The 142,646-nt window shown below is 39.8% G+C and overlaps 10 protein-coding genes across 18 annotated transcripts in view; 2 read left to right on the forward strand and 8 right to left on the reverse strand.

Annotated features, from left to right (window-relative positions):
- The window catches only part of LOC145486500 (uncharacterized), a 96,170-nt gene extending 69,410 nt beyond the window's left edge, over positions 1–26,760 (reverse strand). Inside the window, exons 1-6 of one of the 4 annotated variants that reach the window (XM_081465175.1) lie at positions 25,977–26,759; positions 25,741–25,788; positions 22,046–22,108; positions 17,931–18,000; positions 11,222–17,019; positions 2,647–10,157 (exon numbers count right to left, since the gene is read on the reverse strand). In XM_081465175.1, coding sequence (XP_081321301.1) covers positions 10,139–10,157; positions 11,222–16,989 — 5,787 coding nt within the window. In that variant the 5' untranslated portion in view covers positions 16,990–17,019; positions 17,931–18,000; positions 22,046–22,108; positions 25,741–25,788; positions 25,977–26,759 and the 3' untranslated portion in view covers positions 2,647–10,138. The other 3 variants (XM_081465174.1, XM_081465171.1, XM_081465172.1) reach the window with 3 other exon arrangements.
- A 1,921-nt stretch (positions 26,761–28,681) lies between these two features.
- Positions 28,682–48,363, reverse strand: LOC145486514 (protein adenylyltransferase SelO, mitochondrial-like). Of its 6 annotated transcripts, XR_014049297.1 has the most exons (19): positions 47,438–48,363; positions 45,441–45,579; positions 45,323–45,356; positions 44,606–44,717; positions 43,725–43,848; positions 42,471–42,586; positions 42,206–42,309; positions 41,519–41,642; positions 40,909–40,957; positions 40,791–40,825; positions 39,963–40,073; positions 39,551–39,637; positions 38,951–39,077; positions 38,257–38,324; positions 37,662–37,704; positions 36,935–36,978; positions 35,799–35,865; positions 35,228–35,303; positions 34,956–35,132 (listed from the first exon to the last, which is right to left on the reverse strand). XR_014049297.1 is itself a non-coding variant. In XM_081465192.1 (18 exons), exons 1-18 carry the CDS (start codon positions 47,779–47,781, stop codon positions 31,424–31,426), a joined length of 1,836 nt encoding a protein of 611 aa, XP_081321318.1. In that variant the 5' UTR covers positions 47,782–48,363; the 3' UTR covers positions 28,682–31,423. The 6 variants fall into 6 exon arrangements, 5 of the variants coding, with proteins under 5 accessions (XP_081321318.1, XP_081321320.1, XP_081321317.1 ...); XM_081465192.1 differs by lacking the exons at positions 34,956–35,132; positions 35,228–35,303 and adding an exon at positions 28,682–31,531; XM_081465194.1 differs by lacking the exons at positions 34,956–35,132; positions 35,228–35,303 and adding an exon at positions 33,846–34,949 and having other exon boundaries at positions 47,434–47,534.
- A 235-nt stretch (positions 48,364–48,598) lies between these two features.
- On the reverse strand, positions 48,599–55,449 carry LOC145486517 (large ribosomal subunit protein uL2m-like). The gene is made up of 2 exons (XM_081465198.1): positions 55,409–55,449; positions 48,599–52,779 (listed from the first exon to the last, which is right to left on the reverse strand). The coding sequence occupies exon 2, from the start codon at positions 52,708–52,710 to the stop codon at positions 51,844–51,846; it is 867 nt and encodes a 288-aa protein (XP_081321324.1). The 5' UTR covers positions 52,711–52,779; positions 55,409–55,449; the 3' UTR covers positions 48,599–51,843.
- A 56-nt stretch (positions 55,450–55,505) lies between these two features.
- On the forward strand, positions 55,506–69,992 carry LOC145486513 (NADH-ubiquinone oxidoreductase 75 kDa subunit, mitochondrial-like). The gene is made up of 22 exons (XM_081465190.1): positions 55,506–55,601; positions 55,768–55,859; positions 57,349–57,443; positions 57,892–57,999; positions 58,857–58,933; positions 59,603–59,749; positions 60,215–60,292; positions 61,077–61,195; positions 61,957–62,023; positions 62,344–62,443; positions 62,626–62,660; positions 63,679–63,939; positions 64,448–64,499; positions 64,798–64,874; positions 65,696–65,762; positions 65,864–65,926; positions 66,556–66,717; positions 67,557–67,649; positions 68,225–68,282; positions 68,404–68,579; positions 68,662–68,796; positions 69,226–69,992. Exons 2-22 carry the CDS (start codon positions 55,784–55,786, stop codon positions 69,361–69,363), a joined length of 2,184 nt encoding a protein of 727 aa, XP_081321316.1. The 5' UTR covers positions 55,506–55,601; positions 55,768–55,783; the 3' UTR covers positions 69,364–69,992.
- Positions 69,993–71,252: 1,260 nt separating this feature from the next.
- LOC145486970 (potassium/sodium hyperpolarization-activated cyclic nucleotide-gated channel 2-like) lies at positions 71,253–80,036 on the forward strand. The gene is made up of 8 exons (XM_081465677.1): positions 71,253–71,442; positions 72,670–73,379; positions 73,806–73,955; positions 75,270–75,488; positions 76,278–76,424; positions 76,724–76,967; positions 77,239–77,458; positions 78,886–80,036. The coding sequence occupies exons 1-8, from the start codon at positions 71,253–71,255 to the stop codon at positions 79,262–79,264; spliced, it is 2,259 nt and encodes a 752-aa protein (XP_081321803.1). The 3' UTR covers positions 79,265–80,036.
- Positions 80,037–80,168: 132 nt separating this feature from the next.
- On the reverse strand, positions 80,169–95,468 carry LOC145486511 (methylmalonyl-CoA mutase, mitochondrial-like). Its single transcript, XM_081465189.1, has 21 exons — positions 95,317–95,468; positions 93,891–94,007; positions 92,828–92,959; positions 92,296–92,402; positions 91,450–91,528; positions 90,832–90,936; positions 90,096–90,230; positions 89,121–89,238; positions 87,914–88,125; positions 87,173–87,349; positions 86,929–87,012; positions 86,033–86,138; positions 85,428–85,519; positions 85,309–85,353; positions 84,547–84,621; positions 84,406–84,456; positions 83,974–84,075; positions 83,409–83,549; positions 82,968–83,095; positions 82,054–82,142; positions 80,169–81,387 (listed from the first exon to the last, which is right to left on the reverse strand). The coding sequence occupies exons 1-21, from the start codon at positions 95,377–95,379 to the stop codon at positions 81,308–81,310; spliced, it is 2,238 nt and encodes a 745-aa protein (XP_081321315.1). The 5' UTR covers positions 95,380–95,468; the 3' UTR covers positions 80,169–81,307.
- A 2,704-nt stretch (positions 95,469–98,172) lies between these two features.
- On the reverse strand, positions 98,173–102,402 carry LOC145486971 (uncharacterized). Its single transcript, XM_081465678.1, has 3 exons — positions 102,152–102,402; positions 99,556–99,866; positions 98,173–98,616 (listed from the first exon to the last, which is right to left on the reverse strand). Exons 1-3 carry the CDS (start codon positions 102,400–102,402, stop codon positions 98,426–98,428), a joined length of 753 nt encoding a protein of 250 aa, XP_081321804.1. The 3' UTR covers positions 98,173–98,425.
- An 8,921-nt stretch (positions 102,403–111,323) lies between these two features.
- On the reverse strand, positions 111,324–113,987 carry LOC145486516 (uncharacterized). The gene has a single exon (XM_081465197.1). The coding sequence runs from the start codon at positions 113,202–113,204 to the stop codon at positions 111,717–111,719; it is 1,488 nt and encodes a 495-aa protein (XP_081321323.1). The 5' UTR covers positions 113,205–113,987; the 3' UTR covers positions 111,324–111,716.
- Positions 113,988–114,173: 186 nt separating this feature from the next.
- Positions 114,174–119,104, reverse strand: LOC145486515 (uncharacterized). Its single transcript, XM_081465196.1, has 2 exons — positions 117,728–119,104; positions 114,174–117,056 (listed from the first exon to the last, which is right to left on the reverse strand). Exons 1-2 carry the CDS (start codon positions 119,096–119,098, stop codon positions 116,841–116,843), a joined length of 1,587 nt encoding a protein of 528 aa, XP_081321322.1. The 5' UTR covers positions 119,099–119,104; the 3' UTR covers positions 114,174–116,840.
- An 18-nt stretch (positions 119,105–119,122) lies between these two features.
- LOC145486972 (uncharacterized) lies at positions 119,123–136,832 on the reverse strand (the record flags this gene model as incomplete). The annotated part of the gene is made up of 4 exons (XM_081465680.1): positions 133,744–136,832; positions 132,001–132,480; positions 123,662–123,879; positions 119,123–121,832 (listed from the first exon to the last, which is right to left on the reverse strand). Coding segments are annotated over exons 1-4 (4,692 nt in total), but the record flags the coding sequence as incomplete, so codon positions are not given.
- Between the last annotated feature and the right edge of the window lie 5,814 nt (positions 136,833–142,646).

The following is a 142,646-nucleotide window of genomic DNA, read 5'->3' on the forward strand; positions in this document are numbered from 1 at the left end:
ATCACTAGGGATTTGAGTATCCCCTACAGTTTGGCATTTCTACAGTCGTTTTCTCCCTTGAAATTGCCTTTCCTCTGGGTAAGTTTGCTTTGTCTTTTTCTCTTCGGTGGATTTGGCTACCCTGAATTAAAGAAATGATTACAACCCAACACTTCGGAAGGGCATACCCATATCACTAGGGATTTGGGTAACCTACTTCTATTTGTTTCCCTATATCCAAAGATTAACCTTGTCTACTTTATTTAGATTTATTTTGGTTTTGTCTCTCCGAGACAAAAAAACTCCCTTAATAGCGAAGAGAATTGTTCGCCGGCAAAATCTACTAGGAAGGATGGTCAAGGAAAGAGCGACACTCGAGTCTAAAATAAAGTTTATTTCTGACTGGCAACATACACAGAGGTCAATCACAGCTTGAGACCTGCATATTGCGTGACGGCCGCATCTCAGTGTGTTCGTTCGCATGTTGACTAAATTCAATCACTGCACTATTCGAGGTTAAAAAAGCGCCTTTTTTGGTTTAAAATAATGTGCATTTCAAAGGTTATCCATAGGCACCAAGTACATGTTTGTACAAGGATCTTTAGCGCGTGAATCCGGTTTTGTATGTCGTTATAACTGCGGACTAGGATAAGACAGTCTGTTAGGAATTGCGACTATTTTAAGAGACGTATTGTGTTTATATCAAGCAAAAGAATGCTTTAATTTATTGAGACAAAGCTTCGTAAAAGATAAATGGATTTTGAGCAGAATTGTGGATGATTTCACTTGCCCCAGTTTTACGCTTTCAGTGTTTTGGGTATCCCCAGTGGGGATACCTAAAACACTAGGGATTTTGGTACGGGGGTACCCAAAACACGGGGATACCCAAATCACTGTGACACCGGCAAGGAGATGTGGGACAGACCCAGAATCCCCAACGCAACCTCGTCGCCAGGGCCTTCTCCACTTTTCAAAATGGCGGATCTGGGGACGAGGTTGTTCCCAACGCACAAAGTCTGCAATGGCGCTGAAATTTCAACTTATGAACTGTGGAATACTGCCATGAGAGAGTGTGGAACAGAAGACAGCTGAACTTCAGGCTACATGAGATGATGTTTCCTCATTTGTATTTGCTATTCAATTTAATTTCATACCCAAAGACTGAAGGTTGAATAGCCCACAGTTTCCCATACCAATTCTAAAAGTTCCCCATAGTTATGTAATACAAGTTATCTTTCAGTATCATACTGTACCATCATCAGTTTGATGAGAGTGTAATACCGAAATTTATACCATGCTATAGGAAATACAACCAATCAGAATACAGGAAAGCCGTTGTGTATTCGACGGTATTATATCCAACCATATCATCATGTCTGTCGCATTGATGGTGTTGGCCACTGTATTTTCTATGGCATGCTATAAAATAGTTATCCGACGCTCTCTCGTGGTATATCATGGAATATATCACTTGTCATTTGTATTTTCTTGACCTTCTTGGTCTACGCGTCGCCTGAAGGCTCGTGTATACCAAGAAAATGACTCGTGGGGTATTAGGCTCAGTAAGAACAGTTAATGTCCAAGGACAAACACCCGTGCAAAGTCAAATGGAGGCTATTGGGTTTATTTTCCTTCAAATATTTTTCGCAACACGCAGAATGTTTTAAAAATTGGTTATTCCCCAGTTTTAGCTGGGGTATATTCAATGCATGACGCGTTTAAACCAATCGCGTACGAGCGAAAATATTTAGTTGATAACAAAACTTGATAACTTATATGCTAGCTTATACTTGTGTCCCTCTGCGTACATTTTGTTGAGAAGCGAATTGATCGACTTGATCTTTTCCCTTATTCTGCGTAAATTATCATCATGTACTCCTGTGCGAACATAAGAAGAGTTACGGGACGAACTAGCTTGCAAGAGGAAATCTCATAACCTAGTATAATACATTGCAACACGATCTTGCGAAACTGACTAAAAGACTTTCACGAGTAACAAACTAATATTTAGCAACACGTAACAACTGTCAACTGACTAACTAACTAAAAAAAATTAAATGGTTCACAAGCATAAGTCGGTTATCTAGTTAAAAGTTGTCCAGTGCTATTTCAACAAGAAATTTTTTGCATTCCATTGCTGTTGCGAGCCATCAGTGTCACCTCAGGAGCGTTACTTCACACTTGAACTTCACATAGAAACACTCGTTTGGGAAAATATTAGGCTCGATTTCCTTCGGCCGCTCTCTAGAGTCCACGTTTCTTCCCGGAGGAACCCGGGCTCCTCTCCCGAGTACGGGTGATAATCGAGCCTTGGAAAATATTGTCCACAGATTGTCCACATTTGAAATCAACTCAACTGTGACCGCCAACTCATGTTTAGTGCTAAACATTCTGGATATCGTGTATGCTTGTGATCTCATGCAACCCTAACCCGAACCCTCGATAGTATTAAAATACATAATTGAAATATCAAGTTTATTCTTACTGTAAGTTGCAAATGAAAACCCAGGCACTGAAATCGAACAAGTTCGCCCTTAAGAAATATATCTCGAAGATAACTACGTCACGGTCTTGCTCGGCAAAAAAAGTTGCTTAATGCTTTAAAGCAGAGCTTGATATAGTATACGGAGAAATCAAAGAGATAACATAAGTTAGTTTTAACTCTGAGTTTCACGCCTTAAAGCGATCATCAGATAGGTTTTGATTGCGATAAAAAATACACTTTCTATTGAACTTCTTATATGTACAAGATGTTTATGGTAATTATAGTGGTGATCTGAAGGTTTATTATCTGAAAACATGTCAGGATGTACATATAAACATTTTGTACATGTATATAAAAACAGAAGGTATATTTCTTCATCGCAATTAAAACCTGTCTGATGATTGCCTCAACGCGTGCAACTCAGATCCCGTTGAATCCGCAACTTTTTCTTTCCGGATACGGCTTCCGTCCACACGCATCCGGCGAATTCGGCAGCGAATCCGGATATTTTTTAATCCGCTCTCCAGAGTGGAAAAAAATAAATCCGCAACGAATCCGATAACGTGTGGACGGTGAATCCGGATATTTTCGAATCCGATGACGCAGCAAAATCGTGTCCAGTCTCTTACCAAATAATAAACCAATATGGCGACACAACGAGTAGGCCTAGTTTCTTTAGAGTGAATCCGGATACCATCGGATGCGTGTGGACAGTCGAATTCGATTGTAATACGCTATGTGTGGACGGGGCAATTTTTCAGTCCGGAAAGAAAAAGTTGCGGATTCAAAAATATCCGGATACGTCACCAGTGGACGGGGCCTAGTGTGGTTCAAGGAATAAAACTTTTGCCCACAGGAGTAGCTATCAGACGAGCTAAAGGTTAGGGTCAAAAGGGAACGAACTTTCTTCCACTGCTCATCTCTTGCAGCAAACAGGTTTGATTCAAGTGGCGGATTACTTCTCATTAAGTCTGGTCTGTTTCGAAACTTCTCGAAATGTTTGACGAGAATGTGCTTCAGCAGTTCTGGGTCGGCCACAGTAATCATCGGACTTCTTCCCAAGTACATTGTGTAGACATTGCCGTATCTCTTGTCATATTCAACGAACGCTTTGCGCAAGTCGCCATATCGGGCGACCTCGATCAGATTTCCAACGTATAAGGTAAGGTAAAGTAACTTTATTTTAAGTCGTAAACGTAGGAGGAGTGGTTGCCTAATCTCCCGAGCCAGGGGATCATGACAAAAACGCACGACTATTTACAATAACATTACTACTTACATTTACTATATTCGCTAAGATAAATTCAGAATTAAAATATGAAATACTTCTAACAAAAATTAAAATAATATTAAAAACGTATGGCCAAGGTTTGGGTGCTGGGAGAGGAACATGGCTTATCAGAGCGAACTCCAAAACACCAAGCCAGTAAATAAGCGCCGTTATAAGAAATAACAAGCTTATCCAGCCACAGAAAGGACTCAATACTTCGGAAAAAAATTCGAGCATGACCGCAAACTGAAGTAAAGAATATGGACACTGACAACACGAACAGGTACGGATGGATATTTGAGTTAATGCTCGTCAAGCAATTCCCTCTATTTATAATGTAAGGCCCCGTCCTCTCCGTATCCGGATATTTTGGAAAACGGAGATTTTTTTCCCTCCGGTTTAGTCTTCCCGGCCGTCCACACATGAAAGGCATTTTCGGGCTCCCCAGTGTGGAGTTTTAGGAAAACGCCGCTTTGTGTTTACGTGTGGACGGACGAAAACAGAGACTTTCTAATACGATGATGTAATAGATCGAGTCCCGTCTATCCCGGTCTGCGTTCTCCCGTGTAAAAAAATCACTGAAAATCAAGAAGGCGAATAGCCTGCGAACGCAGACGTATTTCCGGCTATCACTTGGTTCCGCCGAAAAATAACGTCTGCGAACCCGAGCCAGAAAACGATTTCTGTGACGTAGGAATTTTAAGCCAATCACAGTTTAGCTCAAGTAACCCCAGAACTACTGTTCGAGGTATTTGCTGCGAGGAGCACTCGAGTTTCATTCTATCACGGAATCTGATTGGCCAATGAGAAACAAAAGTCATTACGTCACAGAAACCGTTTCCTGGCTCGGGTTCGCAGACGTTATTTTCGGCGGAGATAAGCGACAGCCGGCAATACGTCTGCGTTCGCAAGCTAGAGGGCGAACAGAGTCAACAGACAACTTGGGGAAGAGAGCCAGAATGTCGGAGAAATGACATGATCTGACGCGATCGATTTGCAGTTGATATTTTCAGCCCTTCTTTTAATTTTGGACTTAGGCGTGACTTCAAAAGAAGCCCTACTTCTTTATCTGTTTGTCGTGGATTTCCTGGATATCTTCGCTGATTTCGACACCATGTACGATTTTGAACGAGAGAACAAGAGTAAACAGTGACGTACTGGCGCTAAGTGGCGCCAATATATTACTACTACTAATTAACAATTAGATTATGAGCTTGACATTTCTATGAGGTGATAGTTAATGAGGCCGAAGGCGGAGTCAACTATCGCCTTAGAGAAATTGAGAGCGAATAATCTAATCGTTTAAGTAGAATTCTAACTGAAATTTCCTTCAAATAACGATTCAAATTATTTTCGGAAATATCATCTTTATTTAGATAGATATAGATAGAATGATTCCCGCTCGCTGTCATCGACTCAGATCGTTTAGAAATGGGACGCTTCAATTTCAGTCGTGAAATTTATTAACTCAGGTCACTGATTGGACTCGATTTTTAGCCAGTTTGGGAATCCAGTTTTTCCTGTATCACACTGTCATCTCTCCTCTTACTTTTTCCCCAGCTTCTGAGCCGTCTGGAATCCTAAATCCTTGAATCTGATTGGATAATCGCTGAATTAATAATTTCCCATTCGGATCCCGAGTACGGGCCGCTTCGAAGTTTCCAACTTTAGCAACTTTTCAAGCTTTTTATTACACCGTAAAACAACGTAAAATGTAAACATTCAACACAGTGTCAAACAATTTTGCAAACAGAATCACTTTTTGTTCCCGAAATGTCAAAAGGTATACGTACGCCAGAATTGAACTGAACGGCTCTAATTAAAATCCAACACAAAAGTTAGTTTCAAAGCAATACCGTAGAGAAAAAAAATGAACACCTTTTATGCCGGTCGGGAGGTCCATATTGGGAAACACTGCACCCGCGTTCTTGAGTACGGACCTCGGACCGTGCAGTTTATCCTAATAGGGACCTCTCGGCCGGCAAATAACATATAAATATGCACTGCCTTGACAGGGAATGCCCGGAAGGTGCAAATTACGGACGCTTCTGTCACCAGAAATTTCCCAATAGTGCAATACCAGTCATATTTCGGCATCTTACTATACCACAATCAGTTTGATGAGAGTATAATATACCGAAACATACAATGTATATGTTATTTGCCGGCTGGGAGGTCCGTATAGTAAAAAACTGTGACCGAGGTCTTGAAAATGCTGTCCAAGGCCGCAGGCCGAGGGCAGCATTTTCAAGTCCGAGGTTGTTTATTTTTTCGTAAGAGGGCACGGTAACGAATCCTACAATCTGACTGGTTCTTAGCGCTGTCCGGATTTTTTTATCTCTGACCACGGTCACGGTAACGGGGGAAACTGCGCGGGTGAAATTGTCGTTTTGGTCAATTTTCGTGAGTGAACTAGCGATAATGGTCAACATTTGCCCTTTTTACACTTCCACCGACAATTAATCAACGCAAGTTCATCTCTATCCACTCTTAAATGGCAAGGAAAGTTACCGTAAGTCTGTTTGGTTGTTTGTAGCTCGGCGCTGTAATGGCGCGTAATCCTGTTTCTCCTGTGTTTCTCTCGCCGCGCAATCTTAAGCAAACAAAAGCAAAACTTTAAGCAAAATTTTAAGCAAAACTTGATATCTTGCATTACTTCCGTCTCACTGCGCGTAGTTTGTAGACAATGCGACTGACCGACTTGGCCTTGATCCTCTATATGTTGAAATTATCAGCATGTACTCCTGTGTGAACTGGTTAATCGACAGAGAGAACATAAGAATAGTTAAGCCAAAAGCGGGCAACTAGCCATAAGGAAATCTCATACCCTAGGCTACGAGGGAGGGGTAGGGGAAGCTAACCCGAGTATATACGCGCTTAATTAGTTAATATGGCACGCTGGACAAAACTGTTCTGGATCGAGGTTTTACAACAAAAAATGAAAACAACTAAAGTGACACAAATAATTTTGTCATTGTCTTAAACTTTACTAAGTTCCAAACATGGAAAGTCATTGTTATATGGATCACGCAAGAAAGGCTTCCATTACACCTTGTCCAAATTTGGTAACTGAGTCACAAAAGTATGCAAAATCACGTCATTTCTGAGAAAGAAGAGTACATGTACATTCGGAGTGTTCTTTTGCGAAGAAACTCTTGACGTGCTAGTGGATATTTTTGTCAAGATTTTGACAAGAAAGAATGAGAAGGACTTACAACTTATTTGGTCCCTGAAATACGATACTACCTTCAGAAACTGATCTTTATCGAACTCTTGAAACTGTTCTTGCCACGGATCGGTTTTCCGCATGGTTTGAAGATGGCTGCCTTTAGCTCGCGCTTCGCACAGGCCACAAATGCACAAGATATTGCTGTGTTAAAGCGCAGTCGGCTGAGAACCTCAGACACTGGTATTTGTGCTTTTAGACCTTTTCTGGGCTCATCTACCAGGAGCTTGCCATTTTCTCGCATAGCAGCTTGAAATAACTTTGTTTGGTTTGCCTCGTGCATGTTGTGGCCCTTCGGTGGCAGCATCACAGCTTGAATCTTCGATTCTCTAAACCGCTGACATATCGCAGGACTATAGTGTTGTTTGGATGGATTATCGCTCCTTACTCATGCCATCTCGTCGAATTCATGGGAAAAAAAATCCATAAACACATATCGATGTCCTTCGCACAACAGCACTGGTCTGACACTACGATGTCGATGCAAACCACAACCGTTTTTTCCCAGAAATCGCGCAATTTTCCGCACTTTTGCGATTCTTCACGCAAATTTAGATACGCTGTAACGCAAGTCTTCCTTGCGTGACCTATATGAAAATAAGTTTCCATGAGTGGAATTTGATAAGGTTTAAGACAATCAAAAAATTATTTGCATCGTTTTGCGTTTTGATTTTTTGTCGTAAAACGTCGATCCAGAACAGTCCTGTCCAGCGTACTAGCAGTCTTCACATTTAATTTACCTCGGATAGCAAAGGTTTTTTTTCCTCTCCTTTCTTGAATTGGGAATGGCTGGAACCTGCAAAACAATCTTAGCGGAAAAGGAAACCGTACCAAAACAGCTTCTGTTACCAGAAATTTCCTATGGCGATGACGTATTCCAAAATTTGTGGGTTTTTTTGTGATTGGCTGATAAATGCGCGCAAAAAATTAACCATCGTTGCCAAATTAGGAAAACATCTTTATATCCCCTTGTTTGCTGCTACCGCGGTTTATCGTATCAAATAGGCCCTTTGCACGATCCGGTCATATGGTGCACAATCACACATGCTGAGACGCAAGTTGCACCGTGGGACTCGCAAAACAAGGCCAGGCCAAGATGGACTGGTACGAGTTGCTTTGTTTTGGAAGTCCCAATGTGCAACTTGCTCACCAGCATGTGTGATTTTGTACCATGTGACCGGATCGTGCAAAGGGCCCATTGACTTAAGCTTCGCTCGTAAACTGACGTAACACAACAGTCTTTTTATTTTAGAAACCTATACGCTTAATTCAATTTAAATTTAGTGGCGTTCGAATCGATTCATTTACTTTTAACAAAAAAACTAAACTGAAAACTTTAAATCTCTCGGCAATAACCGTTATGAAAATATAATACGATTTGGTAAAAGTGTATAGTTCAACGATCGGTAATAAAACATCTTTTCTACAAAGTCCAAATAAATTGCATTTCCTACAAAACCTAAATAAATTGAAAATATGTCCGTCTGCAAAGCCTATGATAAATTACTTTCTCTTTTTTACAAAACCAAATAAAATACAGTTTTGTAAACTGTATTTCCTAGTAACTTACACAGTGTCATTGACTTCTGATATTATACATGTTCGAGCTGTGGACAGAATTTGATTCTGATTAATCTCATATACACAGGTGTCATCCTTAATCTTTCTTATGACGTAATAGCGTCTGGATGGAGGAATCTTTGCTGACGTCATTGTTTATATTTTGCCTTATTGGCATACGACTTTGCGAGAAGAATTGAGGCAGGCATCATGATAGATACGAATAGACCTCTTTAGCCTGGGCGGTTTGTTTTCCCATTGCAGACCACGTGACGATACTCTTGAGAATTCTCGCTTTCAAATTTCTAAATAGTCGCATGTGTATGAATAAATAATTTTAAGATGGATAAAAGAACAATTCTCTAGAGAATATCACGTGGTCTACAATGGGAAAACAAACCGCCCAAGTTGAAGAGGTCTATCATAATCAATAGTAATAATCAATCTTTATTTGTACTCACTCTTGCTAAAGAAAAAATCACAATTTCAATGAAAATATTATTGATACACAGAGCGAGTATAACATACTTTAGTTCTTTCGGTGTAGTACTGAAGGAGACATTCGGTTTCAAAAACTGCTGCAAAATTTCTGGAAGGCAAAAGCTCTAAAGAGCCGATACATTCCTCATAAAATTTTCAGTTTTTAAACCGACGTTACTGAGCAGTACATGAGGTTCAAATTGCTAGGGACAGTCAATCATGCCATGCCCTTTCAATAACAAAAGCTGACATTATTTGAAGGTCCATCAAAAAAATGAGGCGTTTTAGCTAATGACGCAAACATTATAAACAAAGATTCCCCCATAAGTAGTAAACTTCATTGAATTCTGAGGTAATCATTCGATACCTTGCAAAATTTAAGGTCTTTTTCCGTATTTACACGGCCTCATCTACACACAAGCTAGCTGGGAGAATTTGAGACAGTTAAATAAACCAGCATTACAAGACTGACCCACGCACATCGAAAAACTAAATTCTCAATTCTATTACAACCACAAAATTGAAATAACATATTAAATGGAAAACACTCGAAGAGTGGTTCATTTAGTGCCTCCAAGAAGAATGTTTGGATTCAAAATTAGTCACGATTTTTCTCTTGTACTGACAGCATGTACACTCTTGCCTTGCAAGTTTCTCCAATTTCCGTCATTTCTCTAAAGTGGTAAATGTTATTACTTTTTAATTACCTCAGTTTAACTTCGTAGCTTGAAATGTGTTTTAATACACTGCCCACGAACATTGCGTAACTTGTTTACATTGAAATTTACCAATAAACTCTTTACAATTGTATTTTAGCAAATGATGAAATTGATTCCTTAACGCAATTTGAAACCTCTTAGTTTTCACAGAAGTTCGTGAAAAGAACTCGTGACCTCCGTTTTCTACCACTCCTTTCGCTCGCGATTCTTTGGTGTTGCGCACCTTACACGATCTCCTAGGAAATAAAGAGGCTCTCAGCAGCTTAAAATATCACATTTTTACCGAAATTCTATTTACAGATCTACTGAAAAGTCTGTCCTTTTCTTGGCTCAAATGGCTGGTACTCGATCAGTTTACTGCTACATCATCCAGTCAGCGGATTCGTCTGGAAATTCCAACTAGCTGCAGTGCACTCTTATCACTCTTTAGGCTTGATCCTGTCGCAAAAAACGAAAAAAAGAAAACGTAAAATTGAAATATGAGATCACATAAACAACATGATGTACAATAAGGTGGCCAGTCTAATCATACACACAGATCATTCTAATTGTGTAGAAAGACCACACATACATGTTATTTACCAGTGAAATATGTAACTGCATCAAAAAGAAACATCTCCATTCATTTATTTCAGCCATACAGGCCTGGGATGGGGGAGGAGGAGTTACAGGACACAAGAATCACCAAACGCAACATTGAGAGGAAGTTGTCTCAAGTCTGATGAAAACCATAGTCCATAGTCCATAGGTTCGAATCCTGTCGGGGACTTTAGATTTTTTCCCCATTCATGCTCGGGACAAACTGGTCGAAGTCATCTCATTGTTCACCCCTGACCGAGTTTCACGTTTATCATAATTTCATTTCTATCTCAAGTTTTGTGTTGATATCCAGGATTACCTGATTTATTTAAGTATCGATAAACGTTTTTAACAATTTGAACTCCGCATCTTGCTTTTACCGCGGGTTTCCAAAGAGTTTTCAGCCAATCACAGGAGGAGTTTAAACTATACCTATCTGAGTTTGTTCGCGATTGGTCCAATCGTGTTGGAACAATGCCAATGTTCGCTGTTGTCGTTGATTTGAGCAGCGCGACAAATGAGCCACAAAAAAAAATTGGAACACAGATTCAGGGTTTTCCGCTAGGTTCGAGATTGTTTTCGTCACAGGACAGGATTTTTCAGTCAATTTAAAATTTATTTCTTCAAAATTATCATTTTTTTGTCGCTGGACCGTGAAGCATTTTTTTAACCCACACTAGGTTTAACTGAAACTATTTTTATCGCTCGCTTGTGGTGCTGATCAAGTCGACGAAATTTGAACCTAATTACCAGCCAATCAAAATCGTCCGTTCCAGGGCTCAACAATCGCGCTACTCGAACATGATCGGTGAGATCAATTTTAATTCTTTTGTTGGAAAATCGTACTGATTGGTTAAAACCTCTCAGGTGGCTCGGTTGAAGTCACTGTATTGTAACTTTGTTCCTTATTAATAAAACCTGACCTTCTGCTCTTCCGGCTGTGTTCATCTCCCGGCAACTTCACACGAAGAACTTTGAAATTCAGGCTGGAATCCTTTAAGCCAGTGGCGATAAGACGTTCACGAGGACAAGCTGTTAAACTGTACACTTTGCTTTCCAAAGCAATCTCACTGAGCAGATCACCAGACTTGACATTAAACAGCTGAAAAAAATGACCTGTTAATGCACCACTGAGGCAGGTAACGTACTCCTCGTCACTGACGAACTTGCATTCAAGGGTTTTAGGAAACCAGTGCTCATGATTAGGTGGTTTCATTGTGCGGAGTCTTTCTCCCAAAACTACATCGAGGACGCAAAGGCCTCCGAAATCAGCCAGTACGCAATACTGTTCAGTAGGAGAAAATGTCTCGCATCGAGGAAGGGAAAAGGGTCCAAAAGGTCCAGATATCTTCCACAAAACAACATCACCACATTGCATCTGCAATTCCTGACGATCGATGCTTATCACGTGACATTTACTGTTGCATGCAATAAAGAACCCACGAATAGTAATTGTTGACACAATGCCTTCCCTGGTTGTATCTACAATGATGACTTTCCTCTCTACTTCACGTTCTACTAAACTCAGTACTTCACAGGCCACTCGTTCTTCTGATATGGGGATTACTTTATTGATGTACTCTAAATCAGTCCAACATCGGATGCACTCAGACAACTCAAAATTCCACAGCTCAAGGGTGTCACGACTGGTTTGCAACAAAACACCTTCTCTTACAGCTACAAGATTATATTCATTGAACCCACCAGTGTCTTCAAAAACTCTATGCCCAGGTTTAAACATACGACTTGAAATGTCCCAAGCCATGAGTGTTGCTAGACAGCCATCTGGTTTAGTAATAACCAGCAGCGTCTCACCATTCAACGATAATACGACTTTCAAAACAGTAGTCGTCAGTTTCTCAAGCTGCAACATCTCTATGATGCTACTATCATAAGCAACTCTCAATACAGATTGATTATTCAGCACAAAAGCAAGACTGGGTCTTTGCAAGTCATGGATGGTATCTCTTTCTGATGGGAAGCAAAAGGGATCTCCTAATAAAAATCCGGTCTCACTACACGATTCAAATTCCCACGGCCGATAAGACACTTCATCACGCAAAACATCTAAAGAAAAGTTGCCCTCATTTTCCATGTGGACGTCTAAACGAAAGAGATCGCACGTGGCACTGTTGAAAACCAAGCAGTAAAGGCATCGACAGTCAGGGGAGAACTTCATCATTCCGCATACGTCTGAAATAGTTACTTTGGTTCTATAATCATCCATTACGTCAAGCAAACCAATCGAACCAGAAAGGTCGGAAATTGCTAGCAGTCCTCCATCACGAGACCAAGCAAAGGAAACAATATCGGCATCCCATTCAAAACGATTTATCTCTGAACCATCTGTCAGACTCCACATGATAACTGATTTGGCATCGTTGGTGCAATCAGTTAGCATCTTGGTCTTGTCTGCAGAAATTGAACAAATGCAGAAACAGCACTTGCTTGAAGGAAAAAGTGGTTTCAGGTCCCCGTCAAACCTATAGGCATGGTTGAGGATTCCTGGTAAGACAAGGTTCTTTGTAGGATGAAACACAACCGAGCGGTATAATGACTTGGGAGTATAAACCAGATCCCCGTCACGATACATGCAGTCGTGGTAATTTTCCCATGCCCTATATGGCTCGTAGAGAGGACCATCGTCATCACACTTGAAGTAGTTATCTTTCGTTACCTCGACATCTCTTTTCCATAGCTGCTTGCTAGTATGGAGCGACCATAGCTGGATCATGTTATCATAACATTCGCATACCATGTAGTCTAACTGCGGTGAGACATCAAAACAAGCAACGGCAGCTGAACATTGAAATTTAGTTTGAATACGCCCTAGCAGTCCAGTAGTCTTTGAAACTCCGGCACTGTCTTTCATCAGTTTATCAAGCTGCAACATCTCTATGATGCTACTATCATAAGCAACTCTCAATACAGATTGATTATTCAGCACAAAAGCAAGACTGAGTCTCTGCAAGTCATGGATGGTATCTCTTTCTGATGGGAAGCAAAAGGGATCTCCTAATAAAAATCCGGTCTCACTACACGATTCAAATTCCCACGGCCGATAAGACACTTCATCACGCAAAACATCTAAAGAAAAGTTGCCCTCATTTTCCATGTGGACGTCTAAACGAAAGAGATCGCACGTGGCACTGTTGAAAACCAAGCAGTAAAGGCATCGACAGTCAGGGGAGAACTTCATCATTCCGCATACGTCTGAAATAGTTACTTTGGTTCTACAACCATCCATTACGTCAAGCAAACCAATAGAACCAGAAAGGTCGGAAATTGCTAGCAGTCCTCCATCACGAGACCAAGCAAAGGAAACAATATCGGCATCCCATTCAAAACGATTTATCTCTGAACCATCTGTCAGACTCCACATGATAACTGATTTGGCATCGTTGGTGTAATCAGTTAGCATCTTGGTCTTGTCTGCAGAAATTGAACAAATGCAGAAACAGCACTTGCTTGAAGGAAAAAGTGCTTCCAGGTCCCCGGCAAACGTATAGGCATGGCTGAGGATTCCTGGTAAGACAAGGTTCTTTGTAGGATGAAACACAACCGAGCGGTATAATGACTTGGGAGGATAAACCAGATCCTCGTCATAACACACGTAGTAGTGGTAATTTTCCCGTGCCCTATATGGTTCGTAGAGAGGAACATCGTCATCACACTTGAAGTAGTTATCTTTCGTTACCTTGACATCTCGTTTCCATAGCTGCTTGCTAGTATGGAGCGACCATAGCTGGATCGTGTTATCAAAACATTCGCATACCATGTAGTCTAACTGCGGTGAAACATCAAAACAAGCAACGGCAGCTGAACATTGAAATGTGGTTTGAACACGCCCTTGCAGATCCTCCTTGTGCAAGTATTCTATATACGCCATTTCAGAATATTTCGTCTTTAAAAGGTTTAAAGCTCGAGATGTCAGTTCAGGTCCGCCCTCGTTCAACAAGGTTTGAAAGACGGTGTGGGGAAGTTTTTCTAATGTTGCCATATGCTTTCTTAACAAAACCAACAAAGTGTTAAGGGCCCCATGACATTTTTCGATGCCCACTTGCTTCTGAACACAAACCACGTCTTCAGACGCTAGTGTAACATTCACACACAACTTTGCGTACACAAGCTCTATGTCCAAAACAAATTTCGTAACAACGTCCTCAAGGCTGCATACTCTCGCATCCTCTGGTTGTAGCATGTGTTGAACTCCATGTCGCAGAGCGTACTTTGCGGTGTCAGGGAACTGTGCGCCGTCAACGCCTTTTCGTTTCACCTCATCAAGCTCCTCAATGCAGAGTTTAGAAAGGACTTCATGGCCTTCTTTTTCGTCCACACTGAACTGGTGCTGTTCGTACTTATATTTTTCAATCAACCAGTCTTTGACCGACTTGTGAAAGAAGTGAATGCACTCGTCTTGAACGGGTAAAAGTGCCGAGACACAAGCAATAGCCACATTTACCTTTCGTTGAACCAATGATGTCGATTTACCTGGTAGCAACAATTTAGACACGAAACCAAGTGGCAATGGCTCTCTTGCAGCTGCGACGCCACTCAGGAAATTCCAAAAGTGGTCCTCCGTGACGTTAAGTTCCTTACAAAGTTCAGTCTCCAGACGCTTGAAATACGACTGGTATACAGACGAAATACCTGATGGTAAGATGCTGTCCAGCAGTTCAGGGGTTAAAACTGGCACTTCCTTCTTTATGAAATCTGCCAGGTAATGTGCGTATAGCATGACTCCCTCTGACTTTTGAACCAGCGCTTGCAAGATGATTTCTCGATGCTCAGATTGCAATAAATGGCCGAGTCGCTTTTCAAAGCAGAATTGAATGTCCTTCACGTTCTCTTCAACGTTTGGATCCAGCTGCAAGGGGCGCAAATTCTTTAGAGTTTCTGCTACGTTTCTTTCCGGTCGCGTTGTCACCAGAAATCGAATCCACAGTGGAAGACTTTGGAAGTAATTAGCAATTACGTCTACAAGGTCATTTCGTCCCTGGAATTCGCTTTCGTCCAGTCCGTCTATTACCATCAGATAGGTCAAATCAGGGTCGTTCAAGCTGGCTAGAGGTTCTTCAAACAGCACTTCGAACAGATCCATCACCTCCATGTTGTTTATCTCCACACCCAGATTTCTTGACAGCTTTTCTACGAGAGCTTTCTTGTAGTCTGGCAGAGAATCACACAGCTGACTGGCTAAAGACTGTAGCATCACCTTGGGATTCCTGTGGCGCGCCCTGCCATGCTGACAAAAATGGCTTCCGGCTAGCCGCCCAGCTTCTTGCATCTTTTCACACATAACGGCTGAGATTACAGACTTCCCCATCCCAGCATTTCCACTGATCACCATCACACGATTTGGGCAACTTCTGTCTTCTAACCAACTCTCGACTTCGGCTAGGATTGACAAACGCGTTCCCTCTACGTATCTGTCGGCGTGATCTCTTACATTCTTCAAGGTATCAATCTTAGCGAGTTTCTTGAGAATTTCGTTTTCTCTGTGCTTTTCTCTTCGCCCTTCAGAGTCTTCACCTCTTTCCTTCAAATCTTGTCGCATAGCTTCAAAGTGTTCATCTTGGGCTGTCAATAGCTTCTCGTGGCTTTCTTCTACTCTTGACTTTGTCTCCTGAAGTATCTGATGGAATTCTTCCTGTCTGTCGAGCAGCTTCGCAACTCCCCTCTCTGTGTTCGTTTGCCTCTCACTTATTTTCTGAATTACTTTGCTGTCATCAGTTTGAGTTTCACGAACATTTGTGACAACTTGATGTGTTTTTCTCTCGATCTGAAATACCTCTTGTAGCTTCATGTTGCTATCTTGAATTGTCCCACGATCTTCTAGTTGTTTTTGACGTACTTCATCAACAATTTGCTGTGTTTGGATCTGGGACTGGCGTACTTCATCAACGGTTTTCTGTGTTTCAGTCTGGGACTGACGTACTTCATCAACAGTTTGCTGTGTTTCGGTCTGTACCTGATGTACTTCTTCCAGTTTCTTCTTGCTATCCTGAAGTATTCTACGATCCTCTAGTTGAGTCAAATGCACTTCATCAACAGCTTGTTGTATTTCGGTTTGAGATAGAAGTATGTCCTCCAGCTGTGACTTAATATCCTGTTCGCTGACAGACCATTCGCATAACACACCTATGTAGTCTTCCTCTCCACCATGCTCTGCCTTTAATCTATCAATTTCTGCCTTATCCAAGCCGAGACCATGAAGAGCACCACTAATTTGGCGCCAAAAGGCATTGAAAGTAGGTGTATCAATACCGGTAGTGGTAATATGACCGTACAACTCATTCCGGAAAAACTTGATGCGAGCAAGGTTTGCCTCACGAGAGTGGTCCCTGGGGTGTGGTTTCCTGTGCCACCCTCCATGGGGAGGAGAAAGTCCACAAATGTTGGTCAGGAGGAGGAACAGAAGAGAAATGTCAAAATTCTTGGAATTTGGGAGGCCTCCTCCAGTTGGGAACAATTTGTTCCACTGAGGTGTATGCAAATGTCCATCCCTAAAGAGGTCATTGAGAGTACTATAGTGGCTGTTGAGGCTAGTCGCCAGACGTGATGGAGGATAATACTGGTCAAAATGTTTCTTTAGAACTGTTGTTCCACCATCAACGAGAAGTCTGCTCAGCTTGGCTCCATTTGTCTTCTCCACAGAGCTTGCCAGGGGTGAAGGTACAGCAGTTGCCATCTTCAACCAAAGTCAAGCCTTCAATCGTATCTGTATGAATAAGAAATAGCTTTACCTTCTTTCGCTCTTTCACGCGGGCAAATATTACATGCAGTGAAATTGGTTGAACTCTCTGGGTGCAGGGCAGTTGGAGGGGGGGGGGCGGCGGGGGGGGGGGAGGGGAAGAAAGCAGTTCAATTGTATAATACTTTGGCTACCTGTTTCCAGTCCATTCATTCCAGGAAACATGTATAGTAAAATCCCACATCGCAGACAGTACCTTAATACAGAAACCTGCTCATTATGAGCAGTTATGTTTGTCTCATTAAAAATTCATACGCTTAATACCGACAACGGACACTTTTCTGCGACTCGAATGACACGCTTTCGTACAGTGTACAAATTTAACCTCGGTTTACGGACATTAGTTGTCTTGTGCACTGTATATGTGCTAATCGTACCGCCAGAAATGGAAGTTGCTGGAAGTCAACATTTTTTTTTGATCTCTATCACCTGTCTTTTCTTCTGACTACCTGAATGTGCGTCCGGCCCTCTTCATTTTGAACTTAAATTACAGCTGTCAGACGCTACACATCATTCCGGTTCCTTTGAATTTTCTGCTTTAGTCTAAAAACACGTGTCCTTTACGTTTTTTTCTAACTTTTGCTGTCTCCGGTGGCTGTGTTAGTCAGTTGCACTGTTTAGTTAAAGTATCATTGTTGATAAATCAAGAATTAAGCGTTCCCCGTTTAGATTCTAATTAATGATGGATATCACTTGGGCGTTCTGCAAATCTTTCCCTGATTTTAGCATTCAAAGTAAAGCACTGTAACCGAGTTTAATTTTGCATCACATTTTTCAAACTTTACAAGCTTGCTGATTGAGAACCACTGCGATATATAATGAGCATTCCACACAAATAAGGTCCATGTACATGCACTTGATTCTACCAGAGACCCTACCAGTAGCCAGTGTTCTTCTAGATAGCTATTTTGCAGCCCTTTAATGAGACAATGTCCCTCTCTGCCTTCACTGAAATCAAAATGAAAGTAACATTATTTACACAGTACAAGACTAGTATATGTACATTTTGGATAGAGTCTGCAGAAAGTACCAAGGCAATACTGTGACTAAGACAGCTGGGCAGAACAATAATTAAAATCAGGCAATCAGAATGCTTTGTTGCTGGCCCATTATTTTATGAGTATTGGACCTAATAAAATTAATATTCAGCTGTTTGTCAATCAGAGTCGAGCAATAAATCACTTTAATGATAAAGATGAAATGTTCATTATGTCAAGAGTGTGGGGATAAGGAAAAAATCTCGTCTCTGCATTTATGAATACATGACTTCCCAGATACCTGGTCGGCCACTCTATCCATGGAGCCACGGGAAGACTCATGGTGGACTAGGCCATTTACTTATTTCACATGGGACAATAGTTCTGCGAATTGCTAGGTTCAGCAATGTCAAAAGCATCACGTGTGACAAATAATCAGCGAGATAAAAAGTTTTGAGACACCCAGAGGGTGGAAGTTTTCAGGGTCCCCATGAAAACCTTTTGACTTTCTTATTTTTCTTGAAATAAAAGGTCCCATCTCACTGAAACAAACTACTGAGTAAGTATTCTTAACTACTTAGCCATACACGTAAGCACTTCTGCCTAAATGCTTTCATTTTACTTTTTAATCATTTCTGACTGATGTTCTCAAAATCACTAGTTCATGTCTGACAAAACCAGACAAAAATGAAAAATGTCAGAAGATGAGCATCAGGCAATTCAATCTCTTTTCTGTTTTAATTGGTTGCAAAAATTCCCACCCAAATAGCAACCATGGCAAAATTTATAGACTGAAATACCGAAAATCCTTGAATTACATGTAGTGTCTCTCATCAAATAAGTGCCCCCTTTGAATAAGCGCCCCTCTCGTCAGCCAAATCCCTCCGTTTTATGAATGAGTACTGAGACAACAGAGGATGTCTTAGTATTGGCTATGTTTAATCACAAGCAACAGTAAGTGAATATCAACTCATTCAAGCACTACGCATTGGCTGTCGCAACTGATGGTAGCAAAGATCCACTGATTCATTGCCTAAAGCCCAACCAACATTGTTCAGCAGCCCTATACCAGCTAACTTAGGGGTTATATTACGTAGTTCTTCAAGAGAAAAAGGATCCTTCTGAGACTTTGGGGGTCTGACACAGTCTGATGGAGAGGACATGGCACATGACTTTTGGAGGGCCTGTAGTTTAATTGTGTCCCTCATAGCATCATTTGCGCCCTTGCTTCACTTGGGCACAAATGATGCTACTTGGGCGTCAAATAGACTATATGCCTGTCAAAAGTCATTTGGTTATCATTAATATCAATACACAAGGCCAAATTGTACAAATTCATTTAAATTAATAGAAAAAAAAATGCTTAACAGAGATGTAGCATGAAAACACAATACTGAACTTTAGTTGTTGCTACAATACAATCAGCTAAACAAGAGCCAATTCCTTTTTGTTTACAATGAAAGCCAAAGATAATCTAGTTTAAAAAGATTAGTAAAAATGATTAGCAAAAATCAAATGACTGCCTTGTAAGCTCCTGCCATCTCTCTCTGCTGCGGTGAGCAAAATGAAAACAGGACAAAAACCAAATAAACTCAACTAAAATTCCCACATCTTTCCAAACCATGCCTGTGTTCAGCCCTTCCATGGCACATTGATTCAATTTCTACCTTTCTCCTGACTGAATAGGTGATTTGTGCTTTGGTTTTGCATTGTTTTCTTTTTTAGATAGCTTGGCCTTCCCTTCAAACATTTTGTCGGCAGACATGAATTCTTTCTCTTGCAAAATGTTTATGTTTTGAGATCCACTGTAATAATTATTTTTTCTTTTCCTACACCGTTTCTCAAACTTTTTATTCCCTGTTCAGTTGTTCTCTTAGTGTTTTTTGCATGAGCTTTTTGCTCAATTTCCTCCAGTTGCTTGTTGTCTAATTCCAAGTTTTGACTGAAGAAAAACTGAAAATTTGGGACTTCAAAATCTCCAAACCTCACACGTTCACTACAGAACTACAAAGTGAGCAAGTGCAAACTCATCCACAAAATTTGTGCCAATTCTAGAATTGAAATGGTATCCTCAGGATCTCACTGGCCGAACAAAGTTGTTTGACACCTCTGCAGCCAATCAGAATCACGGCTGCAAATGCATTTTCAGCCCGTGCATTTCCTGTTTAGCCCGCAAAATGGCAAGTGTTACAGAAGGCACTTTGTCATTTGGCTGTGTGTATTGATAATAAGCAATTATTGGATGAGGTTTTGGTGATATCCAGAAAAGCCAAGGTCGAGGTAGGGGTTATCAGCCTCAGCCTTCAGCTTCGGCTAATAACCCTTACTGAGACCTTGATTATTCTGGATATCACAAAAGCCAAACCTCATACTTGTTTTATTATACACTGAACAAAAAAAAATGGAAGTCAAGGTTTTGCTTCTTCACTGACAGTTAGCAACACAAATCACGCGATCTTGACATGATTACCCTTAGAAATCATGCACCTCAGTCATGCATGACATGATTACCCATGACCTTGAGTGTCCTTGACATGATTACTGTATAATCTGCAGCTAAATGATGTCACAGGTCATGCTTGTCAAACTATGTTAACTGTGTATGCAGTATTAGATCTATTACATCTTTTAGCAGAGCATTGGCAACCGGAAGGCCGCCAAATGGAGCACCATAACTATAGGAACAGAACCACATGCATACATAGAAATAGAAACCCATGCAACTCTTTTTTCATGGTCAATATGGCTAGTGGCATGGATTGCGGGCGCATGTGCCCTTTGAGGACAAAAATGATGTCACACAACATAGCGGCCATACTCCAGCTAATACAATGTACCAAGTCATACAGCCCTGGTTTACAGCATACATCTTTGATATTGGACATCTATGTTATGGTCAATTGACACTTGTCAAAACAAGGTATCTGCTGACCAGTATCATGTGACCATATTGCAGACTCATGTTTTTAGTTCATTGAGATCACATTTTTTTTTAAGTTGACTGCTGACCAAGTGTTGTTTTTCAATTGGATCGCAGGCTCAAGCCAGGTTAACTTGTTGCACTAAGGGCCGGGTTGTTTGGAAGACGGTTAATGCTAACCCAAGATTAAAAGTTAACTGAACTGTAAATTTATTTTAAATGTTTTTACTGCTTTGTGTAGTTTGAGATTATTCAAACTCAAAACAGAAGGCCAAACAATATAAACAGAAAACCTCACCACAAAGTTACAAAACTCAAATGAAAATTCTTCCTTATGACCTGGGTTAGCTTAATTGGGCTTTGAATAACCTGGCCAAAAAGCTCTGCTTGTGGGCTTTCTGGAAAAATAATTACAGTGTATAAGAAACAACTGTACTGCTATTAATATTAAACCTTTAAAATCAGCTTCGTATTTTGATACACGGCTTATGTTGTTTACGCACAGTTGTGTAACAAAAGCAATCATATCTGGCCGCGATTTTGGAAAAATTGACTAAGCACCCTCCCTCGATTAAGCACCTAGCTCCCTCAAACAAGCACTGACCACCCTCCCCAGGCACTAACATTTCGAGGATTTATGGTAATTTCTGTTTATCAGTCATTGATATAACAAATATTTTTGTGATAATTAATCTTCTTATTATAAATGACTAGGATTCTTGCTGGGATCCAGGAGGAGATTTTTTTCTGGGCAGGATCGCAACAAGCACAGATTTCTAGGCAGGATTCTTGCTGAGATGCCTGGCGGGAAATTTTCCCCAGAGGATTGAGCAGGGACAACTGGCCACTTCAGTGGGATCACCGCTATCCCGCCAGGATCCCTGTACCTATTTTACAACTGAAGGGTTCTCCCATCATTTCAGTAGTGATCACTTTAATATATGTTTGCATCACATTTCTTCATGACATATTCTAGATGTTGTCTAATTGAGTAAAGTAACCCTAATTGAAATTTACCATGTACACTATAAGTAACTGTTATATTTTATGTAGTTTTTAAAGTAAAGTAATAAGTTCTGGATGTAAACAATCATACCATTTGACCAGTGTTCCTCCAGTTAGTCAATTCTCTGTCCTTTAAGCTTCATCTCTGCTTTCACTGCAATCAAGATTCAAATTATTTAGTAATTTACACATAATATGATTTGCTCTAAATAACATAAAACTTGACAGTACTTTCCAAAAAATTAAACTTTAACTGCGTATTCTTTTGAAAAAGACTTTGTGCTTCTCGTTGTTACATTTCATGCATTAAATCCCTGAAACATTTTTTAAATTCAGAAGTTTGGTTTCAAAAGATCAATAAAATTAATATTGCCTCCTTGTAAAATGAGCATCTTGCTAGCTATTCAATTGTCCTGAAAAACATTAAAGTACTTACCTTATTAGTAATTTTATTTAAAAGCAATTCACTATATATGTATTCCCCTCTGAATTATGTAAACCCATTGTTTATGTTTCTTTTAAAGATGGGTAAATAAAGCTTATTATCATTAAGGAAAATATTCTTTCTCTCTGTCCAGGTGCATGTTGCTTTTTTAACTACTGGTCAGAATTATTAACTCACTTGATTTGTTCAACAACAATTATTGGAGATCCCAACCTTCCAACCCTCCCTTCTCTTATCAGCCTTTCATTTACTGACCACTCAGTCAGGCCTCTCTCTCAAATTCCACCCTCAGCCTCCCCTCCCCTTTCTCATATCCCACTTCCATGGGTAAGACAGTTGACCACTAATATACATGTAATGATGGTGGATTTATCAGCTCCCTTCAAGGCCCTTCCTCCAAACAGCCTTTCCTCAAGTGAATTCAGAGCTGGCTAAGCCTAAGCCACCCCGTTAATATTACACTATAAATTATGTCTATAGGGCATGTAGTTGGACTCAATAGAACTGCTATCAAGGAAATGGTGATATAAATATGAAGCATAGACCTGTGGCTAACTGAGTACATGTAGCTGTTGTCATCAGGATCTAGTAAGGTTGCAAACCTGGGGTGGGTGGGATGAAGAGATTTTGGCCTTGTGTTACATGTAAATCTGGGTGGAATAGACTTAACAATACAATTGGATGTTTGTTATTCTTGTGTCTGGCCCTCAGATAGACTGTAGACAGGTAGAATATCTTTAAATGCTTAAGCTAAAGTAGTAGCATGTCATGCCCAAAGTTGGTATAAGCTGACTGCTATGCTTGGATGAATTCCTGAAGCCAATGGGGTAGGGTATCACCCTTCCAGGTTCCAACTCAGACCATCAGGCCACCATGCAAGTACCCCAATACTCCAACTTAACCATAATATAGACCTCAGTCAACCTAACCACACAAATGAGATCCTGAACCAACTGGACCTGCAGATCGATGTATACTCCACAGCATAAGGCCACCATGCAAGTCTTCCATTAAGAATACCCCTTTACCCCCACCAACCATAATAGAGACCTCCGTCAACCTATCCACACAAACAAGATCCTTAACCAATTGGACCTGTCGATATATACTCCACAATCTAAGGCCACCATGCAAGTCTTCCATTAAGAATACCCCTATACCCCCAGCAACCATAAAAGAGACCTCAGTCAACCTAGCCACACAAACAAGATCCTTAACCAATTGGACCTGCAGATATATGCTCCTCAATCTAAGGCCACCATGCCAGTCTTCCATTCAGTATACCCCCATATCCCCACCAACCATAATAGAGACCTAAGTCTACCTAACCACACAAAAGAGATGCTTTACCAATTGGCCCTGCAGATAGACTCCACAAAACAGTGACCAAAATATAATATCAGGTGCTACCATGCCAGAAAACAAAAATTATTATTAAGCAAGCATGGCTCTTAACTGCTACACCCTCCTCATTAAGCATAGATATTTACGACACATTGTTTATTATGCCAACTGAATGCCTAAATGCATGTCTACATGTAGCTGCCTTACATCACATTTTGGACCTTTTTTCTTTTTCCTGGCTCTGATTTGCCTCATTCTCGTAAATTGACTAGAAATTGTATTTTAAACATTGACCTGGACCAACACTCATTTGCAAATTTTTGGAAGAAAATCTGCCCGGGTTAAGAAAGCTTTCTCTCAAGCAAAGATGGTGGCATCTAGCTTCTGTTTATAGCATAAGAAGTCAAAATTAAATCCCTCAGAATCTGACATAAGGTGGATATGCCCTTCAATTGTTTAATTACATCATGGATGTATAATCAGGTAAGACCATAGAATTATTTTTCCAGTGCATGACCTCTGCCATCTGTATAATGAGTCCTTAATGGTGCATGTTCATAGGAAAACTGAAAGAATGTGGTTTTCAGCCAAGCAGATTTCAAAATAGCAATCAATCAACCAGAACTTGAACAAGCATTTTTTTCCAATAATTGTTGCAATTTAACAGCGAGCACAGACCACAAGGTATTTTAATTAATCTTTGTTGGGCACGTCTTCACATATAGGGCTGTCTAAGTACAAATGTATTTTCAATTTCTAAAGAACATACTGAGTGTAAATTTAAATATCAAAGTATATGGAGTTTGTATAGATTACTGGTATTAATACTGACATATAAGAGCAACCTCTTCCCGTATCTATGTAAACGTTAACTCTGGGAAATATCAAATATCGTTAATTTCAAAATGTCAGCTTGTTGTGACACTCCACTGATCTACAATCCAAAAGTTTGGGCTCTTGTTCATTGAAGCGCAAACTAATTTTGTCAGCATGTTGGATTCTAACTGTACTCACTAAATACATGAGTAAGAATTTGAGACTACGAAAAATTGTTTGTATTTAAAACCCATTTATTTATTACGTCTTCCGTGCACAAACTGGTCTAGAGTACGAAATGTGACACCCAACTGATCTACAATTCCAAATTTTGTGCTCTAAAATTATGTTCATTGAAGTGCAAACTAATTTTGTTGGCATGTTGGATCCTACCGGTACTCACTAAATGCCTGAGTAAGAATTTGAGACTATGAAAAATCTTTTGCATTTAAAACCCATTTATTTATAATTATTACGTCTTCTGTGCACAAACTGGTCTTGAGTAGGAAATGTAAACAAAATACATGTAGTAAATATATTCAAAGTTAAACAATTTGTCCATTGAGGACAAATGAATCTCAGGTTTCACATGATAAAATACACAACTGAACCGTAATATTTACCACTTCAAAATGTACTGATAAAGATTTTTGTTTGTGGGGCCAGTAACAACTAAAAGACAAATAAAAATCTAGCAACGCAAATATATAGGTGGGATGTTTCCAAATGCAAATTCGCAATGATACAGCTGTAATTAAAATGCTGACCAGATAACGTGGTTCAACATAAAGGTTGCAAGCCAGTCATAACTTAACTGTTATGGTCATAATTCAGGGAGTCTAAAGCCTAATCTGTGATTACTTCTGATATAAAGACAGTTTAGACTTCACAGATAAGCAAGAGAGTGTTATATGACCAATCAGCCAACAAGGAACCCGCTATGAGAGAGTTGACGGTACACAGAATGTTCCTTTCGACCTTCATCTTCTTCCATCAAAGCAACCTACAGTCGATATTAATGATTGTTTGACCCCACGAGCCCAAAGGAACCAAACATAAAGGTTTTGATTTTTGGAATTATTTTAAGTTAAGCTCTTTACAGCATGCCAGAGTGGATGATTTTTCAGCTGTCGGGAAAAACCCAAGCTCGATTCTCACTCCCAGTTTCCTAAAATTCCTACCTCTATGCCGTCAATCACATTTTCACTTCGAATTCCACAGAGCAACACCTGCAACAGACGACAATAATTCACTGAAGACGAAGAAAGCTTGGCACAAATTACTGAACATCGATTGGAGAAATCAAAAGCGGAAGTGAATCCTTCGATCGCAGAAATATAATTCTGTTCCAGCAAGAAAATGGAAACGTTGTGTTGCTGTTAATAGGCCACAGAGAGGAAAATCATTCTACACTAACCTTGCTGTCGAAAATGGATCCGTAGTTCCCCAAAAGTAGATAATTTCAAATCTCAGCAAAACAGCAAAACAACACCCTTCCTTGGGAGCTTCTTAGGGTGCAAACCAAAATACCAGTGATACCCGCACTGAGATCTGGGACAGACCCAGAAGCCCCTTGTACCGTTGCAGTTATGTCGTATGTAGCAGACAAGTCCTCTGACGTAATGTGATATACGGAGCCAATCATATCATGCGTTCTATCTAATAACACGCAGCATAAGACTGGTAACTAAACTCCGTTGCAGTTCGGTCTTCGAGCAAAATTGATTTTTGGAGGGGTAGCGTACGGAAGCAGTATTTGACTTTGTATGTCTTTACCCTGAACCAGAGTGACTCTGAACGTAAATATGCAGCGACTATTTGCAAGAATGGCATTTACCTCACAAGATTTCTATCGGAAATCGACCGCTTAGTGTATTTTCAGTTTCAAATTCAACATGAAAGTTCGATCGAAGATTTAAACAGTGGTTGCTCTCCGGTTTGCGAACTGCGTGTTCCCGGCCAGCCAATATTAAACTCCGCGCTTTGGTTATCCTCAAATTATTCAGATCGTTTAATGATATTACAGAGGCAAAACAAAATTTCTGAGAAGCAGTGCAACCAATTTTAGTTTCGGTGCTGTAAAACTACCACTCAATCTGCGCAATATTTCTCTATTCCCAATCTTGTCACTCACACGAAATCCGGTTCGCGAAAGCCCTCTTCTCAGTATAGGTTTGTTGAGGCTGACTGACTGAACCTTTTTGGGCAAGCCGTCTCCTGTAGCATCGAACATTTGTTACAGAAAGCTTCTTGTCGAGTAGATTTTATGGCCGGAGTGCTTTCTAACTGTTCCTAGTTCGCTTTGCTTTACAAAACAGCAGTAGTAGTCGAAAAACCACAGAGCACTTTGTGGCCTATTGAAAACACCACAGAGCGCTTTGTGGCCTACTCAAAACACCACAGAGCGCTTTGTGGCCTATTCAAAACACCACAGAGCGCTATGTGGTGTTTTATTTTGGGATTTAACATTGAAAACTGGATGGCTCGTTGACTCCCAAATATCTCACAGCTATTTTCTGAAATAATTTGGTTTTTCCAATTTTTCACACCACAAAGCGCTTTGTGGCCTATTCAATACACCACAAAGCGCTTTGTGGTCGTCATCGTAATCATAGCGATTCTGTCAGTGGAAGTTATACTATGTGGACAAAACTGGCAGAGGGGCTCTCTTATTTTGACAGGGAGGTTGGCAAGATTTTCGCACCACCCCTACATTAATTAGGCATGCAATTTTTTGACTGACTCGTTCTTTTCACGATTGCTGTTTGAGTATAATGTGATAGTCTGAGATAGTTGCATACATAATTAATGTGTGGCGCTGTACGGAAATCGTATCTGGAGGTTAGCCGAGTGCTCTTAAAGAAACCTCTGAAAGGAACCAATAGATTTTCGCAAACGTGCTGAGCAAGGTTATGTTGAACACTATTTCAGTTTTTGTTTTTAGAAAGAAATATCACCGAATCTCGGATATAAGACTTGATACCCTTAAAAGTACTCGTTATGGTTATCAGACAGAGCACTGACTGCTAATGAGATTTGCATTCGTGGGATCGGCTGGAACTAGCTACAACGGGTGCGTGTTATTAACCGGGAGAGACGATGAAATGAAAGCAGGTTGAAAATTAGGAATTCAGTGATACCTCAACCTATCACTTGTTTCGGTAAGAGAATCTTAGAGGGATTTATTATGTTCATTCATTTATAGCTCTATTGTTAGTCCTCGTTTGTAGGCACACCCCTCAGGAATTAAGCATTGAACATGGAATGAAACTTACGTCGGATGCTGATATGGGTATTTCTTTTTTTAACAAGTCTATGGATCTCGCCATAACATTGCAAGGCGAAGAACTCGACCAATGTTTTACCAACACGGACCTCATACTAGTTCAATAACATAATTCAGTTATGACAAAGAAGATTACAAATCTTTTTTTATTTATTTATGGCTAGACTGGAATTTATACAACTGGTGTTTTCATGAGCAGGTATAATTACCATTATCACTATCAACTGGAATCTTACAGATCTTTCTACACACGGGCGAACCAAAACAATCTGACTTGTGACCTTGAATTAATTGGCTTGAATTATCTGCAGTGCTCGCGTATGATACAAACCGTTGCTTTATCCAAACATTTTCGAAAATTATATTTTAGGGCATGTTTTTAGCCTGTGTTGTAAAACCACTATAATCTTGAGATTTGTATTGTTACAAAGGCAAAATAACCAAAGTTAGAACTAGTTCGAGAAGTTCTATTTTTGACAGATAAATGCCTTTTGGACATACTAATATAATACTTATCATTGCATTTAGAGTGGTGCACTTCTAACACAGGCCACCAAACTAATTTTTTTTCATCATTTTTTCACGTTTTCAACAACTTTCCTATGGCTTCCATTCAAATTTGGCAAATCCAAATTATGAAAAGAAATGTGAGAGGTGGAGTTGTCGACTGATCAACAGGTTACATGATGCTTGATATTTTCACCATTCATGCATTTTGAATAGCTTATTTAAACCAAGGAAGGTGGACACATACAAACTAGTGCTATACAAACTAGTGCCAGCTTAGTTCGTGCCGCTTGAAAGCAACACGATCAGCAAAACCTAGATTGCTGATGAACATGTCGAAATGGCTTCGTAGACTTGAGCCATATAAATTGCTCACTCCATTTCTACAAACAACATAATACAATACACTACACTTCACAAAGCTTCTTACCAACAATATTAAGCTTCAAAGGCAGCTGTAAATGTATTTCGGAACATGCAGAAAGATCCGGCAAAACACCCTCACGATATAAGCCACAATCGATAGGTTTTGAGCTTTCAACTGGCAAACACCGTCCCGTCCCCTAGTAAAATAATCTCAGAGGACACGATCACAACGCATTTTCATTGGAAGAAACAACAACACATACAATTGGTCAAAAGGTGTTAGACATGTCTGCCACGCAGGACGAAAGTGCAACGCTACCCCCAACGCAACCTCGTCGCCAGGGCCTTCTCCACTTTTCAAAATGGCGGGTCTGGGGCCGAGGTTGCTTCCAACGCACAAAGTCTGCAATGGCGCTGAAATTTCAACTTATGAACTGTGGAATACTGCCATGAGAGAGTGTGGAACAGAAGACAGCTGAACTTCAGGCTACACGAGATGATGTTTCCTCATTTGTATTTGCTATTCAATTTAATTTTATACTCAAAGACTGAAGGTTAAATAGTCCACAGTTTCCCATACCAATTTTAAAAGTTCCCCATAGTAATGTAATACAAGTTATCTTTCAGTATCATACTTTACCATCACCATGTCAGTTTGATGAGAGTCATTTTCTCTTGTGAGAGTGTAATACCGAAATTTATACCATACCATAGGAAATGGAGCCAATCAGAATACAGGAAAGCCGTTGTATATTCGACGGTATTATGTCCAACCATCCCATCATGTCATGTCATTGTGTTGGCCACTGTATTTTCTATGGCATGCTATAAAATAGTTACCCAACGCTCTCTCGTGGTATATCATGGAACATCTCACTTGTCATTTGTGTTTTCTTGACTTTCTTGGTCTACGCGCCGCCTGAAGGCTCGTGCATACCAAGAAAATGACTCGTAGGGTATTAGGCTCAGTAAGAACAGTTTATGTCCAAGGAAAAACATCCGTGTAAAGTCAAATGGAGGCTGTTGTGTTTATTTTCTTTCAATTATTTTTCGCAACACGCGGAATGTTTTAAAAATTGGTTATTCCTCAGTTTTAGCTGCGGTATATTCAACACGTGACGCGCGTTTAGACCAATCGCGTGCGAGGGAAAATATTTAATTGATTATAAAACTTGATAACTTGTATACTATCCTATACCTGTGTCCCTCTGCGTAGAATTTGTGGACAATGGAATTGATCGACTTGATCTTTTTCCTTATTCTGCTGAAATTATCAGCATGTTCTCCTGTGTGAACATAAGAAGTGTTACGGGACGAACTAGCTTGCATGCGGAAATCTCATAACCTAGTAAGCTGTAGCCTGAGTATTGGCGCTGTGGTCATTACTCTGTGCATTCAGTAGACAATTGACCTTCGTGACCGTTGCCTTATTTTTTGCTGCTACACCGTGTTGACGAGACCCAACCAGGTCCGGTCGAAACAGCTGTCCACGGTGTCAATTCTTGTCTTTCAGTTTGGACTCTATCATGTCGTTGTCGCGTTAAGTTTCTTACGTAGTAATCAGCTTTTCTTCATTGTTATTATTTTTTTTATTCTGTTCTCAAGCATCAAGCACTTGAAAAGAGACCCCTGAAACAAATTCAGAATCTGACAGGGTTATCTTCGAACAAATAGTGCTATATTTCAATTTTTTTCTTTTTCGCAAACCGGTAGTCAATCTCATTTTTTTTCTTCATTAAAAGTCATGTGGCTGGTCTGAACAAAGGGTGACCTGGAAGGTGTGTCCTTGGTTTTACTAGGGGAAAATATGTGGAGCATATGCCAACTGATTAACATATCCGCAAATAGTTTTCCTCACCGAACAAAGCATTACTAAAACATCCCCAGACCTGTCTATGGCCTCAGCAGCTTCGTATCAGGCGCCCTTCCATCTAGGCTCGATTTCCAGCCGTTTTGTAAGTCCGCGTTCCTTATCTCAACAGCCGGACTCCCAAAACGGCTGGAAATCGAGCCTACCTTCCATGCGATTTCAAAATATATAAACTTATTAAAATTAATAGTGTTGAAAATACTGTTCTTATTAAGGACGTTTTTAAATAACTGAAGAAAGACTCCGTAATAGCTGGGTCAGTGGCGGGGTTCCACTGTAATGGTAAATATTTCATTGAAAAATTTGATTTTTCTTTTTTTTTTTACAGAATGTTATACAGTTTCACACAATCTAAAATTACAGCTCATGAAGTTATTCTATTCCAAACCCTTCAAATCGGGTACAAAGTGCCAAGTATATGATTTCTGTTTGCACCGTCATTAGCTCAAGCAACAGATGGCCTTTCAAAAGTAAAATAATCAGTATTTGTCCGTCTAGCCCAGCTTCGCTCATTTGTTTGTTGTGAGTTAGATTTTTGACCAGTTTTTAGATGACAGCGGACCTCTACGTCTAATCCGCGAAGCTAGCAAGACCCCAAAGTTTCGTAACTCGGACGCCGCTGAGTCTCGCTGAGTTGAATGCAAGACCTCTGGTTTCTGGATTGAGCGAGAGAAGCACACTAAACACACAGCAGTTTCCAAGCTTGCTAAGGACAAAACAGACAATTTACGAGGATCATGAAAGTCGCATATTGAGCACGTCCTCCGGCCGGTGGTTTGTCAAGAAAATTTTCGTGCTGGTCGTAGACATTAAAAAGAGTTCTTTCCCTGATCTGCTAAGGATGGTGAGGGTTCGGCAGTTGTTGTTTGAGAGAAACTGGCTTCTTCATCTTCCATATCGTCACTGTATGGTGTTTCCTGAAACGTTTTAGAATACTTTGGCCCTGAAAATCAACAATGATAGACTGTGTTGAGAAAAGCCAACAGCTTTTGAAACCTTAAAGTGTACATTTATTTTTACAAACAATTAAACATTGACGAAAGATATGTAGACCTGCATTCTTGTTTTGACGTTACAGCGTGACTAGTCCCAGGTCCTAACCCAACAAGAAGTGAAATTTCACGTTTTCAGATAGCTAAATAGCGGTGAAAAAACAACCATAACCAATTTTTATTTCGATTTCCATATCACGATCTCATGTAGATTCCATCAAGCAAATAAAAAAATATATCTGCCACGTACACTTAAAACAAATTTCAAGCTTTTGCAAAGCTCTTTCACCAACGTTTCTTCGAGTAGTGATAGTGCGTGACGACAAAATTACCCCTGCAATGGAGCACTTCAGCCGACACAGAACGGAAACTCGTGAAATTACCAAGAAAAACCACTTCAGTCCCGAGATAAAAATATGAAATCTCCCTATTGTCTGTCATACCTTTCTTCTAATGTTAGCTCTGAGAATTCGCTGAGAAATAAGAACATATTCCCTAACTGATGAATATCGATATTCTTATCACCTATGTGTCACGCCTGCGGCTAACAGTGCAAGCACACTCAATTTTTACTCTCACTTTAACAAATTGACGTCAGCTTTTTATGCGTCTGTCCTCTTAGTGATGATTAATTTCGTCATAACATTGTCAAAGTGTCTGTGGAATCACGAGCCGCAGGCGAGCGGTTCCCTAGTAAACTTTGACAATGTTATGTCGAAATTTATCATCAATAAGAGCACAGACGCATAAAAAAACAAAGATAAGTGGTTTATTCAAAGTGACGCGAACATTGTCAATAGCTTTTCTCTCTTTTTGATTGGCGACTTAAAAAAGTCCATAAAATCTCATTGGTTAAAAAGTTGACAGTTTGACAGCTGAAAGTTCAACTTTAAAATTATGTCCATCTGTGCTTCTATTGATGATAAATATGAGCCAATCAGCGCACGAGAAATCAGACAGTTATTGTAAAAATAGGACTCGAAACAAGCGGAAAAGGCAAAACTCCAAGGGTCCTTCAAGAGACCGCAGAACAGCGGAACAGGCGGTTTAATGGGACAGAGCGTGGAGCACGATCCCGGAGGTCCTCTCTTACATGAGCAATGTAATGTGCGGCCCCAAAGGACTGAAAGGGTATGGTTTTTAGCTGTTTTGGGCATAAATAGGGTATCGATTTTGGCCATTTTAGTCTTAACTGGGTATGGTTTTTGCACCCTAGTCTTGAATTCGTTTTTTTTTTTTTTTTGTATTTGTATTTACTATTCAATTTAATTTCATACCCAAAGACTGAAGGTTAAATAGCCCACAGTTTCCCATACCAATTCTAAAAGTTCCCCGTAGTAATGTAATACAAGTTATCTTTCAGTATCATACTGTACCATCATCAGTTTGATGAAAGTGTTAACAATGGGGTGACAGGCCTACACAACTCTTATCCACGTGTAATAGCCGCTTTGAGAGTTTTGCTCCAACTAGTATATTTTTGAGGATCTGCCCCTTTTGTATGGTACGATAGGGGGATCTTCGAATATTTCGCTAAGCAATAATCCTGTTTTTAGGAAGACACTTCACCAGAGTAGAGCCGTTTGAAGTCATAGGTCTGCGTGGTTTCCGCTGTTATCCGCGTGTAATTTGTAGGGTTTGACACCTCTATTTTTTGCCACGTGCTAGTTTTTATTTTTTTGTTTTGGCTCATTTGTGTTGCAAGATATGTTTTAAGCGCTCTAAATATTAGCTCTGGAGGGACAAAGTTTGAAATATTCCGTGAACATGTTGGTTACCTGCATTTTGTATTATTACGCCGGGCCCGGCTGTTTGATTAACTGTTGCAAGTTATGCTGCTTCTTGTCACGGGTGTCATATTTATCTTTGTAAATAGTCATGTGGCTGGTCTGAACAAAGCGTGAGCTGGTAAGCGTGTCCTTGCTTTTACTAAGGGAAAAAACTTATCCGCAAATAGTTTTCCTCACTGAACAAAGCATTAGTAAAACATCCCCAGACCTGTCTATGGCTTCAGCAGCTTCGTATCAGGCACCCTTCCATCTAGGCTCGATTTCCAGCCATTTTGTGAGCCCGCGTTCCTTGTCTCAACAGCCGGACTCCCAAACCTACCTTCCATGTGATTTCGAAATATGTTAACTTATTAAAATTAATAGTGTTCAAAAACATGTTCTTGTTAAGGACGTTTTTAAATAACTGAAGAAAGACACCGTAATAGTTGGGTCAGTGGCGGGGTTCCACTGCAATGGTAAATATTTAATTGAAAAATTTGATTTTAATTTTTCTAACGGAATGTTATACAATATAACACTTTATTATATGGCTGTGTCTCACAAGGACTGGGAACTACCGAATTCACGAATTTGATTGGCTGAAATCGATATTGACCGCGGTCTAGATTTTTCCATCTAGACCGGCATCTAGACCGGTTTCATTTTGCGTTGAAAAAGTAGCGAACTAAAATACAAAAATGTTCACCATTTTCTTTTATTTTCTGCTCAATCATTTATGGAAGCGCCAAAAAGCCTGATGACAAAAAAAAAAGTAAAGAGGACGAGAAATTTCGGCAGGTTTAAGTTAAGCTCATCTCCGTTTGCAAGCAAAATGTCAGCAAACCAGTTACATTAAACGAATTAAAGTTTTCTTCTTTGCCATATAATAAACATCTTATTAACCGAGCTAAGTCGGTCTGTACGGGAGAATCTTGACCTCGGTCGTGTGTACAGACCTCCGTCACTGCGTTTGGTCTGTACTCACGACCTCGGTCAAGATTCTCCCATACAGACCTCCTGCTCGGTTAATAAGAGTTAAACATAAAACTGCAGCTCATGAAGTTATTATATTCCAAACCCTTCGCATCGGGTACAAACTGCCAATTATATGGTTTCTGTTAGCACCGTCATTAGCTCAAGCAACAGATGGCCTTTCAAAGGCAAATTAACCAGTATTAGTCCGTCTTGCCCAGCTTCGCTCATTTGTTTGTTGTGAGCTAGATTTTTTTATCAGTTTTTAGATGACAGCGGACCTCTACGTCCCATCCGCGATTTCGCGACGCCATCATGTTCAGCTAAATGCAACACTGCTGGTTTCTGGATTGAGTGAGAGAAGCACACTGAGCACACAGCAGTTTCCAGGCTTGTTAAGGACAAAACCGACAATTTACGAGGATCATGAAAGCCGCATATTGAGCACGTCCTCCGGTGGTCTGTCAAGAAAATTTTCGTGTTTGTCGTAGACTTTAAAAAGAGTTCTTTCCCTGTGATCTGCTAAGGATGGTGAGGGTTCCGCAATTGCTGTTTGAGAGGAACTGGCTTCTTCATCTTCCATATCGTCACTGTATGGTGTTTCCAAACGTTTTAAAACACTTTGCACCTGCAAATCAACAATGAAAGACTCTGTTGAGAAAGGCCAACAGCTTTCGAAGCCTTAAAGTGCACATTTATTTTTACAAAATTATAAACATAGTTACAACCTGACAAGTCCCAGGTCCTAACTACGCGCGGTTTCGGGCCCAACCGGGAGTGAAGTTTCACGTTTTCAGATAGCTAAAACGAGCTGAAAGAACAAAGATAACTAATTTGTTTTCGATTTCCGTATCATGATCTCATGTAGATTCCATCAAGCGAATAAAAAAAATATCTGTCATTTACCCTTTAAACAAATTTCAAGATCTTGCAAAGCTCTACGACGAGCGCTTCTTTCCCCTGCAATGGAGCACTACAGCTGCTGGAGAACGGAAACTCGTGAAATTACCAAGAAAAACCACTTCAGACCCGAGTTGAAATATGAATTCTCCTTACTGTCTGACATACCTTTCTTCTAATGTTAGCTTTGAGAATTTGGTCATCCATCATGAAAATATCCTCTAGTTGATTAATATCGTTATTCGTATTACCTATCTGTCACGCCTGCGGCTAACAGTGAAAGCACACTCAATTATCATTCGCACTCAATTGCTCGAGCTTTCATATAACTCGTTTATTATACGACTAAAAAAACGATTAAATTGCGCTGCGGTGCAAATTCAAAATAAACGATAAATTGGCCTGCTCTCAGCCAATTATGACGAGATAATTTTGCCACCTACGTTTAATTATAAAGAGAAAATGCCTGTTAATATAGTGGAAGGTCGTGTCCTACATTTTCCACGTGCTCATTAACTCATTTCCCATCGAATCAACCCGTGTCGCAAAAATACATCGCTGTTGACAAATATCTTACCACAGAGAAGTCTCCCATTTCTGCTGCCTGTATAGCTCTCTGAGCGATGTAGTTCCTTAAAACGAATCTAAACGCGAGAAAGCAGTTGGTTTGTTAGTACTCCAAACCAGATTGTATACCAATACAGGGTCTGTGATGGGGTTGCTGGAAACTCAGTTGTCAACTAAAATTTCGGCGACTTCTCAGCTATTAGTTAAAATTTCAGCCCACTTCTCAGCTATCACGAAATTTTTGACAGTTAAAATTTTAAGATGACAGTTAAAATTTTGACCAGTTCTCAGCTTACAAATACGCCCCATCAAGAACCTCTGCTAATAATTCTTCAGCTGCTGCAGTTTTTCGTGTTATATTATTACCGTTAGAGGTCATCCTCATTCAGTAGATCTGTTACAAACACTCGCCTGAACAGTCAAAGACCGTTTTTACAACAGAACATTGAAGGAAACAGATATAGCACGTGACTCCAAATTCTGTTGCATGAGGCTACTGACGTATGGATACTCCTTCTCCCCCCCCCCCCCCCCCGCCACCCCACCCTCCGGGCAAGGTGTGGACAAGGTTGTAGTCTACCGCAGGTTATTATAAGGTATTTTATTATTTTGTTGGAATAACAGTTCCCCGATGCAAATCATACACCTCGGTGGAGATAGGCACTGGGAAAGTAAAGCATTCTGCCCCAAAACAAAACACAATTTAACCCCGGCCAGGACTTGAACCCAGACCGCTCGATACGAAGTCGAGCACACTACACATGAGGCCACTAGGCCTCACAACTTTCTATACAATGAAATATTCAGAACACAAATTATCACAGTCAGTCAGTCTTCCTGAGAAAACAATTCAATAAGTACGGATAGCGCGTGACTCCAGTGCCACAGAGTTCAAGAAGTGAAAGTTATCTATAGTATTAGACTGCGACCAGTCTCTCTTTTCCTCGAAAATCCATGGGAAGAACGTAAAACAAGTGAGCGTGACGTGCAAGCGGCGAACGCGATGCCGCGAATAGCGCGGTTCTCGGAAGACATATTACGCTCGCACGCTAACGACTGATCACTTGAGTTACGTTCTCCTTTGCGTTCTTCGCCACGGATTTCAGAGCAAAAGAGAGACTGCTCGCAGTCTACTCTAGTCTCTACCTTGGGTTGTTTGATTTCATTGTCCTAACACGTTCTTGGTGTACCTGTAGACGTAAGGATGGAAAAGAGGGTGACATTAATACAAGACAAAATGGAACAATACTCGGAGTCAACAATTACGCTGACTTTACAATAAATGCACACACGAAGAGTTTCCAATCCTAACGAGCGCTCACGTGCATGTAAAGGTTGTTACGAGCGCTCACGAGCATGTCAAGGTTGTTACGAGCGTTCACGAGCATGTCAAGGTTGTTACGAGCGCTCACGAGCATGTCAAGGTTGTTACGAGCGTTCACGAGCATGTCAAGGTTGTTACGAGCGTTCACGAGCATATAAAGTTTGTTTCGAGCGCTCACGAGCATGTCAAGGTTGTTACGAGCGCTCACGAGCATGTCAAGGTTGTTATGAGCGCTCACGACCATGTAGAGGTTGTTACGAGCGCTTACGAGCACGTCAAGGTTGTTGCGAGCGCTCACGAGCATGTCAAGGTTGTTACGAGCCCTCACGAGCATGTCAAGGTTGTTACGAGCGCTCACGAGCATCTCAAGGTTGTTACGAGCGCTCACGAGCATCTCAAGGTTGTTAGCTTACTGTTGTAAGTAACAACATTTGGAGCCAAACTATGTTGTAGACTCTTTCGCAAAGTCGGTAGACACCACTAGAGACAAAAAAGTATTTTCTCGCCGGAGTGATTGGAAATGCTTAGATGGCAGCTTACAATATTCACCTCCTCTGCATTAAGTTGGTCGCATTCCTGATCGAGACGAAGTCTATGTAAATGCAAAGAAATTGATTAACTATATGAATAAACAATTAATAAATGCACTACTCATTAACACTGTATCATTATCAACTCATTGACATTTGATAGTCACCTTCGCAGCAATTATGCATCGTCACGCAACGTTTCTCCTCGGAGAGGCGTTGCGTGACGATACAAATAACGGCAGTAAAGGGCGACTCGATAGTGGGGAATATCAAGAAAGGTTATTTAATTTGCAAAAACCTTTAATTTGCTTGTCTATAGGAGCTATTAATCAGCGATAAGCCAGACCGCTTTTAGACAATCCTCGGTTGACCTCGCAAACAGAAAAAGTAAACATCCACATTTACTTACATGTAGTATGGGGTACCGCTGTACATAACCTGATAACGAAGGGACATTCGTTTTGTCGCATGCACATACGCAGTCCTCCGCTGGCAGACAAGATCGCCTTTCTGTTACTGTATCACTGAGCGTTTAGTTAACACGCCTGTAGCTTAACGCATAGTTATTTTTGCACGAAACTCACTATGGACAACAGCACTCTGATGACACTTACTTGTATGTTCTGATCCACTCTGTCCATAACACCCTGTCGTTATCTTCCTTTTCTTTTTGAGTTGACATCTGAGTTATAATACCATGGTGACAAACAAAACCAAAACATTAGCACAAGTAAAACAAAGGATTACGAAAATCTTTATTTATCTTATCTCATCTTCTTAACAATATCAGGGCGTAGATCAGTCCAGAACTGGTCTGATTAACTTGCCAGTAGTTACAGGATTTCCCGCGTTCGCCTTGGTTTCAAGTTTAACAGTGCATGGCACCAGATATATATTTTTTCCGGGCTTTCCACTTGCAAGTGACAATGGCGCTTTCCATTTGTATGGAAAAACGGTTTTTGCGGTTGGAAAAGTAAATCGAAGAGGCTTTTCCACAGAAAATTTTTCGGATGATAAAAACCTTCAGAAGTATTCTTCTTTTCACATTTTTAACGGAATGGTCGGAAAATCACTGTTATTACCATTTGCTCTGTCACACTATCCCCATGCTTCTTGATGGGAAATCAAATGGAATAGCCCTTTCCACTGGAAGATTTTCAAATGCTGTGACATGCTAAACACTCACCCCATCTCCTTAAAACAATTGTACTGTTCCATTTGGTGGAAAATTCACGCCGAAAAGGAATCCTTATAGAAACCAATTTCGAGACTGAAAAGATTAATAAAAGTTATTAGAAACAAACTGACCTTCAGTTGTTCGACTTTCTTCCTGCGTAGCTCATCATCCAGTTGGTGTTTTTCAGCTTCCATCTCTATATGGGCGATCACATTTGGACTTGATTTCCACACATCTCGACTCATTTCCATCATATGACTACAAAACAACAACAAAAAAATACTTAGCATGTCTCATAAAACAGTGTGGCTATATTTTAAACAGTAGGGATTGAACAATGTCCAAAACTGTAACAGCGCACCCCAAGGAGAACACATATTCTGCACGGTTTTATATGTCATCGTACTCAAAGAAAAGTTGATGATGATGATGATACCTCTTGCACTTAAAAAATAGAGCCCCGTCTTCCAACATCTTAGAGCTGTAGCCTGCTTTGAAACTCGTCAGAAATTCGCCGTTTCAATTAACGATCTTGCAGAAATTGCACATTCGGGGGATTAACTCTAAAGTTATATAACCCGACAAGTTTTCGATCTAATGTTGTTACGATTTTAATGGATGACCAACAAACTCACAAGTAATTTACTCGAAATGAAAAAAGGTGTAGACATGGAGAATGAACTTTGTGAATAAGTATATACGCTAGCTTTTGATACTGTGTCCAAACTAACCTCCACCCTACAACCGCTGAACAAGCTGTTATCATTCCTTGAAGTGAAATGCATTGGGACACCAGGTATTCAATAACGTCTTCATCACTGAGAAAGACAGTAGTATCGTATGAGATTGTGAACAAAAAAGATTGAGTCAGATTTGAAGGGTAGAACAACCACTTCAGCTTGTACTGACGAGGTACATTTTCGCCTCGAGTTGCGATTGTTGTATCACAATATTGAGGTGACACCTTTCCACACCACAATCTGGTGGTCACGTGTTCTTTGCCTCTGAGTGGTACTTTTTGATATTGAGACAAATTTTCCCGCGCTTGCAGATGGTCACGTGTTCTCCGCATTAATTCCTAATTGGTTTGTCATGACAATGCCAAGTTATAAACAGGAATAGGAAGCAGGTAAACCATAAAACCTTTCAACTGATGAACACTCTGTAGGTGTTACCCTGCTAAGACATCTGAAGGTGTTGGTAAAATCAGCTCCAGTTTTCTCCATGGTGTCCAGAAGATTCGAGATAAGATTCCTGCCAAGGTAATGGACACAAGAGAGTTTAAAATACTCAGAACTATCTATTTAATTTTTACTCTATAATTTTCAAGGGGGCACAGTTTTGCTTTGTCCATATTTTTGCGACTAAAGTATTGTTGAGTCAACAACCAGCTAGGACTAAATTTTGTTGATAAAAACTCTCTACTTCTCTTTACATTCAAGTTTTTGATAGAGTGATGATGTGACCGACCGAACGACCAACCGAGCGACTGACTGGGGACAAGACGACCCTTTTTCGTCCATATCGCCCTGTTCGTGCTCGCGAAGATGAATGTTCGTCGGATCCCGGGAGAAAAGTCCTACTGTAAGCAGTCTTTGATGCAGATATGGCCCAATTTTTTCAACCTAAATCATTACTCAGTAGATAGCACTATCCATCCTTTGAATTACTAGGCTATGCTCTCTCGCCGAAAACAAACAACATCTTGTGAAGTCCAGCTCACTGTCATGGGTTTGGGTGAATCCTCACACTGGGGGAAGGGGGAACTACTTTCGACCCACTAGAATATAGTCAAGGCGGAGAAGCAATACTCCTCAATGCCACTGACCAATGCAGTGATGCTGGTGTTTAAACTAAACGAATGGTGAGACTTAATCATACAATCCCAGCATTCAGAAGAGACTTTAAGCTTCAACCTTAATGAATATCATCTTAGTAAAAAGGTTTTAAACAAGATAACACTTTACTCACTTATCTGAGGGAAGATCCTTCTTCAACAAGCCGAGCTGAAACATTCACGAAACACAGGGTTTTAAAACAATCTTTGTGCAGCGGGAAAGTAATTTTATCATGAACTACGAATACTCACTTTCAACTTCATCTTGGCCATGAAACACGTTTGGAACTCAGAATCAAATCTGAAATGAATGGTCTACTTAAATTAAAACAAGAGCTAAAATTCAAAGTTCTTTCCAATATAATAAGAATCAGTGCTTCTTCAACACCAAAACCAGAATGAAGAGTCTACACCACAAAGGAAACATATAACAACAGTACATTTTTAGTTCAGTTTGTAACAGTACAGATCGCGTAGTCTGAGGCCTTTATTCTGACATTGCCTCTCTCCACCCAGGTGTATAAATGGGTACTGGGGAATTCAATTCTGGGGGTAACCATCCAGGGGGAGTAGAAATACTCCTAATCGCTTCATGCTACAGAAACCAAAAATAAGAACTGGCTTGATGGACCACCATTTGTACTAGGCTCAAACACGGGCTACACTCAAAGCCTAATCAAAAGTAACTTAACATCCCTTTGAACAAAAGCATGCATGATTTTGAAGTCTGGAAGCAAATTGCAACCCGAAAACAATGAGACAAGCACTGATAAGGTTTGCCATAGGCTGAGCACTACATGAATAGGATTCTCTTGTCAAGAGTGCCTAACTACATAGACAGGACACTGAACGGTGCACTCACAAGTCTTCTAGAGCAGCTTGAGATTTGTGAAGAGGCAATGCATCTTGTATGGCCTCTGCAAGTTTGAGCAAATTCCATTTACAGAGTTCAGGTTGGTTTTTGAAGGAGTTCCTTCTTCGGGCATCTGCATAAAAACCCAACAATTTGACATTCATGTAAGTCACCCAGCTAATTACATGTATTTAGGTTGTAGTGTACCTTTTCATATGAAGTATGTGATATAAAATCATGTTGAAATCAAATACAGTGAATAAAATTTAAGTTACAAGGATTTTAATAGGAAGGATAAGTTCTTTTTTGGCAAGTTCTGGTATCTGTTTACTGTTAATAAAAAGACTGAATGATTGAAGGAGACTTGAATTCTCATGCAGTTCAGTTTATCAAGAATTCTCTTAGCCAATTTAGGTTCAAGTCAAGCCCTCAACTTGCTGACAATTGTCACTTACAACCAGGAGAATGACGCAGTTAGAAACGTGCTTTAAACTCCATCACAACTGTGGTGTCAGACAACACTGCACGTACATGAATATGACAAAATATACAAATAGTAAATTCTTGCATTCTATTCTTACATGTGTCCCCTATTAGTGGAAGGATTCTTTCCTTCAGCTAGCCTACAGAACACAAAGTTACTTATTTATTTAATTGCATGAAGGCTGCAATTTTATTTTATAGAATCCCACTTACCAGATGATTGACTTAAATAATTTGGATCATAATAATCCAAAAATCCATAAGGTCCATAGTCAATAGTGACACCAATGATACTCATGTTGTCTGAATTGAGAACCCTGCAAAATGGAGAGTATAAAGAGCAATTCACGGTTCTTAAGTTATCAGACTCAGAAAAAGTTTTAGTCGGTAATATGTCAGTATTAATATCCATATGCACGAAAGGCAAAATGCTAATTGAAAAATAGTATAAAAATGTAACTGTAAGTTTCTGTCTTACCCATGGCAGAAACCTACACACTGCCAGTCAGCCACGAGGCGAGCAGTCATTAACGTCAACTCCTTATAAAAGGCAAGATAGCATTCTTCAAGACTCTGATAGTCTCCGCTGAAGATCTAACACAAAGGATATAAAAACATAAGTTAGGCAGGATAACCTCCAGTAGCTTATTAGTGTATCTTACATGCAGTTACCCAATGATTACAAGCAGTTACATTCTAGTAGTTACATGTAGTTACCCAAGGGCCATCTGATACACATGTATGTGTCTAGGTAATTTATAACTTACAATCCAGCTTCCAAGTTTCATGAACAGGTTTGGTTTACAAATGTCAGCATTTGAAAATTGTCTCAACTGTTAAAATTTTCCAAACATTTTATTTAGCCTCTCATGTAATTTTTACAAAATAATAAACACAGTCCACTTCTGTTGATACAACTATCAATAGCTACATCAAATGCTGACCAGTGCTGTCAACAACCACATGGGAGGGCCTCCCAGGGAGGGGGGGGGGGGAGCACATTCCCTTGTTCCCTTGAAAATTTCACTCTTTCTTCCTTGCTCCCTGTTAATAAATTCCATTGTTCCCCAAAATGCTTTGTCAAAGTTCCCTTTAATAAAAAAAAAATATCCCTTGTTCCCTTGAAATAGATGATCATGTTCCCTTGTTACCAAAAACCCTGGGAGGCCCTCACTTGACAAGTGATGAGGATAAAAAAATTTCATTTGATTGTTAGTTTATAGTAGTGCAGGCACATGTATAATAAAATGATGAACATTAATTTCCACTGTCTTGATAAATTTACCACCAATTACCAATCATCAACAGTTCCAATTTGTCTTGCAGGCCCACTAAATACTTAATCATATTATTTTGCAAGACTCATAGAATAAACAGATTTGTTAAAAACTGGACCATTGGATAAGTGCAATTCAAGAGTATACAATGTACATCAATTTGGCCTACAAAGCCATCTTGGTAAAATGAGCAACTAAAACATGCTCTACAAATATGGTAAGTGCATGCAAAATTTTTTTGGGAATTTTCACTTTTATTTTAGTTTTCTATATTTTGCGGGCATTTAAAAAAAAAATTATTCCACTCGCACGTATTGGATATGAGATAATTATAGCCAGCTCATATCCAACATGCAATCATGGAATAATAATTATTTTAAAAACAATTATTGTTCAATATACCACATGTCAAAATATCTAAAAAGATGACTGTATTTATTCAATGGTACACATACTTGAGGATAGAAGTTTTTGATGGTGTAGCCAAGCAGCTTATGAAGAATGTCAACTCGACCAGAACTTGGGCCGTTATAACCAGTCAAGGGGTCAGCAGGTTTAAAAATCTCAAAAGAACCAAACCTAGCAGGGTTTGTATCAGAATTATAACAATGTTATGACTTAGCAATTACAGATTGAGTGGAATGCTTTTAATCTTACCACTGGCCAGCACTGGTCATTTAAAATCTGGTCACAATTAGAGCAAACCAAAACCAATTGAAAGTAACCATGACTAGCCAATCACAGAGAACATGGGCAATACTTTGGGCCAATCAAAACTACAAGCAAATACATGAACAGTGTACATGAAGTCAAGATGACGTGCAGAGTAACTTACACTAGTGGGTCACAATTAGTTTTAATTTACTTGTGATTGGAGGACAAAATGGCACACGTTTTTTAAGCCAATCACGTAGCATAACAATATTCCAAAGCTAAAGTGAATATCTTTTGACACTTGAATGAAAACTGCTCTAAAGACTGTTAGCTATGTATTACTGGAGCAAAGGCGAGTTGTATTGGCCTAATGCAATGTACTGTAAATAGGGTATTTCGTTGTAAATATTGCATTGTGGTGTTTTTTGTTGTTGCTTTTTGGTGTGTGAGTGTGGAAAAAATGTTTTGACCTAGTCATGTACACTAAAAGCCTTGTTTTGAAATCAGTTAAATAAATGTAATCCCACAAAACACATTTTTAGATGTCCTTAGTTTTATTCCCAGATATTTCTTAAGACAGGTCTGCCTGTTAACGACACATTATCTTGTTTGATTTTGAGATGATTAACTATTGCCACAAGTTTATTTCACAGTGCATTTAAAACAATTTTTACTGTTATACCTTAGGAATGTTGGAGCAATTCGTAACACTAGAGAGGCCCTTTCCTTTGCAGCAGACCCATTGTAATCTTTATCTCTTTCAACAAATGTATCTGAAGTCACACAACAGCCAGCTGATAACAAAAAGTACACAAGGTGAAACAATGAATAAATCTAGTTTTGAATGATTACACTAAATATTTATATCTCTTCATACACGTATGTTCAATTTTACTCTCATACTTCTAGGTACACATACCCTTTGAGACAAAAAGATAGACTTACTCTAGAAAAGAACTATGCTCAAACAAACAGTTTTAAGTATAGTTTTTTTAATCGTATTCAGTGTAGACACATGGAATTTGCTTCCATTTATAATTAGATCAGCACCTCGTATTTGAAGTTTTAAGCGTGGTGCAAGGAGCTTCTTAATGCATGAACACCAACTGAATTGGTTGGCTTATAGAATACATTTATTTTTTTCGTAAATTTATAATGTAGGTTGTCTGTCTGAGTATGGGGTCTGTGACTGTTTCATAAAACATCCTTATGGTATTTCTTTTTTAAATTTTGTTGTCATTAAGTTGTAATAAATAATAAATAAATAAATAAATAAATTGTTAAAAGAATACATGACAGGTGAATTTTTGAACAGTTGAAACAGGACCCCTTTGGCTTTGCTCTCCTCATTGATGACAACTGATCTAAGTCTTTTCCATGATCAAATGTTAGTTTATACCTCTAGTGGTTGGTACTCCCAGATGATACATGGCCTGTTAATTAAACCAAATCAAAACACAAAATTAGCACATGAAGTGTATTTATTGTGCAGTATAGCATGACCTTAGAATACGTACCTCACTACACAAGAATTCTCGAATGGAGGACCTCAAGACTTTCCGTCCATCCCTGTGGTTGGAGAAGGGAGTCAGACCTGTTCCTTTTAACTGAATTTCCCACCGATCGCCTTTGGAATTTAACACTTCCCCAAGATACCTGTAAAAATAATACAGGTAATTCAATTTAAATTCAAATAACTATTAAACTCATTACAAATAGATGAGCTTGGGAACTGGTGCCTTAAAGGTTAGCGGGGTGCCGAAGCCATAAGCTGCTAGGAGGTATCCATGGCAACCCTGGAAAGCAGGAACCACCTAATGAGCGTCCGCTAACCGGCACCGTCAGTGGAAACTACTTACCTGAAGAATACTTACCCTGACCAAGAACAAAATGGGAGGGAGGAGAGGGTGCAAGAATCCACAATGATTCGCAAGCAAAGCAATGCAACTGATCCGCAACAATCAGCAGAATACACTACAACAATTATGCAATGAACCACAAACCCCTGCAAAACCGCTGAAGGCCGCCCCACAGGTCACGTACTCCCAAACGGGGAAACCGCTGGCTGCATAAACTCATATTTAACTTGCCTAAATGATATTAGCTGGATGGGCACGCTAGCTGGCTGCATTAGCTCAGGTTTAACCTTGCCTAAATGATATTTAGCCACATAAAAAACAAAACAAAACAAAACAAAACAAATTTGCCTGAAGTTCAGGTTGAATGACACCAACATGGAAGCCCAAGACTATTCAACTTTATAAACAAATGCAGAGAACTAATAAAAATACCTACAATGCACAATGACCAAGGCTTCAACTTCAGCCACAATGAATTGTCTGTGTTAACGGAAGGTTTAGGCTGCATCAGGCCAAGTGGTCCAAACTGCCAAAGCTTGGTTTTCCATTGTTCAGTGTAAAACGTAGACTGTGGACTGCAGACTGCGGACCAGGAGAAAAATGCACACTGTAGACCAGGAGTAAAGCGCAGACTGCAAACTGGAGACTTTTAGCTGAACTGTGTTACTATTTTCATCATTGGAAGCTAACCATAAACAGGCCAACTGGAGCATTACTTAGGCTAACCTGAGTGATATTCAGGCTTACCAGAGTGATATTAAGTTTAACAAGAGTGATATTCACGCTAACTGGAGTAGAGACTTTCACTGCAATTAGTCTCAAAAATCCTGTTTACTGTCAGCACTTGACAATGGAAACATGTCGATATATTCTTAAAAAGTCTGTAGTCCATAGTCTGCATTTTACCCTCAGTCAGCATTTCACCCCTGGTGTGCAGTCACGCAGTCTGTATTTTACACTGACTGGTTTTATGTAGCATTATGTAGGATGAGATGCAGATGAGGTCACGATGAGTCTATCGCAGGGTTACTCTCCAGGAACTGTGACCTAACTAATCCCCAGTTAAAGGGGGAGAGCCAAGGCAAACTGAGTGAAACACCTTAGGGACATGGAGGGGATTTGCCCTTGTACTACCCTTGTTAATATTCAGCATCACCGCAGTAGGGCACAGAGTTCCCATTGTTGTGGCCTGTCCTGTTCTCATGGGTTGGTGCTTCACATAGGGTTAATCTCATAATTTGTGCCTTTCTCACTTAGACAGAATTGTCCAAGAAAAATTTCTTTTATTGTCTACCTATGTCTAACATGCTTCTCAAGAAATGATTGGAAGTGGAACATGTGAGCCTGATTCTCATATGGTTTGAGGTCAATAGTTTCACTCCCACGAGGGAGTGACAGCGAGCAACCTCGGACCATCTGAGAATCAGGCTTGAGAGGAGACGGCGCTGTCAGAGAATTACATGTAAGTGTTGTCCCCAAGAACACAACACAATGCCACCGGCCAGGGCATGCTGCCCAGTAAAAGCAGAATGCTCCCCAGCAATCATTTCATCGTGTTAGCTCATGTTTCTGAAACCGATTAGCACCGACCTGTTGTGACACAAGGTTCCAATGAAGAACTCAGCTGAAACTAAGCTACGTGTAAACTTACTTACATCGCAGCGCCATCACCAAGCTGACCGGAAAAATACCCCTGTTGATGACCGCAGTAACAATGAGCTGCTGTCTGGCTTCCTCCAAGCAGTTTGTTTCCACTCATGTACTGGACAAACTCCGGTCTAGTCACTTCCGATTGCGGCAAATCCAGGAGGGACAAGGCGTTAGCTGAGTAACTTACCAAGGTAGGATTTCTAACCGGTGTCGGATCAACAAGAGTGAAGCACGCACCTTCCACCTGCCTAATTACATTTTGAGTTTCCTTGTCAATTGGAAGAGAGCGAAGAGCTAAGTTGTCAAATTTCAACGTTTCTAAAGTTGCCATCACTCCTCGACGTAGCATAGTAACAATGAAGTCGCCACAGTTAAACCGATTTCCAACAGATTAAGGCATTTCTTTGCCGTGGTCAATGCCAGAATTGTTCTTCGCCATCTTGTCTTCGCCCGCAGGAGATCTGGGAACGAAAATCGGCTTGTCTGCGGGATATCCCACGGGATTCATGCAATGCTGCATATGCCCGGGTCTAAAACTCTGACCAGTCAAAAACGAAAAAGGCAATCTGGCCAGTAAACCAATCACAACTCGAAGCAAATACATGTAGCGGTATCGTAGCGCGGGAAAACGTCTGCGAACGAGTCACAATTGATGTTTGCGCTCTGCGACTATCGGCGAGGAGTTGCAGGGGCGAGGCACCAGAGGCCTGGTCCCCGAAGCGAGTTGGGGGACCGAACGAGCGGGTAGGTGCTTTGACGGTTGCTATGGAAACCACGACCACAGCGAGGCCCTTTGCATCGAGTCACACCGGTGGAATGTAGTAAAAGGTAAGAGGAAAAGGACGGGAGAAAAAAGGGGACGGGAAGGGAGGAGCGAAAATACGCAGGAAAAACGCGGCGAAACAACAGATACGCGTTCGGCACGAACGCAGAGACGTAGAACTTGCGCGTGAATAAGAAAACTGATTTGAGAGGCAAGCTTCGAGCAGGCCAGTCAAACGTACAGAGGATTCCTATTCAGGACAACGAAGTTACGTACGAGAACAATTCTTCAAAAAGCTAGTGCCTTCCTCTTTAATTTCGAGTTCAACGATGTCCCGTTTACTTGCTCAGTTACAAAAATAAATAACAGAGGTTGTTGCGAATCAATTAATGAGGGACTGGAGGCATGTAGTAAAATTCGAAACGAGAGAAACGAAACGCAATCAGCAGATCTCAGTTTAAACTTCATCATTCAGCTGATGTGCCTAGTTACCTGGCCGATGAATGCAAGCGAGGCGGAAGGTGACCTTACTTTGATACAGACCTCTCTGCTTTTCTCATTTAAATGTCAGTTAGTTAGCATAAGAACAACTTGATTTACACAACAAAAGCAGTAAGGTCTTTATATCAAAACAAGGTCACCTCCAGCCTCGCTACCATTCAAAGGCCACGTCACAGGACAAACAACTGTAAAATGGTTTATTCTCAGCTATCCGTTAAACGCCATCCAGTTCCTCAGCAACGGTCCTAAGGAGCCTAAGTACCAATACTTTAATTACGAGAAACCAAGAATTTAACTCCTGAATTTAACCCAGTCTTTTTCGATAACTAATTCAAAGGAAGGATGAAGCGTAAGTGAGTTTATTTCCCATGCAGGACAGTACCAAGATAATCCCTCTCATGCTATTTTTAGCTCACTCCTTACTACGGAAATCCCAGCTGGTTCTAAAAATAGCCAATCCTATGAGGCGAATTTTGCTCACGTGGACAGCCCAAGCAACGCGCGGATACCAAGTAACTGGAGAGGGATTACTTTGGTTCTAAGGATGCAACTTGCACGGTGCATGCGTATGTTGCTAGTCTGAACATCATTGTGCTTGTGCTTGTTTTTACGTTTGTGCTTATCGCAAAATTGTGAACCAGGCTTTGTTCTCCACGTTACGCCCCATACATGTCGCTAACTACTTACCCTACATAAAAGCTCGTTGATACTTAAATTCCCAGTCGACATTTCTAGCGGTTCTTCCAATTTTATATTCAAGTTTGAGTTCAGTAGAAGCTCTTCTTCTTCATCTGTTCAAACGAAAGAGTCAGCCTTGCTTTCGGTCAACGTGGATTTCCTGCAGTTTTCCGCTGATTTCGACACCATGTAAGATTTTAAACAAGAATAAACGGTACCAGGGGCCCATTCTCGTTCCCAGAGGCCGCGCCCCTTTTAATCGCGACCTCTGGGAGGGTGTTTCTACCTCACGGGCGTAGATTGAGGGTGACTTCTTCTCGGGTTCCTAAAGGAAGAAACACTATATCAACTAAATATGACTTAAAATTCTAAGTCTTGTGACTATTTTATGACCAAAAAGAACTATATAATTGTGCACTCACTGGGAGTCGAACCCGGGCCACTGTGCCCTTACTTACCACTGTACCACCGAACTGCTAGCTGCCGGAAGGCCGAAAATTTAAACTACATATAATGAACAGTAATATAAATTAATATAGAGTTACCCTAACATACAAATGAAAGCTAACCGCAAGCAAAATGGAGTGACGCTAACCGAGAGCAAAATGGAGTGACACAAACCGCAAGCAAACCTAACCGTGCTAACTGCAAGCAAGCAAGGTAAACATGTACAGCGGTTTATTAACACGTCTACCTTGTATAAGCAACATCCAGACGTCCAAACCCCATGCTCCGCCCGGGCGTTATATTTTTCCCCTCTGGGAAGAACTAAGTCCGCAATTCACCGTCACTCTGCGAATGCTCAGAGTCAAGTCTGGCTCAGAGTCAAGTCTGACAAATCTGATTGGCTGATAATACAAAACGAATTCTCTGCACATGCCTAGAAAGTTGGGTCGCGACTCTTGATGCTGAACAAAAGGAGCCCAGCCTCTGGGGACAAAAGTAGTGCCAAGTGGCACGAATCGCTGCCGGCATGCGAGCTCACATATTACTAGCATTGCGCGTGCTCCGTAAGGTACCCGGATTTTAGCGTTTTCGAGTGGGCGGGCGAAAACGAGTCCAATACTACACGGTACATGCGGACGCCTACTTTTATGAAAACAGGGATAAAACCTCCGTTTTCAAGTGTGGACAGAGTCTTGCAACCACTAATATAATGTGTTTTTTTCAGTAAAACGCCAGAAAATGCCAATGGAAGCGACCAAGGTTTATGACGCTTTTTTCGTCGCCGTTTTCAAAAGCCTCCGTTTTTACCTGTCGACCGGCTAGAAACGAGGCGTCTTCAAAAGCCGTTTTCGAATGTCTCCGTTTTCATCAGTGTTTTCGGGCGTTTCAGTGTGGACGATAGGCGAAAACACATCAAAAAGTACATGTGTTTTCAGACTAGGACGCATTTATAGTGTGGTCGGGGCCCAAAATACCATCGGGCAGTGGCAGTTGCCACTGACTCGCGAGCTACCTTTCTAAAAAACGTACAGTACTATAGGAAAATTGACTACCTGACGAGGGAATTCCCCGTACGTTAAAGTTCACGCGAAAAAAAGATATCGCACGAATCGCAAAGCGATGAGTGCGATATAAGTTTTTCAAGTGAAATTTAACGTAAGTGGAATTCACGAGTCGCGATATGAATTTTCTTTTTGAATCGCATAGCCTTCTTTTTAAATGGTAGAAAGCCCCCGTTTCATAAAGTCTGTGTGAATGTTGCAATATTCAACGCGCACTCGAGAAAAGCCACTCCAGTTGAATCAACTGTCAAGACTGTCAGGAGCCGGCCAATAGAAATCCACTTTCAAAAAGACTTGACTTCGTGGACCGCGACAATGGGTTTGAAAACATGATTAAAAGGTCATGGTTTCTAATTGTTTTTGAGTTGTTGTTTTGTTGTCGCTCCAGTGCCGTATCACGCAAAGCCTGCCTCGCTTTCAGATCAAGAGTCGCAATTCCACGCTCAATACCTCGCCTAGGTAACCAATCAGGATGCGAAAATTCTCTGAGCTGTGCGATTCTCTGAAAAGTTGATTTATACCCCAGGCAAAAAAGATAAGCCACGAAAGACGGCCAAAACACACAAGAGCCGGTCGTTCATTGAATATAATGAAACGAGGATCGCAATTGTTTTGTTTCCTTACAAGTCCGAGACAAAGTTGATAAAGTGTAGGCTCTTTGAAGCTCTAGCTATGAAGGAGGATTCAGCTCAGTTTGCAAATTACAGCATTGGACATGAACACAAAGTAATGGTCTTATAAATGAAGTCATGGCATGCGATCCTTCAAATTTACTAGACACCGATTGCCAAGCACTTTCCCATAGTTTTGTTAACAACGTTGTGCAGGGAATAAAAAGTCTTAAGGTCTTCATGCAAAAATCATTCTAGTAACTAAATGAGGGCTATTGAGTAGCACCTTGCGCAGTTTGTGAAGTCAATGGGCACTGACTTATGAATTGAACGGTTAGCCATGGAGAATTTCACACTCGTTTCTTCTTCCACAAAGTACGATTTGTACCAGTTTGACCCTTTGGTCTCCTATTGAGCCAACGATTTCTGCCTGCTTTACCAATAACTCTATTTTTATGATCAATATTAGAAACCCTTCCTAATGAAGCCAAACAATCTAGTGGTATGTCTTTCTCTTCCTTGGAAGGCAGTCGCAACCTGGCTGTAGTTTCAGTCTTATTTAGAATCTGTGCACATGTACCGGCTGCTCGCACCAGCTGTGCACCTTTTCCTGGCTCTAGTTCAACATTGTACACCAAAGTGCCAATGGGAAGATGCGTCAAGGGGTAGGCATCGCCAGGTTTCAACCTCGCAATTGACTCTGGCTTTCCTCTGAAGGCTGTGACTACATCTCCGACCTTCATTTCGTGTGGTGCTGTGATGATTTTCATTTTGTTGCTTCCGTCTCCTGCAACCAGAGCAATTCGTCCTGAGCGACAAGGGTCATAACCTATGTGGAGGACTTTATCCCTGATCTTTCTAGGCTCTTCATTCTCTTGAAGCGCAGGGACTCTCACAAAGTCTATTATACGGTAGGTCTGTGAATGACCCCCACCCTTATGTCGTATGGCAATCCTTCCAGTCACAGGGTCTCTGCCTGCTTTCATTTGGTTGCGTTTTACGGAACCATCCTTGAGATAACCGGGTATTGGAATGTTCGGCATGCTGCGTCGCACCCTTATAAAAGAGTAGTGCGTCCTTCCTTCAGACACCAAACTTGTTGAAAATGCTTTGAGGAACAGATTGGAGAAGGGCAAAACACCATGCCTTGAACTAGTTAGGGTGTGCTGGAAAACACATTTGCTCAGGTTTGCAGTTAAACCAAGATGATTCCACATGTTTGTAGCATTAAGAGTCAAGTTGGATAATAATGAAGCTTGCTAGTCAAAGTAGCTAAATCAGCATGTCTGAAAATAAAAATGGAAAATGGTTAATAAGTCACTTCAATAAATTACATTTATGAACTAGGAGCAGACGAGTAATAACTTTGAGATAAAAACACACAGTTTTAAGTTTGCAAAACATGTTTCAGATGACCAACATCCATCTTGTTACAAATACAAATAAACCACCAGTCGCTGTGATATAAAAGTGAACTTACATAGAATATAGGATGTAGGATTAACAATAATAAGAATTAGTATCACCCAACTAGTGGACTAATGCAAATCCTGCATTTTGATTGACTACGCTACTAGAGGACTATTAGTAACAGTCATCGAGTAGCGAAATTGGTGCCATCGAGCGTGACGCTTTCTTTCGTTTTATTCCCAAATAAATATTTCTTCAACTTGCATTTGCTAACTTTATTATTACCTTTTCTGTCCGACTAGTTGGGTGATACTAAAACAATTAGACCCTTCGCCCTCAAGGGCCACGGGTCAATAGCCCATTTGGCTTCGCCTCATGGGCTATTGACCAGTAGCCCTTGCGGGCTACAGGTCTAATTAACAAATGGTAAACGCCATAGCGTGCACTATTGAGTTATGGATGCATGCGAGAGGTTGCTAAGTACGAAAGAAGCGTAAGAGTCGCACGAGACTATCACCTCGTGCGACTCTAGCTTCTTAAGCGCTTAGCAAACCTCCCAAGTGCATCCATAACTCAATAGTGCACACTATGGCGTTTACCATTTGTTTTATAACAAGACATTGAGACATTGGAACAACAGAAGTCCTTTTATTGAGCTAAATCACAAAAAAATGTTCATGTAGTCTTACATGACAAGAGAAAACAAGCATGCGAAAATTCATTCATGACAACCGACTGCACACCAGTAACTCGATAAAGTTTCATCTTCAGACAACTGTGAAGACAGTTTCGCATTTCTGGCAGAAGAACATCGTCCATTACTTTGGAAACAATGTCTGTCAAAAGATTTGCTTTGTAAACATTAGCACACATGTCAGCAGTGTACACCCATGGGCAAATAGTAGACGCTAAATTAACCAATCAGAGCACACGCTTTACTTTAGTTATGTTATAATTGTTAATTATTGTGGGTTCTGGGTTTTCATAGTGCATCTAGTATCCTAAATCACTCAGTGATTCTACCTCCGCTAAACCAATAATCTTTAATGAACTGTTTTTGGAAAGGTTAAGGAAAGGTGATCAAAAAATAAAACTAATTCCAGAGAAAAGTTGTTATGTGTAAGCTATTAAGTTAATCAACTGTCCCAATAGACTAAAAGTGAGGCAAGCAATACTTCTTGTGTCATCAATATAACTTAACAAAAATCCACAGCTTGTTTGCTGTTGACAAATAATAAATTGCCTGGAATATTAATTTTCAAGTACTGTCACAAAAGAAGTATCTTTCTTGCATGTCAGCAACAACTACTTTTCAAGCCATGGATTGAGTATGTTACATACCGTCTAGATATCAACATCCCCCACCATCTCCCCTTGGTATATGTCGCACATGTACCCAGGGAAATGGGGATTTGACATCTGTGGTCATCAGTGGAGTAGGGAATTTGACAGTCCACGTGAGGGATGGGAGACCTGAACATATTCACATGCTTTTCATGTTGACTGAAATCATGGGAGAGATCGCAGAAAAGGGGTTTTACTGTGAAGTTTGTGACATCCTGGCCAAATAAAATATGCTTGCAAAAGCTGTGTGTTTCATTTGAAGGTAAAATATAGCATTTTGCTTATATCTTCTGTGTCAAACTATGGTAAAGTCTAGATACGAACCAAGTGGCCCATCAGGCCAGCCCCTATCTCCGGTTTCAGTGGGATGAAGCAGCTAGGAGTATTCTCTTCCCCCCTGCATAGGATGCTTCTCCATCACAGGGTTACCCACAGCATTAAAATTCCCCATACCTATTTAAACACCTGGGTGGAGAGAGACACTGTGAGGGTATAGTGTCTTGCCCAAGTACACAAAACAACGTTTCTGACCAGGACCTGAACCGAGATCACTCAACCTAGAAGTGAGCGCACCAGCCATGAGGCCACCATGCCTTGGTTGTTGTCAAACTATGTTAAAATTGTATTTCCAAATCACGTTTATAGTTAATTTCTATAACATTGTTACAGGTTTATTCAAGCTTGTCCTTGGGGCTAGGAGGATTTAATTATATTGCCTAGTAAGACCCTCAGGTTGGGCACTTTTATCATTATTTTTGGCTCTGGGGATAAGAATTTGACCCACCGAATATGACTCCCAAATGCACAGGGTTTGTCCGTGGAGGAGAGGGGATGTTAAAGTTTCGTACTGACCAGTACACTTCGTAGCACTGCTTCAGTCACGCACCGATTATTTATACGCCAGAGGCCACAATTGTACGCCAGTATGCCGCAGGATTTAAAACCTCCCAAAAACCCTTGTTAATTTTAGAAGCTTTACCCGGCTATTTAAACAAGAGGCACAACCCGCGCGCTGAACTTGCGGGCCAACCTTTGTAGGATTTTGCTCGTTAGCCATGCATGGCTATGCATTGTGGATGCAGCAAGGTATTTTCTGCTACTTTTTGTGTTGTTAAGCATAAAATTTCAGGTAGATATTCACATTCTAAGAAGAAAACTCACCTAAAACGAGGATGTTTGACTTTCAAAATGGCGGCCTGCATGTGAAAGCCGCTGACATTGTGAGCTGTGTGCGAACAAGCAAACTTGATGAAAATCCCCGTATGTTACGGAGAGGTCGCCATCTTGAAAAACCGAGTGTTGTCTGTAGTTGATGTTCAACGGTTGTTTGTGCATATTGCAAATCAATTTCTAGGTAAAAAACCCAATTTGTGGTGAAATTAACCTTAATTGTGCATGGCATGTTAATTTTATTCAGCTTTTCGTGATTTCTTTGCACTTGCATAACGTTTGTATGGACTACAAGATCAAGACCTCGAAAAATACCGTATTATGATTGAGGTTGTGTTCACTTTCAATAGATTTTGCAGTCGTACCATGTGGAGGTTGACTTTGTCAAAGGCGGCCAGGGTTAAACCTTTGCAAGGTTTAACACCCTCCTTGCAAGTTGCAGGTGAGGTTCTTTTCTTATAACAAACAGCCTCTACTGATGTACCGTAGACGATATTTGAATTCACTCCATTTAACCTTATATACTTATATGCATTACCCAGATATTTCAAATTTCTTAAATCAGCTAGACTGATAAGCAGTAAAACTAAGAAATATTCTAGTTGTTTAATCTGGATTTGTTGAGTATGAAAAATTAGATGTTCCATTTATTATCTACACCCCCCCCCCCCCCCGCCCCCTCTGCAACAAAGCCAACAAACCTTGGAATCTCGGGATGTAAACTTCATAGGTGCCAGCTGCCAAAAACTAGGTTGTCAGAATCTGCCCTCCTTAGGGGTTGGGAGTGGTGGATAAAAAATAAAATGATGGAGTGTCCCATTTGTCCCATTTGTCCCATTTGTGTCCCATGAGTGTCCCATACTCAATAATTTCGCTTTAGTGTATCTGTAGTCTCTCTTCGTAACTGTTGTTAATTATTATTTGTAATATCGTTAGCTTATTAGTTGTCTTTAGTCATTGTTGTCAATTCTAGTCTCTTTAGTTCTCTTGTTACCTTCAGTTGTATTTAGTTGTACCTAGTTGTATATTAATAACTCGTCCAAACATGACCTGCCTAGATTAGCTCAGCTATCCACGGGCATGTTATAATTGTAATTTTAATTTGATAACAAATAAAATGTATGTATTTTATGGGCAATCGCAGTCGGTACATGCTTGTTATGGAGGCTGCCAACTGCAAATAGGGAGAGCAGTATATGCTGTGGTTGTATACGAAGCGCAGCCTGCAGACTGGGTTCAAAATGCAGACTGAAAACAAGATGTGTGTTCCATAAAGTGAATTATGCTATCACTTACTACGATTATCAGTTGAGTAAGGCGGACGAAAGTTTGGTCACCAAGTTTTAACGTAAAAATCGTGTTGTTGTCACGAGCAACTGGCTCCGTATCCATTGGCAACTTGTCGGCCTTTGACGTCAATTGACAGCAAAGCGCGCGAAATTGTAGGCGACGCGACAGGCGACCAACGGCTGTTGATATTATTACCAGCGGAAACGAGGTAAGTTGCCCGTGACAACAACACGATTTTACGTTAAAACTTGGTGACCAAACTTTCGTCCCGCCTTACTCAACTGATAATCGTAGTATTTAGGCATAGGATGAAAACAGTTTTGTATTCTCAGTCTGCATTTTGTACCTTGTCTGCAGTCTTCATTTAATTTGCAAAACCCAAACTAGACAGCCTGCTTCTAGGCTAGCGCTTTCTATACAATTATGTACAAGCAACTTACCAAGGCTGTGGCCTAAGAAAAATTACGATGAGCCCAAAGGTTCCTAACCATGAAATCCTGGGTGCCCACCCCTTAAGCTTATATGAAAAAAGCAAGTTTTTCTAGCCGCCCAAAGTCAAAAGTTAGTTGCCTGTGGCACCCAGGTGCTTCTAGAGTACAACCTTGCTTACTGTGTTATTATTCATCACATATTTATTTCAGCTCAACATTATGCAACTGCTCCAGCTCCTGAAAAAATTGAAGTCTTTGTAAATGACAAAAGTCTGTTAGTTGATCCCGGAATAACGGTATTACAGGTAAGTAAGAAAACATTCCATACGCATTCAGCAGGTAATGAATGGCTGACACGTTCAGTTTCTTTACATTCAAGCTATTTATATGTTACCACAATTATTAATTAATTTGGTAATCAATACTCTGCTAGATCTTTGGTGTCAGCCACCTACTTCATGAAACTAGCCCTCTACTTCCTAAATTAATAAGAACCCGCTAAAGAGTTAAATGTCATGGTGTCTCAGCCACTTTTGTGGTCCATCAGTCCATTGCGGGTGTACAATGCATGAGCACTCAAATCTGGCTCTTGAGCTGTGTTAATGCATTATTTATTGTACTGTGGATCAAAGAAATGCATCATTTTTGTAATGCTGTACAGCATATGAAAAGTAAAATTGTATCATTATTTTATTTTGGCTTGTACAAGTGATGTATTTGATATCTTTGGTTGTTGTCCCTGTGTTTGTTTAGGCCTGTGCGATGGCTGGTGTAGAAATTCCAAGGTTTTGCTATCATGACAGACTTTCTGTGGCTGGGAATTGTCGCATGTGCCTTGTTGAGGTGGAGAGATCCATTAAGGTTAGTTATACTCAATCTTTTGTCTTTGCCATTCCATATTTCTTGTGAGTACTTCTCGTGAACCATTTAATTTTAACCCTGTTATTTCCTGATTATGATTAATTTTATACAATAATTGTATAAACATTGACATTGTCAAGCAGACCAGACACAGGACTACCTTTATAAGAAATAATCAGCTTTTCAGTAGCAAGAAGGCTCTCTTATTATGGTTTATGCAAGCAGTGATTTGTGAGCCAGTGGTGAGGGCAGAAGGTGGACTTTCTTTCTCTGCATCCATTTCTATCACTGGCTTCACTGCTTGCACAAACCTAAACCCAAACAGGGGTCCCTGTCCACAGGCAAAATGTTGCAGTTCATGTACATGTGTGTATGTTTTGGTTCAATTTTACCCTTGGTATAATTTGGTATTTTCCTTTGTTCTGGTGTATGGTGATGTACCATTAACTTAGTATAAATCTACTAGTGTTCTATAACAAATGTCATTCTTTTATTTGCTATGCTACTCACTAGCTTTTAGCTGTAGGTAGTGAGTACATGTAGCCTAGTGGTGTGTGGCTGTTAACAAAACTGCAGCCATTTCTTTGCATTTTTGAGCTGTCTGTGAAGAAGATTTAGATAAAGTTTTGAATGACTAGTAGATTTATACTAAAACAATTAGACTATTCACTCACCATTTCTATGAGTGATGAAACTGTTGAGCTCACACTACTTTGTTTTTGGAAAATACCAAATTGTACCGAGGCTATTGAACAGCAACAGAGATGTCAGCAAATTCTCAGAACTTGTGTTAGACAAATGCATGACTATAGTTAAGAAGAAATGATATTTCAATTTAAACATGTCTTTTGTTTTAGCCTGTTGCATCTTGTGCAATGCCAGTAATGAAAGGGATGAAGGTCAAGACAGACTCACCAATGACAAGAAAAGCAAGGTAACAGATCAGTACTTACATGTAGTTTTTATTAACCGAGCAGGAGGTCTGTGTGTAAGAATCGTGAATGAGGTCATGAGTACAGACCAAATGCAGTGAGGTCTAACTTGTGTTTGGTCTGTACTCACGACCGTTCTTTGGCCTGTGATGATACTCTTGTGTGGCAGAGTTGGACTTCTGTTCCTTCCATCATTATCCTTCTTATCTGATGTTGTTAATTACAGGGTATGATTACAGCCTGAAAATGAATACATTGTAGATACAACATAGATACTTGTAATGTACACTGGTACATTTTATCCTCCTTTGAAACACACATGCTGATTTTATGCACATGCACATTTGCTGGTGGACCTTACATGTGTATACCTGGGATGCGTGGTGGCCTCATGGTTAGTGCACTCAACTCTGGATCGAGCGGGCTGGGTTCGAGCCCTGGCTGCAGACATTGTGTTGTGTTGTTGGGCAAGACACCATACTTTCACAGTGCCTCTCTCCACCTAGGTGTATAAATGGGTACTTATGAACTAGCATCCTATCCAGGGGGGAGTAGAAATACTCCTATGTAATCACTTCATGCAACAGAAACCAGCCAAGTGCAAGTTGGGTCATATGCAAACCTTACCTTACCTTCACATGTGTACATGTATATTATTTATTTGTCACTAGGGAGGGTGTGATGGAGTTTTTGTTGGTGAATCATCCACTGGACTGTCCCATCTGTGATCAAGGTGGAGAGTGTGACCTTCAGGATCAGTCAATGGCTTTTGGTAGTGACAGAAGCAGATTTGTAGACAACAGATTTTCAGGAAAAAGGTACAGTAGGGGTTGGATGTAAGGCAATTGTCAAACCTCGATTACCAGCCGCTGTTCAAGAAAGTGGCTTAAATTGAGCCTACGAGAACTACTAAAATGAATTCACAGATCCAGAGTACCTTTGATCCTCCATTTCAAAGTCAAATCTTCAACTGAATATTGAGTCATTTAACTGACATCCACCCTATAATCATATCTCTATTGGATTGTGAAAGTAAATCCTTTAAATACAGTGGAAATCATAGAGGTCCATGCTGTTCTGTGCAGTTGCCCCCTTCCCCATGAAGGCCAACACCCATTTATACAACTACAGTGTTGGATGAGAAAAATAATTAATTTCTGCAAGAGTCAAGTACTTTGCCCAAAAATATTCATTGTACATGTACATGTTCATGTAACATACATATCTTTTCCAGCTGAAGTTCACACTCGCAAGCTGTAATTAATTTTGTTTTATCTCCAAAGGGCTGTTGAAGACAAAAATGTAGGGCCACTGATAAAAACTATCATGACACGGTGCATTCACTGCACCAGATGCATTAGGTAAGGGAAATTTCAAATAGATCAACCTGTAATTTCTCTTCACTTTGGTAATTACATGTTCATTTCCACACAGACAGGTGACAGGAGTATAAAATATTCTCACTCTGATAATCCCCATGAAATCTCACCCATGCACTTGTAATGCAATTATGCTTCAAATTATTACCCCAATGGATTTACCTTATTTATGGATGTACCTTAAGTCTCTGGAGGCCTCCCTTGCCTATAAATGTAGGGGCATTAATTCAGATTTTTTGCTTCTTTTGTCTACAGTAGTTTTGTAGTCGTAAGTTGTATCCAGTTTTTTTACCCAGCCACTGCCACTTCAGTGAAGTGTTTTTATTTTGCCCACCTCTGTTGTTGGATCTTCTGCCCATGCCACATCAAGATTGCTATCCATTTCTTAGCTTTGCCTGGGTAGTGAGTGTCTATATTCTTGGCAAGAATGATTTACTATTATCAATGAGGTGTTCAGTGACATGTACCGGTAATTTATAACCAAATTCTTGGATTGTTTGGCAATCAGAAAGGAGAATTTTTACTTTGAGCATCACTTGGAGGGTTGAAAAATTAACTGATTTCATTGCCCTGGCTTGTACATGTAATCAATACATTCAAAAATTTCCCTGAGCTTAGTGGATTCTAGAAGGAAAAAAAAGACTACTATAAAAATACAGTAAGGAAATATAAACTAAATCGAGAGGCAGGACACATGCAATTTTGTTTGTATCTTACAAGAAATAAGACAGAACAAACCAACACTGAGAGGCTGTTTCAATTTCAGGTTTGCCAGTGAGATTGCTGGTGTAGATGATCTGGGTACAACTGGAAGAGGGAATGACATGCAAGTTGGAACATATGTGGAGAAAATGTTTAAGTCAGAGCTGTCAGGAAACATTGTTGGTGTGTGAAGTGGCCATTTAAGATATTAATAAATGATTGATTGACTGACTGACTGACTGACTGATTGATTGACTGATTGATTGATTGATTGATTGATTGATCGATCGATCGATCAGGGTTTGTACGGGTCCTGGAAAACCTGGACAGTCCTGGAATTTTATTGTGGCATTTTCCAGGACTGGAAAGTCCTGGAAAAGGGCTACTGGTCCCGGAAAGGTCTGGAAATCTGTTAAAGTCAAGTAAAAAAAAAACATGAAATGTATGGCAGACAGTAAGGAGAATTAACATTAAGATAATGGGAGTGAAAGGGTTAATGTGAATTTTAGAGTCCTGGAAAAATCAATCTGAGTCCTGGAAAAGTCCTGGAAATTTTTTTCTGAAAAAAGTTACGAACCCTGTTGATTGATTGATTGATTGATTGGTTGATTGATTGATTGGTTGATTGATTGATTGGTTGATTGGTTGATTGATGGGTTGGTTGATTGATTGATTGATTGACTGACTGATTGGTTGGTTGATTGATTGATTGACTTGTTGATTGATTGATTGATCAATTGATTGATTGATCAATTGATTTGCTTGCTTGCTTGCATGATTAACTGACTGATTGATTTAGATTTTGTAATTTAAAAAGTTTGAAAACAGAAATAGAACATTTGGATGACTTGGTTTTGGGGTTCTTGCACAAAACTACATGAAATGTACAGTTGTATACTTATTCAACTAAGGCACTATAATATAAAATTTACATTATCTTATAGATCTATGCCCAGTTGGAGCCCTCACATCAAAACCATATGCATTTACAGCCAGACCCTGGGAACTCAGGTACATAATTTTGTACAGTTTTGTTTTGTATGTATCATTGTGTGGACATTGTACATGTTTCTGCAGTGTAGATGGATACCGGTTATGTTGGAGTACCACTAATGACTCTCTATGCTTGTGTATTAACTGGCAGTAGCCAGACTAAAGTTCTTATCAAGGTAATATCAGAAAAAAAAAACATTTTTTTTGCATTTTTTTTTATATAAAATATAATTATATTATATAAATTCAATTTTTACCAAGGCAAGGCCCTTGAATTGCTTGTTACTACATGTAGCTACAGCCCTATATTATTAATCATCTAGTTGTGATTCTTGTAGGAAAACTGATTCTGTGGATGTGATGGATGCTGTAGGAAGTAATATTGTAGTAAACACAAGATGTGGTGAAGTCATGAGGATTCTACCGAGGCTGAATGAGGTAGGACACCCTTCAGTGCATTTGCTGTTGAGCCAAGTTGGTCATTCAGCTTGGGAAATGCTCGTTAAATTTAAAGTTAAGTTAAATTTACAAGCCAAATATAAATACTTTGATTACAAGAACAAGTAAGACAAATGTATCTTATGAAAGGCATTTTGAAGTCATGGTTTCTGTCCTTCTAGGATATAAATGAAGAGTGGATTTCAGACAAGACAAGGTAAGGCTAACTGGAGTAGGCATGAGTGAATGATCAATTTCTGATTATATGCAAGGAGCAACGACTCAAAGTGCTGCTCGGCCGTCCGGGACAATTAGATTATCTTTCCAGGCAAGGAACGTTTCATTCTCACTTACCTGATGGGCATTAGCAAGGCATGGGGAAGGGCCCAAACAAGTTGTCTGCCAGCTAAATAAAAAAAAGGTAGACTTGGACTTGCTCAGGGCAAGCAAAATTTGAGAGCTGCTTCTTCGAAGAGCAAGCTGGAATTTAAGTTTTTTTTAGCCCTGCTTTATGACGTACTTTTGTCACTGAGTTTGCATGGAGGACTCAAGAAAGAAAACCTCTAAGATCAGGTTATGAAAATAATGGGCTAATTTAAGAGGGCTTGATGAGTGCCAACATGCTTACAGAGTAAATACAGTTAAATGGAGGCCAGAAAAACCTGCAAAAAAGAAAAATCCTTTGGGAAATAAAATATGAAGAGAATCTTGGTTTTGAACCTCAGCTCAAGCTCCAATGATTAGGATTTTCTTATGGGACCTTTACAATGTACACAGCTAAAAGCAACTGCCAAATGAAATCTGTAAAACTAAGGAGGAAAAAAATTACTGGACTAACAGAATGAGGTTGGTTCTGAGGCCTAGATGACTGCCACATGATAGACATGTACCCTGCCTTTTATACCCCAGTATCACTACCCACAACAGGGCTGTCATTAAGTTTTAATTCACCTGTAGCCTCGTTCTCCACATCCATAACAAACTTGTTACTTTGTGGGTGAATTCTATCAACAACAGGCAGTTTCATCCATAGCATCAAGGGAAAATCAACCATACTCGACCATAACAGGTGTTGCGGGTTACAGCCCTTAATGACAGCCCTTCACAATGCAGCTGGTCTAGTACCCATGCCCTGTTGTGTCACATTCCGACAAGACTTTTATAATTGCATGTGTTACCAGTAAACTAGAGATTCTACTTTACTTTAATACCAATAAAAGCCTGTCTTGACACAGGTATTCCTATGATGGGCTGAAACGACAGCGTCTCACTAAACCGATGGTCAAAGATGACAAAGGGAACCTGATGCCCTGCACATGGGAGGAAGCTCTGGTGGAAGTTGCTCAGAAACTATCCGAGGTCAAGGGTAATGAAGTAGCAGCTGTCGCTGGGGGATTTGCCGATGCTGAGGCCTTGGTGGCTTTGAAAGACTTGCTTAACAAGTTTGACAGTGAGGGGTTGTACACTGAGGAAGGATTTCCATCAGATGGAGCAGGGTGAGTTATTACTGACAGTGCTGTGTTAACTCGTGAGTACCCTGGTGTTCAAAGCTCTCCTTAAAGGAATCTTGAATGACAAAACCTTGTAAAGGCCATGAAGTAACTTTGTAGCCTACTTGCAAAGGTTTGCTACTTGTAATATGATTTTATTCTACTAGTAAACTGGAAGGACCACTAGCAAATTCTTGATGCAATTGTCTTCCGTTGGACTGACTATATCTAATACACAAAGTGCTCTCTCTGTTTTGATCCAGACTTCAAAGTCTTTCTTTGATGGCCAGGCTATTAGCCAGATGGGTGCCCAGGCATCCTGTGGATGGCCACTTTCTAAAGAAAATTGTTTTAATTATGTTTCATATTGGATGGCCTTTTTTCAAATTCTGGCTAAAAGCCTGTTGGTGGCACATTGTCATCATTCTCAATCTTGAGGATTTCATGTCTCTGCAAGGAGTGTGTATTGCTTGTGTAGTGTAGTTAAGGTGAAGCATTTAATTGTGCCTTTTAGGACTGACTTCAGATCCAGTTACATCATGAATAGCACCATCGCAGGAATTGAGGCAAGTGGTCAACACAAAATCTAACCTTATCCAACAGCTATAGACTTCAGGAATCAATTCTACTATGGCTAGGTTCTCTTGACCTCATGAGAGTACTGTAGATAATAATCAACCGCAGTAGGGAGACCTTCTATACATGTATTGGACAGGTCTTAATTTGAAAATAGCGATGAGAGCTTCATTTATATAAAATGATGTTTTGCAAGTTTATATCACATCTACTGAGTTGGTTCATTACTGTTTAAAACCATCTAACGTAAAATAGCTGGGAAATTAAAGGTTGAACTATTTCTTTCAGGATGCAGATGTATTGCTGATTGTCGGGGCTAACCCCAGATATGAAGCCCCTCTGGTGAATGCCCGTATCCGCAAGGGGTATGGAAGTAATGTTAATTGTATAATATGAGTTACTGTCGTGACGTACAGACATGTGAGCGAAGACAGAGTTATTCCATTGAAAAGTCCCTGAAAAATCGCCACATCCTTGGAAAGTCCTTGAAAATGAAAAGAAATAGGTTTTCTCTGTGAAAACTCCTTGAATTTTCGAGTCAGTGGGATAAAAAAGAACTTTTGACAATACGGGAGTTGAGTTCAGTAATCCCACCTTCAATGGGGTCTCGAGTATTCTGTATTTTGTCTCCTCCCCTCCCCCCTCACTTAAAGGAGCTCAGTCATGGCATTTTCAGTTATTTGGCCGTGTAATAAAGTTACTTAAGACTGAAGGAAACCTGAAAATGGCAGTTTTACGAAAACACCAAAAATTAAACAAATAAAGGAACGTGGTTGGTTAAGGATGGAGGATTACGATCAACGAACTTGAAAAATTTAGGCTGAACTTTTCCAAATGCGAAACAGTGACGTAGCTCCTTTAAAGAAACTTTACGTGTGATTCTGAATGAAATGAGTCCTCGAATATCAGGGAAGTTGACCTTGAAAAGTCCTTGTAAAAACTGTCTGAAGGTACAATGTAGGAAGCGTTTGGTTGACACTTGAGTAACGGATTGATGTTACTTGTTCTTGTAGTCCACTGGAGCATCCTCAGGAATCTTTTCTACTCCTATGTGGGGAGGACACAGAGTATCTTGCTCATGCCAAACTACTGCTATCTGTCTCTTCACTGCACATTCAACGCCAGCGCTTCTAGACGCATGCGTAATAATTTATGGTAATTATTGTATGATAATTTTTTATCCTAGGTGGATGCACAATGACCTCCAAGTTGCTCTTGTTGGTACAAAAGTGGACCTCACATACACTTATGAGGTGTGAAATCTTTGTATTGTTCTGTGTCTTGTCGCATTTGACTCTTTCAGCAGTATGTATATTTTTGTGGTTTATAATTTAATGATCTTTATATCTTTCAGTATCTTGGTGATACGGCTAGCAGCCTGAAAGAGATTGTATCTGGGGGACATGCGTTTTCAAAGGTGTTGTAAACACAAAGTATTCCTGATCCATTTATATAAGTCGGTAAAGGTTTTTGGTTGGTTGTCGTTAACTGTATTCAGGTGGGTTTACTTTCAGAAGAAATTTTGCGCTTCGGAAATGGTTGGGCTTCGTTTTAAAGGCGTTTCAAGTGCGAAGAATTGTTGGGCCGGGGGGGGGGGGGGGGAGGGTATGTAATAAGACGACACGTTTTAGAAGGGAAAAGACTTGCTTACCAAGTTTGACAGTGAGGGGTTGTACACTGAGGAAGGATTTCCATCAGATGGAGCAGGGTGAGTTATTACTGACAGTGCTGTGTTAACTTTTACTAAACAGAACGATGTGAAACAAAAAATATGTCATACAGTTGTTAACTGAACATTAAAATCCCTAAACAACTGGACAGCCTGTTGTAATGGATTTTTTTTTAACACAATTGTATGAAATCTTATTTTTCTTAACAAGCGACTGCGTATGTTGTACACCGTTAGGCTTATTCCTAAGGGCCTCATTATGGGAAGAATTTTTTTTGTCTCAGATTTGGGTTATTTTGAGGAATTTTGTGATATTGTCCACATTTCCAACGCTTGTTTTCTCGCAGTTTTAACACCCTTTCAAACTCTAACTGTAGGTTTTGGCCAATGCTGAGCGCCCCATGATATTGGTGGGGAATACCATTCTTCAGGGACACGAAGGTGCTGCAGTACATCAAGTAGTAGCTGATATGTCGCACAAGTTGAAGAGTTCTAAGAAAGTCGAGAAAGACTGGAAGGTCCTTAATGTGCTACACAGGGTATGTAAAAATCCACGAATTATGCCCCTCACCACATCCGATGAATTGGATTTCACGACTGTTGCACACGTTTCATTCTCGTCCCTTGAGCTGCCTGCCCCTCTTCATGGTTAGTTAACCACTTAGGGCTGCCATAGGTTAGAAAAAAAGTCTTTGAGGTCAGGGAAAACCTAGAGAATTTTATCTGAGTTAAGGAAAATTGAAATTTTGAGGAAAAGACAAGAAAAATTGAAATTGTAACACCTTTGATTCAAGATCATTGAACGCTGGAAGAAACGTTTTAGGTAACTGTGACTGTAATTATTGTAAAGCGCTATTGAGCTAAAAGGAAATAGCGTTATTTAACAATTAGACCCGTGGCCCTTGAGGGCGAAGGGTCTAATTGTTTTAGTATCACCCAACTAGTCTGACAGAAAAGGTAATAATAAAGTTAGCAAATGCAAGTTGAAGAAATATTTATTTGAGAATAAAACGAAAGAAAGCGTCACGCTCGATTGCGCCAATTTCGCTACTCGAGGACTATTACTAATAGTCCTCTAGTAGCGTAGCCAATTAAAATGCAGGATTTGCATTAGTCCTCTAGTTGGGTGATACCAAATTAATATTATAAACAGGGTTCGTACGGGTCCTGGAAAACCTGGAAAGTCCTGGATTTTTATTATGGCATTTTCTAGGAGTGGAAAGTCCTGGAAAAAGGCTTATGGTCCCGGAAAGTTCTGGATATCTGTTTAACTCGAGTAAAAAGAAAATATGTGTGTGACTTGAAGGTAACTCTGAAAATTACCAAAAAAAAATTGCTGAATATACCGTCTTCAAGCCAGATTGTTTCTTTTCGACAGGTGGCCAGCCAAGTCGCGGCTCTGGATATTGGATACAAGCCTGGAGTCAACAAAATGACAGAGAAACCCAAACTGCTGTTCTTGCTGGGCGCTGTAAGTTAACTTTTGACGCGTCTGACAAAATGTAACTTGAAAACGAAAACCAAAGTTAGCAATCAAATGCCAATCACGGCGTAGAATATTGTAATAAACCAATCAGAAAGTTCTCAAATCAAGAACAAGTTAAAACATATAGCCAGGAAAACACGTAACTTGTGGCGAGCGCGGGAAGACGCGTAAACAATCGCGAGGTGATTGGCCGAGAAGACGCGCTATACCCTGATTGGCTAGAGCTCGGTACAAGAGAATTTTTAAACCACATATAAATCTTGAAAAATACGAGTTTGCTTTGAATTAAAAACGTGGTGGAACTCGGCCATATCTTCACCATCTATTGGTGTGTCATGAACTCACAATGTGACCAGCTCCCAGTTGGCTTGATAGCTCAGTTGGTAGAGCACTGCACCGGTATCGCAGAGGTCGTACATTTGACTCACGTTCAAGCCTTAGTGTTTTTCAGGCGTTATTTTGCAACTGCCTACATAACTGGAATGATCTCTAGTATGTTTAAATTCTCAGTTCGTTACCTGTTTTTAAATTCATGATAATCTTGTTCTCCACCCGAACAGGATGCTGGTCTTGTGAAGCGGGAAGATCTTCTAAAAGACTGTTTTATTGTGTATCAAGGTGCGTGACTATTTGCGACCTTTTTTTAATGTAAATTGAACGTGTGCTACTTGGCCTTGATCTTGTCAAGTCCCCACCCCTCTCCCGCAGTTCTAACTGACCTTGCCGCTGCTCGTTTCAGGTCACCATGGCGACCATGGCGCACACATCGCTGACGTCGTCCTGCCCGGTGCAGCGTACACAGAGAAGACCGCCACTTACGTAAACACAGAGGGGAGGGCCCAGCAGACCAGAAGGGCTGTCACGCCACCCGTGTACGCGCGTGACGATTGGAAGATCATCAGAGCGCTGTCAGAGGTGAGATTCTAATATTTAGCCCAGTACATCTCTTCTTTACTCGGTGGTCTAATTAAATCGAACTTTGTTCCCCTGGAAACAGATCGCGGGTAATACCCTTCCATACGACAACTTAGAAGAAGTCAGACGAAGACTCTCCGAGCTGTCTCCGAACCTGACTCGGTATGGTGACGTAGAGGAGGCGAACTTCTTCAACTTAGCTCTGGGTTTGATGCAGGTAAGAGTAATAGGTAACTACGAGTGATCAGCACCTCTAGACTATAATCAAGAATCACTGAAATGACTCAGCTTTGGCGCCGTTACTTCTATATTTATGTTCTCGAGATCGATATCGTGTTGATGCAAAGGTCAGTGGCTAACACAATTTTTCCTACTGTTGACGAACGTGTTCACCCAGACCTTTTCGCCGTTAGAAACGCGTGGAAAGAGAATTTCCCGCCACGGGAAAACGGCGGTAAAAAGGTTTTGCCGCCAGAGAAAGACGCGCACAAGTGAACAGTCAATTCTGATTGGTTAGTTTAAATATTGCTAGATGCTGATTGGTTAGTCTTCTCCATGTGAATGTCGTGTTCCTTCTCTCTGTTCATGTGTACAATTTATTTGCTGTTATTGAGCCGTCTTTTTCTTTTTTTTTTGGCAACTTCAGGGCTCTAAAGCACAATCGTTGAAGCAACCCCTGCAGCCAAGTATTCTGGAACTGAAGGATTTCTACATGACGGACGCCATAAGCCGTGCTTCGCAGACCATGGCTAAATGTGTAAACGCCGTACAAACAATGAAGTGAAAGCTGTGGAGAGAAAAAAAAGAAGAAACTACCAATTTGTAAATAGGCCGTTTGAGGAAGCCATTTACACGCCGCCAAGACAAGCACTGTTACAGTAATTGATGGGCTTTATAATTTTCTGTATCAAAATGGTTTCCGTCGTAGGCTTGTGAGAAACAAAATATATGCGTCAATCATTAGGCAACAAGAGAGCCTACCACAGACAACCAGAGATGTAGCCTTTAGATATGACTATCACGGAAAATACATTTTATAAAGTTGTCCATTTTTTAAGTGCTTGGAATACCTATTCCAAATATATGTTTCGTGTTCAGACAAGATGAAAGTTGAGTATTTCCAACCAATTGTGAGACTACGTTGAATAAATATTTCAATTGTTATCAAAGCAGCCAAGAACCAACTCAAAGTTCTTAAAGATTAGGAGCGCTACAATTCTACGAAAAGTCGTTCAGAGCTGAAAATGTTTCACATTCAAATCCCGATTTAAACGAAGCATTTGGTAACTTAGTAAACTGGCGGGCTGTGTGTAAAATTGAAGAGTTGTTATAGTCTGTCAGATTATTTTTGTATAGTTTCATTCGTTTACACGAGTGATGGTGGCAGCATGTAATAAAATGAGTTAAGTCGTATGTGATAACGTCTTTTTTGTAGGAATCTTATCTCAAACTTATCGTGGGAGGCGCAGCTGGCCTTATGGTTAGTGCGTTCGTCTCTGGATCGTACGGTCCGATTTTGAGCCCTGGCCGAGGACATTGTGTTGTGTTCTTTGTCTGGTCTGAAGAGCCACTTGGCTCGCATGCAGACTTAACCTACCTTATCAAACATTCTGCGTATTGAAATGGGAAATAAACACAGCCTGAGAAATATTGATGTACGCAAAACGTCGTTAGGAATTCGGTTACGTTTGCGGGATTTTTCAAGCCTTTCTTCCGCGATTATATAAATGTAGACTTCGGCCATCCCTGGCATTTTCTCAGATTTCATTGACTAATAATAACCCACCAAGGATTAAGGATGGAGAAGATGGAGTACTATGCACAAGGTCAAGAAATTGAGACCGACCGACCGACCGACCGACCCAGGGCCGCGGTCATAGGCGCTGACCAAAAACATCGCGGCCTCTGGTGACGAGAATGATTTATCTCGTAGGACAATCTCGTACCTCGTACCTCACTTTTTGGTCGTGGGAGATCTTGATTCGAGTCTAGAAAACGATTGCATAGATAACAGAACCCACGTTTCTTTTGAACACGTGGCCTGGACACGATAAGTGTGGCTACACCCGTAATTCATCATATCCCAACACATCTCGCGAATGTGATTCGAAGAGGAATAAACGCCCTTTTGCGTTCTTCCAAGCTGATTTTGCAGAAGTGTGAAGAGACCATATTCTGTACTAATTTGGTTTGGTTCTGCACACGCGTTAATACATATAGTAACGTTCTATTCTCGCGCTCACGTGTGCGCGGTTGAGCTAGTTGGATTTCTATTCCCGTTCGTGGAACGTCTTCTTCGGAAGCTACGTATGTAGAAACACACTTGAAAAGTTCAGCGAGTTTCGTTTTGTCGAGCACGAATCGGCTGACCTTCGCTTCACGAATCGAGCGATGCAATGTAAAATTATCTTGAATATCGCGCGCGCAGAACTGAATCACAGGAGTTGATTACTTTACGTCACAGTCAATCAGTCGGGTTGTTGGCGAAGCCCTTAGACGTTTAAGAACTATTCAGTATTCCTACCGTCGATCGCGATGTAGTTTAATTTTTTCGTTAAAATTAAGCCTGGCAACTGGGCAAGTTGCCGACTATGATGTGACTTAAAAATGATGTCGCTCTATTCCAAGACGAGGTAGTTTTAGCTTCTTTGACGCGAAGAGCTTTCGACAAACATGGCGTCCAACCGAAAAGACATTAATGACACTCGTTGCAAAACGTGTGGCCTGATACAACCGTGCCCGTGTGATGCGGAAAAATCCATTCATGATGCGGATAAAAGAGAGAAGCGAGTGGAACAACCGATTATCATTATCAACAAAAGAAGACTATCCAAAGGCAGGAGGCATTCTTTTCCTGAGCCAGGTGAGATGATAAAATGCGTATTTATTAGAAATAGGTAAAGGTAGGTTACGTCTGCATACGAGCCGCAGGTGGCCCATCAGGCCGGAGCTTATCTCAGTTCCTGTAGCATAAGGCGACTAGTAGTATTTCTTCTCCTCCATGTATGGGATGCTAGTTTATCGCAGGGTTAAATTAGTCCCCAGCATTAACATCTGGGTGGAAAGAGGCACTGCGAGAGTAAAGTGTTTTGCCCAAGAACACAACATAATGTCCCCGGCAAGGACTCGAACCCGAAACGCTCGATCCGGAGACGAGCGCGAACCACGAGGCCATCACGCCTCCCTGTCTATCTATTAAAAGTGCTGCACCTTACATGCGTGTCACTTATATTCGCGTACAAAATATATGAGTGCAAAACAAAACAGAAAAGGTATTGTTTTTGTGTTCTACAGCACAACATCAATTAATTAATGCGCAGATTTAGACTTCAGGCATGGCATCCCTGAAAGCAAAAAACGCTGGACTTTTTCCTTTGAAATGAGTTTTCGCCACGAAATAATTCAAGTACAATGAAAAGACGAAAATAGTTGCCTCAAGGAATAGCATCATTGTTACCGGCTTGCTACTAGCCCAGAAATAACAGACCAACACTGAGGTCAGAACTTCTCCGAGTTTTTTCCCCTTCAAGAGAGCTAAGAACTGCTCGTCTAGTCGCCAAACGCAGAGCAAGAACGTGAGGGATTTTTAGAAGTTTTTGAGTTTGTTATTGTGAATGAACAATTATAGAATTGTTAGTGCCACTGTACATATTTCTGCCGTTTCTTAAACTTTTAGCTTGATACACGACCCCACAAGCAAATCTACTTCTTTAAACCAAATCGTGTTTTAATCAAGGATTGTTGTTCAGTGTTGTTGCCAAATGGCGACAGTTGGCGTCCACGGCGGACTGTACAACCAGAAGCAAACTATTTTAATCTTCATCTGACTTGCCGTTATATTTTCCTCAAAAGAAAACTTCCTTATTTAAAGGAAAAACTTACAAATATTGTCTCATCGCTTTTAGATAGTCTTAGCAGAACTGTTTTCCTTATTAGGCGTTGCCGCGTATCTTGCTTTTTGTACTTTTAGACTCAGTTTCCAACAATTTGCTCTAATGCTTGGTTGTTAAAAAAAATGGCAGCTTTCTTCAGCACCAGTGATAATCTAACCAGTTATTTTTGTGATATTTGAAGACGTTTATATTTGCAGGTCTCCACGGAGGTAATGAACCTGGCGAGGCGCGAGGCCGCCCGTCCCAGGACCAACAATCAACAGTAGAAACCCTAACAAGACATGCTAACCTGCAGTCTTCGCTGTCTACAGCCTCGAGAGGAGGCAGAGCTCTAACATACCTCAGAGACATCTTCGCAGCTAATCCAGACAACAAGATGGCGCTGAAACTGTTCGGGAATAAAGCTGCCGTTCTTATTGAACAGCGCCGGCAAGAGCAGAAGGGCAAGGGAGTGATTCATCCTTTCAGCACATTTCGATGGTACTGGGATATCCTCCTAATCTGTTTTATTTCCATGCATGTGATTCTTCTCCCAGTCAGCATTTCGTTCTTGAGTGACGATCTTTCACTGCACTGGCTCATCCTAAATGGAATCTCCGATAGCATTTTCCTCATAGACATTTGCTTGAATTTTAAAACCGGAATTGTCGATCCTAACAATCAAGAGGAGGTGATACTGGACAAGAAAGTTATCCGCCGGAAGTACTTACGAGGCTGGTTTTTGATCGATTTGCTCTCGTCACTTCCGTTTGATTACGCGTACTTTATCGTGTCATCTTCGTCGGCGGAGCAAACGCTGATCAAGGCATCGCGGGCTCTTCGCATCCTCAAACTTGCCAAGTTGTTGAGCCTTTTGCGACTTCTGCGTGTTTCGAGACTGGTGCGATATATCAAAAGATTTGAAGAGGTAGGGCACATAGCAGATGGCTACATAGAAGATTGGTTGATTTTGTCCTGTCAGTTTTCAACCTTTTAAAACGTCAAACTGTAACTTAAAATCAGCTAGGAGTAAAAATCGCTAAATAAAACAACAGCTATCATTAACTATGTATCCCAGCTTGTTAGTGTGAATTGATGACCTTTGAAAAATTGGGCCAACGAAAATTAAAGGAACCTACAGTTAAGAAAATAACAGAACAGCATGACAAATATTTGGAAGCTAAAATTTTACCATGTTCAAAAACTAGTTTTCATTATGATCACTTTTAGGAAAATGAAGCACAGCGCGACACATTTTTCAGTGGATCACACAAATTTAGCAACTTCGGAAACATCCAGAACATAAGCTGAAGAGAGTTGGATAATAATGCGTATGCTTTTTGTTGTGTGTCAGCTGCTTAACATTGCCAGTGGCCAGCTTCGTATCCTCAAGCTGATTGGTTGTATGCTGTTGTTATCACACTGGAATGGCTGTGTTCAGTTTCTTATCCCGTATCTGCTGGAATTCCCAGACAACAGTTGGGTCGTGATCAATGGATTGAAGGTAGCCGCCATCACAGTTTTTCATAACCCAAGCAGAACTATAACTAAATAAATAATAGACACTGTTCCCAAATCGAATTGCAATTAGGAAGAGTTAGAGTTTGCGGAGAAAGGAAAACCGGCGAGCCGGGATAGCCGTATAATGTTTTCTATTTGGTGGTTCGGGGGAATCTTATTCACACCATACATCCTTAAATCATAAGCTATCATAAGAAAGTCAACAGTTCTGGTTTAAAATTTGTGTTTTTTTAAAGCAGTTCTCGAGAACTGCGAGAATTGCATGACTGGAAATCACTTGAAAAACAAACTGGTTAATGTTAATGACATACGTAGCGTGGATGAATTAAAATAGATTACGAGTGGACAAGTCCCTATATGCGATTCCTTTTAAAAGAATTATACGTAGGGATTTCTCCATATTGTAATTGTGCCGAACCATTTAGCATTGTAGGTTCTCTTCGGCTCCGTAACTCGACGAAAATATGAAGTGAATAGAAATTACGCACACTTCGGATTTATATTATTTAGTTTCTTTTTCTAATCAGGCCAGCGTTTTTGAGACTCCGCGTAATCGTAAGAACTAGGTAGCATAATAAGGACAAAACGTTTATTCTGCTTGTTTCAGTGGGGTATCATTTGCTCATGTTTACTACCGTTTGGTTATGCTTGTGCTTGTGTCGTAGTGAAAATCAAGCTTAAGTGAAAACCAGCCAGCACCAATAGGCCATTTTGCAGTTGTGCACGTGTGCTTAGTTACCTGGCTTATGACTGCAAGCGAGGCAGGAGGTGACCTTGCTTTGGTACAGACCTCTCTGCTTTTCTCATTTAAATGCCAACAAGTCAGCATAAGAACAACTTGATTTACACAACAAAAACGGTGAGGTCTTTATCAAAACAAGGTCATCTCCAGCCTCGCTGCCATTCAAAGGCCAGGTCACTAAACAGGCAACCGTAAACTGGTCTATTCTTATATAAGAATAACAAACACCGGGAATATGCGGTTAGCAACCTTTATTCTGTCTATTTGGGATTGAAATCGCAATTCTATTTCAGTAGTCGTCTTTGTTGTTTCTTAATGCTTTGCGTGAATAACAAATATTTTATTTTTTGTTTCAAGTTCGTCATTTGTAATCGGTGTCAATCTTCTCCATCCTTAACCATCCTTGTTCCTTTACGGTTTAAAATTATCTCTTTGGTGTTTTTCTATCTAAGTAAACTACTATTTTCAGGTTTTCTTTAATTTAAAGGTAACTTTGTACGTGGTCAAAATGACTCAAAATGCCGTGACTGAGCTCATTTAAATTCAATTCTCTAGGACAAGTCTCCAGCCAGTCAGTACAGCTGGGCGCTGTTTAATGCCATGTCGCACATGTTGTGTATTGGTTACGGACGGTACCCCCCACAGACCATTCCAGAGGTCTGGCTGACGCTGTGCAGTATGACCATAGGCGCCACTTTCTATGCAGTGTTCATTGGTATTATGTCGAGTTTGATCATGTCTATTGATTCATCCGGGCGACTTTACAATGAGAAGGTAACCAAGTTACTAGATAGTAAATGGATAACTACATTTTTCACATAGCATTCAAATTGAACGTTAAGACTGGGAATAAACTTGAGGCGTTTTTTGTTCAAATAGTTTTTTTGAAATTAATTCAAGTCATTTGTTATTTGACCAATGGCAACCGCTGTATCTTCACGTCACAGAATAAAAACCTCTGTGAAAACCGCAGTTATCTTCCACCAAAGTCAGTCTGATAATGAGTCCTTCATCTTGTTAGTGCCACTCGAGTCTGTTTGAGTTAAGCTTTCTTTAATATCCTCCGTCAAAATTATTTGTCATAATTAACTATGAGTGAATTTTAAGAGTGAGAGTTTGGAAAGAAAGTTTACGCTCGTGACATTCATAAGCAATAGTCTTTGTGGAGATCGTGCAAGCTCTGAGAAATGGTTTGATTATTGCGAGACGGGTGAGAAGATATCGGATATGTTTTTGTATTGATTGATCGATCGATTGATTGGTTGGTTGATTGATCGACTGATTGATTAAGTGATTGACTGACTGATTGATTGATTGATTAATTAATTGACCGACCGACGACCGACTGACTGACTGACTGGCTGACTGACTGATTTATTGACTGATTGATTGATTGACGGGTTAATTGATCGATTGACTGATTGATTGATTGACTGACTTACTGACTGACTTACTGATTGATTGATTGACTGACTAACTGACTGCATAATTGATTGACTGATTGACTGATGGATTGATTGACTAATTGATTGATTGATTGATTGATTGATTTATCTTCTTCAGTTGAGTCAAGTGAAGGAGTATATGCGTTACCGGAAGTTGCCACTACGTATACGCCTCAAGGTGGAGGATTATTACGAACATCGTTTCCACCACAAACTATTCGACGAGGACATTATACTGAACGAGCTCTCCCAGGCACTCAGGGAGGTAAATAGCCAGCCAGCGTTAATATAGTCCAAGTCGTACTACTGTCACGCAGCGTTAAGAGAGGGCGTGAACTTGCGTGACAGTAACCAATAGCTCATTTTATCTCAAAACATTGATGTTAAAACAGAGATTTGGGTCGTGAGAAGAGTGACAACCGTCTCGATCTGTGATGAATTTCTGCAACTGATACCATACGAAGCCTGAGGAGAATTTGTGCATTAATAGTAATAATTTATTTTAAAATAACATTGGAAATAGCAGAAGGTTAGACAAGCCTACTAACTCCGTTTCGTTTCCAGGACATCTTGGTCCACAACGTGAGCCCATTACTTCACACGGTGCCCTTTTTCAGAAACGCCACTCGCCAGTTCCTCGCAGACATCGTCAGCAAGCTCAAATTTGAGGTGTATTTAACTGGTGAATACATATGTAGGACAGGCCGCAAAGGAGATAAGATGTATTTCATTCAAAGAGGAATTGTTGATGTACTCACAAAAGACGGGATTTTGGCCACTAGTCTTGGAGACGGATCTCATTTTGGTGGTAAGCCAGACTGAGCTAAAAACCTACTTATACCTCCTATTGGCAGGGGTGGACCTGGGTCGAGGTTGCCCGTCCCAACCCAACCCACCCACCCCTCGTGTGAGGAGCAAAATACAAATTAAAATCTGTATTTTTTTTTATCTTTTCTTGGGGTGTATCCTTTGTTAAGTCCGATTTTTCTTTCATAGAATCGTTTTCCCTAACACCTACCCGACACATACGCCCACTTAAATCAAAATTTTCAGTTTATTTGCGATTTTGTTTTCACTAGAAATATGTCTCTTAACGAAGGAAGCCCGCAGGGTGGCCTCGATCCGAGCCGCGACAACTTGTAATCTGTACTCGTTGAGATCGCCTCATTTTCATGAGGTACTTATGGAGTATCCTGACATGAAAGTAATGCTTGAAGCAGTCGCCAAAGAGAGGCTTTCTCGGATAGGACTGCAACCGAACCTGGCAGAGCCGCTGACAGAGGAGGGTATGGCCGAAAGGTGAGTTAGAGGGGAAGGTAGGGTTATTTACCCTTGCAGTGGATTTGTACTTTCAAGAACTTGTGACAGGGCGCTTTTCACTTGAATGTCGAAGAGTAGTTCGTATTTACTTTGGTTTTACATTACTATGCTTTGCGATTGGTTTGAAAATATCGCGCCACTTTCACATCCAATTAGAATTAAACTGAGCAAAACAAATTGTGACTGGCTTATAAACACACGTTTTCCCGCGCTTTTTACCGGCTACGTGTATTCGATTTGAGTTTTGATTGGTTCATTGGATTGTCGGTGTAATTTGTGATTGGCCAGAGTGATAACTTTGGTTTTGGTTTTGCAAAACTCCATTGAAAACCGCTCTACCGATTAGAACAAGAAGCTTACTTATACAATTAAAGAATACAGTATCCTAATGGAATTGTATGTATAGCGGAATCCCGATTTTTCGAACCTCCAAGGAAAACGAAAATTGGTTCGAAAAATCGGATAGAAAAATCGGAAAAAAAATCGGGTAAAATTACAGTGTTCGACTGAGGACAGGGAAGCGACTTTTGGTTCGAGTTTTGGAGTGGTTCGAAAAAATGAGGGTACGAGAATTCGGATTCCACTGTACAGTCGAACCTCCACTAAAGGCCACCTCTCTGCAACGGCCACCTCCCTACAACGGCCATTTTATTTTGACCCGGCAGACAGTCCATACATTCACTCTTGTCTTAACCTCCCTGGAACAGCTACCTCTCCATAACGATAACGGCCACTAAAACGCGCCCCAGCTGCCAAAAACCCTCTCGACAACAGCTAGTTCATAACCTACTGATGAACGGTGTTTACAAAACCCCATTTAGTTTTCTGTTAAAAGTCGTACCGCGCCTCGTTGGTCTCTGTTCCTGTTTGGTTTGTGTTTCATTGATACATTTTGACTGTGTTAAGTATTCATATACTACAATAAGCATTTTTTTTTTTTACAAATAAAAAGATTGCAAGCCCCCCCCTCCCCGCCCCTCCCTAAAAGAGGTGTCATATTACACCCCTTCCTCCCCATAACGACTACCTCTCTCCAACAGCCACTTTCTTCAGTCCCCAAGGTGGCCGTTGTGGAGAGGTTCGACTGTAATGTCTAAAAACCGTTCTATGGTTAACAAATCGGAAAAAGGTAGAACTTGACTATTAACAGTTATTACCGATGACAGAATGACAAAGAATGTTATATCGTGATAGAAGACATAGAAGGAACTTTCCCCTCGGGTCAAATCACGGCTTAACTTTGTTGGAAGAAAAAAGCGCGGGAAATTGCGTGTGAGCTACGTATACACTACTGTTGGTCTTGCGCTTGCTCCTGGTTAGCCGAAAAGAAAAATACTCCCTTTTGATTGGATGAAACACGTTACGTCACTAACACTCGAGGGACATAAATTTGGAAACCATTGAATTAATGGGCTCTTTTGCAGGACAGCATTCGAACTAGAAGAAGATAACAGAGCGAAGCTGCCGCCTCGTACCCTGTCTCCAATCAAACAAGAGCCATCGACCTCCACCGCACCAGAGACTACCAAGTCTTCAGCTGCGCCACAGGTTACCAAGTCCCCGCCTTCATCGAAAAAAAAGACTGTAAGCACAAGCATTCCAGTACCAAAGTCCAAGAAGCAAAAGAAGAAGGCGCCATTCTTGACAACAGCATTCTTCAACACCGTGGCACCGGGGCTTGCTTCGTTTGCACAAACGCAGAAATCGGAACTCGACATCATTGTTGAAGAGGAAGATGAGATAGAAGAAGACCCAGATGTAATTGCAATGATGGCTGACTTTTGAGGTCCCGGATGTTAAGAAGTTTCTTTACTCTATAGGAGACCACCTGAGGACTCGTAGCCATTCTCAATATTTTAAAGCAATACGTCTGACATTGTTTTTAAACTCTAAAACATACTTATATTTTTGTATCTTTACTTTCCGCAAGCGTATAGTATGCGGGTATTTAATAATTATTGCATGTTAGAGTAACATTTTCTTCGAGCCCACACCACTACCCAACAGCAACGACGCCAGAGGTTCAAAAACGCAGGAAACCGATTTTATTGTGCATTTAAACTAAGTGTAGTATTTGAGTGCTGAATATTTCTATAAATCTTTTACAGGCCATTTCCCTCGAGCAACTACGACTGTTTACTGTTGATGGACACAGGAAAACGGTGTAATTATTTCTTGAGAAATAAGTGAGAATCTCATTAACTTTTCACATGCAAACAAGACGGTACTCATCATATTTTATAGATCCCTAATTAACTGCATTTAAACAATTCAAAGCTCAAAGTTGATTATTTATTTATGAATTAATATATCTCTAAAAAATAACTCAAATCAAACATTGTAAACTTTATTTTTAAAGGATCAAAATCATTTGTTATTCTTCAATAAAAGACGAACGCCAAAAAAGTGAAAACGCGTTCGGCCGATGAACAAACTGACGTATTCTCATAATCTTCTACGGAGTTCCTTGCAGTGAGGCCGTCTTAGGCAACAAGTTGGCCCTGCTTGCAGTTTTCCTCTCGCTCTTATTGCGCATTGGAAAAGAGGGACAATTTGCAGTCTTGTTCGTTTCGCTGAGTGAGATCTTCTCCCTAGTAAGCATAGCAATGTTCAAACCTATTTTTTTATACCATGGCAAGATTAATTCTGTAACGAAACGTCGGTTTCGCTCGAACAAACAAAACAACAACAAACTAACGAACCAACTCACAGTTCAACTTTTATTTTTATTGACATCTAAGTAAACAGTGGATCTAGGATAATCTCGCTTACCAAACAGAAAACAAACCCGCAATGTACTGGATGTGTTCTTTTTACATGAATTTCATCCATTCAGCCAGTTTTTCAGCAAGTTATTGTCATCGTCAGTTAATCTTTCTATCCCTGTAAGCAGGTTTCTAAAACTAGACTGTGAATAATTTATACCTTACTTTGTCTCTAAAACGTTCTTATTTACAGTTTAGACGTGAAACACGAGCTAACATCCTTCATTTGTCAACCGCATTATCAAATGACAACGGGCTCGGGGTAACTGAGAATTGAGTAAACCTCGCGCAAGATCAACAACAACATTCCTGAAAGATTATCGATTTTGATTGCCGGATTCGAAAATATCATGAGCGATCCGAAAACACAGCGATCACACGAACATCACACACACAGTTCACATTAAAACTACCCCGACTAAATACATAAATTTGTCTCAAATTCACGAAATATTTTACTTTTAAAGATCACTAAAAATTACGTTTAGTATGCGGTGTATGCGAAGTGTTTGCGTTTTAACCCTTTGAGCCCCAATTACGCATATATGCGTAATTAATAGTCGTGCTCTTTGTACCACTTGTGACGTCATCAATTTAAATGTCATCAAGTATTCTTGAGAAGCAGATAGCAGTACTAGGCTAGGCTTTCCCGTACAATGGTTTATCGACGACCTTCCGACGTTGCAAATCCCCGGTCCATATGTAAGTCCAAATGTTGGCTTATGTGCATGCCCGGAATTGAAATATTGCTCAATTTTGTACCTAATTCTCGAAAAATCTCTCCTTTTGGTAAAAAAAGCTTTCTTAGCAAAACTTAGGCTTATTTAGCGTCATAGCAGCCAAAAAACCTGACTAAACAGTTAAAAACGGTATTTTTTGGCGAAAGTTTGGTATTCAAAGGGTTAATACTGTGTGAAGCTGTATAAAGAGTCGGATGTCATGGTTACTTGGCAACGCCTGTGCAGAAAATCGCAGGCTCACTCCAGTACTGATTTTTTTGACTGTTTTTTACAGGACGACTGGAAAAGAGTTTTAGAATTACGCTAGCTATTGTAGGCCCAGTCTAAGCGGTGGTCTTTTGTCCAGCGTTACCGTTCATTACAGCATCCAAGACATCCATAGCTGCCGCCGGAATGCGTGTTCCTGAGTGACGAACGAAGGAAAAGTTACGTCCCAGTGGCAATTTGAATTCTCAGTTGATTTGGTTCCGGCTCAAAAAGAAGGCAGCTTGGAGGGAAGGGGGGAGGTGAAGGGGGAAGGGGGGCAGGGGGGGGGGAGCAGGGGATAAAGAAAGAACTCTACGCAGAGTGAATTACAGATCTAAGGAACTAAACTGAGAAGGGCTCCGATCAAGGGTTAACACTGTAACAGCCAGCCTTTTGAATTAATTCAAGTCATAAATTACGGGTGAAGTCAAGAAACTCGCCCAGCACACGCGGATCAGTTGTGATTGTTCATATCAGTCATTTGTACATATGAACTTGCATAATGGATATGGCTTGATCAGAGAACCGGGAGGCAGAGCAAGAACAAAATAGCGTCCTAAGCAGAACCTCTGGCTTCGTAAAAGAATGGGTCGGTTAGCAGTTCTCGTAAGGTTTCACATGAATTACAAACAACAGAAACAATGCCCTTCGGCCCAAAACAGGCAAAGGAACGACAAACTTACGAGAGCTGCTACCCTTTTGCAAAGAATCATTTCGCTAAACAGTGCACAAAAATCCTCCTACGCCACATTACTTTAAAGCGAATACCCACGCACGTACGCAAGCACACCCGGTACACGCGTGTTTGCTCTAACTCACTCACCTGGGCCAAAGATACAGTTGACTCCGGAGTCATAAAGGAACTGGTAGTCTTGAGGGGGAATAACACCACCACACACGACGACGATATCACTGTGAATAAAACCGACACAAAAGCAGTCAATACTGAACTCGCGGGCATGACTTTATTTCTGGATCCTGATAGGCCCTTTTTATTCCACGTGACGTACAGAGATTACAAGGTGACCAGAACCATGTGTTGTAATCTACAATACGACGAGATCTTAACAACCGTAGATTTTTACGAATTTTTTCTCCATTTTCTCCTGTTTTTCGAAATTTCGAAAACACCACGAAGTTCGCCAAAATTACTCCGTGACACGTCGTAATTTCAACTCTCTTCGCAGGGTTTGGAAATGTGGCCAAACACGGTCTCTCGTATTTGATTTACTACTTGTATTATGAGCTGCAGGCAGCCAGTCTTCTTTGCTGCCTACTATTTATAATAATACCGTAGAAAGCACTGCGACCTGACTTTCGTAAGCCTCGACGGGTCCACGTAACCGGGGCCAAAGGAAAAAACACTAATAGACGCCTGGCTCCACGTTTTTCAGTCATTCATTGAGCGCACCCAGTTCAGACCATCCACCAAGACATTATCAAAACTTTCCCACAACAGCAACAAAGAAGGTCGGTATGCAGCGTTGTCATTTGACGTCAGGACAGTCAGGTTGGTGTTCCAAAACTGAGGTCTTTTCTTGTTGTTTGGTAACACCAAACTGGCTGCCATAAAGATCTCTGGCCAGGTAATTGTTCGAAGCTCGCTGCACTCGATCCATATACCACGAACTCGAGCCGAATGTACATGTATTTCCGTCTGGACCTCCCACTCAGTAAATAAGCTTACATCAAAATATGAATTTGTGTAAAGTACATCCTTCGTTCATGAACCCTTACCCTCTTCCCATTGACTTCATCTGTGCTATCAACTCAGGAATGAGAGTTTTGTGTCCTGCAGCCTGGGAACTAATTCCCACTACGTGTACATCCGCGTCCACCGCCTGCTGCGCAACTTCCATGGGAGTCTGGGACAGAAAAAAATGACCTGTTTTTCTTTTCTCAAAAATAGCTCGATTCTGTCACCAACAAAATTTGAATTTCTAGGTTCAAAGTGACCACTTGTTATTTAATTGACGGCACTCTCCTTGAAAGGTAAGCACTCAATCGAACTTTTGATTGATCCAAATATAAATTCTCTTATCCGATTGCTATGTATTTTTTTTAAATGTTTGTTCTGAGAATTTCGCAATACATCAAGGCAATATCTCCAAGCTAATGATTTTCTTTGCTTCGTAATGTTCTGATAATGTAAGGGGAATTTAGACGTTAATAACCAACCTGGAAAAGTGGTCCAATGTCAACATCAAATCCAAGATCAGCGAATCCTGTGGCGATCACCTTAGCACCCCTATCGTGTCCATCTTGGCCCATTTTCGCCACCAGGATCCTAGGACGACGGCCTTCCTGTTCCACAAAAGCCTATTTACGAAAGATTACATAAGTATATTCACACAATGCACTTAACTTCAGCGGAAGTTTCTCCTGACAAGACTTCGCAAGTTTAACGCGAAAGTGGAACGTCTGGAGATTAGACAAAAACTTTGACAGGCACCCGAAGAACGTAACTTAGCAGGGGCGTAGCCAGGAGTTTTCCAAGGGGGGGAGGGAGGGGGGGGTCACACTGTGTCAAAGTGAGGGTACTCACCAGATTGCCATGTCGTTTTCCCCACCTGTTGTAGGTTGTTTGCTTAAAAAAGGCTTACAAAAAAGGGGGGGGTCACGGGCACCCCAGGACCCCTCCCTAGCCACGCCCCTGTAAAGAAACTTATCCCAATTGTCAGCGATAAGACAAAAACTGCAAGCGCTTAATAAACAAGAAATTTTTACATCCAAAGTGGCTCACATTCACTTTCTTCATGCACTGGCTTATCTCGTCCGAATCACCAAACTCTGTTTTATAGGCACCGCTGACCATGCGATCACTGGCGACATGTCTTCCAACCACCTTTGCAAAAAAAATAAAATAAAATAAAATAAATAAATAAATCAGCTTATTTCGTGTTAGCGGCGAGAACATTGGCGAAACACAAGGATTACGACTCTAGAGTGTCAAATAGCCTACAACGTTTTAGCCATATGAAAAAGAAAGGTATCATCTTGCCAATTGTTATCACTGGTATTTAATTAATCTAGTCACATGCATAAGCGATAAATGGCCCGCCTAGATGAGCACTTGCTATCCGCGGGCCAAATAACATGTAATTTTACAATGAAAGAAAATAAAGATTATTGTTGTTGTTAACAACAAATAAATTGTTTCACGGTCGTCACCCACCCTTTCCATTGCTTCGGTTATCTCACCAACGGTACAACGGACCCTGGAAGCCTGAAAAACAGCAAGGAAAAGAGAAGGAAATTACTTGCTGGGAGAAGTTGACCGATTAATCACCCTGACAAAAGTAACCTCACGCTGTACCTTAACAGCAAGGTCTAGAAGATTCCCTTGGCCTGTTTTGCAGCACTCGGAAATGGCATCCACCGCCAAATTCACCTGCATAGAAATACAGCTTCATTTAGTAATCTGAGGTTATAGCAGCTTCTACTTGAGCGTCGAAAGTAATTCGCACTGATTTGCCTTGGTTTTGCATGACCACTTTCAGGCTTAAAAAACTCGCGCCACTTTTTCATCCCATCAGAAATAAAACCAAAACCACGTGGCTCGTTCGCACACGTTTTCCCGCGCTCAGCGTCGGCTAAATGTATTTGTTGCGAGTTGTAATTGGTTCACTGGATTGCCTGTGTCCTTTGTGATTGGCCAGAGTGATTACTTTGGGTTTGGTTTTATGACACTCAATTGAAAACTGCTGTAATTACACCTCATTTGCCAATTAATTAGATAAAATGACAAGCGTTTTTAGGTTTTATTTTAGGTTGCTGTTTTTAGCCACTACACTGTAAATCGACAAACAATTCGACAGTCAAGCTTTCTGTTTATTTGAAATATTTCTTTACTTCAGTTTAAGTGGCATGCCTAAGAACTTGCTAGGTGTAGCTAAGCGCACTGTCCACTATAAAAAAAACAACAACATTTGAAAATTTGAAACCTCGCATTGCGTGGAAAAATGCTTTTCGGAATCACGACACTACTGTTGTTGTCGTTGTGGTTGCTTTTCTTTCCACCGCTGTCCAAAATTAAGTTAAACCTTAACTAACAAAATCAAACCCTCATAAACCTTACCTCGTCCTGGTTTCGGGTCTCTCTAATTCGCTTTATTTTCTCCAACTGAAACAGAATAAGATACCACTTAGAAGATCAGCAAAGTCTTAAAACAATCGAGTTATGTTTGTAAATGGTACCTGTTGTTCTCGCACTCTGGTGTTATCGACAACAAGCACATCAATGGCTTCTTCTTTGGCCAACCGATACTTGTTAACGCCAACGATTGTTTCTAAGAAAGCAACGAAAACAGAATTGTGGCTCTGAATTAAAAGAAGCGAAACCGTCCGTACGAGTTCACATAATAGTCAAATTACGGTAATTCAGGGGAGTGGTGACCGTCTATCAGCACTCCTTTTCGGCGGGGGTAAGGAGGGTACACTTGTAAACTTTCTAACGTCCCCTACCCCCGAGGGTCCACACGTTCACTCTTGTTTTAACCTCTCTACAACGACCACCTATCCACAACGGCAACAGCCAATAAAACTCGTCCCAGCTGCCACAATCACTTCTCCATAACGGCCAGTTAATCAACGACTGACGATTGGTGTATACAGAAGTTCACTTTTTTCTTGTAAAAGGTCACAAAATTGATCCGTACCGGGCGTCGTTGGCCTTTGTTTCTGTTTGGTTGATAAATTGTGATTGTGTGACGTATTTACATGCTACAATAAGCAATTTTTAAAAAATCAGAATGTTGCATTCCAGGAAAAAGTGTCATATTACACTCCTATATTTTTCTAACCTGACCCTGAGTCGATCCTGGCCTGTCGTCTGGCTGCGCATTCCTCGATTCTCAGTTTTGGCATTCCCGCTGCGACTGCTTTGGCCATGCCTCCCAACTCTTCCACCTAAAATAAAAAGTTATTTCTCGGGTCTGAATTTCGTAGCGCAAGAAGTAACAACCAATTAATGACCCCCTAAAGCAGGCCTTGGCCCATTGTGCACCTAAAAATTGCATATTATGCTGTTAGCACTGCTCCAACTTTTGTCCGCGAAATATGCCCAAAATTATGCCAAGGTTCACAAATTTATGATCCCAGTTTTCATAACTATGCGAAAAAAATGGCAACGTTTCTGTGATTATATCACCGAAGAGATAATTCAGAACAACAACAACAACAACAACAACAACAACAACAACAAAAACCTTTATTAACGTGTCTGGGGTATTTAGCATTGCTGCTAATTGGGGACACACACAAAGTAGATAATTACAACGTGGAGCACGTTTTTCGAATATGACATTCTTTTAAATTTCATTGGTTCGGTTTTATTGGTCATTAGGCGGGGTCAAAATTCCTAAACCTCTCTGACTAACTAAACAAAACGAATTTGCAATTATTCTAATTCCGTGTTATGACCGTGTAGCAAACTGAAGGCAAGCGGGACTAAACGTTTTAGTTTCTACGCTTAAAAAAGTGGGAACATTCTAAAGTTAAAACCCGATTTCTCGATTCCTCGTTTGTTCAAACCTCCCGATAACTCGAACCAAAAGTCGTTTCCCTTCTTTCAGTCGAACACTGTAATTTTCTTCCCGATTTCTCGAACTATCTGATTTTTCAAACCAGTTTTCATTTCCCTTGGAGGTTTAAAAAATCGGACTTCCACTGTATAAATGTGCTTGCGCAGTGTTCATACCTCTTTGATTACACTCAAACCCTTTTCGTATATCTCGTCTGTGAGACATTCCATCATGTATGAACCGCCCCACGGGTCTGCAACCTAAGGAAATAGACCTCATATCATTAAGCCGGTACTTTATTTTGCCACACCTTGTCTACAGCGAAAGGAAAGGACATTCTCCAAACTACCATTAGAAGAACTGTTTGACAACCAGTAAGGAGAATTGAGGTTTTTAGCTTGAGTATCTTTTATCACTTACATTAGGAATGCCAGACTCCTCTTGCAGTATGATCTGCGTGTTACGAGCAATCCTTGCGCTGAAAGGAGTCGGTAGTGCCAGGGCCTCGTCAAACGAGTTGGTGTGCAGGGACTGGGTTCCACCAAACACCGCTGCCATGGCTTCGACTGTCGTACGCACGATATTGTTGTATGGGTCCTGAAGTGAAAGTTCAACGCGATGAAATGTTAATAGCTGTAGTTATGGAAAGAATTTTTTTTGACGAGATTTCCAGTTAATTGGATATTTTAAATTGGGTCAGTAACCTATAAATGCAGACGGATTTCGATCGCAAACCAAACATGGGTGGAAATCTTTTAGGAGTCTTTGTGGAAATACAAGATTACCTTACGTCGTTTATTAGGACATTCCTTTCTTTTTAGTGGGTTTTTGTAGCTCAAAAAGGTCTGTTGGTTGATCAATTGATTTTGAACAAAATAAATTTATTTGTTCGACGATAACACCAACTCATTTCCCCGAAAACGCTAAGCGACCTTTGTTTTACAAATCTTGACAATAATTTGCTAAGGAGAGCTGCGCTTTGATCAATCAGACGAGAGAACTGCCTCTGATGGTGAGATTGCCAGTGGAACGATGACAAATTTCAAGTCCATCAATGCGCATTCTCTGGTATGGTAAATCTTTTCCATTAATTGGCCAAAACAAAAAACAAACTGTATGGCTTTGTGATTGCATGAGTGCTTGATGCGTTCAATTCATTACCTGTTCAGTGAGAGACCAGCCGGAAGTCTGCGAATGTGTCCTCAACATACACGACTTCATGTTCTTTGGCTTGAAGTTCTTCTCAATCTGATTGGCCCACAGTCTGCGCGCAGCTCTCATCTTTGCTATCTCCATGTAGAAATTCATTCCAATCCCCCAGAAGAACGACAGGCGAGGTGCAAAGCTGTCGATATTGAGTCCGGCTTTCAGACCTGAAGTGAAAGAGGGAAATATAATAACATGTCTACAAGGTGGTGACCGAACAGCTCACTACGTTGAACTCCGGATCCAACAGTCCTGAGGGCTCGTTCCTCGAAGGTCCCGAAAGGTTTTCGCACCCGGAAATCCCTAGCAAAATCTCAAACTTTGTGATTACAGAGCCGTTTTATTCACATATTCTTAAATATGAACAGAGGTTCCCTTTATACAAGACGTTTCAGGCGTATACATCACTCTGCAGATAAAGATTAACTAAAAATACCTTTGCAGGCCCGAAAAGATTCCGAGGCTTTCGAGAAACGGGCCCCTGGTTTGAGGATCTGGTCAAGGCCGGGATAACTGCGTTGACTTCTGACGTAAAACGAAGACAATTTACTCTCGCAGTGTCTTTCCACCCAGTATTATAAATGGGCGCGAATTATCCTTCGATATACTGATGCAATCCGGCAAAAAGCCTATGAGGGGGTGGGGGGAGGGGAAGTTATACCTGAGATAGACCAGACTGGAAATCACTCTCGGCCGGGTTGTTCAAAGCCCGATTAAGCTAACCCAGGGTTAGCGAGAATTTTGATTTGAGTTTTGTAACTTTTCGGTGACGTTTTCTCTTTATATCGTTTATCCTTTAGTGTTGAATTTGAATAATCTCAAACTATAACAAACATACGCAGTGAAAAACATTTATATCCAAGAAAAATTTATACTGCGGTTAACTTTTAATCCTGGGTTAGCGTTAACCGGCTTTCGAACAACCCGGTCCTATATTTTAGCGTTATAGCTCGTTTGGCGAAAAACAGGCATGCAGAATGGCTCTAATATTCGCGTATCTGGCGAATATTGCCATACCGCGAATGATATCACGGGAGGAAGTTTTTTAATCGTCTATCCCAGATGGCGCTCCCTCGTTTATAGTTACGAGTAAAAGAAAAATAATTTACTGATTTTAAAGACAAGTTTTATTTGGGTACTAGTCCACCTCAGCTTGAATCACCTGTTCTGCAGTATTCTAGACCATCAGCTAAAGTGAAAGCCATTTCCAGAACGGCGTCTGCTCCTGCCTCTTGCATGTGGTAACCAGAGATTGAGATGCTGTTGTACTTTGGCATATTCTGAAAACAACCGAGGTGAAGCAGTCAGTAAAAGAGCCTCTGCTTTCAGTTGTTGTTGTTGTTGTTTGAGCGGTTTTCAAGTGAGTGTCGTAAAACCGAAACCAAGGTAATCACTGTAGCCAATCACAAAGGACACACACAATCCAATGACCAATCAAAACTCAGAGGAAATACGTGTAGCTGACACAAAGCGCGGGAAAACGTGTGCGAACGAGGCACGATTGGTTTTGGTTTCACTTCTGATTGGATGAAAAAAGTGGTGCGGGTTTTTTTTAGGCCAATCGCGTAGCATAGTGAAGCAAAACACAAGTGAAAACCATCCTTGTCAACTTGGCGTTAAGGTTTAATTTAAATGGGTCGTGCTATTTCAACATCAAGTCATTACCTGCAAACTCTGGTTTTACATGTACAGCCGAAAAAAAAAAAAGGCAAAACAAAACAAAAGAAAAGTTAAGAAGTCACTGAAGAATTACTACTTGTAAATAGTACAACTGAAACTGATTTAAAAAAGAACCAAAACTTGATTTTTTTTATCTCTGACAGTTACAACGCACGCTGTGATTGGTCAATTTAGTGAGCCGTATTCTACTATACGGCCTGCTGAAATTTAAAGCTGTTTTTGTTGTCAAAATGTCTTATGGTTTAGTGCCAGATTTTCTTGACTGGCAAGATGCTCAAGAGCTAGAGCAAGATGAACCTGGGCAAGCTTAATGAGCAAGGACTTCAGCTGTACCTACGACCCAAAGGACGTTGAGCTTGGAATTTTTCCTGATTGCAACTGCTAACTTCGTTTATGTTGACACTGACTGCTGATACCGGTACACAACTTTTGCGAAAGCTACTTTATGGAAGCTCACCTGTGAAGTGTAGGAGAAGATATCGCCTATGATCTTCATGGATGGCTCAGGTGGGAAGATGTAAGTGTTGCGTACCATGAATTCCTTCAGAATGTCATTCTGAATGGTTCCTGATAGCTGCTCTTGTTTTACTCCCTGCAAGTGGAGTCAAAACTGATCAATGTTACATTTCTCCTTATATGTTCAAAAACACTGACTTACATGCAGGTGATGAGAAGCAAGAAAATAATCAACTTTGTTATATGGCAAGGTAGTCTTGAGGTAAATCCCAGCATTCTGATTGGTTCTTTCCTGGTTGGGATTGTGCCATCCATACCATTTCGGAAAAAGTTGTGTATTTTTTGTGTTCGAGCGTCATATACTAAACTACTTACTAACCTAGCTAACAATGCTTGAGCCATTCTGGGGAATATTGGCCTTAGGTCGTTTTTGGTCCCAGGCCTGCGAAGTCTGTATTGCCATGACCTTAGGCTAATGTTCCCCAGTACATATTATGACCCTTGCGCTCGGTTAGTAGGAGGTTACTATAATTATATAAAGGGATATAATTCACCAGTATCTGTGTACACTCTAGGTAGGAACATTGATGGCCCAGTGGTGAGAGAACTTGCCTCTCACCATTGTGGCCTGGGTTCAATTCTGACCCAGTGCCATATGTGGGTTAAATTTGCTGTTGGTTCTTGCCTTACACGGAGGGTTTTTCTTTGGGTACTCTGGTTGTACCCATGCACTTTACCTGTTCCTCTGCTGCCACAATGTACATTGCTAAGACTGGTAAAACAGCACCATTCATTGTCATGGAAACTGACATCTTATCCAGAGGAATGCCATCAAACAACATCTAGTTACGAGGGAAAAAATAAAAAAAAAAAGTTACTAGAAGTATATTATGCATACAAATCAGGGTTTTCAGTAGCTTTCTAAAGTGCCAGATTTATTCCTGAAAGTACAGGAGGCCAACTTTTTTCTTGCCGTAAGGCTGGTTGCATGCACCAAAGGCGCAGGTGCTACGCCGTATGAAAATCTGGGTTCTGGCCTCAAATAAAACCCTGCCAAATATCTCTGTTGAAGCAAGTTTTCCAGAATAGCTCTGTTATATTCTTTGTTATTCCTACAGGCTACTGCAGATTTAGTTTTACCGTAAAACACCTTGCTGTTCCCTTCTACATGTACCTTGTCTCTACTCCTTTCCATTGCTGGTTTGAACCTGTGCTGATTGACATGTCCCACAGGTGGAGAGCACCCATGGGCAGACACTTAGTCATGCCTGGTCCCAGCCACATACATGTAGGTGTACGAGCACTCAGTAAATCTTTAATTCCATCCTAAGAAATGAAGCAAATCAAATATATACCTTCATGTCCTCCACTGAATCCACAGCAACACCAGCCATTCCAACGTCACCATGAACTCTTGGATTGTCTGAGTCATAACTGAGAAAAATGAAATTGATACATAAATGCCTAATTCAAACTTGTCTGAAGCAGCCATCGATCCATACCATGCATAAATCCACATATAACTGTGGTTTATTCTTTTGCTCATATAATAATGTAGGTGAAACAATAAAGAAAGTACCAAATTGCACCAAGTGCATTGTCTATTGAACCACTACATGTTCAGTGTACTCAAAACATTATTACTCATCAATCTCCATAACAGCCACACCATTTTTTCCTTGGGCTAGCCTTGCAAGGATCTGAAGATCCATGTTAAACCAAAATCCAAGATTCTGAGAAGTGCACACTTTAGAATCTAAACTTAAATAATCTGAATTTCAGATAAAACTGTGATTATCATAAGATACTACAATTTTAAGACCCATTAGTAAAATTAAATCCCAGACTAATCATGGACCATTCTACAACCCTACGATATGATTTTTATTAAGATTATTTAAACTGGTACATGTATACCTGATGAAACACTGACCCCAGTACCTCAACTAAGAGCTGCTACATGTACATGTACTCTCCCTGATATTATTAACATACAGTCCATCACAGGTAAATAGTGTTCCTCATAATTATTGTAATTTAATTTTCACGTCCAAGAACAGAATACAAAGCAATCTGGCAAGGAGTCAAACTCAATTCTTAGAATCTGGAGTCCAATGCAGTAACTGCAAGGCCAGCGTACCCCCCTCCCACGGCCAATACATTATATCATTATCAGTATATTTCATAAACAGCAAACTCACCCTCGATGAGTGGCCAGATCAAACGCAACACTGAGTCCCTGCTGGCCAGCTTTGATGTTGTCACGGTAAAACTTGTTGCTCTCCTCAACAGTACTGAAACCTGCGTACTACAAAATAATAACAAGTCACTGGTTAGCAGTAATTACTCGGTCTATTTAAGTTATATTTATATACAAATTTACACAACTACAGTATATACATGCCTAACATGCTGATCAAAATTTCAAAAAACAACCCTCATTCACTGCATGATGCAGCAAGAAGAAAACTTTCCAGGCACATCAACAAGCATGACCGGTTTAACTGGCCTGTCTTCAAGATTACCCCAAGTCTTTGTTTTTGAGTGAAATTTCAGGAAGTGATTAGTTCTCTTTCAGCCATAAGTGAAATTATAGCCAGCAGCCAGCTCTTAGCTACATAAATTTGTATATTCTGCTCAAAAGCTATCTGTGATCCAGAACAAATTCTGCACGAAATTTATTTTTAATTACCATACAATTGCTTTCTCCTAATTCCCTCACTGATTGCTTACCTGGCGGATGGTCCAAGGTCGATTTGTGTACATGGTAGGGTAGGGTCCCCTAGTAAACGGAAACTTTCCTGGTATCTCCTCTTCAGTATGTTGAGTATCAGTCTTGGTGTATACAGGCTTGATGTCGATACCCTGAATAACATACATGTACAAAATATATAACGCTGCTAGCAAGTATACAATGTCTGAGACAATCCCAATCTAAAAGCTCCCAACTTTAAAACTGAACACAAATATTGTGAGCAAAAACTTTATTGAAACTTAAACTAACAGTCCCATGAAGAAAAGCACACCTTATAACTTAAGCTTGTACATGTAGCTTTCACTTATAGTCACACACTAGGTTTTCTTTCACAAACTTAAGTTAGTACACCATATGGTCATCCAGCATCATATTCCTTTGGAATGGTTGGGTTGTTATCAGCAAAACTTCCAGGCTAATAACAGAGTAAATTATGATAACTATTCATAATTTTCATCTGAGTGAAGAAAGTAGTACATGTATGTACATTTACATGTAGAGGGAGACGCCAGTGGCCTCATGGTTGGTGTGCTCCTCTCCAGATTGAGTGGTCAGAGTTCGAGCCCTGGCCAGAGAGATTGTGCTGAGATACTTTAGCCTCTCTCCACCCAGGTGTGTAAATGGGTACCTGCAGACTTAATGTTGGAGGTAATCCTCCAATGGACTAGCATCCCATCCAGGGGGAGTAGAAATACTCCTAGCCACTTCATGCTAAAGAAACCAGGATAAGCTCTCACCTGCTGGGACACTTGACTGGCAAGCAGACTTTACCTGCCTTACATTTACATTTACACTTGGTGATGCAGGATGAAAATATGTGATCTCTGAATAGAGACATTTAATTTCTTTGCCAATAATATTAGCAGTGCCTTGTGTTGCTTTATCTCTATTATTTATTGAATTTGCCCTTTAACTTTGCAGAAGACTGAAAGTGAGTTAGAAGAGCTTATTTTATCCTTAAATTGTTTAAAATGATTGGGCTATAATTAGCAAAACAGTCATGTGCTCTGTATACAGTATCTAGGTATTTTAATACACTACCTCTGGAGTGTGCCATGTTAGTTTCTTTTCTGGATCTGCTCCTTTCAATTGTTTCTTTGCCAGTTCAGTCCATTCAGGATGCAGTGGCTCCCGGTGAACAAACCTTTGTCCTAAAACCTTTAAAATAAACATGCAGCCTTTAAATTTAAAAAAGGCAGATCTTCACATTTATCTGGGCACATAGCCAAAACAAACTTGAAAACTACCTCTAACTCATCCACAGACCTGCAAATCTCAAGAGAGACCAAAAAAAATTTTCTCCCGTTAATATCAATATCTACTCCATCATCCAGGACATAAGAATTTAACAATAATTTAGATGATCACCACTGGGAAAGTGTTTTTATAGCTAAGGCAGTTCTCCTTAATGGAACAAAAAGAAATGTTTGAAGACCTTTCAGAAGAATTTTTATGTTAACATCTGGGCTCAAAGAGATTTAGAAACTAGACTGATTTATATCCTAGATACATGTAATATAAAAGCAGCACGCATAATATCACCTTAGCTAGGATAGTAAAATGGATGGTGAAAAGGTAAACAAAATTTTGTCAAAAAAAAGGAAAATTAAATTTAAAAAAATTAATAATAATAATAATAATAATAATAATAATAACAATTAAGAAAACTGACAGGTAATGAAAAACCATATAGTAACATCTTATGCCTTGGAAAAGGTTATATTTTTTTATCTCAAGGTCAGAAAAGCAGCTTTAACTGAGGAGGTCTTTCCTCATAACAGATAAAGAAAGGGTCATTGGATCATTTCTGAGTTTCCTTGTCTCTCAGTTTTGAAACGAGTCTGTGTGCAGAACCTTGCATGTGAAAATGAGTTTGATTTACACATTTACTGAACCTGTAGGTGGACCACATTTTCATATGAATGGTTTTGTAATAAGACTCGTTTTAGCACAGACGTAAAAAAACAATTTGGAAAATACAGACTGAAATGAGCCTGTTGCCATCCACTCACCCTCCCCTCCCCCTAACAGCTGCCACACGCACACACTATCACCCCTCCCCCTCTCCGAGGGATTTCGAGCTTGGGACTGACACAAGTCATATCCACGTCAATGGTTAAAACTGTTTCTTAGCCAGGTGAATCTTCTAATAAGAAGGTCCTCCAGAAAGAAACAAATATAAGCTTGTCATTAAAAAAAAAAAAAAAAATATGGCAATCTAACGCCTTAAGGCTTAACAACCATTTCGATTCGTTATTAGTTCAAGCTTACATAGGCTTACAATATGTTTCAAAGCAGTATTATAGGAAATACATTTAGTCTCTTAAATACTTTATACTGTAACAGCGAAATCGCTTGGATGTCTTTGCAGAGAGGAGCCAAAATTTGTTAAGCTTATGTTGAAATCGGTCCGTGTGAAACGACACGGCTGTCTTTCTATCACTAAAATCGACCGCATAAATCGTACCTGGTACGCTGATGACAGCGGACTGAAAAGGACTTTGCTTCTCAACCTTGCACAAGTCAGCATATCCGTAGACAAGCGAAAAATTGATCACTTTGTGGCTCAAATCTCGGACGACATTACGTTGGCTACGGTGCTTTAGTTACATGACGTATCAACCTTTCACGAAAGATACAACTGGCCAACGGCTGCAATACGTCACGCAATCCTCTGCAGGAAAAAAAAATATGGCGAAGGTACGTTCACTCTGCGTTCACCCATAATAGACCTTATCACGTTTGTCAACGCCATCTCGACGGGTAGGCAAAGGGGGTCACAAATTACAGTGTTTGTATGGGAATCCGATGGCTAAAAACGTTTTCCAAAATTGAATTTTACACAATTTGTGAATCGCAACGTTAAAATACCAGGTAGAAGATCACTAACTTTGAGGATGTAGCCTGGCTAGATGACGCTGAGCTAAGTTTTCTAATTTTCCATACATTTGGCTGTAATTTTCATTATACTTGGTGCTTTATAATTTACCAAGTATAATGAAAACGATACCAGGTAGAATCCAATGAACGCCACATATAAAAAAAAATCACCGCCTATAATACAACATGTAAAAAATTGAACAAGCACCACATATAACAGACACTATGACAACTAATGGTGGAGCTCCCTCGCGCCGAACGCGCACGACCCAGTGACGACGGGAGTCCCATACCTTAGCAAATTTAGTAACCCATCGATCTAAAAAAAAGAATTGGTTGTCACGTGACTGTTCCTACGCAAGAACGTACGTCCGTACGTACGCCCCGTCATGTAAATCAATGTGAAATGTTACTCTGCAACACTAGTTCTCAAGGCTTTTCCTTACAGATGAGGAGTGGCGGGTTTACAGCGTACATCTTTAATATTGGGCATTCATGCTATGTTCAATAGACACCTGTCAAAACAAGGTATCCGCTGACCATTATCAAGTGGCCACATCGCTGGCTCATGTTCAGAGCTCATCGAGCTCGCGCGTTTTCTAAAGTTGAACGCTGCCCAGGTACAGCTTTTCGATTGGATCACAGGCTGAGGCTACGGTAACTTACTGTAATCAGGAGCTCTGCTTTTAGGCTTGGCTAAATCTACATATTAGAATTAAAAGCTTATGAGAGCTGCTACACTTCTGAATTAGAGGTACGCCATTCAAGATAATTTAAATAAAGCATGGCTGATTCCTTGATTGTTCTTATAATTGGCTTCTGCTACGTAGTCGAACTTAATTCTGTTGTATTCAGTTTGTTCTCATGGAGTGTTAGCTATGATAGATTCTCCTAACCCGGTCTAACCCGAGGCAAAGACAACACATGTTCGAATAGTATCTCAAAGACACAATTGTATTTCGTCTTATGATGCTGGTTGTTACAGTGAGAGTGAGAAATAAATAATTTTATCATATAAAAACCAATGAACTTTCACGCGAAAACGCGATATTTTCACAAGTGAAAATAACGTGTTATCTTAGCTTATCTTCACATGTGAAAAGATCACCGTTGCTATGGTTACACGATAAATGGCGCCTTTCGCAGCGAAAGCGAAACGGTTTGGGATTTCATTGGTGTTTATAAATAGAACCTTACAAGGCCACTTGGAGATGCGAAATTTCTCTTCTCGTGTTGAAAAATATTTCACTCATTCGCCGCCCTCTCTCACGTGAAATATTCTTCAGCACTCGAAGATAAATTTCGTATCTCCGCGCGGCCATGTTATATCCTTTAAATATACCAACAGCCTTCAGAGGCCTACGTGGACAAATATATAAACCGCAAGCTTAATGACCAGAGATTTGAAACTTGCGTCATCAAAACTTCACTTGCATTAGCTACAAAATATATCTTATCAAGAGAAATCGTAACTAACAATTAGATAGACCATACAGGAAAATTACTGGAAAAACTATATAGAGTCATCAGCAATAACACAAAGCTCAACTGGGTGTAACTCGACGCAAAAAGCAGTGGAGTTAAAGACCCTTGACAAAAATTTGAAATCAGGAGAGGTTAAGAATCGAAAAAGAGACCTTTGAATGGCATTGGCCACTTCTTAAAGAAATTGGTCTTTGTATAAAAACCCTATTAGCCTAAAAAAAAAACTTGATGTAATATTTATTGGGAAAATTTGCCTTTTAATCAAAACATCTTGATCACGTCTATTGTTGCCATGACAAACCTATGCTGGATCGGTCACGTAGTCATTTAGTTAAAAAATTAAATCAAGTTGCTAATCGAGTTAAAGCAAGTTCTGTAATGTTTACCCTTGAGTGTTAATGAAGGTTTCAAACAATACAAACCCGATCTCATGAAAATATCAAAATCTTTTGAGGACTTCTTGGCAATACTCGAGAATGCCACCGGCGTAGAAAGAGTTTTTCTTACAAACCGTTTCTGGGTCTTTACGCAGCTTGGCATCCAATGAGCAAAAATCCACGACTATGAGTTTATCTGGGTCGATCTGCAATCCAATTACGTGGTCCACAATAACGGTATTTTGAGTTATTTTGGCCACGTACAAAATTACCTTTAAACTGAAGGAAACCTAAAACATAATAGTTTATTAAGATAGAAAAACACGAAAGAGATAATAATAAACCAGAGAAAAACAAAGATGGTTAAGGATGGAAAAGATTGACACGGATTTCAAACGACGAACTTGAAAAATTTAGGCTAAACGTTTGAAGACGCGCAAACCGTGACGTAGCCCCTTTAAGTGGACCAGAGCTAGCCATCCATGTCGCTTCATCAGTAATCAATATCGTGGCATACAATTTTTGTCACGAGTTACTGTAAGTGAGTACTATTTTGATTTTTTTTTTTTCAATCTAAAAAAAAAAAAATTTAAATATTGCAAAATGAATCAGTTGCGTGTTTCAGATCAGCGGGAGGTGTTGATTACGTGCTCATTTCATGACTATTTAACTACTTTTAAAAGCAAAAAATGCCTTGCAATTGCATGTTCGTTGAGTAAATACGGCAAAATAGAGACTAAACATTGGGAGAATAGTTCTTCTCAGTTTAACTACAATGTAAATGGTGCTGTAAAAGAAGGTATTTCACTGGCGTGATATACTCTGTAGTAGATCTTAAACAACGCCTGTGCTACTTTCAATGGTACCACTTAACCCTGTGAGAGTGACACTGCGACGGCGCTTGCGAAGCACAATGACCACGGCGGCGCTGACGATAGCAATGGCCAAGACACCGCCAACCACCAGAATGGCGGTCAAATAGGTAGGGAAAGTCGAGCTGTCACCCTCGTCAACATCGTCAGCATCTGATAAAACAATGAAAAGTACCTTTCATGTAAGGTAGGTACGTACGTAGGTCGGTAGGTAAGTAAGGCAGGGGGGGGGGGGGGGCAGGCAGCCAGGTAGATGGATGGATGGATGAATGGATGGAAAATCTCATGCAAATTTGGGGACACAAAATGGAAAGAAGAAAAAACAAACAAACTGAAAAAAATATTTGACTTTGTAAAATGTCTGACAATCATGGCTGCCAAAGAAATAATAATGTTTGAGCACAAAAATGGATTTAAAAGTGGTTTAACCAAACAAAGTTGAAAATAAGTTGCTCATTCCGTGTGCATGCCGCAACTTAACAAGGTAAAAACCTGTTTGATGAACACATCTTAGCAAGGTGGTTTGAAATTTGTCTTCTCAAGATGACTGCAAATTGGAAAACCTAAACTTTATTTAGTTAAACACTTTAATTGCTGTGAATGGCACATTATTTTCCCCATTACACATTATTTTCGGGACAGTGTTTTCCTTTCACGGTTGAGCCATCTGTGGAAAACAAAAAAAATGAGGTCTTGAACGAAAAAAGAGGCCTTTTTTTCGCGTTCTTCGCTTTCTTTCGTTGGAGATTTGTTCGTATTTTAGTGGTTTTAGGCATTGTCGCCTGAACGTAGGACAAAGTTTACTATTTAACTAAAGGAGTCAAGGGTATTTCTTATTGACGGCTCTATTTGTTCTTCAGCTTTCAAAACATCTATCTCTCACAGTATATCCCCAACCCGTGTACACCTAGAATTAAATGCTTTATCACCTGACAGGAGCCCATGAATCACGTCATGGGCTCCTGCGGCTAATTTTCTGGTCGGGAAAAGTGATGACGTGCGAGTGGTATGAAGACCATGGGCCCTCGGCGAGGATTTTGTCAAGTCAGCAGTCGATTGATTAAAATGAACATCATCAGAACAGACACAGACCTTGTTGGTTCTTTTTGTCGACATTGCCAAATTTGTAAGGCCCAGCCTTCAGATAGAACTTTGTTTCCTTGGCTCTGTTGATATCCAGCGAGCGTCTTTTTCGGAAACCACCACCACTCATATCACAATAAATGCAGTCTACATCGCACTGATTGCCAGCCTCATCGGGCAGGCAAACGATGGCCGTGACTTCAAATGTAACCAAGGAAGATCCTGTTTGACCAGTGAAACGGAAAGCCAGGAATTCAACTCGCTCTTCTTCATCGTCGTTACACGTAAGTTCAGTTATTATCGTCGAGTCATCGGAACAGCTGAGTAATAACAAGAAGGGTATTAGTGTACTGAAAAGCCTTTTATTGATGACTCATTTCAAAGTTAAAAGGTTAAGTCTGGATACAAACCAAGTGGTCCATCAGGGCGGAGTTTATCCCGGTTTTCGTAGCATGGAACGACTAGGAGTATTTCTATTCCCCTCTGGATGGAATGCTAGTCCATCGCAGGGTTACCCCCAGCATTAAGTTCGTCGGTATCCACTTATACGCGTTGGCGGTGAGAGACACTGTGTGGGTAAAGTGTCTCGCCCAAGGACACAACACAATAACCCTGGCCAGGGGTCGAGCCCGGACCGCTCGATCCGGAGATGACCGCACTAGCCATGAGGCCACCGCGCCTCCCATTTCGAAGAAAGGGGCAGAATTCGAGTACTGTGTTGAAACATTATTTTGACTTCAGCCCAGACAGTCCACTATTACTTATATCAAGTTGCAATAATTAGAAGTTATTTAGCTGTAAAATATAGAATATGAAATATCTGGTTCGTTCTTATATTATTGCAAGTGCTCATAACGAATTCGCTAAGATCTTATTTTAGCTGTGGCGAGTCTTTGCTGATGTCATTGTTTACATTTTTCCTCATTGACATACGACTTTGTACATAAAAGGCATCATGCTAGACACGATTTTACTGGAAAAACTTAAAGAGCTTGTGAAGCTTAGTAAGTGGTGAGATTTTTGGCTCTTTGGGTGTAATATTGGAGGAAAAATTGGCTTTCAAAAACATCAAAATTTCTGCGTGGCAAAAGCGTTAATGAGCTCATATATTCTTTGTAAAATTTTGATCTTTTAAACCCTCGTCGCACAAAAAGTATTCAATACATCGCGCTCAAATTCCTTGGGACAGTTAATCGTGCTGTGCCCTTTCAATATTCAGTATTAATCTCTTTCTAGCTCCATCAGAAACTGTATCGCTTATGGTAATGAGGTAAATATTGTAAACAAAGATTCTCTCAGTTTTAATCCCGCGCACAACTCATTTAGGAACCAAATTTTTCAAAATTTCCCTCGTGAGTAATTTGCCAAAATGTCCCACATTGAACTGAAGAAATAAAAATAATAATTCTTCCCCCTTAATTCGTTTGACTGCTTGCTGTCTATTTCTCCCTCATGATAACTTGATCCAATTCGTCTTGCAGAATTGTTCTGCGCATGTCCGATATATTGTTCAAATTGTACCTGGAGGGGAAGGTCCGGGATGCTTGTCGCAGAATTTGAATCATTCCATAAAGCAGACGAATGTGGGCGTGGCTCGCGCTTTCGACCCCTAAAAGATACCATCTAAACCCGAAGTGACAGCGTCACTCTAAAAGTATTAGCTATTTTTTAGCTGACGAATTTTGTACCGAGCTTAAATAAAGATTATGTATGTACCAACATCCTTGATTTACACCCTTAGGCAAGACGATGATTATCCCCGATCTTTTCATATGGGAATCCCCCCCCCCCCCCCCCCAGAGACTTACAATGCCAAAGGGCACAAGGCCAGCTGGGATAGTTTACACTATATTGTTTATTATATGGCTATTCAAAGTCAATTTGGATTGGTTGCCCTACGAATGAATGCAAATATTCATATAACAATATTCATATAAAAAGGCAAACAAGTACTACCCATTGTGCACTCTACTCTAGTCCGCGGCAGCGAACAGTTGGCACCCCACCCGCCCTCCCTGCGAGGAAGCCGGGTTTGAAGCCTGGGCCACCTACCCGGAGATCTTCTGAGCCTGGTTTAGGCTTGTTCCAGGCTAGAGCGATTCCCCATACCTTATCTAAATGTCATGAATAACGACACCTAGGGCAGAATATTACACATTTCTGATTGATTCCATGAGCGGAATTTGACAAACGGATTGCTAAATAAAGATAGACCGCTCAGGAATAGTTCGGCAAATTGCTTTTCCAAAACATTGCACAAAAGGAAACAGTTTCAGCAGTTTCTTCTAAAGTAGAAACAGATTATCCTGTATTTCTCAAGAACAATTTAAGTTAAACTTTCACGAAAGTGACCTGAGAAATCTAAAAATATGCTTATTTTAACCAGAGAACAGTATTTAAATTTGCAATATACAGGTTCTCTTTACTGAAATCCATACACTCTCATCTTACTAGCCGGTAGAATTTGTAAAGACATTTTCCACTGATGTTTATATGGTCTTACATGGTCCATTATTCTCATGGTACGCATATCTATTTATATCTGACTTTGTATTGACATGCGAGGTGAAACTAGATTCTTATTACAACAACTGAGTTTATTTACCCGTATGAGATCAAAGGCCAAGTATATCCTTCACTGGAAGTAGCCGTGAGAGTCTCAAAATGAACATCTAGGGCCGAAAAACCTCCACCGTCAACGGTCAGTATTCCGTATAATTGGGACTCCAAGTCAATGATTTGGTCACCAACTTCATAGCCATTAGAGAAGTATAAAACAAAATCAAACGTCAAGCCGCCAGAAGCTGAAAGGAAATTCAAAACACAGTGGATCAGCCTGGACAAGCAATCTGTCATTATCCACAACAACAAATTTATCGTACCCCTCATATCACAGATATCAATTGTAATACTTAAGGGTACCAGCTAGCAACCTGACGGAAATAAAGAAAAAGCTAAAAAAGTCAGAGAACCGGATTAAATAAGTATGCTGTTACATAACACTCTCATTCATGCTCAGATGATGATAAAGTATGGAGAAAATATTGATCAGCGGTCTAAGCCAAGCCTGCAATGGGCGGGTGTACGGCCTGTTCCCTTAGTCACTGCACTGTTGAAAACTGAACTAGAAGGGGTGTTCTGCTCCGATTCGGTATTTATTAGCATGCTACGTCATATCACGGCTGCCACTGCACGCCCAGTTACCTATGGGATGTCACTTTCTGGTATTTTTTAATTGTTTACAGCGGAAGTACAAGGTAATTAATCAATACATACCAGCATTTACACTATTAATAACTACTCAATATGGCAAGATCGAGGTTTGAGAATTTCCCCGTGAAGACCGAACGTTCGAGGTTAAGTAGTTTATTACATGGCTTTTTGCTTTGTTTTTGAAGGCCCGTAATCGACCCGTGGGCATTACTGGAGAATAATACCCTAGAATTAGCCAATCAGAACGCGCTACAAGCACAAGCCATATAATAACAATACATAAAGAAATCTTTAAAAAAATCAAACCTACAAGCTCAATCAAAAGGGATGAAAAACTACATACCATACGCATTTTGCCCCTCCCACCTCTGTGCAATGTTGACAAAGTACTTTTATACAACGCAAGTTTGCATTTTACCATTTTCCAACTTTGAAAGGAGGAATGGGGGTGCTAACACTTATTCCGTAAGTATTACGGTTATGATTTTATGTTTTTGAGCATTTTCCGATCTAATTTGTCCATGGTTGCAGCTACGTCACAGTACTAACTCATGAGCTTGCTCAGGGATTATGAGTAGATAAGCCCTAAATCCCTTCCTTAGGTTATTTTCAAAACTTAAACAACTGCATGAACAAACACTGAGTTATCGATGGTTTTGGTTTTCAGTGAGGTGTCATTAAAATCTGTATTAAACCGAAAAACAACAACAACAATTTGGAATTACTACGCCAGATTTATACCACAGCTGGCCGTGGTGCAAAAAACATCAAGTTCGAAATCACGAAAAAAATCTGTGAGCATTTTACATTGGGCCAAAACGCTGCTCCGGAGAGAATTAACAGCATTTTTCGGTTGTTTCTAACTAAAAGTTCTTATCCAAAATCTCTGAAACGAGGTTAACGTCGCGCAAATTGTCCAATATTCTTTCTTAGAGATTTCTCTTCGATTGGACTTGGAAACTTTCGTTACACCTATATGTTCAACAAGTTAGCTTAAGCTGAGATGCAACCCTTATTTCAGCAAACCTGACCGGTAGATACACTAGTCTACGACGTCAAAATATTAAACTTACCAGAACTTGACATCTGGACGGAGGTCAGACCTTCTTTGCTGAGGCCAATCGCGTAAAAAATATTCATTGCACGTCTAACCTAGTTGGAAGATTTACCTATCTTTCACTGTTCTTTTTTTTTCACCACTTACCTGAATCTTCACTGTTTACACTGTGTAGAGGTAGGAAGCTTGCTTGTAAGGTGTCGTCGATTGTGCTGTACCGACACGTTATCTGGTAGTGGTGGTCATATTGGAAGGTCACTTGGCCGCCAGATGTATCAACCTGGACTTCAAACACGACTTCCATGATGTTGTTAGCCTCATCAATGGTAATCTCCTTTGCGCATTGCTGGGCGGTGAAAGGCCCGTATTGTACCGTCCCTGAAAAGGACGGCCGACAGACGGTTCCATCGCGTCCATCGTCAGGTGTTACCAACTCCCAGTCCTCGGCATCACCGTTACCCCACCTATTGATATCAGGGATGTTGATATCAAAATGTGTATTTTGGCCGTCAAGTCCGCAAACAATATCATCAAGGTATGCCTCGTCAGCATCCCCTGAATAACCTGTACAATGGGAAATTAATCATAATTTGTATTTGCAATGGGACTCCATGCTGTCCAATTGGGAAAAAATGGGAGGTAAAAAGTTCCGAGGGCAAACGAAATTGGACGAGGCCTTAGGCCAAGTACAATTTGCCTTTCAGAGGAATTTGTTTAATCAAGTTGTTTCCAAATTGGACTAGAATGTAGTCGTGTTACTTGCTAATTTTGTTGCGCACAGAACTGTCCAAATTACTTGTTAATCTTGGACACTATCTAAGTTAAGAATTAGCTAGAGACAGTTTGCAAAATTAACAAATAACTGTGTGCGCACGCTTGTATGGGAGTTAGGGCTGTTAATATAGTTCAACTGAGAATATATGGCAATTCTGCATGGGTTAACCAGATATATTTATATAGTTTCGCTGGCGTTTGGGCAGAGAATAGTGCTGGACTTAGGTAAGGCGGAGAACTAAAGAAGTTCGATTGTAGTTGGGGAGTAGGGTTGAAACGGTATATCAAATCTTAGAAGAATTATAATTATAGCGGTAACGACGACGGTTGCTTCGACTATCTTGTTAATTTTCTGATTTAACGCACCCAAATTCTCAATTAACCAATCAGGAGCCGAATGTACTGTCCTGATATCCAGCGATGCCAAGTTACTGACCTGATATGGCTTCATGTACAATACCATGGATCCCGTGTGTAGCAAGATATATTTCAAGACTAATAGACACAAAAGCCTCCATATGCTCAGATATTTGTCCATACACATTATTTGTAACATATTATGTTAGCGGACAAATAGCAGAGTCTATTTTCGTGCCAGTTGGAGACTATTTTATATCTATATAAAAAACATACTCACCCGATGCATCGCCAGCTATTGAGCGACTTTTATATAAGCAAAATAGCGCAAAGATGACTAGGATGATCGACTGCCTCATGTCTGCTTCTCTCTCAAAGTGCAAAGAACTTAATATCCTGAACAAAGAAAAACAATTTGTCAGTGTGATTCTTCTTTTGCATAAATTTGTCATTTGATTACAACTACAAGAATTCTCTAAGTTTCTTTCGCCTTCCTAAAAATACCATGATATTTTCAAACTGTAAGTTAAACCTCGCATTCAGGATGAATGCATTTGCTATTTCCTTTGTTCTTAGTACAACAACAGCCTCTGAACATTAAAATTTGCTTGATTAGTGCTTTGTATTCGTGGAAAAGAGGTTTTAAGCATATTTTTCTTTTCTCTGTTAGTAAAATCTGTAACCTAGAGAGAATGAAGAGTAAGAGAGCCTTTATTCATAAGGCAATCCCTCTCACACAGGCATACGGACACTTTCGGATTTCAGAGACGCCTTTCTACAGTTGCCCTTTGAGTTCATCACGCAATCTTGGTTGAGGACGATTGCGTGACGAGCCCGAAAAGTGTCTGCGTAGGAACCTAGGGACGGGGAGGGGGCGGTGACTTCCTCGACCGAAAAATTAATACACAATAGCCAAATGCGTTTGTTGACAACTTGATGCAAACTCACTCAAATTGCAGTATAAAGACGAAACTGTTCACACTGAATTCTCACGTCTGATGAAACTGTTATAATTCCAAAAATAGTTATTTAGAAACCTGGTATACTCTTATGACCTCCATCAACAGCCTAGTAAAATCAGAAACCAATACAAGAAAAATATTATTTTCTCAAGCAAAATTTTTTACAAGGCTCTTTGTGAAGCAGTTCAAAACGGCTTTTTAAAGTGCCACCACGAAATTCTTGGTCTTCATTGACTTTGATCTATTTGTCATTGCTTTGTTGATGAGAAATTTATATGGGACATGCAAATATGTTTATTATTTTATATCATGTCGCGTTTGTTTAAGTTCGCAAACAGCGTGAAATAATTATTTTCTCTGGAGCTTTCAATTTTCTATCATCATAGACCGTGCGTTCAGTTGTACGTTTAATGGAAATTTTCTTCCAATAGACCGAACGTTTTACCTTTACAGGAACCTTTATGTGAATATATAATCTGAATGTGGCATTACTGCAGGTTTCTTGCTAAACGAAGGATTGAACAGTCCAAGATTGCTTATTAAACTGTAGATATTACTCTGTACTTTTGCAATCTACGATCGGTTTCATGCTTTGTGCAATTACATTGAATGCAAGCGTAATCCCTACAAAACGTCACTGGCGTAGAATTCTGTTGGTCTCTACTTGGAAGAATCTGAAATGTTCATCTACAGTATCATAAATTTATCACTGATTATTTAACATTTTTACAATTCTACCAAACAGGGAATAATTCCCGCCAGGCCCTTTTCAGCCAACAAAAACTACATCGTTTGTCGAAATTAATGCTAACAATGGCAGAGCCAATAAAACTAATTGAACCCCCCGAAAGTTTAACTAATTGGCTTTGGTGCAGTTTAGATCAATTTGTTTTACTTCATTACGGCAACATGACCGAACCTGAGATCACTTTTTGTAAACTTTCTATTCCAAACGTACATTTCTGACACTCTCTAAGGAATAACTTTTTATTTAATTCACTTCGCATGCTTGCTTGCTTGCTTTAATACGTCGTGTGAACACTAACATCTATTTTTGAACTTTTCAGCTGCCCGCTGGTGTGAAAACATCCCTAAGATGGCGTCATCAACAAAGTTCAAATTGTTCTTCTTCGGTCTCAATAAAGCTCCCTGCCTCGCCTTCTAGCCGCTAAGTTTCCTGCCGCTGTATATGTTCTGTGATGGAACGCATTTCTACAATAACGCCCCTGCTAAGTACACATAATTATTAGTTCCGGAACTTTCTAGTCCTATGTAAAGCATATTCTTTACTGGTATTCGTTTGCCATGTAATGAAACTTAATCTTAATACTTGATAGCAGTTTTATCTAATTTTACCTTGTGCAGATTTTTCGATTTAATATTGTCTTTGATGTTCGCCAATTGAAAACAAACCTCATAATCGATATAATTAATAGTAAAAGTTCAAATTATGTATAAACAGGTAATTGAATTTTGTCAAATTATAACCAGTAGGTTTTAATCTAAGCTATAGCAAAATATTTGTCACTGTAACCCTTACAAATTAATTGTCCAGAAATAATTATCAGTTTTGTCAGTCTTAATAACTACAGCAATGTGACCCCCAGCATTTTATTGAACCACCCGCTGGGCGAAAGCAGTGATTATTAGAGAAAAAGCAACTCTTGCTAGATTTGATGAAAATGAATGATTTTTAATTAAGAAAAAGAAATCCTTTCTGAGTTCTCATCGAGCTATGGAAACACGCGAAGGCACCAGCCATAGGCAAGTGTTTTCATTGCTTTTTGCGAGAAAACGAAAGGGAAGAACCTTTTGTTCCAATCACGAAGATGATGTACAATCTCTTCACTTGCTAGTGCGATTTTCCTTTTTGAGACCGTTTGCTTAGCGTTTTAAATTAAGCAAATTTTGAAATGTTCAAAACACATGTAATAGTGAGAAACTGAAGTTTAGTAACCCTAAGAAAGCAGCGTGTATTTTATTTATATACTCCAAACATGGGAAATATGGACAACCTTTGCTCAAAACTTAAATCCATCAAGATGAAAAATCCCTGAAAATTTTAGTTCAATCTGATAATCAACGTTTCTCTTTTTTTTTTCGGAAACTCAGGTTAGGTCAATATATTTCTTGTCATATGTTCGATGCGCTTGGCTAAATCCCACACCCTTTCAAAAAGTGCTACATATTTACCAAGTTTGCTTTAGTTGGGTTGCACTGGCGTTAAAATTCGCTAACAGAAAATGGCCTCGTCCGATCTCGATTTAGGCCAGAAAACATGGTAGACACAGAAATTTCTAAACTTGATGGGCGTATGTACATAGAACCAAATAAATCTACAGGGATCTAAGGGTCTAATTTGTTTTTTAAACAGCTAGAACTTGCTTTTTGTGGTGGTTTCTTGTTAGACGGGGTTAAAGAAATGCAGTCAATATTCCGATATATGTTAAAGCACAGCTTCATATTTAATTTTTGGATTGAAAAATGCATTCTTTAAACAAACGGATTGCAATATATGCGCTCTTTCTATTCGATTCGTTCGATTAACGCAAGGTGAAAAAGGACTGAAAAACTTACCAAAGCTGCAAATGTATTCTAGCTTGCAGTCCCTCAGCCGGGAACGTCTGGCTGCTGAATGAGAAAAAAACAAAAACAAAAAGAATTACAATCAACTATGCAAACTTGACGGACATATATTCACATCTAAGAAAATTGCAGTTCCTGTACCTCTCAGGGCCTAGTAGTCAAGTAAAGAAAAGGCAGCTTTAGTTGACTTGATAAATAAACGAAAACAAAAGAAATACCTCACAGGTCCATGCTGTTTATTCTTTTCAAAGCAATAAGGTCATATTCAAACTACAAACAAGTAACAAGATTATAAGCAAAATGCCATGTAACCAAGGTTACCCTACTAGAACAGCGGTATAGCGGCTTTCGTAAGCTGGTATTGTTACGTTTTATTTCTGTTGTAGCAGCTGTTATTGTTTTGGGGTTAGAGGCATTATTTCTGTTGTTTGTTCTATTGTTCCCTTAAAACAGGTATCTTAAAGGTATCGAGCCATTCATGTCAGACTTAACGAGAGCCGCTGCTTGACCTCAGTAGAAGGGTTACGCGTGTAGGCATGGAATAGGCCACTAATATTAACCCTTAAGCTAAGTACCAGAAAAAGTGTCTTTAGGGAGCTTAAGCATTGAAGACGGATTATGTTATGCCTTGTGTGCAGTGATCTAGACCCGTTTAGCACCCTGATCAATCGATCTAAAAACCTGCTCAAACTAAATATGTAATGCCAGGGATCAATTCCAAAGGATATACAAAATATTAACCGTTGTGACAGGCTGACGTTCCCCAAAATATACAGAACTGGGTCATTTCAGTCCATTTCACGTTGTGGCTTGCAGAGACTGATTAAGAAATGTAAAACGATTTAAAACGCACATGCAAAGTCCTTTTTCTGCTCATTAAACCTTTTGTTTGGTGACATTAAGTTCTCATTGTCGTTGCAGTCGAGGCTTACTTAAGAGTTTCTTATTTTAGTAAAACGACTCCGAAAAAGCGATAATACTTAATGAAAAGAAATAAAAATTAAATCCCTGTTACACAAGTTTCATGAAACGTGGTCAAAGTTAATTTAGCAGATCCAGTTTTTGTAAAATTATTTAACTTCTCTTGCGTGCTGGTATTTTAAAATCTTGTGGAAAAAATAATATTGACTGAAACACAGTCCTCCATTATTGTTTTCTTTAATTGGAATTTCAGTAAGATAATGAAATTTCTGAACAAACCGTTTCGAGTTTATTATAAATTGCCCTGATATGTCATCCCCAGTACTGCAAATATACATAATTTCTGTACATAAATCATGACTTGTACATATTACATATTTTTGTGTGTGTGTCAAGTAATCCCCACAATAGGGTCATACTCTTGATTTCCTGTCAAGAAGGCTGTTTGGAAGAATTTATTTTTTCTGTCTTTAATGACGGATCTTGAACAAATACTCTTTTATTGTGCCTGTCCCTTCGTTTGATAACTGCACAGTCATACACATTACACGAGTTGTTACTAGAGTTGATATCAAAACTGTGTTTTTCTTCGAACTTTTTTTCCATGACGTTCCATTTATATAAATCTCTTGAGGCACAATATTTTAAGCAAACTCCGAGAATGATTTAACCCCAAACCCAAGTATCCAACATTTTATGTGTGCTTAGACTAAGTTATCTGTTAAATTTTGTTATCTTCTCAGCTAGCTGTTAAAATTCTCAATGGGGTTTAACTGCTAGCCGTAAAAAGGCCAAAAATTTAACCGTTAGGCATAAAAACGTTTAAAATTTAACCGTTAGCCGTAAAATAAATTGAAAACCTTTAACCGTAAAAAAAAAATATATATATATATCAGAGCAAATTAAAGGTCTCAAATGTCTTATAAAGAACTCCATTTGCTATCGTGATGATGATTTAGCTGTTGAATTGGGGGGATAAATGAGATGCAGGCTGTGTAGGTATATGTGGGGGGGATAAATGAGATGCAGGCTGTGTAGGTATATGTGGGGGGATAAATGAGATGCAGTCTGTGTACGTAGGTATATGTGGGGCGATGAATGAGATGTAGGCTGTGTAGGTATATGTGGAGGGATAAATGAGATGCAGGCAGTGAAGGTATATGTGGGGGGATAAATGAGACGCAGGCTGTGTACGTATATGTGGGGTTATTGATGAGATGTAGGCTGTGTAGGTATATGTGGGGGGATAAATGAGATGTAGGCTGTGTAGGTATATGTGGGGGATAAATGGGATGGAGGCTGTGTAGGTATATGTGGGGGTATTGATGAGATGTAGGCTGTGTAGGTATATGTGGGGGGTATTGATGGGACGCAGGCAGTGTAGGTATACGTGGGGGGTTTAATGAGAGGTGGGCAGTGTTGAAATATCAGAGTAGGTTTGAGGGAGAATAATTGATTACGCATGCTTGGTAATGTTCTAAGATTTTTGTTATTGAGAGAAGAGAACTGTGTATTGCTGTGGAGTTAACTAGCCGCCCAACCACCCGGGTGGTATCGCACTTATATAGCGAAAGAACAAAGCCTTGCCTGATAGCCAGTGAGAAAGCACTGACGTCATGGTCGAACCGGTCAAACGAGTTTCTAAGACCGGCTGGATTTGATGATTCAAAATGGCGGGCTAGTGGAACGCACACTTGCTGCAAAAACTGAACATTCCGAAATTCGAGTTAGAAGAGTACGGATGTCCGAAATACGATGCATGTAGTGAACTAAGATTTGTAATCTGTTACCCGGTTATGATTTTTATTTAGAGGAATCTATTCATCATTGTCCTGTTAAAGAATGTCACGCGGTTTGGTGTTGGTCGACTACGAATGTTGTCCAAAACAAACATCTTGTTATTTGAGTAAAAATAGAACTGTAACCAGGATAAGACATATTGGAATAAAAACGTTCTCTGGTTAAAAATATATTAAAAACATAAGCTTTCGGCTATCAGCCTATAGCCTTTAACGAATGAAAAATGTGGCGCGCAAGCGAAAATATATACGAATGGGGTGCGAAAAATTGAGAATAAAAACAAGCGTGAAAAAAGCTAGAAGGTAAAAATGTAAATGAGGCCTGATTACAATAAAATCGAGTATTGCCTAGGCAAAGGTTTTGAGTTGTTTTCCGCGTCGACGGTTTTTGCTGTGTGCCAAGATTCTAGTGTTTTTCGAACGCGGTAATTGCCTTTGTCAATGGCACAAGCATTGTCGAAATCAATGGAGTGATTGTTTTGCCACGCATGGTTGGCAACATTAGAGCCAATTTGAATAGTTCTTCAAGTTTCGTTGATGTTCCTTTTTTCGGGTTTGGAAGCATCTTCCGGTTTCTCCTATGTAATTCCAAGGGCAGTCTTTACATGGAATTTTGTAAACAACATTACATTGAAAATCTGAGGGTTGTCTGAACTTTGGTGACGGGAATTCTTGTTGAAGGGTTTTAAGTGGTTTGTTGACAACTCGGATATCATTTTTGCGGAGTAATCTTGTGAGGGGCTCGGTTAGGCCGCTGATGTAAGGGAGACATGCAAAACCCTGGTACATATTAGATGGATCAGCCCATTTGAAGAACATAGAAACCAGTTCTTCTGGTGGAGGAACTGTAGATGGGGGTGGCTTCTTATTGAGAATGTTAGAAATAACAGCCGGTGGGTAACCATTAGCTTCTAACGCGGCCCTAACATGATTGGTTTCACGTGTTTTTCCTTCAAAGCTGCTAGGGAGGTTGGATGCCTGGAACAAGAGGGTCGAGGCCGTGCTGATTTTGTGTTCTTTTGCATGATGGGAAGAGAAATCCAAATAACGGTCAGTATGGGTTGGCTTCCGAAATATATCAATAAAGGCAACTCCATTTCTTCTGGAAACCAAGGTGTCTAAGAAGGCAATTTGGCCGTTGTTTTCAAGTTCGATTGTGAAAGAAATTTTGGGATCACAGGCGTTAAGAGTATCGTGGAAGGAAGAAACGGCGTCCTTCTTGATAATCACAAAGCTGTCGTCAACATATCGTTTCCAGACCCTTGGTGGGACTGGTGAGGTACTGATAGCTAAATCCTCGATCACTTCCATACAGAGGTTAGCAACAATGGGGCTAACTGGACTGCCCATTGCACAGCCGTGGATCTGTTTGTATATGCAGTTATTACAGACAAAATAATTGTTTGAAAGAGTGAAATCCAGTAGAGAAATGATGTCATCTGTGCTGAGAATTGTTCTGGATCGTAATGTGTTGTCATTGTTTAATTTGCTCCGAATGTGTTCACAGGCTTTGTTGACTGGAATAGCTGTGAAAAGCGACACAACGTCAAATGAGACCATAACTTCATCATCAGAGATTTCCATATTAGCCACTTCTTTGGCGAACTGTGAGGAATTGAGAACAGAATATCCATTGTGGTTCTGTATCGGCGATAGGATTTCCGAAAGGAACTTTGATGTATTGTAAAGGGCGGAGCCAATGGAAGAAACAATCGGCCGAAGAGGGAAGCCCGGTTTGTGGTGTTTAATAGAATCACGGATGGCGGGAGGGGAATCGTCTGTAGAACGGAGTTTGCGATAAGTCAATTCATCAATCTTATTTTGTCTTTTAAGATCGAGGAGTCTGTTGTTCAATTCTTTTTCAATTTTAGAGAATGGTAACTTGTCGACTGGATGGTAGGTGCCACGGTCAACAAGTAGGGCTTCCATTTTTGTGTCATAGTCTGTTTTGTCCATAACAACAAAACAGTTGCCTTTGTCAGCTTTCATTATCACACGTTCATGGTCATCTTTAAGGTTAGGAAGCTAAGGTTAGAAGCTAATGGCTACCCAACGGCTGTTATTTCTAACATTCTCAATAAGAAGCCACCCCCATCTACAGTTCCTCCACCAGAAGAACTGGTTTCTATGTTCTTCAAATGGGCTGATCCATCTAATATGTACCAGGGTTTTGCATGTCTCCCTTACATCAGCGGCCTAACCGAGCCCCTCACAAGATTACTCCGCAAAAATGATATCCGAGTTGTCAACAAACCACTTAAAACCCTTCAACAAGAATTCCCGTCACCAAAGTTCAGACAACCCTCAGATTTTCAATGTAATGTTGTTTACAAAATTCCATGTAAAGACTGCCCTTGGAATTACATAGGAGAAACCGGAAGATGCTTCCAAACCCGAAAAAAGGAACATCAACGAAACTTGAAGAACTATTCAAATTGGCTCTAATGTTGCCAACCATGCGTGGCAAAACAATCACTCCATTGATTTCGACAATGCTTGTGCCATTGACAAAGGCAATTACCGCGTTCGAAAAACACTAGAATCTTGGCACACAGCAAAAACCGTCGACGCGGAAAACAACTCAAAACCTTTGCCTAGGCAATACTCGATTTTATTGTAATCAGGCCTCATTTACATTTTTACCTTCTAGCTTTTTTCACGCTTGTTTTTATTCTCAATTTTTCGCACCCCATTCGTATATATTTTCGCTTGCGCGCCACATTTTTCATTCGTTAAAGGCTATAGGCTGATAGCCGAAAGCTTATGTTTTTAATATATTTTTAACCAGAGAACGTTCTTATTCCAATATCTTGTTATTTGTTTGATCATGGCCTTTCGAGAGATGTGGGCGGGTTTAAAAAAACCCGGGATTTCTTTTCGGTAAAATTAAAAAGTCACTTGTACATTAGACACGACGGAGTTCTGAACTCTTTCCTAAATTGAATTATAAATGGCAAACTGTTTACTCGGCGTCGCATTTCTCGTCTGCTGATCAGTGATGAACAAGAAGGAGTGAGATTCTAGTAAACTTTCCTTCGCGTCGCTTTCGCGCGTTTGACTTCTTCCTAAACCGACTATTCAGCCCTTGAGGATGTTATTACGCCAGAGAGGTCACCATTTCTTCTATTTTCTTAAAATATATTTCGTAACTTTTTTTAATTACACAAGAATATGTAAACTAGTTTTTCTCGGTTTCGTGCTAACTAAAGAAGTGTTTTAGGCGTGCTTGTTTGTGTGTTGAGTCCCTGGGGGCTAGTAGGCTATTTGAGGTTTGAGCTAGGCGTTGAAGTGTTAATGAAAATGCAACAGCCTTACAGACATAAAGAAAAGAATTGAGAAAAATCAAATACAACCAATCTAATAACCTGTTCTAATTGAAACCCCTGAACACCTTTCTCTAACTCTGAAATGCAATTAATGAGAGAAGGATGTGGCAAGAATCCTGTGCAGCTTTCATACTCTGGTTCCAAACCCAACATGAATCAGTGGGCCAGATGACTTCGTCATGGGCTAGTTTGCAACGCAAATTCAATTCTTTCTACTTCTGTACTTCTGTTATTCTTGGAATACTAGCTTTTGCCGATGACCCTTGGACTGCTGTCGCTCTCGCCACACCTGCAAAGTCTGTAGCAAGTACTATGTTGAGAGCGCGAATGTGTACTGTATTGCTCTGGTCTAGCCATATAACACCTCTCTCGTGAGAAAGCGGGGGATGTGGGAAATACACCACGGCCTTGAAAGCAAGCAAAAAGTTAAGGTGGCTCTGAATCCGCTATTACAATTTTTTTTTTAACTGTGCAAAAAAAGTTGTATTTCATTATGCTAATTATTTCCCGACAATAAAAAAATGGGGGTCACCGAGCTCGTTTTTGAGTTATTGTCGCTTAAAGCTAAAATTAGGCGTGTTTCTAACAGGTTTAAGTGTTGCTATGAAAATCTAAAAAAGTTTCACAACTTGTTCACCAAATCGATTGGGCATTTCTTTGATACCACTATTATGGCAATATATTATAAATTTTGGTGGCAATGATCTAACAAAACAAAAGTGCTGGAAAGTGCTGGAAACCGGTGAGAGCCACCTTAAATAAGGCATGTGGTGAAGAATTGCAGAGAGGAAACAAACAAATGTCTAACGTCAGCATATTTGCAGAGTTAAGTAAGATGGTATACCAGCCACTAGAGTATAGCATTGTTTTGCATTACTTCGCTCTGTGATTGATCAGCAAAACTCGTGCCACTTTTTCAACCAATTAGAAGCAAAACCAAAACCAATCGGGACTTGCACGCGCGTATTTTCCCGCCCTTTGCGCCGGTTTCATGTAATTGCACTGTTTCGGTCCGTTGTGATTGGTCAGAGTAATTGCTTTGGGTTTGGTTTTACGACACTCAATTGAAAACCGCCCTAAAGAAACTAACTTTAAAAAACACAAAGGCTAATTTTATTGTATTGTCATTCAGATATATTACAAACATACAGCATTTCCAAAGCCAACCTTTCTTCGTCGGGTTTTTACCAACGATGAGTAGTAATATTTTACCGTTTCTGCTTTAAACAATATTTGCGGCTGATGCAAAATTTGTTTCCATAAAGTCCATGTTACTTCTAGATATTTTTCAGACACACTGGGCTTCCTATGCTTGTGAACAGGGAGTATATTGGGAAAAAGTGCACCCAACGCTGCTTCTTGGTTTGTGGAAGCCACAATAACTAAAAAGTTGGGCAAAAACACTTTTGTTGTAGGCTACCATATTCGCGCCGTTTGATGGTGCCCGTTGTTTTATTATTAGAAAAACAAAGAAAAGAAGCTGTTTACTATCTACATGATCCGTTTTTATTCTTTTCTCTGCCGCGTCTATAGGCCAACGATAAATCAAAGCGTTTTCACAAAACGGACTGAAAGCCTAACCGTTAACATACAAACACAATTGAAAAGGAATGTATGTGGACATGGCACATCGTACTCAATGTTAATAATTGCGACCTGTAAAGTCACAGACGATATATATATCATGTTAATGTTTACAGAATAATCACAGTTCATGGCAACCATACACCTTCCTTGGTTCTAATAAATTCGTGTCCAGACAACTGTGCTACATAACCTGCAACTTGGAAGTCTAGTAACTTGTAAAACTCATTGACTTATTCAATTAAACCCGTTTTTCCTTCTCCGACTTGAATTAAAGTTTGCCATTTCTCAGCCAAGTAATTTCTATAAATTGAAATCAATTTCTGATCGTACTTCAGCTGGCAGAATAAATATAACTGATTCCGAAATGAATATACTTGCATGATATAAAAGCGAAAAGCATGCCATAATAGAAGAAGATTGCACAAGTAATCCTTCCGCAATTATACTCCTCAAAAATGTATAGACGTAACTGTAGGCGCCTTCTTGGATTTTTAGAGAACGCATGAAAGCTGGGAACTGGAGAAGAGGGAGGGCACCTGGACTTTTTATGCATCCGCAAGCCACGCCCCACGTCCCAAGGTGATTTTGGGGCCTATTCAGCTTTCGCTCACCTAATAGTCCAAGACCTAGGTGGCGCCTACACCATAGAACCGTGCGTTTTCAGCACAAAAACCTAGCGGAACTGTTTACGGTCCGGCAAAATCTCGACCCTTCATATTCGGCTCTCACTAGCTTCTCCTGGATTTAGTTCTTCAATGATTGACTCCATATTTGGCCTCATTCCAGGCACTTCATGTACACAGCGTTCTACGAGCCCGCGAAAATGGCCGTTCCTAATCGCTGCTATTTGCCTTCTTCGCCGTTGTGGATCTGGTTCTTGCCTGATGCACATTTCACAGAGAAGAACGCCAAAGCTGTAAACATCAACCTAAGAACAATATTATGTTAATTTTCGTAACAAAAAGAGAGATATTTAAACCTCATGGCACACAGCTTTCATTTTAATGCTCCACCAACCTACAATTTTGACCACGGAGGGAAACGTTTCTTTCTAATAAATTCTTGTGTTTCCTTCATGCATTAGTTAACTATCAAATTATTGAAAGTTTGACCTTGGTGGAGCCTAATTTCCATAAGCCACTGATCGAATATCGCGCAATGAATGGCTGAGTAGGGAGGTGTAGTTTCTTACCGTTTCTGTAAGGGGATTATCGGCGAATAGTTGCCCTGCAGATTGCAGCTTTTAGTAAATTATGTTTGACAATTTGTCAAATTAACCATTGAAGAATGCGTGTGTAAGTTGGTTCAGTTTTGAGCTTTATAAGGTCCCTAATGACAGAGTAATGTCTGATGTTTACTAGCGGCCAGCGATTGACTTTGAAAAGTGAAAAAAAAAAAAAAAAGGATCGCAGTGAATTCTTGATAGATAGATAGATAGATAGATAGATACTGGGCTAACTTCCAATCAATGCTTAATTAAAAGCGAAATAGGGAGTCAGAGCTGACATGAAAACCCCCCAGTTAAATTATACCCTTCCGGAGTTCTTTTACGATCATTTATCTCTGCAACCGACTTTAAAATGAAACTGGCGTATTAACCTTGCAGCTAATAGGCTGGTCGTGGTTCTCATTCAAGAATTCTGGTGCACTGTAGATCGCAGCACCGGCGTAATTTATGTTGCTCTGACGTACGAAATTTGCAGTGCCATAATCAGACACTTTGGCTCGCCATCGATCACTCTGTCGCCATAGCAACACATTAGCACTACTGACGTCGTGATGGATGATAGGTATGGGCTGCTGATGCAGGTAATTCAGCCCCAGAGCTACATCTCGAGAAATAACAGGGACTTCGTTAGCAGAAAGGGGCGTCACGTCTTCATTATTCAGTTTTTCCCTCAGACTGCAATCCAGGATCTCTGTAACCAGCAGTGGCCTTTCATCAGTTGTTGCTCCAATAAACTGCAACAGACAAGGATGGCGGCATCTTGAAGCCATGCCGACTTCTCGCTCAAACGCATGCCTGGTATAATCAGACGTAATCAGATTTTCATGCATTTGTTTCACAGCGACATCACAGCCATGAAATTTCCCCCGGTAAACAAATCCCCACGCGCCATGTCCTAGTTCCTGTTCTAAGATCTGAATGTCATTCCGATTAATGACCCACTCACGCTGTTGTGATTCATTTAATTGCTCTCTCACTGTTTCCAATTCTCTTTCCGATATTGCTACCTGCCTCTGCAATTCAGCCTCTCTTTGTTGCTGCTGTGCCCTTAATAATTCTTCCTGTCTTTGAAGTTGACTAAATTGTTCTCTCACTGTTCTTAATTCTTGCTCTCCTCTTGTTAAATGCCCTTGCAAGTCAGTGATAAGTTGTTCCCTCTCTCTCATTCGTTCTTCTTGTCGTCTGGATTCATTCAGTTGTTCTCTCATTTGGCTTATTTCTCCTTCCCGTGTGCTCATTTGGTTCTCTGATGCAGTGACTTGTTGTTGTTTCTCTCTCAGTTGTTCTCTCATCTGGTTCATCTCACCTTCCCGTGTTCTCATTTGGTTCTGTAGTGCAGTGATTTGTTGTCGTTGATGCTCTCTTAGTTGTTCCCGTTGTCCTCGACACTCAATTAATTGTTCATTCATTGTTGTAATTTCTTGCTCTTTTCCTCTCAGCTGATTCTGCAGTTCAGTGATTCGTTGTTGTTTATCTCTTAATCCACACGCATCACGTCCCAGTTCTTGTCGTGTTTCATTCAATTGCTCTCTCACTGTTTCCAATTCTTGATCCGTTCTTGTTAATTGACTTCCCAACTCAGTGATACGTTGTTCCTTCTTTCTCATTCGTTCTTCTTGTCCTCTGGATTCATTCAGTTGCTCTCTCATCTGGTTCATTTCTCCTTCCCGTGTTCTCAATTGGTTCTCTAGTGCATTGACTTGTTGTTGTTTCTCTCTCAGTTGTTCTCTCGTCTGGTTCATTTCTCCTTCCCGTGTTCTCAATTGGTTCTCTGATGCAGTGACTTGTTGTTTCTCTCTCAGTTGTTCTCTCATCTGGTTCATCTCACTTTCCCTTGTCCTCAATTGGTTCTGTAGTGCAGTGACTTGTTGTTGTTGACGCTCTCTTAGTTGTTCCCGTTGTCCTCGACACTCAATTAATTGTTCGTTCATTGTTGTAATTTCTTGCTCTTTTCCTCTCAGCTGATTCTGCAGTTCAGTGATTCGTTGTTGTTTATCTCTTAATCCCCGCGCATCACGTTCCAGTTCTTGTCGTGTTTCATTCAATTGCTCTCTCACTGTTTCCAATTCCATCTCCGATATTGCTACCTGCCTCTGCAATTCAGCGACTCTTTGTTGCTGCTGCGCCCTTGATAATTCTTCTTGTCTTTGAAGTTGACTAAGTTGTTCTCTAACTGTTCTTAATTCTTGGTCCGTTCTTGTTAATTGACTTCGCAACTCAGTGATACGTTGTTCCTTCTCTCTCATTCGTTCTTCTTGTCCTCTGGATTCATTCAGCTGTTCTCTCATCTGGTTCATTTCTCCTTCCCGTGTTCTCAATTGGTTCTCTGATGCAGTGACTTGTTGTTGTTTCTCTCTCAGTTGTTCTCTCATCTGGTTCATCTCACTTTCCCTTGTCCTCAATTGGTTCTGTAGTGCAGTGACTTGTTGTTGTTGATGCTCTCTTAGTTGTTCCCGTTGTCCTCGACACTCAATTAATTGTTCGTTCATTGTTGTAATTTCTTGCTCTTTTCCTCTCAGCTGACTCTGCAGTTCAGTGATTCGTTGTTGTTTATCTCTTAATCCACACGCATCACGTTCCAGTTCTTGTCGTGTTTCATTCAATTGCTCTCTCACTGTTTCCAATTCCATCTCCGATATTGCTACCTGCCTCTGCAATTCAGCGACTCTTTGTTGCTGCTGCGCCCTTGATAATTCTTCTTGTCTTTGAAGTTGACTAAGTTGTTCTCTAACTGTTCTTAATTCTTGGTCCGTTCTTGTTAATTGACTTCGCAACTCAGTGATACGTTGTTCCTTCTCTCTCATTCGTTCTTCTTGTCCTCTGGATTTATTCAGTTGTTCTCTCATCTGGTTCATTTCTCCTTCCCGTGTTCTCAATTGGTTCTCTGATGCAGTGACTTGTTGTTGGTTCTCTCTCAGTTGTTCTCTCATCTGGTTCATCTCACTTTCCCTTGTCCTCAATTGGTTCTGTAGTGCAGTGACTTGTTGTTGTTGACGCTCTCTTAGTTGTTCCCGTTGTCCTCGACACTCAATTAATTGTTCATTCATTGTTGTAATTTCTTGCTCTTTACCTCTCAACTGACTCTGCAGTTCAGTGACCCGTTGTTGTTGTTCTCTGCGGCATCTTTCACTTTGTCCTTGGAAGTCATTGAACTGCTTTCTCATTGTTTCTAGTTGTCGCTCGTTTGCTGTCAACTTATCTTGCATTTCAGTGACCCGTTGTTGTTGCTCTGTCAACTGTTTCTTTTGCTCTTGAAATTCACTCGTATTTGCTGTTACCCGACTTTGCAGTTCAGCAGCTCGTTGCTCTTCTTGTCTTAACTGCTCCAGTAATGATGCTTTCTCCGCGTTGTTTTCTTGTAATTGTACTTGCAATTTGGTTAGTTCTCGTTCTCTTCTTGTTAACGTCTCTTCCAAATCAGTGACTCGTTGCTGTTCCTCTCTGAATCGTTTGCTTTGTTCTTGGAAATCTCGCTTGTTTGTTTTCAGCTGATCTTGCAGTTTACTTACTCGTTGTTGTTCGTCCTTCAATCGTTCCTTTTGCCCTTGAAATTTATTCAGTTTTTCTTCCATTTTTCTCAATTTCTGTGCGGTTGTTTCCAACTGGTCTTGCAGGTCAGTGACTCGATGTTGTTCTTCTTTGAATCGTTCTTCTCCTCGTTGAGACGCAATCAATAACTCTTTCGCCCTTGACAGATCTTGCTCAGTTTTTCCCAACCGAGCTTGTAACTCAGAGACTTGTTGTTGGTGTTGTTTTTCTGATAGTCTTTCTTGTTCTTGACACCTATATAACTCCTCCTCTTTTGTTGTCAACTCTCCTTTACACATTGTCAACTGAGTTTGCAGTTCATTAGCTCTTTGCTGCTCCTTTTCTAATAGTTCTTCTTGTCGTTGACAATTTTTCGACTTTTCCTCCAGTGCTATCAACTCTTTTTCGAATAACATTGTCAACTGACTCAACTGTTGTTCTCTGATTACTTCGGCCTCATTTTGAAATTCTGTCAGTTGGTTTCTTATTGTTGTCAACTCTTGGTCCTTTTCTATCATCTGATTCTGCAGTTCCTTCAATTCTTGTTTGCAAATTATCAGTTGTTCTCTAGTTGTTGTTGATTCGTCTTCCTTTATTGTCAACTGATCTTGCAACTCAGTGACTTGCTGTCGCTTCTCTTTCAATTGTTCTTCTTGTTTTTGAACTTTATTCAGTTGTACTCTAGTTGTTGTTAATTCGTCTTCCTTTATTTTCAACAGATCTTGCAGCTCAGTGACTTGTTGTCTCTTCTCTTTCAATTGTTCTTCTTGTTCTTGAACTTCATTCAGTTGTTTTCTAGTTAATCCCAATTCGTCTTCCTTTATTTTCCACTGATCTTGCAACTCAGTGACTTGTTGTCGCTTCTCTTTCAATTGTTCTTCCTGTTCTTGAACTTCACTCACTTGTATTTTAGTTCTTACCAATTCGTCTTCCCTATTTTCAACTGATCTTGCAAGTCATTGACTTGTTGTCGCTTCTCTTTCAATTGTTCTTTTAGTTCTTGAACTTCATTCAGTTGTTTTCTAGTTGTTGTTAATTCGTCTTCCTTTATTTTCAACTGATCTTGCAGCTCAGTGACTTGTTGTTGTTTCTCTTGTAACAGGTCTTCTCGTTCTTGAAATTCATTCAGTTGTTTTCTAGTTGTTGCCAATTCGTCTTCCTTTATTTTCAACTGATCTTGCAGCTCAGTGACTTGTTGTCGCTTCTCTTTCAATTGTTCTTCTTGTTCTTGAAATTCATTTAGTTGTTTTCTAGTTGTTGCCAATTCGTCTTCTTTTATTTTTAACTGATCTTGCAGCTCACTCACTTGTTGTCGCTTCTCTTTGAATTGTTCTTGTTGTTCTTGAAATTCATTCAGTTGTTTCCTAGTTGTTGCTAATTCGTCTTCCTTTATTTTCCACTGATCTTGCAACTCAGTGACTTGTTGTCGCTTCTCTTTCAATTGTTCTTCCTGTTCTTGAACTTCACTCACTTGTATTCTAGTTGTTACCAATTCGTCTTCCTTTATTTTCAACTGATCTTGCAAGTCATTGACTTGTTGTCGCTTCTCTTTCAATTGTTCTTCTTGTTCTTGAAATTCATTCAGTTGTTCCCTAGTTGTTGCTAATTCGTCTTCCTTTATTTTCAACTGATCTTGCAGCCCAGTGACTTGTTGTCGCTTCTCTTTTAATTGTTCTTCTTGTTCTTGAACTTTATTCAGTTGCTCTCTAGTTGTTGCCAATTCGTCTTCCTTTATTTTCAACTGATCGTGCAACTCAGTGACTTGTTGTCGCTTCTCTATCAATTGTTCCTCTTGTTCTTGAAATTCATTTAGTTGTTCTCTAGTTGTTGCCAATTCGTCTTCCTTTATTTTTAACTGATCTTGCAGCTCAGTGACTTGTTGTCGCTTCTCTTTCAATTGTTCTTCCTGTTCTTGAACTTCATTCAGTTGTTTTCTAGTTGTTGCCAATTCGTGTTCTTTTATTTTTAACTGATCTTGCAGCTCAGTGACTTGTTGTCGCTTCTCTTTCAATTGTTCTTCTTGTTCTTGAAATTCATTCGGTTGTTTTCTAGTTGTTGCCAATTCGTCTTCTTTAATTTTCAACTGATCCCGCAGCTCAGTGACTTGTTGTCGCTTCTCTTTCAATTGTTCTTCTTGTTCTTGAACTTTATTCAGTTGCTTTCTAGTTGTTGCCAATTCGTCTTCCTTTATTTTCAACTGATCTTGCAAGTCATTGACTTGTTGTCGCTTCTCTTTCAATTGTTCTTCTTGTTCTTGAACTTCATTGAGTTGTTTTCTAGTTGTTGTTAATTCGTCTTCCTTTATTGTCAACTGATCTTGCATCTCAGTGACTTGTTGTCGCTTCTCTTTTAATTGTTCTTTTTGTTCTTGAACTTTATTTAGTTGCTTTCTAGTTGTTGCCAATTCGTCTCCCTTTATTTTCAACTGATCCTGCAGCTCAGTGACTTGCTGTCGCTTCTCTTTCAATTGATCTTCTTGTGCTTGAAATTCAGTCAGTTGCTTTCTAGTTGTTGGCAATTCGTGTTCCTTTATTTTCAACTGATCTTGCAGCTCAGTGATTTGTTGTTGCTTCTCTTTCAATTGTTCTTGTTGTTCTTGAAATTCATTCAGTTGCTTTCTAGTTGCTGCCAATTCGTCTTCCTTTATTTTCAACTGACCTTGCAGCTCAGTGACTTGTTGTCGCTTCTCTTTCAATTGTTCTTCTTGTTCATGAAATTCATTCAGTTGTTTTCTAGTTAGTGCCAGTTGATGTTCGTAGGTTTTCGAGTGCTCTTGCAGTTCATTGACTCGTTTTTGTTTGTCTTTCAATTGGTCTTCCTTTCCTTGGAATTCCTTGAATTCTTTTCTCATTGTTGTAACTTCTCGTTCTCTTGCTCCCAGTTTATGCGGCAGCTCATTTTTCAACTGTCGTTGCTCAATTAACAGTTCTTCTTTTCCTTGAAATTCATTTAATTTTTCTCTTATTATTCGCAACTCTTGTTTGTTTGCTTCCAACTGATTTTGCGGTTTAATTGGAAGCTGTTGTTGCTTTCTTAACAGTCCTTCTTCTTCTCCTTCTTCTTCTTCTTCTTCGTCTTCTGCTTCTGCTTCTCCTTCTGCTTCTTCTTCTTCTTCATCATCTTCTTCTTTTTTTTCTTCTTCTCCCTCTTCTTCAAATTTGTTCGCTTCTTCTTTCATTGTTTTCAATTCTTGACTGCATGTTGTCAAATATATTTGTAAAACAGTAACATATCTCTGACATTCAGTGATCTGCTCACTGGTGGTTGTCGATTCTTTTTGGTTTCCTATTAACTGTTTTTCCAATTCACTGACTACTGGTTGGTGCTTTCCCACAAATTTGTTATTTCCTCGAAGTTGATTCAATTGTTCTCCAGTTGTTGTCAACTCTTTTTCATTTATTCTCAACTGATCTTACAGTTCAGTGACTTGTTGTTGTTTCTCTTGTAACAGGTCTTCTCGTTCTTGAAATTCTTTCAGTTTTTTTCTGGTTGTTGCCAATTCGTCTTCCGTTATTTTCAACTGATCTTGCAGCTCAGTGACTTGTTGTCGCTTCTCTTTCAATTGTTCTTCTTGTTCTTGAAATTCATTCAGTTGTTTTCTACTTGTTGCCAATGCGTCTTCTTTTATTTTTAACTGATCTTGCAGCTCAGTGACTTGCTGTCGCTTCTCTTTCAATTGTTCGTCTTGTTCTTGAAATTGATTCAGTTGTTCTCTAGTTGTTGTTAATTCGTCTTCCTTTATTTTCAACTGATCTTGCAGCTCAGTGACTTGTTGTCGCTTCTCTTTCAATTGTTCTTCTTGTTTTTGAACTTCATTCAGTTGTATTCTAGTTGTTGTTAATTCGTCTTCCTTTATTTTCAACAGATCTTGCAGCTCAGTGACTTGTTGTCGCTTCTCTTTCAATTGTTCTTCTTGTTCTTGAACTTCAGTCAGTTGTTTTCTAGTTGTTGTTAATTCGTCTTCTTTTATTTTTACCTGATCTTGCAGCTCAGTGACTTGTTGTTGTTTCTCTTGTAACAGGTCTTCTTGTGCTTGAAATTCATTCAGTTGTTTTGTAGTTGTTGCCAATTCGTCTCCCTTTATTTTCAATTGATCTTGCAAGTCATTGACTTGTTGTCGCTTCTCTTTCAATTGTTCTTCTTGTTCTTGAACTTTATTCAGTTGCTTTCTAGTTGTTGCCAATTCGTCTTCCTTTATTTTCAACTGATCTTGCAACTCAGTGACTTGTTGTCGCTTCTCTTTCAATTGTTCTTCTTGTTCTTCAAATTCATTCAGTTGTTTTCTAGTTGTTGCCAATTCGTGTTCTTTTATTTTTAACTGATCTTGCAGCTCAGTGACTTGTTGTCGCTTCTCTTTCAATTGTTCTTGTTGTTCTTGAAATTCATTCAGTTGTTTTCTAGTTGTTCCCAATTCGTCTTCCTTTATTTTCAACTGATCTTGCAACTCAGTGACTTGTTGTCGCTTCTCTTTCAATTGTTCTTCTTGTTCTTCAAATTCATTCAGTTGTTTTCTAGTTGTTGCCAATTCGTGTTCTTTTATTTTTAACTGATCTTGCAGCTCAGTGACTTGTTGTCGCTTCTCTTTCAATTGTTCTTCTTGTTCTTGAAATTCATTCAGTTGTTTTCTAGTTGTTGCCAATTCGTCTTCCTTTATTTTCAACTGATCTTGCAGCTCAGTGACTTGCTGTGGCTTCTCTTTCAATTGTTCTTCTTGTTCTTGAAATTCATTCAGTTGTTTTCTACTTGTTGCCAATTCGTCTTCCTTTATTTTCAACTGATCTTGCAGCTCAGTGACTTGTTGTCGCTTCTCTTTCAATTGTTCTTGTTGTTCTTGAAATTCATTCAGTTGTTTTCTAGTTGTTGCCAATTCGTCTTCCTTTATTTTCAACTGATCTTGCAGCTCAGTGACTTGTTGTCGCTTCTCTTTCAATTGTTCTTCTTGTTCTTGAACTTTATTCAGTTGCTTTCTAGTTGTTGCCAATACGTCTTCCTTTATTTTCAACTGATCTTGCAACTCAGTGACTTGTTGTCGCTTCTCTTTCAATTGTTCTTCTTGTTCTTGAAATTCATTCAGTTGTTTTCTACTTGTTGCCAATTCGTGTTCTTTTATTTTTAACTGATCTTGCAGCTCAGTGACTTGTTGTCGCTTCTCTTTCAATTGTTCTTGTTGTTCTTGAAATTCATTCAGTTGTTTTCTAGTTGTTGCCAATTCGTCTTCCTTTATTTTCAACTGATCTTGCAGCTCAGTGACTTGTTGTCGCTTCTCTTTCAATTGTTCTTCTTGTTCTTGAACTTTATTCAGTTGCTTTCTAGTTGTTGCCAATTCGTCTTCCTTTATTTTCAACTGATCTTGCAACTCAGTGACTTGTTGTCGCTTCTCTTTCAATTGTTCTTCTTGTTCTTGAAATTCATTTAGTTGTTTTCTAGTTGTTGCCAATTCGTCTTCTTTTATTTTTAACTGATCTTGCAGCTCAGTGACTTGTTGTCGCTTCTCTTTCAATTGTTCTTGTTGTTCTTGAAATTCATTCAGTTGTTTTCTAGTTGTTGCCAATTCGTCTTCCTTTATTTTCAACTGATCTTGCAGCTCAGTGACTTGCTGTCGCTTCTCTTTCAATTGTTCGTCTTGTTCTTGAAATTGATTCAGTTGTTCTCTAGTTGTTGTTAATTCGTCTTCCTTTATTTTCAACTGATCTTGCAGCTCAGTGACTTGTTGTCGCTTCTCTTTCAATTGTTCTTCTTGTTTTTGAACTTCATTCAGTTGTATTCTAGTTGTTGTTAATTCGTCTTCCTTTATTTTCAACAGATCTTGCAGCTCAGTGACTTGTTGTCGCTTCTCTTTCAATTGTTCTTCTTGTTCTTGAACTTCAGTCAGTTGTTTTCTAGTTGTTGTTAATTCGTCTTCTTTTATTTTTACCTGATCTTGCAGCTCAGTGACTTGTTGTTGTTTCTCTTGTAACAGGTCTTCTTGTGCTTGAAATTCATTCAGTTGTTTTGTAGTTGTTGCCAATTCGTCTCCCTTTATTTTCAATTGATCTTGCAAGTCATTGACTTGTTGTCGCTTCTCTTTCAATTGTTCTTCTTGTTCTTGAACTTTATTCAGTTGCTTTCTAGTTGTTGCCAATTCGTCTTCCTTTATTTTCAACTGATCTTGCAACTCAGTGACTTGTTGTCGCTTCTCTTTCAATTGTTCTTCTTGTTCTTCAAATTCATTCAGTTGTTTTCTAGTTGTTGCCAATTCGTGTTCTTTTATTTTTAACTGATCTTGCAGCTCAGTGACTTGTTGTCGCTTCTCTTTCAATTGTTCTTGTTGTTCTTGAAATTCATTCAGTTGTTTTCTAGTTGTTCCCAATTCGTCTTCCTTTATTTTCAACTGATCTTGCAACTCAGTGACTTGTTGTCGCTTCTCTTTCAATTGTTCTTCTTGTTCTTCAAATTCATTCAGTTGTTTTCTAGTTGTTGCCAATTCGTGTTCTTTTATTTTTAACTGATCTTGCAGCTCAGTGACTTGTTGTCGCTTCTCTTTCAATTGTTCTTCTTGTTCTTGAAATTCATTCAGTTGTTTTCTAGTTGTTGCCAATTCGTCTTCCTTTATTTTCAACTGATCTTGCAGCTCAGTGACTTGCTGTGGCTTCTCTTTCAATTGTTCTTCTTGTTCTTGAAATTCATTCAGTTGTTTTCTACTTGTTGCCAATTCGTCTTCCTTTATTTTCAACTGATCTTGCAGCTCAGTGACTTGTTGTCGCTTCTCTTTCAATTGTTCTTGTTGTTCTTGAAATTCATTCAGTTGTTTTCTAGTTGTTGCCAATTCGTCTTCCTTTATTTTCAACTGATCTTGCAGCTCAGTGACTTGTTGTCGCTTCTCTTTCAATTGTTCTTCTTGTTCTTGAAATTCATTCAGTTGTTTTCTAGTTGTTGCCAATTCGTCTTCCTTTATTTTCAACTGATCTTGCAGCTCAGTGACTTGCTGTGGCTTCTCTTTCAATTGTTCTTCTTGTTCTTGAAATTCATTCAGTTGTTTTCTACTTGTTGCCAATTCGTCTTCCTTTATTTTCAACTGATCTTGCAGCTCAGTGACTTGTTGTCGCTTCTCTTTCAATTGTTCTTGTTGTTCTTGAAATTCATTCAGTTGTTTTCTAGTTGTTGCCAATTCGTCTTCCTTTATTTTCAACTGATCTTGCAGCTCAGTGACTTGTTGTCGCTTCTCTTTCAATTGTTCTTCTTGTTCTTGAACTTTATTCAGTTGCTTTCTAGTTGTTGCCAATACGTCTTCCTTTATTTTCAACTGATCTTGCAACTCAGTGACTTGTTGTCGCTTCTCTTTCAATTGTTCTTCTTGTTCTTGAAATTCATTCAGTTGTTTTCTACTTGTTGCCAATTCGTGTTCTTTTATTTTTAACTGATCTTGCAGCTCAGTGACTTGTTGTCGCTTCTCTTTCAATTGTTCTTGTTGTTCTTGAAATTCATTCAGTTGTTTTCTAGTTGTTGCCAATTCGTCTTCCTTTATTTTCAACTGATCTTGCAGCTCAGTGACTTGTTGTCGCTTCTCTTTCAATTGTTCTTCTTGTTCTTGAACTTTATTCAGTTGCTTTCTAGTTGTTGCCAATTCGTCTTCCTTTATTTTCAACTGATCTTGCAACTCAGTGACTTGTTGTCGCTTCTCTTTCAATTGTTCTTCTTGTTCTTGAAATTCATTTAGTTGTTTTCTAGTTGTTGCCAATTCGTCTTCTTTTATTTTTAACTGATCTTGCAGCTCAGTGACTTGTTGTCGCTTCTCTTTCAATTGTTCTTGTTGTTCTTGAAATTCATTCAGTTGTTTTCTAGTTGTTGCCAATTCGTCTTCCTTTATTTTCAACTGATCTTGCAGCTCAGTGACTTGCTGTCGCTTCTCTTTCAATTGTTCTTGTTGTTCTTGAAATTCATTCGGTTGTTTTCTAGTTGTTGCCAATTCGTCTTCCTTTATTTTCAACTGATCTTGCAGCTCAGTGACTTGTTGTCGCTTCTCTTTCAATTGTTCTTCTTGTTCTTGAAATTCACCCACTTGTATTCTTGTTGTTGCCAATTCGTCTTCCTTTATTTTCAACTGATCTTGCAAGTCATTGACTTGTTGTCGCTTCTCTTTCAATTGTTCTTCTTGTTCTTGAAATTCATTCAGTTGTTTTCTAGTTGTTGTTAATTCGTCTCCCTTTATTTTCAACTGATCTTGCAACTCAGTGACTTGTTGTCGCTTCTCTTTCAATTGTTCTTCTTGTTCTTGAAATTCATTCGGTTGTTTTCTAGTTGTTGCCAATTCGTCTTCCTTTATTTTCAACTGATCTTGCAAGTCATTGACTTGTTGTCGCTTCTCTTTCAATTGTTTTTCTTGTTCTTGAACTTTATTCAGTTGCTTTCTAGTTGTTGTTAATTCGTCTTCCTTTATTTTCAACTGATCTTGCAGCTCAGTGACTTGCTGTCGCTTCTCTTTCAATTGTTCTTGTTGTTCTTGAAATTCATTCGGTTGTTTTCTAGTTGTTGCCAATTCGTCTTCCTTTATTTTCAACTGATCTTGCAGCTCAGTGACTTGTTGTCGCTTCTCTTTCAATTGTTCTTCTTGTTCTTGAAATTCACCCACTTGTATTCTTGTTGTTGCCAATTCGTCTTCCTTTATTTTCAACTGATCTTGCAAGTCATTGACTTGTTGTCGCTTCTCTTTCAATTGTTCTTCTTGTTCTTGAAATTCATTCAGTTGTTTTCTAGTTGTTGTTAATTCGTCTCCCTTTATTTTCAACTGATCTTGCAACTCAGTGACTTGTTGTCGCTTCTCTTTCAATTGTTCTTCTTGTTCTTGAAATTCATTCGGTTGTTTTCTAGTTGTTGCCAATTCGTCTTCCTTTATTTTCAACTGATCTTGCAAGTCATTGACTTGTTGTCGCTTCTCTTTCAATTGTTCTTCTTGTTCTTGAACTTTATTCAGTTGCTTTCTAGTTGTTGTTAATTCGTCTTCCTTTATTTTCAACTGATTTTCCAAATCAGTGACTTGTTGTCGCTTCTCTTTCAATTGTTCTTCTCTTTCTTGAACTTCATTGAGTTGTTTTCTAGTTGTTGTTAATTCGTCTTCCTTTATTGTCAACTGATCTTGCGTCTCAGTGACCTGTTGTCGCTTCTCTATCAATTGTTCTTCTTGTTCTTGAACTTCATTCAGTTGTTTTCTAGTTGTTGTTAACTCGTCTTCCTTTATTGTCAATTGATCTTGCGTCTCAGTGACTTGTTGTCGCTTCTCTTTTAATTGTTCTTTTTGTTCTTGAACTTTATTTAGTTGCTTTCTAGTTGTTGCCAATTCGTCTTCTTTTATTTTCAACTGATCTTGCAGCTCAGTGACTTGTTGTCGCTTCTCTTTCAATTGTTCTTCTTGTTCTTGAAATTCAGTCAGTTGCTTTCTAGTTGTTGGCAATTCGTGTTCCTTTATTTTCAACTGATCTTGCAGCTCAGTGATTTGTTGTTGCTTCTCTTTCAATTGTTCTTGTTGTTCTTGAAATTCATTCAGTTGCTTTCTAGTTGCTGCCAATTCGTCTTCCTTTATTTTCAACTGACCTTGCAGCTCAGTGACTTGTTGTCGCTTCTCTTTCAATTGTTCTTCTTGTTCATGAAATTCATTCAGTTGTTTTCTAGTTAGTGCCAGTTGATGTTCGTAGGTTTTCGAGTGCTCTTGCAGTTCATTGACTCGTTTTTGTTTGTCTTTCAATTGGTCTTCCTTTCCTTGGAATTCCTTGAATTCTTTTCTCATTGTTGTAACCTCTCGTTCTCTTGCTCCCAGTTTATGCCGCAGCTCATTTATCAACTGTCGTTGCTTAATTAACAGTTCTTCTTTTCCTTGAAATTCATTAAATTTTTCTCTCATTATTCGCAACTCTTGTTTGTTTGCTTCCAACTGATTTTGCGGTTTAATTGGAAGCTGTTGTTGCTCTCTTAACAGTCCTTCTTCTCCTTCTTCTTCTTCTTCTTCTTCTTCTTCTTCTTCTGCTTCTTCTGCTTCTTCTGCTTCTGCTTCTGCTTCTTCTTCTTCTTCTTCATCTTCTTTTTTTCCTTCTTCTCCCTCTTCTTCAAATTTGTTCGCTTCTTCTTTCATTGTTTTCAATTCTTGACTGCATGTTGTCAAATAAACTTGTAAAACAGTAACATATCTCTGACATTCAGTGATCTGCTCACTGGTGGTTGTCGATTCTTTTTGGTTTCCTTTTAACTGTTTTTCCAATTCACTGACTACTGGTTGGTGCTTTCCAACAAATTTGTTATTTCGTCGAAGTTGATTCAATTGTTCTCTAGTTGTTGTCAACTCATTTTCATTTATTCTCAACTGATCTTGCAGTTCAATGACTTGTTGTTGTTTCTCTCGTAAAAGGTCTTCACGATCTTGAAATTCATTCAGTTGTTTTCTAGTTGTCGCCAATTCGCCTTCCTTTATTTTTAACTGATCTTGCAGCTCAGTGACTTGTTGTCGCTTGTCTTTCAATTGTTCTTCTTGTTCTTGAAATTCATTCAGTTCCTTTCTAGTTGTTACCAATTCGTCTTCTTTTATTTTCAACTGATCTTGCAGCTCAGTGACTTGTTGTTGCTTCTCTTTCAATTGTTCTTCTTGTTCTTGAAATTCATTCAGTTCCTTTCTAGTTGTCGCCAATTCGTCTTCTTTTATTTTCAACTGATCTTGCAGCTCAGTGACTTGTTGTTGCTTCTCTTTCAATTGTTCTTCTTGTTCTTGAGCTTCATTCAGTTGTTTTCTAGTTGTTACCAATTCGTCTTCCTTTATTTTTAACTGATCTTGCAACTCAGTGAGTTGTTGTCGCTCCTCTTTCAATTGTTCTTCTTTTTCTTGAAATTCATTCAGTTGTTCTCTAGTTGTTGTTAATTCGTCTTGTTTTATTGTCAACTGATCTTGCAACTCAGTGACTTGTTGTCGCTTCTCTTTCAATTGTTCTTGTTGTTCTTGAACTTCTTTCAGTTGTTTTCTAGTTGTTGCCAATTCGTCTTCCTTTATTTTCAACTGATCTTGCAGCTCAGTGAGTCGTTGTCGCTTCTCTTTCAATTGTTCTTCTTGTTCTTGAAATCCATTCAGTTGTTTTCTAGTTGTTGCCAATTCGTGTTCTTTTATTTTTAACTGATCTTGCAGCTCAGTGACTTGTTGTCGCTTATCTTTCAATTGTTCTTCTTGTTTTTGAACTTCATTCAGTTGTTTTCTAGTTGCTGCCAATTCGTCTTCCTTTATTTTCAACTGATCTTGCAGCTCAATGACTTGTTGTCGCTTCTCTTTCAATTGTTTTTCTCTTTCTTGAACTTCATTCAGTTGTTTTCTAGTTGTTGCCAATTTGTCTTCCTTTATTTTCAACTGATCTTGCAGCTCAATGACTTGTTGTCGCTTCTCTTTTAATTGTTCTTTTTGTTCTTGAACTTCATTCAGTTGTTTTCTAGTTGTTGCCAATTTGTCTTCCTTTATTTTTAACTGATCTTGCAGCTCAGTGAGTTGTTGTCGCTTCTCTTTCAATGGGTTTTGTTGTTCTTGAACTTCTTTTAGTTGTTTTCTAGTTGTTGTTAATTCGCCTTCCTTTATTTTTAACTGATCTTGCAGCTCAGTGACTTGTTGTCGCTTCTCTTTCAACTGTTCTTCTTGTTCTTGAACTTCATTTAGTTGTTTTCTAGTTGTTGCTAATTTGTCTTCCTTTATTTTCAACTGATCTTGCAGCTCAGTGACTTGTTGTCGCATCTCTTTCAATTGTTGTTCTTGTTCTTGAAGTTTATTCAGTTGCTTTCTAGTTGTTGCCAATTCGCCTTCCTTTATTTTTAACTGATCTTGCTGCTCAGTGACTTGTTGTCGCCTCTCTTTCAATTGTTGTTCTTGTTCTTGAAGTTTATTCAGTTGCTTTCTAGTTGTTGCCAATTCGTCCTCCTTTATTTTTAACTGATCTTGCAGCTCAGTGATTTGTTGTCGCTTCTGTTTCAATTGTTCTTGTTGTTCTTGAACTTCATTCAGTTGTTTTCTAGTTTTTACCAATTCGTCTTCCTTTATTTTCAACTGATCTTGCAGCTCAGTGACTTGTTGTCGCTTCTCTTTTAATTGTTCTTCTCTTTCTTGAACTTCATTCAGTTGTTTTCTAGTTGTTGTTAATTCGTCTTCCTTTATTTTTAACTGATCTTGCAGCTGAGTGACTTCTTGTCGCTTCTCTTTCAATTGTTCTTCTTGTTCTTGAACTTCACTCAGTTGTATTCTAGTTGTTGCCAATTCGTCTTTCTTTATTTTTAACTGATCTTGCAGCTCAGTGACCTGTTGTCGCTTCTCTTTTAATTGCTCTTCTTGCTTTTGAACTTCATTCAGCTGTTTTCTAGTTGTTGCCAATTCGTCTTCCTTTATTTTTAACTGATCTTGCAAGTCAGTGAGTTGTTGTCGCTTCTCTTTCAATTGTTCTTGTTGTTCTTGAACTTCATTCAGTTGTTTTCTAGCTGTTGCCAATTCGTCTTCCTTTATTTTCAACTGATCTTGCAGCTCAGTGACTTGTTGTCGCTTTTCTTTCAATTGTTCTTCCTGTTCTTGAACTTCTTTCAGTTGTATTCTAGTTGTTACCAATTCGTCTTCCTTTATTTTCAACTGATCTTGCAGCTCAGTGACTTGTTGTCGCTTCTCTTTCAATTGTTCTTCCTGTTCTTGAACTTCTTTCAGTTGTATTCTAGTTGTTACCAATTCGTCTTCCTTTATTTTCAACTGATCTTGCAGCTCAGTGACTTGCTGTCGCTTCTCTTTCAATTGTTCTTCCTGTTCTTGAACTTCTTTCAGTTGTATTCTAGTTGTTACCAATTCGTCTTCCTTTATTTTCAACTGATCTTGCAGCTCAGTGACTTGTTGTCGCTTCTCTTTCAGTTGTTCTTCTCTTTCTTGAAATTTATTCAGTTGTTCTCTAGTTGTTGTTAATTCGTCTTCCTTTATTTTCAACTGATCTTGCAGCTCAGTGACTTGTTTTCGCTTCTCTTTCAATTGTTCTTCCTGTTCTTGAACTTCTTTCAGTTGTATTCTAGTTGTTACCAATTCGTCTTCCTTTATTTTCAACTGATCTTGCAGCTCAGTGACTTGTTGTTGTTTGTTTTGTACCAGGTCTTCCTGTTCTTGAAATTCATTCAGTTGCTTTCTATATGTTGCCAATTCTTCGTCCTTTATTTTCAACTGATTTTGCAGTTCATTGACTCGTTGGTGTTCACCTTTAAATTGTTGTCTAGTTGTTTCCAATATTTTTTTGTTTGTTCTCAACTGATTTTGCAGTTCACTGAATCGGTTTTGTACCTCTCGCAATACTTCTTCTTGTCCATGAAATTTTTGTCTAATTATTTCCAGTTCCTGTTCGTATGTTGTCAACTGCCCTTGTAGTTCACTGACTCGCTGTTGCTCCTCTTTCAATTGGTCTTCTTTTTCTTGGAATTCTTTCAGTTGTTCTCTTGTTGTTATCAATTCTCCTACGTTCGTTGCCAACCGCATCTGCAGTTCAGTGACCGATTGTTTTTCCTCCTGCAATACTTCTTCTTGTCCTTGAAATTCCTTCAATTTTTCTCTTAATGTTATCATTTCTTGTTCTTTTGCTGACAGCTGATTTTGCAGCTCAGTTATAAACTGTTGTTGTTCTCTTAACAGTTCTCCTTGTTCTTGAAATTCATCCACTTGTTCTTTCGTCAGTGTTTTCAGTTCTTGGCTGCATTCTGTCAAGTGTCTTTGCAGAACAGTAGCACATCTTTGATATTCAGTGACTTGTTCACTGGTGGTTTCCAATTGTTTTTCGCTTGCTTTTAAGTGTCTTTCTAATTCAGTGACCATTAATTGTTTCTTTCTCCACAATTCTTCTTTCCCTTGAAATACATTCAATTGTTCTCTTATTGTCAATTTTTGACTGGGTTGTTTTGCTCTCATCAAGTCATCTTCTAATGAAAATTGAATCAATTGTTCTGTCGTTGTCTCCAAGTCTTCCTTGTCATCTGGTTTTTCCTCGGCAGTCTCAACATGGAATAGGTCATCAAATAAGTTGAGCAATTGGCCTGTCTCGTTCTTTGTGTCGTTAATCTCTGCTTGCAGTTCAGTCCATCGTTCTCTGTGCATGTTTAATTGCTCCTGAAAGGCTGTTCTACTTAACCCCGCCATTCCATTTCTTTTCCATTTCTTGGCATTTGTCTGTCAACTGAGTCTCTTTACACCTCAAAGATCATTTTTCGTTATTGTTTATTTCCTTGTTGTTCATCACGTAACATCTCCTATTTTTGACACAAAAGGAATCACAATTAGATCTGAAGGGAGGGTGGTACATGTCACCAGAAATGCGGACGCACGTGGCCAGCCTCGTTCCCAGGACCTTTGAGGAAAAGTTGACGCGTCGCTAGCAAGTGCTGGCGAGCGATGAACGAGATTGCCAATTAGCGCGCAACCTGGTCACACCAACATAAATACTTGTACTTACACCCACCCAGACCACCAGCAGTGCACGTATGGCCTTGTAATATGAATCCAGGATTTGCTAGTGGCGTGATTTTCTGGAAAATCTAATTTATATGTGAACTCCGCGATGCGTGCATTTTTCCGTTGAACGAATTGCGAGTCTGCCCGTCTTAGTTTTGCAGGTTGATTTTCTCCGACGTTGTACGCACGATAGGTCACTTCTTACAGACGAGGAAAAGAGTTGTTCGTTTAAGCTACTTCATCTGCTTGTGACCTTTGCCTTGATGCCAGTGTCACAAAAATGTATGCTGGCATAAACCACGACAAAACTCTAGGAAAGCGACCAAATCGGAGTCGATGTCACCGTGGTGAATAATATTTACAGTCTGTAGACAGCAGGCCGCAACCTGCAACCTTCTAACAATACCCTACAATCATAACGTCGTCCGGGTGAATGTAGTCCTGAGAACGACTGTTTTGTGGTGGTGACATTGACTGACGTTTGGACAACCTGAGCGGATGCAAAAGAATTCATCATCAGATTCTCAAATTCATTAATACTTTATGAAGAGAAAACAAAGGAAATCACTACCGTGAGGGAGGTTTGGATGTGTGATCCTAATTATCATAAAATTGGGTGAATTTTTGCTTTGAATTTCTCCAAGAATTATTAATACTTTAAGAAGCTATATCAAACACTCGAAAGAGTGTTTCATCAGATTATTGTTGATGTCGCCATTTCTCGTCGCTCGTTTGTCCTCAGTCAGCATTTGATCTTGCAAACGGCTATTTCTAAAACGGGAAAGAGGAATCGGAAAAAGAGGAACGGGAACGGGAACGGGAACGGGAACGGGAACGGGAACGGGAACGGGTGACGGGGAACGGGGAATCTCTAAAAGGGGAAATCTCTAAAAAGGGGAATCTCTAAAATAGGGGAATCTCAGAAAGGGGGAATCTCTGAAAGTGGGAGTCTCTAAAACGGAGAATCTCTGAAACGGGGAATTTCTAAAAGGAGTAATCTCTAAAACGGGGAATCTCCAAAAAGGGGAATCTCTAAAACGGGGAATCCCAAAAAGGGGGAATCCCAAAAAGGGGGAATCTCTGAAAGGAGGAATCTCTAAAACGGGGAATCTCTAAAAGGGGGAATCTCTAAAAGGGAGAATCTCTAAAACGGGGAGTCTCTAAAAGAGGAGTCTCTAAAAGGAATAATCTCTGAGTTTTTCACACTCCTCAATCTTCACTCACTGCTCAATCCTCCACCTCACTTTTATTACGAAAGTTTTTCTCAACGGAAGTTGAGAATTCTGCAACTACAAATTAATAAAGTTTTAACTGCAACAGATTGTGAAACGGAAAATTCTTCAACTACAAATTGTACACTGTATGGTGAGATGCTAAGTTTGAAAGTTTTCTTTCGGTTCTAATTTTTGCGATTTTGGGGGTTTTCCACGATCCGCAAAAAAATAGTTCCTGCAAAATAAGTATCCCGCGGAAATCAGATCCCGCAAAAATTGCATCACACGCGAAATGATATATACAGACATCACAACGAAAATCTAGTTGCTGTAATTTATTTCGTTCTTTCGTTCAGAAACAAAATGATGAAATGGGAAACGAAGCGTTCAGAACTAAAAAAAAGGTTTACAGGAAAGGATCTTTATTGGCAAAAGCACGTACAATTTCGCACAAAAGCACGATGTAACTGTGATAGAGTGACAGTGATTACTGGATTACTGTGTTCACATCTCCACGTTTTGTTTCACTTGTTAGTTGCATGCAGTCTAATAAAAAATGCAAAAATGTTGTAATTTCAATTAAATGCGAATTCTTAGAATCACAAAAATGCGCAAGAAAAACCAGTCTTTTACAAGCGGAAAAATTAGTTTCCGCAAAATGCAAAAATTTGCCGACTCCGGAAAATATTTAGTGCCACACAGCAGTTTAAAATATCAAATTTTACCGACCAATGAAGGTGGGAAAAACACATCACCTAAAACACATCATGTTTTAAACATTTTCTCGCGGCTAAGATTTAACTCCAAACTATGGCAAAGTATACATTTTTAAAAAGTTTAAAGACCAAAAGTTATGGAAAAAATATTTGTGTACCCTATAACTGTATTGTAACCTGACACCGGCTGATTAAATCTGCCACCTGCTGGGGAATGCCAGGGCTTACTTGAGAAAAGATAAGTCCTACAAGAACTGATCAAAAGGAATAATTTTTACATTTTATAAAAGAAGACAAATAGCTTGCTGGGATAAGCATAGAGATTTTTGAAAAGTTAAAAACACAAGAAATGATGACCAGTTAAATCTGATACAGAAAATCTAGCATACGTTTCAATACATAACTTCGACAGAATGCACTGGATGGAAAAGTTCTATGCTTATCCCACAGAACGTACTAAGAACAAAAATTCTGAAATTTTAGCTCAATTGAATAAATCCGTCTCAAGATATCTTTTCTTCCGTGAACGCGAAAATAACTCGTTTTGAGAAAACGAGCTTTAAACTTACAGTAACAGTACTTGTCAAAATAAAACTTCAATACCTTAAGATTCGAGTTCCGTGAAAAACAAAACTTCGAATTTCTTTCAGAATTTTAGGTTTTATATTAAGGTCCCGCCTTAATATAACAAAATAACAATTTAAGAAGCTTTTTATACCATTAATTTGATGAGTTATTACAGGAGTACGATCCCGTGGGGGTTTCCTGGTCTTTTTCGCTACCAACACGGACGACTTAACAGGCTCAAAAGGCACCGCATTTTTGGATAGAACTCGCCTTCCAGTCAACGTTGTAATAAAGTCACTCAATCGGAAGTGACTTGAACATACTTTGGCATTATCAGACACCTACAAAGCCCGGGAAACAACCGAATTAAACAAAGAGTACTCACGTACGAAGACGACATTTTGTAAGTGTATTTCACCTACCGTGTGATTTTTCGCTTTTCCGCGCCTGATAAATCGTTTCCAGGTAGTTTTAAGATGGCTCTGTGTTGGGATTCTCTTTAGGTCCCTTTGTTCGAAGGCGAATTGTAACGACGCTTGCTTGACCTCGTTCTGATGTCAAGATGACGGCGCGTGACAAAGTCGAGAAACAAAAAAAAGCAATCCCGCCACCAAACTAAAAAAATAAGCTATTGTTGTCTACCAGGCCTTGAGATAAACAATCCTCATTACAATAATCAATCAACGATTTGTGCAGTTTCCGACAAAACCATAAACAAATGTGCTGTTTGGATTTGTTGTCATCCAGTGATGATGAAACATGCGCTTCCGGCTCCCCCGCTCACCATTTGGCAATTGATAATAACTCAAACAAACAGTGACAACCCGATTCAAAATATCGTATGAGGTGAGCTACAATGGAAATAATGCTGTAAACTCCAAATTAATCCTGAAATAGGTGGGATATCTTAACTATCCCGGTCTTGGCATAAATAGAAACGAATGAGTGCCTGAATATCATTAAACACTGTGATGACGAAACAGTAGGAACAGTTGTAAATAGTCCGCGTTAGTTGGGTTTAGTCTCGATGCAAATCAAACACAGATTAAAAGAGTCATTGTGATCGGGTTTTGTCAATAAGAGTAAACACCTTCAGTTCGAGTAAAGGAGGGTTTAAGAGGCCGCAAAGGCAGAAAACTGGTTCATTAAGATGAATATAGTCAGTTTCATTTGAACCAAAGACTTAAAACGACGTCTCCCGGAAGAATTTAACGTGTCGGAGATCTACTTCCCTATTTAACCCATTGGCATCACTTACCTTTGTATGCCAGCACTGAAACCTATCCAGTTTGATAATTATAATTGAGTCTATGGGCCGATCCGCAGTAACAAAAAAGTTGTTTATTTCCCGGCCTGATCAATCGATTAACGGAAATCCAATCGGTCAATCGATATCAATCAATGACAATTGGTTGAGTGTTATCGATAGCTATCGGCCAATCGATGACCAATCGCCGGATAATCACAAGCTCGAGCCGAAAGGAGCAACGTATCCGTTACACGAATGGGAACATTTCTATTTCAGTCACGGTTTACGTTTTGTAAAGAATTATAGTTTTGCATTTGGTTCTGTTATGAAGATCAACAAAGTATTGTTGCTGTTGTTCACAAGGGAAATGGCAGCCGAGCATTCATTACGTTTAATCCCGGGCTTTTAACTTGCAACGATGACATAAAGCCGTAATACGCTGTGGTCATTTCCTGCTGGGTGTTTATTTAACGTGTCAACACCATATGCTTTCAGCATCGACCATCTTTCCTCATTTAACTCTCCTGACCTACCTAAGTTCCCTGCTAAGTTAGGGTAGAAGCAACTGGTTGCGTTAGCAACTCAGTCTTTGGCAAGTCCAGATACGAAACGTATTCTATATACCCGCCCAAAAAATATGGAAGTCGATGAAATTGCTAGTCGATGACAATCGATGGGAATCGATAATAATCGATGACAATCGATGGCAATCAAAAAACACAAAATTTTTGTCCATCGATTGGTCATCGATTTCCAGTATCAAACGATTAATTGTTATCAATTGTTATCGATTGCTATCGATTATCAGTTTCATCGATTGATCAGGGTTGTCACTACTTGACAAATTTTGGCCGAAGCGGACAAATCTTCAAACGCACCGCCGACAACATTTGTCCGGGGTAAAAACTGGACAAAATCGTTTAGGTACGGACCATTAGAAAAGTGATGGGGGGGGGGGGGGGGAGGGAGGGGTGGGGAAAAAAGCAAAACAAAAAATTCATGCAAGGGAAAATGCCAAGAAAAAAAATTCGTGTAAAGAAGAAGGTAAAGAAAAAAGTTCATGCAGAAGGAAGGTCCAATTGTGACCTTTATTTAATATATAAAATTTGCCAGTGTCTATTAAAAAATAATTCTTATTCAAAATATTCTTGGGGCATGTAGTAGATGCCTCTACAAGAAAGCGAGATAAGATCTGCCCCTGGAAAAAATTAGATGAGTTAGCTTCCTCTTGAGGCAATCCAGAGTTAGAATTGAAATATGATAAATCAGGTGAGTCTGTTTCTGTTCATGCCAGTGTAACAGATACAAATGATACTCTTGCCAAGATGTTGGCATCTGTAGATGAGTTTGTTTCCAAATATACTGGAGAAGGTCTTAGGAATGCTGTTGTAAATGAGCTGAAACGGCGTTACAATGCCTAAATTAAATCAAAACATTTATTTCAAAGAAAACAAATGCAAGTGCCAGAGCAGTCGAAAAGGCAAAATTATATGATGATTTTGACTGGGGAAAGTTCATCAGAACAAATGAAGTGCAAAACCTGTATGTCTCCCAGCTTGGTCTCTATTTAATGACAAATTTCAATCTTTCAAAGATGGACTAATCAATCCTATTGTGCTGGGATGCGCACAAACACCAGAAGGACATTTCAGGGAGGTGCAAAGTGTATCCCACCATTCCTTTTAATGTCAGGGGACACCTTCGCCCCTCAGGGCATTTTGACGGAATGCAGCCAGCTATCAGACTATGTTGAACTCTCACACGAAAGGTGAGTCCTACATTTATTTTCTATTTTTTAGTAAAATGAAGCCTAAGTTCATTTAAGTTATTACAGAGCACCATAAAAATTAAATAACTTTTAATAAACATTTGAATATTTCACTTTTACTAAACAGGTACTTTCTTTTTGGATTGACATTTTGGAGTGGAGGGCACTACAGAGGGGCTGTTTTGGTGAATGGTGTATGGCATCATTATGATGGGCTGTGGGAGAGGAATTCCAGAGGGCAGAGACTAAAAAAATGCACAGGGAAGCCGTCCACTCCAAGTGGTTTCCTCCTCTCCCACTGTGTGCACATTATTGAAAAGATTTTGCATTAAAAAGTGGCCTGTATCCTTTGATCTGTTGTGAGTGTAGAATAATTTATAAAGCACAAAAACATAGATAATCAAGATTTCACTGTTCAAAAAAAGCAATATTTGTCTGAAAAAAGAACTCGTGCAGAGGGTTTCACCTCAAAACAATTCCTGCACAAGCAGTGCAAGCTGACAATTCTCCACACCCCCCCCCCTCCCCGCCCCCGCCATCACTTTTCTAATGGTCCGTCCCTTAAATAAACAAAATTGTGTTTATTTTGTCAGTCATTTGTCAAAAAACCTTTTAATGGTATAAATTTAGCCTCTGGGTTGTTTCTCGCGTGTTGCAAAACTAGATTTGAACGAATTTGACGACTTTCACCACAGTCAATACGGATGCAACAGACGAGACAAAAATTGTCACGCCAAATTTGTCCTAGGATTTTGCCACGGACAACTTTCAATTTTGTCTGCTAGTGCGGATCGGCCCTATAATAGTTTAGAGCATCACTGAAGCGTTCTACTCGCAAGACAATAATAGACCGTCGATCACGACAAACATAGCTCATTGTAGAATTCACCACGGTTGCATCGGTGAATACGTGAAACCAATTCTTTTTCAGCCTCTGTTTTTAGAAGTAAAACACATCATTCAAAGTCAACTTACCTTTTTCGGCTCTCAGCAATGTTGACCAATATTGGTAAGAAGGTCTAAAATGTGTTCTACGGTGGAGTTTAAATCAGAACTACTTTGCCGTTTCCGAAACTACAGATGGGTCAGTTCGTGCACTAGGTAATTGCTACAAGTTCAGAATGGTGCTCCAATCCAATCGCTCAGTTCATAGTATGCCGAGAGCTTCTTCCATGCGAAGCTTGCATTCTGCATGCAACTTGAAACATATAAAACTATTTCTGGTTGTTGCCAATAGCTTGTATCACGGCTCGTAGAACCACATTTGTTTATGAAAGGGCATCAAGGTTAACGCGAATACTGATTACAAGTTTCCACGAAATCCATGCCCCTTTTGACCTTGCGAGAACAAACCGCAAATCTTTTGATGACTTTACTCGGAAACCGTCAAATGTAAAATGTGTGGTAACTTCGCATTTAGTTGAATTAGCAACTACATGAATTCATGTGGCGTTTATTATTTCCACACACACACAAAAAAAAACCCGGCAGCAACAACACCAAAAAAAGGCATTTAGTTATGGAGGACAGTCTGCTCACAAGAGGTTTATTTAGACAATCTGTGGTGATTTGCAAATTATGTTTTTACAAGGTATGGAAATTTCCTCGTTTTGCTAGTTCAATTTATTCGGTTTGGTGAAATGCTTGGGTGAATTTCTAGGTTATTGGTTAAAGACTGGTAAAGTCACCGCCGATAAAATGACTGCAAAGCCGTCGGCAAAAATAATATTACAATCTATGCTTTAGCGTGAATAATTATTAAACTTTAATACTACAAGTTTTTAAACTTCTGG

Source organism: Orbicella franksi, chromosome 5 (genome assembly GCF_964199315.1).
Source record: "Orbicella franksi chromosome 5, jaOrbFran1.1, whole genome shotgun sequence".
NCBI classification, from domain to species: Eukaryota; Metazoa; Cnidaria; class Anthozoa; order Scleractinia; family Merulinidae; genus Orbicella; species Orbicella franksi.

Coding starts and splice junctions, on each gene's coding strand:
- LOC145486514 (XM_081465191.1), bottom strand. CDS start 47,781: ATGCTACGTCGAGGAGTGATGGCAACTTTAGAAACGTTGAAATTTGAC. Junction 39,078..39,550: donor TCAGCGGTTGTAGGGTGGAG/GTTAGTTTGGAC, acceptor GTTGTTTTGTAG/TCATATGATGGAAATGAGTC. Junction 34,950..35,798: donor AAATGGGAGACTTCTCTGTG/GTAAGATATTTG, acceptor GTTGATTTGCAG/GTGCAAAGTGTTTTAAAACG.
- LOC145486517 (XM_081465198.1), bottom strand. CDS start 52,710: ATGTGGAATCATCTTGGTTTAACTGCAAACCTGAGCAAATGTGTTTTC.
- LOC145486513 (XM_081465190.1), top strand. CDS start 55,784: ATGTGGAGGTTGACTTTGTCAAAGGCGGCCAGGGTTAAACCTTTGCAA. Junction 58,000..58,856: donor AGGTGGAGAGATCCATTAAG/GTTAGTTATACT, acceptor CTTTTGTTTTAG/CCTGTTGCATCTTGTGCAAT. Junction 62,444..62,625: donor TTCTACCGAGGCTGAATGAG/GTAGGACACCCT, acceptor CTGTCCTTCTAG/GATATAAATGAAGAGTGGAT.
- LOC145486970 (XM_081465677.1), top strand. CDS start 71,253: ATGGCGTCCAACCGAAAAGACATTAATGACACTCGTTGCAAAACGTGT. Junction 73,380..73,805: donor ATATCAAAAGATTTGAAGAG/GTAGGGCACATA, acceptor GTTGTGTGTCAG/CTGCTTAACATTGCCAGTGG. Junction 75,489..76,277: donor GGCGACTTTACAATGAGAAG/GTAACCAAGTTA, acceptor TATCTTCTTCAG/TTGAGTCAAGTGAAGGAGTA.
- LOC145486511 (XM_081465189.1), bottom strand. CDS start 95,379: ATGCTGACTTGTGCAAGGTTGAGAAGCAAAGTCCTTTTCAGTCCGCTG. Junction 91,529..92,295: donor GATCTGGCCACTCATCGAGG/GTGAGTTTGCTG, acceptor CATTTTTCTCAG/TTATGACTCAGACAATCCAA. Junction 84,076..84,405: donor TAACCGAAGCAATGGAAAGG/GTGGGTGACGAC, acceptor TTTTTTGCAAAG/GTGGTTGGAAGACATGTCGC.
- LOC145486971 (XM_081465678.1), bottom strand. CDS start 102,402: ATGACAGATTGCTTGTCCAGGCTGATCCACTGTGTTTTGAATTTCCTT. Junction 99,867..102,151: donor TGGCCTTTGATCTCATACGG/GTAAATAAACTC, acceptor GTTATTACTCAG/CTGTTCCGATGACTCGACGA. Junction 98,617..99,555: donor CGACAAAAAGAACCAACAAG/GTCTGTGTCTGT, acceptor TTGTTTTATCAG/ATGCTGACGATGTTGACGAG.
- LOC145486516 (XM_081465197.1), bottom strand. CDS start 113,204: ATGAAAGCTGACAAAGGCAACTGTTTTGTTGTTATGGACAAAACAGAC.
- LOC145486515 (XM_081465196.1), bottom strand. CDS start 119,098: ATGAACCAGACGAGAGAACAACTGAGAGAGAAACAACAACAAGTCAAT. Junction 117,057..117,727: donor ACCAGCCTATTAGCTGCAAG/GTTAATACGCCA, acceptor TATTGTTCTTAG/GTTGATGTTTACAGCTTTGG.